Source organism: Muntiacus reevesi, chromosome 4 (assembly GCF_963930625.1).
Source record: "Muntiacus reevesi chromosome 4, mMunRee1.1, whole genome shotgun sequence".
NCBI lineage: Eukaryota > Metazoa > Chordata > Mammalia > Artiodactyla > Cervidae > Muntiacus > Muntiacus reevesi.
In genome coordinates, this window is record NC_089252.1 from 67,360,101 (window position 1) to 67,467,488 (window position 107,388).

The 107,388-nt window shown below is 45.1% G+C and overlaps 2 protein-coding genes across 2 annotated transcripts; one reads left to right on the plus strand and one right to left on the minus strand.

Moving 5' to 3' along the window:
* The first annotated feature begins 3,669 nt into the window (after positions 1-3,669).
* Positions 3,670-42,177, plus strand: CRTAP (cartilage associated protein). The gene is made up of 7 exons (XM_065932943.1): positions 3,670-4,350; positions 8,221-8,370; positions 15,589-15,760; positions 20,298-20,426; positions 33,521-33,666; positions 34,570-34,653; positions 41,568-42,177. Exons 1-7 carry the CDS (start codon positions 3,880-3,882, stop codon positions 41,619-41,621), a joined length of 1,206 nt encoding a protein of 401 aa, XP_065789015.1. The 5' UTR covers positions 3,670-3,879; the 3' UTR covers positions 41,622-42,177.
* Positions 42,178-49,433: 7,256 nt separating this feature from the next.
* Positions 49,434-90,347, minus strand: SUSD5 (sushi domain containing 5). The gene is made up of 5 exons (XM_065932931.1): positions 89,921-90,347; positions 79,888-80,065; positions 72,620-72,738; positions 63,469-63,657; positions 49,434-51,404 (listed from the first exon to the last, which is right to left on the minus strand). Exons 1-5 carry the CDS (start codon positions 90,009-90,011, stop codon positions 50,095-50,097), a joined length of 1,887 nt encoding a protein of 628 aa, XP_065789003.1. The 5' UTR covers positions 90,012-90,347; the 3' UTR covers positions 49,434-50,094.
* Between the last annotated feature and the right edge of the window lie 17,041 nt (positions 90,348-107,388).

Sequence of the window (107,388 nt, forward strand, 5' to 3'; positions counted from 1 at the left end):
ACATGACTGCTGGGAAAAACCATATTTGTTTGTATGAGGTAAGACTCTTACTTGCATTCCTAAATAATATTTTGTGTGCTTTAGCATTCTTTTAAACTTTAAACAAGTGGAATTGTTCTTTTTAAGGCTAAACTGTGTTGTTATGTATAGCTGTAATTCTTTTATTATTCCCTGCTGTAAAATTTTCTCCTACGTGTGCATCTTCTCTCTAAAAAAACAAACAAACAAAAATCCACTTTTGTTTTTACACAGGTCATTTCTGCTTTCTGCCATTAGGAACTGTGCTGCTGTATCATACCAAAAACACTTATTAAATACAAAAGAAAAAAATGACGTGGAGAAAATGGATACAACCTTAACAAGGTAATCACAATTAACATCAACGATAAGGGGCTGACAGTGGGTTCCTCCAGTGACATCTGAGAAGGACTGTATTCTAGTCCAGCGGTCCCCAACCTTTTTGGCACCAGGAACCAGTTTCATGGAAGACAATTTTTTCCATGGACTGGGGCGTGGGAGGGTGGGTGGGGGGAATGGTTTGGGGATGATTCAAGTGCGTTACATTTATTGTGCACTTTATTTCTATTATTATTACATGTGATAGACAATGAAATAATTCTACAACTCACCATAATGCAGAATCCGTGGGAGCACTGAGCTTGTTTTCCTGCAACTAGATGGTCCCATCTAGGGGTGATGGGAGAATGATGGGGAGTGGCTACAAATACAGATGAAGCTTTGCTCACCTCCTTTTGTGGCCGGGTTCCTAAGAGACCACAGACCAGTATCAGTCTGTTGCCTGGGTGCTGTTCTAGTCCAGAGATCTTAATCTGAGTCTAATCATGAAGAAACAGCAGAGAAACCTCAATGGAGGATTTTTTATAAAATAACTGTCCTGTATTCTTAAAAATAATCTTATTTATTTTGACTGTGCTACGTCTTCCATGCTGTGCAGGCTTTTCTTGTCGCAGAGGCTACTCTCTAGTTGCAGTGTTCAGACTTTTGTTGCAGAGCATGGGCTCTATCTAGGTGCATGGGGTGTAGGCGGCCCGTGGGCTCAATAGTTGCAGCTCTGATTCTAGAGCACAGGCTCAGTAGTTGTGGCGCATGGGCTTAGTTACTCTGAGGCATATGGGAACTTCTGGGATTAGGAATTGAACCCGTGTCTCCTGCATTGGCAGGTGGATTCTTTACCACTGAGCCACCAGGGAAGACCCCTGTATTCTTTTTAAAAATACACTAGAGCAGTTTTAGGTTTGCAGCAACGTTGAATGAAAGGCACAGAGGTTTACCATCTACCCTCCACCACTGCATACACACAGCCTCTCCCATTATCAGAATCTCACACCAGACAGGTACACCTAGTACAACCAATGAAGCTACTTTGATTCAATATAATCACCCAAAGTCCATGACTTACATTAGAGTTCACTCTTGATACTGCATGTTCTTTGGGTTTTGAGAAATGTATGATATCCATCCACTACTATAGTATCACACAGAATACTTTTGCTGCCCTAAAATCCTCTGTGCTGTGCTTGTTTATCCCTCTCTCCCCATAACACCTGGCAATCAGTGATCCTTTTACTGTTCTCAAAGTTTTGCCTTTTCCAGAATGTCATGTAGTTGGGGGAATTCCCTGCTGGTCCATTGGTTAGGACTCCACATATTCACTGCCGAGGGCCCAGGTTCAATCCCTGGTTGGGGAGCTACGATCTCACAAGCAGTGTGGTGCAGCCAACAACAACAACAACAAAAAAACAAAACCCCCAAGCATAACGTCATATATAGTTGGAATCATACAGTATATAGCCTTTTCATATGTAACCTTCTTTTATGTAGTAAAATGTATTTAAGTTTCCTCCATGTCTTTTTGTGGCGTGATAGCTCATTTCTTTAGTGCTAAGTAGTATTCCATTGTCTGGATGTGAAGGTACCACAGTTCATTCATTCACCCGTTGAAGGACATCTTGTTTGCTTCCAAGTTTTAGCCATTATGTAAAAAGCTGCTATAAACATTCATGTGTAGGTTTCTGTATGGATAGACGTTTTCACCTTATTTCAGTCAATACCAGTGAATCTAATTTTGCTGGGTGGTATGGCAGGGTATGTTTAGTTCGGTGGAAACTGCCAGATTGTCTTTCCAAAGTGACTGTACCATTTCACATTCCCACCAGCGATGAACAGAGTTCTTGGTGCTCTGCATCCTTGTCAGCATGTGGTGCTGTCAGTATTTTGAATTTTGGCCATTCTAATAGGCGTGTGGTGGATCTCACTGTTGTTTCCACCCATACTCTTAGTGTCAACAGCATAACAATAGAATCTGAAGGTTCAGATTCTGGAACATTAGATAGAAGAAACAACTAGATACATTACATTGGACTGTTTCCTGCCCAGGGGGAGAACGTGCTATACAAGACGTTGTTGTTGTTGTTTAGTCGAAACAACAACAGTTGGGATTGAATCCACCTCCCTTATGTCTCCTGCATTGGGAGGCAGATTTCTTTTTAACCACTGAGCCACCAGTGCATCTCCAACTCCTGCATTGCAGGCAGAGTCTTTACTGTGGAGCCACGAGGGAAGCCCATAAAAGACATTATTAGTTGACAAAACTGGAATACGGGATATAGATTAGTGAATTGATCGTTAATGAATTTGAGCATTGTAGTTTAGTTCCCAGGTGGGGCAGTGGTAAAGAATCCGCCTGCCGATGCAGGAGACATGGGTTCAATTCCAGGGTCAGGAAGATCCCCTGAAGGAAATGGCAACCCACTCCAGTAGTCTTGCCTGGAGAATCCTATGGACAGAGGAGCCTGGCAGGCGACAGTCCATGGGGTTGCAAAGAGTCAAGCACGACTGAGCACACACAGTTTCGGTTCCTAGGACATACATACTTAAAGATTAAAGGGTAAGTGGCCTGATGTATGCAATCTTCTCTCAAATGATTCAGAAAAAGAAATGTGGCCTAAGTTATTAATTTGTGAATGTGTATAAAGGATATATAGGAGTTGTATGTACTATCCTTGCAATTTTTTGTAAATTATTTCAAAATAAAAAATTTAAGTAAGTAAAATTACAATGCTGGGACTTAATCACTGGCGGTCCACTGGTTAGGACTTGGCGCTCCCACTGCTGGGACGGGTGTGCTCTGTGGTCGGGGAACTAAGATCCCTGAAAGTCGCGCGGTGCGGCCAAAAAAATTAATACTAATAAAATAACAGTACTGCCTTTAACATTCCATCCACATCTTTTGATGCACACATACACGTTTTTCGAGCGTATTTTGAAGCGTGGAATCGCAATCATAAGGTGTGTGCATCTTCAACTTGATTAGCTCAATAGTTCACAAAGTGCCACCGACATCCTTATTAATTTTATATATGCACTCTCTCTCTCTCTCTCACTGAAATGTAAGGTCGTTTGCGGTCATCAAAGTGTAGGCCGTGGACCCGCAGCATTAGCCTCACTAGGGTGCTGGTTAGAACTGCAAACCCTCAGATCCCCATCTCAGCCAGATTTGGTGAAAGAGAAACTCTGGAGTCACTTGTGAATCTGCGTTTTTCAAAAGTCCTCTAAATGATTCTAAAGTCTAAGCAGCGCTGATCCATCAGGGCCGCGTCTGGCTTCCAGGCCGCCTTCTCTAAAGGAGCAATCAGCGGAGCCGGGGATCACGGGTTAGACACGCAGAAACCAGAGGGCAGCGCGCCTCCCTAGGACACCCTCCCCGTACGTACGGGCAGCTTCGCCCGGACCCCCCGGCTGGGTGGGGAGGGGCGGCCGGACGGGGCGGGCCTGAGGCTGGCGTCTCCGCCTCTTCAGCGTTCGGCCCCCTTTTCCTTTCCTTCTTTCTTCTCTCTTTCCTTCCTTCCGCCTGGAGCGATGGAGCCGGGGCGCCGGGCGGCCGCGGCGCTGCTGGCGCTGCTGTGTGCGGTGTGCACGCTGCCCTCGGGGCGCGCCCAGTACGAGCGCTACAGCTTCCGCAGCTTCCCGCGGGACGAGCTGATGCCGCTCGAGTCGGCCTACCGGCACGCGCTGGACCAGTACAGCAGCGAGCACTGGGCGGAGAGCGTGGGCTACTTGGAGATCAGCCTGCGGCTGCACCGCCTGCTACGAGATAGTGAGGCCTTCTGCCACCGCAACTGCAGCGCGGCGCCGCAGCCCGAGCCCGCCGCCGGCCTCGCGCGCCACCCGGAGTTGCGCCTCTTCGGGGGCCTGCTGCGCCGCGCGCACTGCCTCAAACGCTGCAAGCAGGGCCTGCCGGCCTTCCGCCAGTCGCAGCCCAGCCGCGAAGTACTGGCGGACTTCCAACGCCGAGAGCCCTACAAGTTCCTGCAGTTCGCCTACTTCAAGGCAAGTCCTCTCGCCCCGCCCCACGCCTAGGCCCCGCCCCGCCCCACGCCTAGGCCCCGCCCCACCCCACGCTTAGGCCCCGCCCCTAGGCCCGCCCCTAGACCCCTGTCTGGTGCCTGCTTCCTGGGTCCGGTCCCACCGCCCTTTCTTGACCTAGTTCTCTCGCACTCAGCGTCGCTAAGGGAGCCCTTCAGATCCTCTTCCCCGTATTCTATTTCATAGATAAAGATGAAAAATACTTTCCTTGAAGGGTGGTTCTGAGGCAGAGGATGTATATCTAACGACTAGCACAGTGTTATTTGAAGACAGACTTCCGTTTTTGGTAGATACCATCAAAATCCCTTTTCTCAAGTGAGTAAGGCGGAAGAGGACCTGCGGGGCCGGCCAGTCTCTTTTAAAAGAGGAACTTAAGGCCAGAAAAGGGCAGGGCTCCTTGGAAGGACACTTCCCTGCCTGGAGGAGAACCTGAGCGCTGTGATTCGTCAGGGCCGGCGCTCTCCGCTGGCTTTCATCTACAGTGTAACGCGCTTGTCTTCCTCCTTTTTGTGACGGCTTGCATTCCGTCTGTGATTGCTGGCTAAAAATAGCCACAGATGGCAATTTACCCTCTAGGTCCTTACACGGGGGACCCCCGAAGTTTTAAGAATGGGCTGAATTCCCTGTTAACTGGATAAAGAGGCTTTAGCTTGGCACGTCTTCAATGGGTTTTACCAAGAGAGCCCTCTTAAAGCTGTTTCCACTTTATTGGAAAACAATTTGGTAAACTCTGTGTCTTTGGGCTGCAAGATCTGCTTTTCATATTTCTCTGAAACGGGTCCACGTGTATGTTGCATTCATATGGGTCATAAAATAGCACAAAACCCTAAATAGGAGAAAAACTGGGTTATTTCTATGCCTGCTACAGCTTTATATAAAGTATCACATTTGTGAATGTTTGTCCTAGCAATAAAAAAATAAACAAACAAACAAACAAACAAAAAAGCAGTTTTAAAATAGACCGGGGATGAGATTAATACATTTCCGGGACTCAGAAATGATGGCTGACTCATACAAGCACTATATTTTTACGCTGAAAAAGACTCATTAATCCTCTTTTTTGTAGAGCTTTTGGCACATACAGTCTGAGTCAAATTTGAGTCATATAATCAAGCGAGAAACGTTTTATTTTTAAACCCGGAGAATAATGGAAGCTCTGATTTCTTTAAAATATGGATGAATGTGAAACGAGGCAAAAGGGGAAGAACATTTAATTCAGGGTGACCGGAAGGTAGGGGTTTCGTCCATTGTGGCATCCGCAAAGGCTAGGAAATTCATAACTTCTCTTCAAAACCCTTTACAGGTCTTGTGACAATCACTTAAAGTCAGTAATGGGAATTCCACGGTGGTCAGGTGGTTAGGGCTACGCGCTTCCACATGGGTCTGGGGGGGTTGGGGGAGGGAGGGGCCGGAGAGGAGGCCAGGGGGCCCGGGGTGGGGGGGAGGGGGAGACAGTCCCACTCCAGGCCACTAGCTGGCATTCCTCAGACATCAGCACGGACTTCTGGAAGTCTGTCCTTATCACTAGCCGCCACTCCAGGGCAGCCTCTGCCATTATCTCCAAAAGACTAGGCTCGCGTTTCTGGGGCAGTTCCTGCCCAGGCTATTTGCTGCCCTTTGATTCTCAGAAATCCAGACCGTGCCAAATACTCCTTTCTCTCCCCAAACAGACTTCCGTAATTCCTGCCCCTGAGAGTCCCTCTGGATTGGCTGAAGGAGTCTCCCTGCACATGTATGGGTCCCCCCTCCCTCCCCCAGGTTGTGCGGTGATTTCAGGGCATGGAGGGGCCATGACATCCATGGTGGGGGAGGGGGCCCTCTGTTTGCTGTCTGCGTGTCTACACAGGGAGGGGTCCCTACCCCTTTCTGGGCCCCTTTTCACTCACCCCATGGCACCTCATTCTCCCCTGAAGACTTCTGGGCTCTGCCTGCAGGTACCAAACCTGAGGATCAAGGGCCGCAGACCTTGCTGCCCCTGCAGACCCCAAGGAGGGAGTTTTTCCTAGCCTAGAGGATTCCTCTTCCTCCTCCTTGGTTTTTTTTCTTTTGGCCATGTGGCATGGCATGCTGGATCTTAGTTCCCCAGCCAGGGATTGAACCCATATCCCCTTCAGTGGAACCTCGGGTCCTGAACCAACAGGAAATCCTTCCTCTGTCTTCTTCTTCCAGGCCAGTCAGCTTCTTCCTGCAGTTGCCTCTCTCAATTTCCTCTTCTTCACATGTTTGCCAAATTCTCTAAGGAGTACAAGGGCTTTGGTCATATTTCTGTGTCCTGACCTCCCCTAAGGCAGTGAGACTCAGAATCAGCTGATCACCACCAAATGGGAGGAAAGAGGGGAAAAGAGAGGGAAACATGAATTAATTTCATGAAAATATGTAGTGGTGATGTCCTGTCCAAGTCACTGGTACTCACCGAGTCTTTCCTTGTCCTAGGAACTCTGCCAGGTGCCAGGAACGCAGAAGACAGGCTGATGTAATAGAGGCTCGCGGTCCAGTGGTTAAGACTCCTCACTCCCAATATAGAGAGCCTGGGTTTGCTCCCTGGTTAGGAAACTAGACCCCACATGCTGCAACTAAGACCCAGCACAGCCAAATAAATTAATTAAATAAATATATATACTTATATGCCCTTATAAATATATACCTTGATAACTCAGCTGGTAAAGAATCTGCTTGCAATGCAGGAGACCCTGGTTTGATTCCTGGGTTGGGAAGTTCCCTTGGAGAAGGGATAGGCTACCCACTCCAGTATTCTTGGGCTTCCCTGGTGGTTCAACTGGTAAAGAATCCACCTGCAAGGTGGGAGACCTGGGTTCAATCCCTGGGTTGGGAAGATACCCTGGAGAAGGCTACCCATTCCAGTATTCTGGCCTGGAGAATTCCATGGACTGTATAGTCCATGAGGTCTCCAGGACTCACACATGACTGAGTGACTTTCACTTTCATATATATATTATATACATATATATATAATATATATAAATATATATGTATATATTTAAAAGAGTCTCTTGATTGAGGTTGTGGAGATAGGGAGGACTCACTTGCATGTAAAGGCAGGGATCTTCCTCCCAACCCCCCAAGACTCACTTCCTAGAACAGCACCTATCCTGCAGAGACGCTCAACAAATATTTGCTGAGTGAATGGAAGAGTGAATGAGGAGGTGGTGGGGGTCCTCAAGAAGATGAAACAGAGGTTCTGTGAGAGACCCAGGAAAATACTGATCAAGGCTGATACACCAAGGTTCTGGCAGAAAAGATGTGATATAGTCATATGTGGAAACTGGAGGAACACTTATGAATAAGGCGGTTACTTACAAAAGCTGGTGATAGTGGGATGTGACCCACCTCCCAGGCCAGAATGGGTAACATGGATGGAGAGAGTCTAGATGGAGAGACTCTCCACTGAGAAGGGCTGTGACCTTCAATTAAGGGAGTGACCTTGCAGGGAAGGAGCCAGGACACAAACAGCAGCCTTATTCTCTTCCCTTCCTTCAGTCTCCTGTTGGGCACCTGTTGGGGCTGAACCCGCGGGAAGCTGGAGGGCAAGGGAGTCCGCAGGGACAGCCCGTATGCCATCCTCCCGGGCAGGGGAGGGTGGAGACGGCAGAGTAGATCGGGGCAGGCACAGAGGGTACATCGGCTCACCCACAGGGAATGAGCGCTCATGCAGAGAGGCTGGCCCAGGTATACTGGGCCTTGGAAATCACTGAGCCCTGAGCTGGAAACGTGTAGAAACACAAAATTGCCTAAGGACTGAACAGACGTTCTTGTTCTATAGAAATGACGCTCACCACCCACTGGTAGCTCTTGTCTCTCCTCTCTGTACTTTAGGCAAATAATCTTCCGAAAGCCATTGCAGCTGCTCACACCTTTCTACTGAAGCATCCTGATGACGAGATGATGAAGAGAAACATGGCTTATTACAAGAGCCTGCCCGATGCTGAGGACTACATTAAAGACTTGGAAACCAAGTCGTACGAGGTACATTTGGGTTTTTACACAGTGGTTAGTTGCAGTGTGAATTTTTGAAGAAGTGTATCTTAGTGAACAGCTATTGACACTGAAGGACTGATAGTGACTTTTGATGACATTTAATGAGTATTATGACAATAGAAATGATTGGCTTGGGATTTCCATGGTGGTCTAGTGGTTAAGACCTTGTGCTGCTAATGAAGGGGGTGCAGGTTTGATCCCTGGTCAGGGAAGTGGATTCCAAAGGCTGTGGGGTATGGCCAAAAAACTAAAAAAAGAAGAAAAAATGATTGCCTTTTTAACACCAAGTTGATCCATTTAAGAATGCAATTTTACTATGCATGGTGATTTTATTTTTTATTTTATTTTTTTTTGCATGGTGATTTTAAAGTCACTTTTTTTCCTTTAAAAGCTGCATTTTAGAGATATGGTCATTTGATCATTCGGTTTTAAGATGGTATAAAAATGGGTCTTGGAAATCATCTGAAAATGACTAAGGACAGAAGAAATAGGAAATAGGTCTTCATGTCTAATGAAACTAGGAAATATGTATTTTTATACACACCAGCATATATCTCAAGATGGAAAGGGGATATAGATTCTAGGAAGACAAACTCAACAGATTACAGGATATTTAAGTCTGTGCATCTGCAGAGGGGAATTCTGATGAGAATGAGTGAAGACAGTAAGAAGAGGAAGAGTCCAGAGCACTTCCTGCTGTCTGGGCCTGTCGAGTTTGGGCTCCAGGTGTGTGGGTACCAGCGGAGCAGGAGCAGGGGTTGATGTGTTGAAAGTACCCATGGGAGCTGTTAGAGCCTCAGGTCTGACTCTAGGGTTTCCCATCGTGGGACCAGACTGCAAGCTCACTTTTTCGCCGGCGGTGACCCTCAAACATAGAGGGCACAGTCTCTTTTCTGGAGCCCGTCTGGTTTCCAGGGAAGAATTCCCCAGCCTTCTGCAGGGCTGGCGGAGTGTCTGAGAGCCAGTCTGGGGAGAGGGATGGCGGTCTCACGGTTGAGTTGGAGACCTCACCTGTTCCTGCGTTTCAGCCCACACCTCAGCTTGACTGCTGTGCCAGCTCCCTGGCCCCTCAGCCTTTATGGGTAGAATCTCTAGAACAGACTTGGAAGGTGTGATCCCTTAGAGGAGCAGATGGCCGCTGGCAGGGGAACCCAGGTTCCAACAGCTAGGTTCAGACTTTCAGCCCATCTTTCCATCCCCCACCTGGTGCCAGCCTCCATGGTCCCTGATGCCTGCACGTACCTATGGGTTGTGTAGCTCACCTCCCCTGAGGACCCTCCTCTCTGATCATTCGGCTTTCTTTCTTTCCAAAAGTTGTTGAAATCTCTTGTCTGCTGCTTGCTCCTTCGCTAATCTCCTGTAAGAAGAATTGATCCCTTTTTACTTTCTTCTCTGTTATTGTTCATCGGGCTTGGGGAAAAGAGTATGCATGTGGCCATTGCACTGTGTTAGAGGCATCCTCTCTCTGTAGAGTTTTCTTTGTTTTCCTTTCTATTTTATTTATTTGGCTGCGTCAGGATCTTTCGTTGTAGCTCGCAGGCTCTGGGGCATGCGAGCTCAGTAGTTGTGGCACGTGGGCTTAGTTGCTCTGAGGCATGTGGGATCTTAGTTCCCTGCCCCGGGGATCGAACCCATGTCACCTGCATTGGAAGGCAGATTCTTAACCACTGGACCACCAGGGAAGTCCCTCCGCAGGGCTTTCTTTCTGCTGCCACCCTGCCATTTCTGCAGAGTGAGTGGTCTGGTGTTTCTGCTTCCCCTGACCCAACACCTCCTTTCCCCCCACCCCCATCCATCTCCAGGCAAAGCTTCAGTTCTTTGCCTTTGTTGCTTCCCAGGGGTGACCCTCAAATACCCTCCTGTCCAGAGCAGCTGAAAACAAAACTCCCAATCGAGAACCACATGTATATTTCAAGACCTGTCCTGGCCCCTCTTAGTTAGCAGGTTTCTGCATGTGTCCAAGATCTCTACTTATTTCTGGTGAAGATGAAGCTGCTTCCTCAGCCCTAGTTATTCCTAGTACCTGGTAGAGGCAACAGGTAGCCGGAATTCCTTGATGTTTCCACTGGCTGGCATGTGGCTGCCCAACCCAGGAACTCATGCAGACACATGGATACTCCTAGTTTATACTTTGCTTTTAGGGCAAGGGGTGTCTGACACTTGCTTTCAGTTCAGTTCAGTTCAGTCGCTCAGTCGTGTCCGACTCTCTGCGACCACATGAATCTCAGCATGCCAGGCCTCCCTGTACATCACCAACTCCTGGAGTTTACTCAAACTCATGTCCATTGAGTCGGTGATGCCATCCAACCATCTCATCATCTGTCATCCCCTTCTCCTCCTGCCCCCAATCCCTCCAAGCATCAGGGTCTTTTCCAATGAGTCAACTCTTCCCATGAGGTGGCCAAAGTATTGGAGTTTCAGCTTCAGCATCAGTCCTTCCAATGAACACCCAGGACTGATCTCCTTGAGGATGGACTGGTTGGATCTCCTTGCAGTCCAAGGGACTCTCAAGAGTCTTCTCCAACACCACAGTTCAAAAGCATCAATTCTTCGGTGCTCAGCTTTCTTCACAGTCCAACTCTCACATCCATACATGACCACTGGAAAAACCATAGCCTTGACAAGATGGACTTTTGTTGGCAAAGTAATGTCTCTGCTTTTTAATATGCTGTATAGATTGGTCATAACTTTCCTTCCAAGGAGTAAGCGTCTTTTAATTTCATGGCTGCAGTCACCATCTGCAGTGATTTTGGAGCCCCCAAAAATAAAGTCTGACACTATTTCCACTGTCTCCCCATCTGTTTGCCATGAAGTGATGGGACCAGATGGCATGATCTTAGTTTTCTGAATGTTGAGTTTTAAGCCAACTTTTTCACTCTCCTCTTTCACTTTCATTAAGAGGCTTTTTAGTTCCTCTTCACTTTCTGCCATAAGGGTGGTGTCATCTGCATATCTGAGGTTATTGATATTTCTCCCAGCAATCTTTGTTCCAGCCTGTGCTTCTTCCAGCCCAGCGTTTCTCATGACGTACTCTGCATATAAGTTAAATAAGCACAATGACAATATACAGCCTTGACGTACACCTTTCCCAATTTGGAACCAGTCTGTTGATCCATGCCCAGTTCTAACTGTTGCTTCCTGACCTGCATATAGGTTTCTCAAGAGTCAGGTCAGGTGGTCTGGTGTTCCCAACTCTTGAAGAATTTCCCACAGTTTATTGTGATCCACACAGTTGAAGACTTTGGCATAGTCAATAAAGCAGAAATAGATGTTTTTCTGGAACTCTCTTGCTTTTTTGATGATCCAGAAGATGTTGACAATTTGATCTCTGGTTCCTCTGCCTTTTCTAAAAGCAACTTGAACATCTGGAAGTTCATGGTTCACGTATTGCTGAAGCCTGGCCTGGAGAATTTTGAGAATTACTTTACTAGCATGTGAGATGAGTGCAATTGTGCGGTAGTTTGAGCATTCTTTGGGATTGCCTTTCTTTGGGATTGGAATGAAAACTGACTTTTTCCAGTCCTGTGGGCACTGCTGAGTTTTCCAAATTTGCTGGCATATTGGGTGCAGCACTTTCACAGCATCATCTTTCAGGATTTGAAATAGCTCAACTGGAATTCATCACCTCCACTAGCTTTGTTCGTATTGATGCTTTCTAAGGCCCACTTGACTTTACATTTCAGGATGTCTGGCTCTAGGTGACTGATCACACCATCGTGATTATCTGGTCATGAAGATCTCTTTTGTACAGTTCTTCTGTATATTCTTGCCACCTCTTCTTAATATCTTCTGCTTCTGTTAAGTCCATATCATTTCTGTCCTTTATCGAACCCATCTATGCGTGAAATGTTCCCTTGGTATCTCTAATTTTCTTGAAGAGATCTCTAGTCTTTCCCATTCTGTTGTTTTCCTCTATTTCTTTGCATTGATCACTGAGGAAGGCTTTCTTATCTCTCCTTGCTATTCTTTGGAACTATGCATTCAAATGGGAATATCTTTCCTTTTCTCCTTTGCTTTTCGCTTCTCTTCTTTTCACAGCTATTTGTAAGGCCTCCTCAGACAACCATTTTGCCTTTTTGCATTTCTTTTCCATGGGGATGGTCTTGATCTCTGTCTCCTGTACAATGTCATGAACCTCTGTGCATAGTTCATCAGGCACTCTATCAGATCTAGTCCCTTAAATCTATTTCTCACTTCCACTGTATAGTCATAAGGGATTTGATTTAGGTCATACCTGAATGGTCTAATGGTTTTCCCTACTTTCTTCAATTTAAGTCTGAATTTGGCAATAAGGAGTTCATGATCTGAACCACAGTCAGCTCCCGGCCTTGTTTTTGCTGACTGTATAGAGCTTCTTCATCTTTGGCTGCAAAGAATGTAATCAATCTGATTTCCGTGGTGACCATCTGGTGATGTCCATGTGTAGAGTCTTCTCTTGTGTTGTTGGAAGAGGGTGTTTGCTATGACCAGTGCGTTCTCTTGGCAAAACTCTATTAGCCTTTGCCCTGCTTCATTCCGCACTCTGAGGCCAAATTTGCCTGTTACTCCAGCTGTTTCTTGATTTCCTTCTTTTGCATTCCAGTCCCCTATAATGAAAAGGACATCTTTTTTGGGTGTTAGTTCTAAAAGGTCTTGTAGATCTTCATAGAATCGTTCAACTTCAGCTTCTTCAGTGTTACTGGTTGGGGTATAGGCTTGGATTACCGTGATATTGAATGGTTTGCCTTGGAAACGAACAGAGATCATTCTGTCATTTTTGAGATTGCATCCAAGTACTGCATTTCAGACACTTTTGTTGACCATGATGGCTACTCCATATCTTCTATGGGATTCCTGCCCACAGTAGTAGATATAATGGTCATCTGAGTTAAATTCACCCATTCCAGTCCATTTTAGTTCGCTGATTCCTAGAATGTCGACATTCACTCTTGCCATCTCCTATTTGACCACTTCCAATTTGCCTTGATTCATGGACCTAACTTTCTAGGTTTCTATACAATATTACTCTTTACAGCATTCGACCTTGCTTCTATCACCAGTCACATCCACAAATGGATATTGTTTTTGCTTTGGCTCCATCCCTTCACTCTTTCCGGAGTTATTTCTCCACTGAGCTCCAGTAGCATATTGGGCACCTACCGACCTGGGGAGTTCATCTTTCAGTATCCTATCATTTTGCCTTCTCATACTGTTCATGGGGTTCTCAAGGCAAGAATTCTGAAGTGGTTTGCCATTCCCTTCTCCAGTGGACCACATTCTGTCAGACCTCGCCACCATGACCCGTCCGTCTTGGGTGGCCCCACACGGCATGGCTTAGTTTCATTGAGTTAGACAGGGCTGTGGTCCTGTGATCAGATTGGCTAGTTTTCTGTGATTATGGTCTCAGTGTGTCTGCCCTCTGATGCCCTCTCATAGCACCCACTGTCTTACTTTGGTTTCTCTTACCTTGGACGACGGGTATCTCTTCACAGTTGCTCCAGCAAAGCTCAGCCGCTGCTTCTTACCTTGGACGAGGGGTATCTCCTCACGGCCACCCCTCCTGACCTTGAACGTGGAGTAGCTCCTCTCAGCCCTCCTGCGCCCGCGCAGCTGCCGCTCCTTGGTCGTGGGGTTGCTCCTCTCGGCCGCCACCCCTGACCTCAGACACTTGCTTTAGCTTATATCTTTTCCTTGAATTGATTTTTAAAATCGGTTTTATGGAGGTATAATTTATTTAAAACTAATCTTCTAATTTTAAGTGTATAATTCGATGAGTTTTGACAAATGTGTGCAGTCATACAACTTCCACCACAATCATACAGACATTTTCTTCTCCCCTAAAAAGTTCCTGTGTAAAAAAAAAGATTGTTTTAAATTTCCCTCATACGCCTTTGCAGTACTGCCTTTGCCCCTGACCCCTGGTAGCCACTGCTCTGGTTTCTGTCCCTGGTATTTTCCTTTTTCCCTTGATTCAAACTTGATGTTACTATCAAGCATCTGCTAGTTTTTGAGTTAAATAAAATAACTGTACCTGTGAGCAGGGCAGAGAAATCTAGATCCAGGTAAGTCACTGATTGACTTCCTAGCTAGGGAGAAGTTGCCGAGTAGCACAGGGAACCCAGTCTGGTGCTCTGTGATGACCTGGATGGATGGAATGGGGGAGGGAGGGAGGCTAGAGAGGGAGAGGATGTACGTATAATTAGGGCTGGTTTCCCTTATTATATGGCAGAAACTGGCACAACATTGTAAAAACAAATTTTTTAATTAAAAAAAAAAAAGAGTGAGCATGGTTTGTCCAGAGTTAATGAGAGTCAAGGTTCATGACAATCTGATTCCTTCTGGGAGGACAAGTCCGTCTCTCTTCATTTCTGGACCTTCCTTGACTTCTCTCGGCTTTCCACAGCCTGTTTTCTTTGTTTTGTTTTTGATTGATTTACAATGTGTCCAGTATACAGAAGAGTGATTCAGTTATACATACGTGTACATATATATATATAAATATATACATGTATACATATATATATTCAGATTCTTTTGTTATAGGTTATTACAAAATATTGAGTATAGTTCCCTGTGCTATACAGTAGATCCTTGTTTATTCATTTTATATTTTATAAGATCTTATAGAAAAACCCAAATGAACTTTTTGTCCAGCCCAATGTATAGTAATAAGTAACTGTTAACCCCAGGTTCCCTATTTATCCCTCCCACTCCCTTTCCCCCTTGCTAACCATAAGATTGTTTCTCTGTCTGTGATTCTATTTCTGTTTTGTATATAAGATCATTTGTATCATTTTTTTAGATTGTACGTATAAGTGGTATCACATGATATTTGTCTTTCTCTGTCTGACTTCACTCAGCACGATAATCTCTAGGTCCATCGACGTTGCTGCAAGTGGCATTATTTCATTCTTTTTTATATATGTACCACATCTTTATCCATTCACCTGTTGATGGACATTTAGGTTGCTCCCACATCTTGATTATTGTAAACAGTGCTGCTATGTACATGGTGGTGTATGTATCTTTTGGAATTAGAGCCTTCATTTTTTCTGAACATATGTCCAGGAGTGAGATGGCAGGCTCATCTGGTAGCTCTATTTTTAGTTTTTTAAGGAACCTCCATACATCCTACTGTTCTCCACAGTGGCTGCCCAATCGACATCCCTCCCTTTTCTCCACACCCTCTCCAGCGTTTTTTATGTGTAGGCTTTTCGATGATTCCAGAGCCTGTTCATCCGCGCTGTGCGGGCATACAATGGCGAGAACTGGAGGACGTGCATCACCGACATGGAGCTGGCCCTTCCTGACTTCTTCAAGGCCTTCTATGAGTGTCTCGCTGCCTGCGAGGGCTCCCGGGAGATCAGGGACTTCAAGGATTTCTATCTTTCCATCGCAGGTTGGTAGTGGGTTGTATCCTCGACATAAAGGACATAGCTGCCCCTGCGAGTTCTACATGCCTTCTAGGGAACTTAGGTGGCCTCTGAGGAACTTTTGAGCTTAAGTGAGAGTGGGTTAATTGGGGTGGCTGACACAGACATGGATTAGCCTCTGACTTGGCTGGAGCTTCTAGAGGAACAGTAAGTATGGTGTCCAGACACGGGCCTGCAGAGAAGGTCTGCCTCATCAGTCCTGCTTGACTGCAGATTCCCACAGGCTTGTAGAAAAACAAAATTGAGCCCCAAAGCATCTCACACCTCAGCTTAGGGAGATAACTTTGCTTATGGCAGTTTTTCAGCATGCAGAGTCTGCATGCTCAATCACTAAGTCATGTCCGACTCTTTGCGACTCCATGCACTGTAGCCCACCAGGCTCCTCTGTCCGTGGAAATTCCCAGGCAAGAATACTGGAGTGGGTAGCCATTTCCTTCTCCAAGAATGAAGAGTTTGAAGAAGTGAAGTCCCTCAGTCATGTCCGAGTCTTTGCGACCCCGTGGACTGTAGCCCGCCAGGCTCCTCTGTCCATGGGATTCTCCAGGCAAGAATACTGTAGTGGGTTGCCATTTCCTTCTCCAAATGAGGAGTATAATGAACCCTAATTAGTCATCACTAAGGTAACTTTGATGGCTCAGACAGTAAAGAATCTGCTTGCAATGCAGGAGGCCCAGATTCAATCCCCAGGTCAGACAGATCCCCTGGAAGATGAAATGGCAACCCACTCCAGTACTCTTGCCTGGAGAATTCCATGGGCAAAGGAGCCTGGCAGGCTACAGTCCATGGGGTCACAAAGAGTCAGACACGACTGAGTGACTAACACACATACACAAGGTAATTTTGGGGAAAAAAGAAAACATGTTCTGATGATAAGATAATGCATGCTAAAAAATAAAAATAAAAAAAGATAATGCATACTTATTTTAAGAAGTTTGGAAAGCACAAGAAAGAGTGAAGAAAGAAAATTGAGGACTTCCCTGGTGATCCAGTGGTTAAGACGCTGAGCTTCCTCTGCAGGGGGCACTGGTTCAATTCTGATCCTGATCAAGGAGCTAAGATCCTGCATTCCTTCAGGCTTGGCCAAAAAGAGAAAAAGAAAATTGAAAACACATAAATAGCCCTAGTGATTTTCTTTAACCATTAGTGGGCAGCGTTGCTCCAGAGAATAGGAAATGGCCAAGAGATGTCTCTAAGTGGTTTGGGAACACAGACCCTCAAACTGCCCCTTGCAGGAAAGGGACCCAGGTCAGATAAGTCTGGAATTGGTCTGAGGGTTGTCTGCCTCTTGGAGTCTCTGTGTCCTGTGATGGTTAATGACTCTCAGAAACCCTGAGGTGGGCAGCTCTTTTAGAGTTATTGAATCCAGGATGGTTGTTTGTTGTTGTTGTTTTTTAGTAAATTTTTGCTTGTGAAACTCTTTTTCTACAGAATACCTTTATTTTTCTTAACAAAATGTTTTTATTGTGGAATATTTCAAACATATACAAAATACAGAAGAATGTGAAGAAAGCCCACTTACCCATGACTCAGCTTTGCTATTGTCAACTCACAGCCACCTGTCAACTCATGTCATCTCATGGCAGAGTGTCATCTAAAAACCCCCCTCTTCCCTCTCACGTTATTTTAAAGCAAATCCCAGGTGTTCCCTCATTTCGTTTCTCATGTTTCAGTAGATACCTCTAAAAGATAAGAACTCTTTTTTTTTTTTAACATAACCACCAAACTATTATACCTAAGAGAATTATAACAACGTTTCCTTGATCTCATCATCAAATATCCAGTGCCCCAATTATCTTAGAAATGGCATAAATATGTGTGTGTCCCTTAAATTTATAATTTGTTGGTTTTAATCAGGTTCAAAATAAAGTCCACACGTTGCACTGGGTTAGTTTCTTAATCTTTCACGTTGCTGTGTGGCCATCATCATCATCCATCTGCAGAACTTTTTCATCTTCTCAGACCGAAACTCTGAACCCATCAAACACTAATTCTCAGGACTTCCCCAGTGGTCCAATGGTTAGGACTCAGCATTTTTCACTGCTGAGGGCACAGGTTCAATCCCCGGTCAGGAGACAAGACTCCTGGCTTAGCAAAAAAAAAAAAAAGAAAAAATTGAGGTAGAGTTAATTTGCAATGTTGTGTTAGTTTCAAGTGTATAGCAAAGTGATTCGGTTATACAAATACATATATATATACACACACTTTTTTTCAGATATAATTTCCATTATGGGTTATTGCAAGATATTAGGCAGAGTTCCTTGTGCTATATATACAGTGTGTGGTGTGCCTGCTCAGTCATGTCTGACTGTTTGAGACTCCATGGACTGTAGCCCGCCAGACTCCTCTGTCCATGGGATTCTCCAGGCAAGAATACTGAAGTGGGTTGCCATTTCCTTCTCCTGGGGCTCTTCCCGACCCAGGGATCAAACCCTTGTTTCTTGCCCCTCCTGCACTGGCAGGCAAGTTCTTTACCAGCTGAGCCACTGGGGAAGCCCCTCTATATATACAGTAGGTCTTCGTTGTTTACCTGTTTTATACATGGCAGTGTGTATCTCTTAATCCCAAACTCCTAATTTTTTCCCCCACCTCCCAAGTCCAGTGCTTCTTGTCCTCAGGGGAAGGGCTAGGATTTAGACCCGGGTGTTCTGACTGTGGTTTCACCTCTTAACCAGGGAAATAGTGTCTCGCCTTAGGGGGTTACCCTGGATTAATACTTAGTCTCAAACTATTTTTGATAGTTAATATAAGCACATACTATAGCACGTGAGAGACAAAGGGATATACTGTGAAAAAGACCTCCTGCTTTCTCAGTTATGTCCTGACTAGAAAGAGAGGTGCCTTCCAGTTCCCCAATATAATTACTATTGAAATTAATACTTATGGACAGATGCTTCCAGACTAGGACAACTTGCTGTCCATCAGACTATCTCCACCCCCTCACCCCTGACCATGCGCTGATTTAGCACAGTATTGAGAATTTTTTTTTTCCTCTAAAGGTTATGTGAATATAAAACCACTTTCCCCTTTATTTTTATGCCTGCTTCTTTCATACAGAATACATACCCTACACTACATACCATTCTATTTTATGCTTTTCCCACTTAACAGTATATCCTAACGAGTACGTAGAGATTGTGCCAGTCTTCTCATTGCTGCTGAGTACTCCATCGAGGGTCGGGGGAGGAGTGTGCTACTGTCTATTCAACCATCTGATAGACATCTGCACTGCTCCAGTCTTGCTTGGGCTTCCGTGGTGGCTCAGCTGGTAAAGAATCCACCTACAATGCGGGAGACCTGGGTTCGATCCCTGGGTTGGGAAGATTCCCCTGGAGAAAGGAAAGGCTACCCACTCCTGTATTCTGGCCTGGAGAATTTCATGGACTGTAATAGCCCATGGAGTCGCAAAGAGTCAGACATGACTGAGCGACTTTCACTTTCTTTCAATCTTTTGCTATTACATCTACTACTGTACTGGGGAATTTTAGTGGGTTTCTTTTTTTTTGTTGTTGTTGTTTGCTAAGTATGGGAATGTGTTTGCAAAGTCAGCATCAGTGGTATTGATGGTTCAGGGTGAATGTTTCAGTCGATTATTTGGTATTTTAAGGTACTATTTTGTATTCCTACCAACCAGGGAGAATGCCTACTCCTCCACAGTCTTGCTGGCAAAATGTGTGCCATCATGCTGGACTCTGAAAGGAGGGAAGGGAAGGGCTGAGGACCACGCTGGATTTAGGGACCCGGTCCGGAAGTAGTATCCATCAGTTGCTAACTGTCCACATTTCATTGGCTCAGTTAGTCACATGGCCCCAGCTGAACTGCAAAGGTGGCTGGGAAATGTAGTCTTTCACATCTTTTATGTGACTGTATTTAGGTCTACCTGCTCTCTTGTAAACCTGTGTGGATTCTGTTGTTTGTATGTATCATAACTTCTTAATCACCATCCTACTGACTGGCGTTTGGGTTACTTTCAAGTTTGTTTGCTTATGTGTGCCCAAGTCTAAAGAAAATTTTTCCAGAAGGAGACCACTGGGTTAGAGAATATGTGTATTTTAACCTTTGATAAATTTTGTCAAATTGTTCTCCAGAAAAATTGTTCCTTTTTTGCTCCTACCAACAAAATATGAGACTATGAATCTCAATATTCTCTCCCTAACACTGGGTGTTGTCAACTTTTAAACATTTTGCCAATTTAATAGCTTACATTATTTTAGGATTTCTTAATTACAAATAAGGTTAAGATCTTTTCACCATGTTTATTAGCCCTTTTTATAATTTCTGTTAGCATCCTTTTGGCTATTTTTATACCGAGCTTTTGTCTTTTTCCTATTGATTTAGCAAGCTTCATGTATTAAAGATTTTGGCCCTTTATCATAAGTGGTGTGAATATTTTACTTTTATCATTTTATCATGATCACTTTTGCCTTAATTGTTTTGAGGAGTGGGGCAGAAGTGGCATAAAGAAAATAATGAATACACTGCCTGAAAATCTGTGTGTTCTTTCAGATCATTATGTGGAGGTCCTGGAATGCAAAATACAGTGTGAGGAGAACCTCACCCCCATCATAGGAGGATATCCAGTGGAGAAATTTGTGGCTACCATGTATCATTATTTGCAGTTCGCTTATTATAAATGTAAGTACTCATCTTCTAGGAAATCTGGGCAAGGTACTAAGACTCAGCTTCCACCTCAGTGGAGACTACTAACCTTGTAAGATTGTCTTGAGGATTAAATGAGTTGGTAGACGTGGAATGCGTACGGAATTCACACACTGGCACAGGGCAAACTCTATATAACTGGTGTTTTTGTTTATTAATTTTTTTTTTTTTTGATCGCTCCATGCAGCTTGCAGGATCCTAGTTCCCTGACCAGGAATGGAACACCTTGTAGTGGAAATGTGGAGTCCTAACCACTGAACTGCAAGGGAATGCCTTTTAGGAAGTCCCAATGACTTCCCTGATGGCTCAGTGGTAAAGAATTTGTCAGCAAAAAAATAAAAATTTGTCTGCAATGCAGGAGATGCAAGAGATGCAGTTTCTATCCCTGAGTGAGAAAGATTCCCTGGAGGAGGAAATGGCAACCCACTCCAATATTCTTGCCTGGAAAATCCCACGGACAGAGGAGCCTAGCAGGCTACAGGGTTGCAGAAGAGTCAGACACAACTGAGCAATTAAACCCCCACCACTATATATATCATTATTTCCCTTCCTTCACACCATTGACCTTTTCAGACTCTTAAGATCATTGCAGTTGATCCCGCCTTGAACTTGGAGTTTCTCAATCAGAAACTTGCAAGTGGACAAAGGGCTCACTTGGGAGAGAGAGAAAGGAATTCAGACTTCAAAGCCCCAATTTCCTGCCTTCCCTTCTTGCCCTGTAACCGAGATTACCGGAGGCCACTTGCTTGAGCAGCGTGAGCCCTGGAGGTTCAGTGATGAGCATGGGAGGTTACTAGGGTCACTTGCTATGGGGAAGACTCTGCTCTCCTGATGACACATCTGGTCCAAGGGCAGGTGTCTGGCTAGCTTCCCCGAGGCTGTCTTTCAGACTCAGGGGTGGCTGGTCATGGGGTCTCAGGGATGTCCTGGAGGACTGACAGGTGACTTTGGCTTCCACAGCCCTCCTCCCCTGCTGTGAACATCTTGTTCTTTTCTCTCTACCCACAACAGACACCTGCCCACCTACCTGTTAATCCCACCTCGTCTCCTCTCCAGGACACACCAGAGGCTTTGCCTGCTGAAGGTCAAAAAAGGGGAAAAAAGGAAAGAGAAAACTTTTGCTTCCGTCTCTATTTTAATTTTTTAACTAAAAAATTTAAACTTTTGCTGCTAATCAAGATGATTCCTTTGTTCCTGAAAAGTCTCTGATACTGACATTTACACTATGTTTTTCTGAGAAAGGTAACTGGCCTCTCTCAGCAGTGAACCTATCTTCAGCAGCCTGAACTTCATCTAAATGTGCAATGAAATGGCCCGAAATGTCCCTTGGTTGGGACATTTCTGAGATCAACAGGAGGCCGAGGTGTGTTTTAAAGAGGTGTCTTTTTCATGTCCCCTTTCATGGAGGGAAGGGTGAATTTATTTGCCACTGTCAGCCTGGCATGAACTGTTTGGTAAAGGATTCTTTAGCAGAGAGGACAAGAGACTACTTCTATATAGTGTGTGAACATGCTTCCCTACCGGGCAGCCCCGAGCTCACAGCTTGTTCCAGAGAATATTTGTTGACTGCATTCTAGTGTGGAGGGGCGGTCTTCTACCAGACAGTGTCTTTGCTTATGAAGAGCCATCTTTTTTAAAATAAGTACCTGGTTTAAGGTAAGTGTTTTTTGTTTTTTTTTTTTCCTAAAGAGGCTTGTAGTGTAGGCTTAGTGCAATAAACTAAACATCACAGAGCTATACAGAAAAACATCAAGCACATCACCCATTCTAATCTCCCTGCTTCTTCTCACCCGACCCCAGATTTAACTATTGGCTTATATTTATCCACACTTGGAAAGATCTTATTTTAGAATTACAGAAAATTATGTACTTTTTTTTCCCTTCTGAAAATTGAAAAACATTAGAAAGGATGATATAATAAACTAGGGGTGCATCCTAAGTTGCTTCAGTTATGTCTGACTCTTTGTGACCCTACAGACTGTAGCCTGCCAGGCTCCTCTCTCCATGGAATTCTCAAACAAAATTCTGGAGTGGGTTGCCATGCCCTCCTCCAGGGGATCTTCCTGACCCAGGGATCAAACCTGGTCTATTATCTCTCCTGCACTGGCAGGCAGGTTCTTTACCAGGGAAGCCCAATGAACTAGGGGTGACTGTCACCCAATTCAGACATTTATCAATGCATTGCTGACCTTGGGTTCAGTTTCTACATGTTCTGTTGGATAAAAATACAGCTGGTGTTTTTGTTTCATTTTCATGAGAGGCTGTGCCAGCACTTCACTGAGCTAGTTGTGATGGACATTGAAACTTGGATCTTCCAACCACTGGGCAGGCTGGGTTCAGTGGCAACATGCCAGAACACTGGAGTTGAGCACTGTACTGGACACGTCCAGGCTCTGGCAACTCACTGGTCACTCCTCTGAAACCTTTACTTGCTCTAAAAACCACCAGGCATATCAGAAACTGTGACGAGGACACAATGGCTAAAAAAAAACCACAAGATTTTCAACGTTTATTGCTGCTCTGCAAGAAATCTTTGTTTTCGGGAATATAGATAAGCACCGTGAGTGAAATGTAACTCTTGAAATTGGCTTCTTGAAAGTCAGCCCTGTTTTGAATTCTTTTTATGAGACCTACACCAGGACATTTCTTGAGGGCAGATGTCATTTCCAGCCCCACAGATTTGTGAATAGCAAGTGTCCACATGTGGATGTTAGTTGCTCAGTCGTGTCTGACTCTGCAACCACATGGACTGTAGCCCATCAGATTCCTCTGTCCATGGGATTCTCCAGGCAAGAATACTGGAGTGGGTTGCCATTCCCTTCCCCAGCGGATCTTCCCAACCCGGGAACTGAACCCCAGTCTCCTGCTTTGCAGGCAGATTTTTATCCTCCGAGCCACCAGGGAAGCCCAGAAAGTGTCAGGGTTTTAAAGTTGTAGTTATGGCAAGTGGCCACGAGGCGGCAGCACATCTTCACACCCAGGTCTGGTTACCTGGGCAGCCAGAGCCCTAAACCAGTTCTGCTGGGTTGTCAAGGAGAGCTGAATATAGGAGAAGAAATGGCCTGAGGCTTGTGTCTCCTTCCTTCTTCCCACTGACCTTTCACACCACGAAGAAATCCCAGCCCCTGCAAAAGGGCTAGGCTGAGGGTGCTCTTGTCTAGAGGTGGGACAACTAATTGAAGGAGACTGGAGGCGGGAACCAGCCACCAGGACATGTGGAGACTTTTTCAAGCTCTTCCAGCCCAGTGGGTCCACCAATCTTTGGGTGCACTGGACCTGGAACAGCTTTTCAAGGGGCTGGCTGAATCTGGACTGTGGTCCCATCTGGGGCAGACTTGGCACCACAGGTCCAAAGGGCTCTTTGGTTCATCCCCCCCAGCTCCTTCAGCCCCCTGAGAGTTCCACCTTGAGACCAAAGCCTGCTCAGGCCCCAGGCATGTGACACCAAGCCAGGGCCCCAAGGCCCGAGGGGAATGTGGTAAGCACTGCTTTTTTTGTTGTTTTTTTTAGACTTATAGTATTGTGTTTTAGCCGTATAACAACTTGATTCAGTTATGCACACATATGGATGTACTGTTTTTCAGATCCTTTTCCCGTATAAGTTGTTACAGAATGTTGGGCAGCTTCTGTGTACTGTACAGTAGGTCCTTTTCGTGTATCTGTTAATCCCAACATTCTAATTCGTCACTACCACCCTGATTTCTTCTTTGGTAATCATGTTTGTTTTTTGATTCTGTGAGTCTCTTTGTGTTGTACAAATTAATTCCTTTGTGTGAATTTTTAGATTCTGACTGTAAGCAATCTCATATGATGTTTGTCTTTCTCAGTTAGACTTCCTTCACTAATTTGATCATGTCTAGGTCCATCCATGTGGCACCATCTCACCCTTTTTTATGGCTGAGTAATATTCCATTGTATACATGTGCCACATCTTCTTTTTCTGTTCGTCTGTCGATGGACACTGATGGCTTCCATGTCTTGGCTGTTGTAAACGGGGCTGCACTAAACATTGGGGTGCATGTGTCTTTCAGAATTCTGGTTTTCTCTGGTTATTCACGCAGGAGTGGGATGGTGGGATCATGTGCCAGCTCTGTTTCTAGGTTTTTGAAGAAACTCCATACTGTTCTCCAGAGTGCCTGTTACCAGTTTACATTCCAGACCGCAGCGTAGGAGGGTTTTCTGTGTCCCACGCTATCTCCACATTTATTGTTTCTAGACATGTTGCTGATGGCCATTCTGACTGGTGTGAAGTGATATCTCCTTGCAGTTCACATTTGCATTTCTCCAACAATAGCCTTGTGGAGCATCTTTTCCACTGTTTTTTGTTTTTTTTTTTTCTTTTTTAATCTTTTCAAACCATCTGAGTGAAAGGTACCTCTTGAAATTGGCTTTTTGAAAGTTGGCCATGGTTTGATTTTTTTTGCCCTACCCCAGGGCATTTCTCAAGGACAAGTGTCATTTCCAGCCCCACAGGGTTAGTGAATAGAAAGTGTCCATAAACAAGGGTTTTTTTAATTAAATAAGTTTTAGTTGTGGGAAAAGGCAGCACTACTTCACGCCCACATCTGGTCAGCTGGGCAGACACAGCCTCAGGAAAGTCTGTTTCTGGGTTGTCAAGGAGAGCGCAGTGTGGAAGAAGAAATACCCAGGGGCTGTGTCTCATTCATTCTACCCCTTCTTTCCCTTCACCCCACGGAGAAAGCCCAGTCCCCTGCAAAACCACTCTGCTGAGGGTGCTGCCATCTGAGGCTGGTACTGAGTTCCCTCATCAGGACACATCCAGGAGACCTGCTGGCTTTTGCAAGCTCTTCCAGCCCAGAAGTTCCACCAGCCGCTGGGTGCCCTGGGCTTCACGTAGCTTCTGAAGAGCCTGCCTGCATCTGGAGGTTGTGGTCCCATCCGGAGGGGACCAGGCCCTACAGGTCTCAGGGGCGCTGCTTTGACGGCACGTAGATCTCAGCTCCCTCAGTCCCATGAGAATCCAGTCTTTGAGACCCAGGCCTCTCAGGCTGCAGGGATGTGACGCCAGCCCGGGTCCCCAGGGCCTGAGGGCAGTATGGTAGGCACTGCTTTTCCTTTTTTATGTAATGTTTAGTTTATGTGGACTTACCGTGTTGTGTTTGAGGTGTCAGCAACCTGACTCAGGGATACACATTCACATACATGTATTGTTTTTCCAGATCCTTTTCCCTTGAGGGTTGTTAGCGTGTTGCACAGTTTCCTTGGCTATACAGGAAGTCCTTTTTGACCCTCTGTATTATGTATCTGAGAGTGTGTCTACTAATCCCAACCTCCTAATTCATCCTTCCCACCCTAATTTGCCCTGTGGAAATCATGTTTGTTTTGAAACTCTGTGAGTCTCCTTGTGTTATATAAATGAATTCATTTCTGTCAGTTTTTGGATTCCAACTGTAAGTGATCTCAAAGGGTATTTATCTTTCTCAGTCCGAGTTACTTCACTCAGTATGATCATGTCTGGGTCCATCCAGATGCCTGCCAATGGTATCATTTCATCCTTTCTTTCGGTTGTTCAATCGCTCGGTCGTGTCCGACCTTTGTGACTCTATGGACTTCGGCACACCAGGCTTCGCCATCCTTCACCATCTCTCCTTTCTTATGGCTGATTAGTATTCCATTGTGTACATGTGCCACATCATTTCCTGTTCATCTAACAATGGACTTCCATCTAATGGTGGCTTCCATTCCTGGGGTGTTGTGAGCAGTGCTGCACTGAATGTTGGGGTGCATGTGTCTCTTGAAATTTAGTTTTCTCCACTTGTACACCCAGGAGTGGGGTGGCTGAATCATATGCCCGCTCTATTTTTATTCAATCGTTTTGAAAGAACCTCACGGTGTTTCCAGAGTTCCTGTTACCAAGTCACATTCACAAGACCTTGTAGGAAGGTTCTCTTTGCTCCACCCTGCCTCCAAATTTACTGTTTGTAGATGTTTTGCTGATAGCCATCCTGACTGGGGTGTGTTGGTACCTCCTCGAAGTTGTGGTTCACATTTGTCTAGTTTAGAGCATCACATCTTTTTCAGACGTTATTGTTTCAAACAGTATGAGTTAAATTTACATTTTGAAGCAGGCTTCTTGAAAGTCGACCTTGTTTTGACTTTTTTTCCCGTGATCCACCCCAGGGCATTTCCTGAGGGCAGGTGTCATTTGCAGCCCCGCAGGGTTACTGAAGTCAAAGTGTCCATAAGCCTATGTGTTTTAAAGCTGTAGTAAAGAGAACCGACCACAAGGAGGCAGCACTCCTTCACACCCGGGTCTGGTTACCTGGGCAGCCAGAGCCTCAGAAAAGTCGCGTTCCCGAGATGTCAAGGAGAGCGGACTGTGCCAGAAGAAACTCCCAGCACTGTGTCTCATTCCTTCTTCCCTAACCCTTTTACCCCACGGAGAAATGCCAGCCCCTGAAAAACCGCTGCGCTAAGGGTGCTGTCCTCGGAGGCTGGTGGTAGGAACCCTGCACCAGGACACGGAGAGGGGCCAGGTGACTTTTCCAGTCTCTTGCAGCTTGAAGGGTTCACCGATCTTTGGGTGCCCTGGGCTTCCTGTGGCTTTTAATGAGCCCGCCTGGAGCTGGAGATCATGGTCTAATTGGTGGACTTCCAGGAACTATAGATTCAAGGGGTGCTGCTTTGCTGGCACAGTTCCCAGCTCCCTCAGCCCCATGAGAGTCCAGTCTTCAAAGCCTGCTCAGGTCCCCCAGACCCTAGGGGAATATGGCAGGCACTGGGTTTTAAAATATTTTCTCTTAGATGGAGTAGACTTTTACTATTGAATATGTTTTAGATATACAGCATCTTGATTCAGTTGTGGATGTATTTTTTTTTTTTTTTTTGATCCTCTTCCCTTATATTACAGAATGTTGAGCACAGTTCCCTGTGCTATATAATAGGTCCTTCTAGATTATCTGTTTTATGTATATGAGAGTGTATATGTTAATCCCAACCTCCCAATTCATCCCTCCTGCCCTAATTTCCTCTTTGGGTTTCATATGTTTGTTCTGTAACTCTGTGAGTGTCTTTGTTTTACATATATGAATTTGTCTGTATCAGTTTTCAGATTCCACCTGTAGGTGATCTCATATGATATGTGTCTTCCTCAGTCTGATTGACTTCACTGTATTTGATCACATCTGGGTCCATCCCCATGGCTCCCAGTGGTATCGCTGTATCTCTCTTTTGGCTGAGTAATATTCCATTGTATACATATGCCACATCTTTTTCTGCTCACCTGTCGATGGATGCTGCACTGGCTTCCTTGCCTTGAGTGTTGTAAGACGTGCTGCAAGAACATTGGGGTGCATATGTCTTTTGAGATTTAGTTTTCTCAGATTATACTCCCAGGAGTGGCATGGATCCTTTCCCTGCTCTATTTTCAGTTTTGAAAGAACCGCCACACTATTCTCCAGAGTGCTGGTTACCAATTAACATTCCCAGCAACAGCATAGGAGGGTTCCCTTTGCTCCACCCTGCCTCCACATTTACTGTTTATAGATGTTTTGCTGATGGCCATTCTGACTGTGTGAGGTGTTACCTTCTTGCATTTTTCTAATAATAGCTTTGTGGAGCACTTTTATTTTATTTATTTATTTATTTATTTTTTTGTGGAGCACTTTTAGCACTGTTTTTTTTTTTTTTTTTTCTTTTAAAACAGTGTGATTGAAATCGACATCTTTAAATTGACTTCTTAAAAGTTGGCCCTATTTGAATTTTTTTTCCTGACCTTCCCTGGGGCATTTCTTAAAGGCAGGTGTTATTTCCAGCCCTGCAGGACTTTTGAAGGCAAGTTCAGTTCAGTTGCTCAGTCATGTCCGATTCTTTGTGACTCCATGGACTGCAGCATGCCAGGCTTCCCTGTCTATCACCCATTTCCGGAGCTTGCTCAAACTCATGTCCATCAAGTCGGTGATGACATCCAACCATCTCATCCTCTGTCATCCCCTTCTCCTCCTGCCCTCAGTCTTTCCCAGCATCAGGGTCTTTTCCAATGAGTCAGTTTTTTGCATCAGGTGGCCAAAGTATTGGAGCTTCAGCTTCAGCATCAGTCCTTCTGATGAATATTCAGGGTGGATTTTCTTTAGGATTGACTGGTTGGATCTCCTTGCAATCCAAGGGACTCTCAAGAGTCTTCTCCAATACCACAGTTCAAAAGCATCAATTCTTCGACACTTGGCTTTCTTTATGGTCCAACTCTCACATCTATACATGACTACTGGAAAAACCATAGCTTTGACTAGACGGACCTTTGTCAGCAAAGTAATGTCTTGGCTTTTTAATATGCTGTCTAGGTTGGTCATAGCTTTTCTTCCAAGGAGCAAACGTCTTTTAATTTCATGGCTGCAGTCACCATCTGCAGTGATTTTAGAGCCCCCCAAAATAAAGTCTCTCACTGTTTCCATTGTTTCCCTATTTGTTTGCCATGAAGTGATGGGACTGGATGCCATGAAGTGATGGGACAGGATGCCCTGATCTTAGTTTTCTGAATGTTGAGTTTTAAGCCAGCTTTTTCACTCTCCTCTTTCACTTTCATCAAAAGGCTCTTTAATTCCTCTTGACACCTTCCTTATGACACCACCATAAGGGTGGTGTCAGCTGCATATCTGAGGTTATTGATATTTCTCCCTGCAATCTTGATTCCAGCTTGTGCTTCATCCAGCCTGGCATTTCGCATGATGTACTCTGCATATAAGTTAAAAAAACAGAGTGACAATATACAGCTTTAATGTACTCTTTTCCCAATTTGGAACCAGTCTGTTGTTCCATGTATGGTTCTAACTGTTGCTTCTCAACCTGCATACTGATTTCTCAAGAGGCAGGTCAGGTGGCCTGGTATTCCCATCTCTTGAAGAATTTTCCACAGTTTGTTGTGATCCATACAGTCAAAGGCTTTGGTGTAGTCCATGAAGCAGATGTTTTTTTGGAACTCTCTTGTTTTTTCTATGATCCAACGGATGTTGGCAATTTGATCTCTGGTTCATCTGCCTCTTCTAAATCCAGCTTGAATATCTGGAAATTCTCGGTTCACATACTGTTGAAGCCTGGCTTGGAGAATTTTGAGCATTACTTTGCTAGCATGTGAGATGAGTGCACTTGTGTGGTAGTTGTAACATTCTTTGGCATTGCCTTTCTTTGGGATTGGAATGAAAACTGACCTTTTCCAGTCCTATGGCCACTGCTGAGATTTCCAGATTTGCTGGTGTATTGAGTGCAGCACTTTCATTTTCACTTTCTTTTAGGATTTGAAGTAGCTAACTGGAATTTCATCAGCTCCAGTAGCTTTGTTCGTAGTGATGCTTCCTGAAGCCCACTTGACTTAACGGTGTCCATAAAAGCCTGTTTTAAAGTTGTAGTAATGGAAAATGACCACAAGGAGGCAGCACCACTTCATGTGCAGGTCTGGTCACCTAGGCAGACAGAGGTCAGGAAAGTCAGTTCTTGGGTTGTCAAGGAGAATGTTGTTTGAGGTGTCCAGCAAATTGGTTCAATGATGCACACACATAGATGTATGTGTTTTGGATCCTTTTTCTTTATGGGTTGTTAGAGTGTTTCACACTCTGCTGTACAGTAGGTCCTTTTTTATTTTCTATAATATGTATATGAGAGTGTATCTGTTAATCCTAACCTCCTACTTCATCCCTCCCACTCCAATTTCCCCTTATAGAATCATACATTGGTTCTGAAACTGTGAGTCTCCTTGTGTTACATAAATTATTTGATCAGCTTTTGGGTTCCAACTGTAAGTGATCTCATGTAATATTTGTCTTTCTCAGTCCAAGTTACTTCACTTAGTATGATCGCATCTAGGTCCATCCAGGTGGCTGCCAGTGGCATCATTTCACCCTTTCTTATGGCTGAGTAGTATTCCATTGTATATATGGGCCACATTGTTTTCTGTTCATCTAACAACGGGCAGTCTTGTAGTTTCCATTCCTGGGGTGTTGTAAGCAGTGCTGCACTAAATGTTGGGGTGCACATGTCTTTTGAAATTCAGTTTTCTCCACTTGTACGGGAGTGAGGTGGCTAAATCATATGCCCACTCTATTTTTATTCAGTAGTTTTGAAAGACCTCATGATGTTCTCTGGAGTTCCTGGAGATTTAAATTCACAAGAACATTACAGAAGGGTTTCCTTTACTCCACCCTGTCTCCGCATTTACTGTTTGTGGACGTTTTCCTGATGAGCGTTCTGACTGGTGCAAGTTAATACCTCCTTGTAGTTCTGGTTGACATTTGTCTAGTAATAGCCATTTAGAGCATCTTTTTCATACTTTGTTTCAAATAGTATGAGTGAAATTTACATTTTGAAGCAGGCTTCTTGAAAGTTGACCTTGTTTTGACTTTTTTTCCTATGACCTACCCCAGGGCATTTCTTGAGGGCAGGTGTCATTTGCAGCCCTGCAGGGTTACTGAAGGCGAAGTGTCCATAAACCTTGGTTTTAAAGTTGTAATAACGAGAAACAGCCATAGGCAGCAGCACCTCCTCACACCTAGGTCTGATCAGCTGGGCAGCCAAAACCTCAGGAAAGTCAGTCAATTCCTGGGTTGTCAAGGGAGCAGAAGGTGCCAGGAGAAATGCCTAAGGGCCTGTGTCTCATTCCTTTACCCCTTCTCCCCATGGACAAATCCCAGCCCCTGCAAAATCACTGCAGAGGGTGATGTCGTCTGAGGTTGGTGCTGAGTTCCCTCACCAGGACACGTCCAGTAGACCTGCTGGCTTTTGGAAGCTCTTCCAGCCTGAGGGCCCACCAGTCGTTGGATGCCCTGGGCTTCATGTAGCTTCTAAAGAGCTTGCCTGCATCTGGAGATTGTGGTCCCATCCAGAGGGGACCAGTCCTTACAGGTCCAAGGGGTGCTGCTTTGATGGCATGTAATTCCCAGCTCCCTCAGCCCCATGAGACTCCAGTCTTGAGACCCAAGCCTCTCAGGGTGCAAGGATGTGACACCAGCCCAGGTCCCCATGGCCTGAGGGCAATATGGTGGGTCCTGCTTTTTATGTAATTTTTAAAAATTTAAAATAGAAGTGAAATAGAACTGATTTATACTATGGTGTTTGTTGTAGCTGTCTAGCAAATTGGTTCAGTTATCCACACACATGGATGTATTGTTTTTCAGATCCTTTCCATGTAGTTTTACAGGGTGTTTCACAGAGTTCCCTGTGATGTATAGTAGGTCCCTCTCGATTATCTGTTTTATATATAAAAGAGTGCATCTGTTAATCCTAACCTCCTAATTCATCCCTTCCACCCTAACTTCCCCTTTGTGGATCATAAGTTTGGTTTCCAACTCTGTGAGTCTCTTTTTGTTGCATAAATGAATTCTTATTATTTTCTAGATTCTAAATCTAAGTGATCTCACATACTATTTGTCTTTCCCAGTCTGACTTACTTCACTTGGTATGATCATGTCTAGGTCTGTCAGTGTGGCTGCCAGTGGCATCATTTCATCCTTTGTATGGCTGAGTAATATTCTATTGTAAACATGTGGCGTCTCTTCTTTTTCCGTTCATCTGTCGATGGACATTGTGGTGACTTCCATGTCTTGCCTGTTGCAATCAGGGCTGCACTAAGTGCTGGGGTGCACTTGTCTCTTGGAATTCTGGTTTTCTCCAGGTACATGCCCAGGACTGGGATGGCCCAATCATATGCTAGCTCTATTGTTAGTTCGTTTAATGAACTTCCACACTGTTCTCCAGAGTGCCGACACCCGATTTACACTCGCAACAACCTGGCTGGAGGATTCCCTTCGCTGCACTCTGTCTCTGCATTTGTTGTTTGTATAGAGACCATTTGCTGATGGGCATGCTGATGGGTGTGGGGTGATTCTTCCTTGCATTTTTGATTTACATTTCTCTAATAGTAGTCATATGGATTATGTCACATACATATAATAGTAGTCATGAGTCTGAGCAATAGTAGTCATGAGTCTGAGCAAGCTCTGGGAGTTGATGATGGATAGGGAAGCCTGACATGCTGCAGTCTATGGGGTTGCCAAGAGTCAGACACGACTGTGACTGAACTGAGTCATATGGAGCAGCTTTTCTATTACTTTTTAAAAAACAGTATGAATGGAAAAAAAAAACAGTATGAATGAAATTTACCTTTTGAAGTTGGCTTTTTGAAAGTTGGCCCTGTGTTGAATATTTTTTCGTAGCCTACTGCAGTACATTTCTTGAAGGTAGGTGTCCTTTCCAGTCCTTGCAGGGTTGGTGAACAGGACATGTCCTTAAGTGGGGGTTTTAAAGTTGTAGTTATGGGAAAAGGCCCCAAGGCGGCAGCACTACTCCACACCCAGGTCCGGTTACCTGGGCAGACAGAGCCTTACAGATGTCCTGTTCCTGGGTTGTCAAGGAGAGAGGAATGTGCCAGAAGAAACGCCCAGGGTCCAGTGTCTCATTCCTTCTTCCCTTTCCCTTTCCCCCCATGGAGAAATCTCTGCACCTGGAAAACTGCTCTGCTGAGGGAGCACCTCCTCCGTAGGTGGGAGCGACTCTCCGGAAGGAAGGTGGAGGTGGGAACTCAGCACCAGGACAGGAGGAGGGGAGACCAGGTGACTTTACGAAGCTCTTCCACAGATCTTTGGGTGTTCTGGGCTTCTTGTGGCTCTTTGTGGGCCTGCCTGGATCTGGAGATTGTGGTCCCATCAAGAGGGGAGGGGGCAATACAGGTCCAAGGGGGCCTCATTTGCTTGCACATCCTCCGTCAGTTCCATGAGAGTCCAGCCTCCAGACCCAGGCCTCCTCAGGCCCCAGGGATGTGACACCAGCCCAGGTCACGGTGGCCTGATGGGGATTGACTAGTTACTTCTGCCTTGGCCTCTGTGTACCGAGGAACTTCTGTCATTTTCACAAATGGATTCCACTTTTCCCTGGAGATCCTGTCTACGGCCTGTTCATCCCAGAGTTTTTTTTTTACCCCGTCATTGCAGGTGTTCCGTTGGAGAGGCTTGGAAAGGGGGCTTGCTAGTGATCTTCTTCTCCTGGAAGCTGTTCTTCACTGAGAAGAACGATCTCCTGAGAGGCTGGCTGACTTCCTGTTCCTGTTTTCTCTCTTCCGCCCACAGTGAACGACCTGAAGAATGCGGCACCCTGTGCGGTCAGCTACCTGCTCTTTGACCAGAGCGACAAGGTCATGCAGCAGAACCTGGTGTACTACCAGTACCACAGGGACAAATGGGCGTTGGCGGACGAGCATTTCCAGCCCAGACCGGTGAGCGCCGGCCCACCGGGCACCGCGTTTCCGCTCTCGCTTTCTCCCACTTCCGGGAGACAGCTTGGCGTCTGAAGAGAAGGGCTATTTCAGAAACAAGGGAATCTCAACTTGCTTCTGTCGCTTTTTTGTCTTCTAACACTTTACCCCTTTGTTCTCTTTTCTAAATCGGTAAACTCTCCTGAAATTTCAAGCATTACAGAAACATTTCAGTTAGGAATTGACCCTTCCTCTTGATTTTATGTTTTCTCTGTCTCATGCTGTGGTAAAGCTGTATGATGCCATATATGCAGCATGTAATTCTTTATTTTTACAAAAATGGGATCCTACATACTGTTTTACAACTTGCTTTGTTTTTTCTAAGAATTTCATCATGAATGCTTCCTTTGTTACTCATATTTTTTTTCCCGTAATTAACAACTCCATGGCAGGATTGTTTTATGGATGGATCATCATTTCATTCCTTTGATGCACACACACAGTTTTGCACGCATTCAGGGAAACTTGTGGATTATTTATCACTTTCAGAAGATCTTTTCTCGTGTGCCCTTAAGTTGTATTTTCATTGAGATTTGTGCCGGCTGTCCTGGTTTGCTGTACATACATGTTCCTTCAACCTCACTGTTCAGACACACACATATACATTTTTCTTTCATTCACTTGGGGTTGGCCACTGTTTTTCAAATTGAGATATAATTCATATAGTTGAAAGTTCATGCATTTGAAGTGCACAGTTCAGAGGTTTCCATATATTCACAGCACTGCATGGCTGTTACCAATATTTAATTTTGCACATTTTCATCGTCCCCTCACCAAAGAAACCCCAACCCCCTGTCCCCCCTGCACCCCAGTTCTGTTAAATGGTTGGTTGGTATATATTGTTCTCTGTTTGTGTCTAAACAGGAAGCAGTCCAGTTCTTTAACGTGACCATGCTCCAGAAAGAGCTGTATGACTTTGCCAAGGAAAATCTCATGGATGACGATGAGGTGAGCTTTCACGTTTAGCACATAACTGACTGAGAAAAAACATTCCTCACATCTTTGTTAAAAATCACTGGGAGGCCCCGTCATTCCTGAAATGAGACCCAGAAGAGGCCTTGGGAGACACAGTTTCTGTGAGTGTTTTAACGCGTCAGTGGACTGACCTGGACAAGAAGGGCTTCTAGGAAACCCAGGCTGAAGCACCGTGTTTCCTGGCAGAGTTGGGAGCCATCCTCTAGTCACCTGTCACAGGAGCCATCCAGGCATCGCTTTTGTTTTATTTATTTGTTCATTTATTTATTTGAGGCTGTGCTGGATCTTCGTTGCTCTGTAGGCTTTTCTTTAGTTGTGGTGAGCGGGCTTCTCTTGTATCAGAGCATGGGCTCTAGGACAAGTGGGCTCAGTAGTTGAAGCTCTGGGGGTCTAGAGCACAGGCTCAATAGTTGTGGCACATGGGCTTAGTTGTTCAATGACCTGTGGGATCTTCCTGGATCAGGGATCAAACCCATATCTCCTGCATTGGCAGGCGGATTCTTTACCACTGAGCCTCCAGGGAAGCTCCCAGGCATCGTTTTTTTAAAAATTTTATATTGGTTTATAGTTGCCTTACAGTGTTGTGTTAATTTCTGCTGTATAGCAAAGTGACTCAGCCACATAGATACATTGATCCCCTCTTTTCTGGATTTCCTGCCCATTTAGGTCACCACAGAGCATTGAGTAGAGTTCCCTGTGCTGTCCAGTAGGTTTTCATTAGTTACCTATTTTATGCATAGTATCAATAGTGCATATATGTCAATCGCAACCTCCCAATTCTTCCCACCTCACCCTTTCCCCCTTGGTGTCTGTACGTTTGTTCTCTATGTCTGTGTCTCTATTTCTGCTTCACAAAGAGGTTCATCTGTACCATTTTTTAGATTCCACATATATGAATTAATATATGATATTTGTCTTTTTCTTTCTGAGTTACTTCACTTAGTGTGAAAATCTCTACGTCCATGTCTCTGCAAATGGCATAATTTCATTCCTTTTTGTGTCTGAGCAACAAGCTTCATTTTTTAACTTTTTTTTTTTCATTTTTTAACTTTATAAAAACAGTGAATATTCAATTACTCAGCACTCTGAAGACTCTGGGAAACCTACATCCCAATTTTTCTGTCAGGTGTATGTGTGTGTGTGTGTGTGTGTGTGTGTGTGTGTCTTTTTATGAGTGAAGCATCTTATCCTTCTCTGGGATTTTCTTGAAATTCCTGATGAAGTCTCACTCAGCTGATGCCTTTACTGACGGAGGCTGCTGGTTAGGGGGCAGTCATCCTGTGTTGCGGCAGTCTAGTCACAGAAAAGCCATCATTGGGGTTAGCGTTTGGGCTTCCCAGGTGGCTCGGTGGGTAAAGAACCTGCTTGCCAGTGCAGGAGATGTAAGAGATGCAGGTTCAATCCCTGGGTTGGGAAGATCCCCTGGAGGAGGACATGGCAACCCATTACAGTCTTCTTGCCTGGAGAATCCCATGGACAAAGGAGCTAGAGAGCTCCAGTTCGCAAAAAGTCAAGCATGACTGACCGAGCACGCTTGCAGGGGTAACATTTAGAGAGATGTGTTTGGAACAGACCATGAAATGCTTTCTAAGACAGCTGAGGACTCACCAGCCTTCAGAGTTGGAAGACAGCTGAGGGCTTGTTCTCAGCTGACCCTTCACTTCATAGAAAAGGAACCTCGGGGACAGGAGAGTCTGGAAGCTGCTTGGCCAGACCCAGAGCCCCGAGCCTCCATGTCTGCTCTTTCCACTGCCCCAGTTTTCAGTGAAGCACCTGTAAGTAAAATGTCGTCATCAAATTTGTTTTTTGTGGACAAATTCACATGAGTTGGATGGACCACTGCCATGCATTTAGCTGCCCTGGGCCTCAATTCTTTTGTGTAAAATGCAGCTGATAACATTGACCTTGCAGGGTTGGGAGAAGAAAATACCACTTTGGACGTGGAAGTGCTTTACAGAGTAGGAAGTGACACACATGCCTTGTGTCTTGGGTTGGGTTCTCTGAAGGCAGATCCTGGGATAAGATCACAAGGATGCTGAAAAGGAAGGAACACAGGCCAGACACAAGCTGGCTTGGCCACTGTGGTTTAAGAAGTAGAGAAAAGTATATTCAGGAAAAGGGGGATGGATTGGGTTCCTGGTTATCTAAAGGCAAACTACTATTGAGATTTTGGTGTTTATGCTTCCAGTTTTTTCCATATATTTCCGATATGTTAATATATTCACCATAAACTTGATGGTAGTTATGTATCAGGGCTTTTCCATTTAACATTGCTATGAGCAGTTTCCCTTGTTACATTTTTCTAGAACAGAAAAATGGTATGTGAGAGGCTACTCACATACCATACAATTTTCCTTTCTAAACTGTACAATTCAGTGGCTTTTAGTGTACTCATAAAGTTGTACATTCATCCTACTATCAGATTTGAGAACATTTTCCTCACCCAAGTGAAAGCTGAAATCTATTAGTCGTCACCTTACATTCTTTCCCCTCTGTCCACACAGCCTGTGCCCCCAGCCTCTGGCAACCACTGACCTCCTTTCTGTCTCTGGATTTGCCTGTTCTGGACGTTTCCTATGAGTGGAATCAAATGGATTTTGGTTTCTGTGATTGGCTCCTTTCACTGAGGATAATGTTTTCCAAGTTTAGCTGTGTTGTAACATGCATCATGTTAGATGAAAAAGATCCTTTTTCATTGCTGAATAACATTCTATTGTATGGACGTGCCACGTGGTGTTTATTCCTTGACTGATGGATGTTTGGGTTGTTTCCAGTCTTTGGCTACTTTGAATAATGATACTGGGTACATTTGTGTACACATCTTTGGGTAAAAATTTTAGATTCTCTTATACTTAAGAGTGGAATGGCTGGGTCCCATGGTAACTCTGCGTGTATCTCATTAAGGAACTGCCAGGCTGTTTTCCAAAGTGGCTGAACCATTTTTCATTTCCCACCAGTAATGTAGGAAAGTTTTAATCTGCTTCATCTTAATCAACATTTGTAGCGTCTGTCTTTCTTTGTGTGTGTCTGTCTGTCTGTCTTTTTTTTTAGTTGTGAAGTAGGTGTGAAGTGGTATCTCATTGCGGTTGTCATTTGCCTTTCCCTATTGACTAATGATGTTGAGCATCTTTTCTCATGCTCGCTAGCCATTTGTGTATTTCTTTGGAGAAGTGTTGATTCTATTCAAACCCTTTGCCCACTTTGTTTTAAGAGAGGAGTGTTTTTGTTTTCCTTTGTCCATTTTCAAATTGGGCTATTTGTCTTTTCATTGTTGAGTTGTGAGAGGTCTTTATATATTCTGGTTCTAAAGCCCCCTGTCAGATACATTAATTGCAAACATTTTCTCTCAATCTGTTGGTTATCTTTTCACTTTACTCTTGAAGCTCAAATGTTTTAGATTTTTATGAAATCCAACTTATCAATTTTTTTCTTGTTACTTGTGTTTTGGCCTCATAGCTAAGAAGCTCATCCAAGATCACTAAAATATACTACATTTTTTTTCTAAAGTTTTTATAGTTTCAACTTTCATTTTAATCTATAATCTATTTTTTGTTAATTTTGCATATGATATGAGGCAGTGACCCAGTTTCCTTCTTTTGCGTGTGGAAATGCTGTTGTCCCAGAACTGTTTGTTGGAAAGACTCTCCCTATTCAGTTGTCTGGATACCTTCATAGGAAAATCAATTGACATTAAATGTGAAGATTCATTTCTGGACTCTCCATTCCATCCTGTTGATCTAGATTTCTCTCCTTATGCTGGTAATGCACTGTTCTGTTTTTAATGGTTTTTTAAAACGTAACACATTTATTTATGTATGTATTCTAAATTTTATTTATTTAATTTTGGCTGCACTGAGTCTTTGTTGCTGTGTGTGGGCTTTCTCTAGTTGCAGCAAGCAGGGGCTACTCTGGTTGCGGTGAACAGGCTTCCCTTGTTGCGGAGCGTGGGCTCTAGGCTTGGCTTCAGGAGTTGTGGGGCACAGGCTTAGTTGCCCTGCAGTGTGTGGGGTCTTCCTGGACCAGGAATCAAACCCTCCTCTGCTGCATTAGCAGGCAGATTCTTAACCACTGGCCCACCAGGGAAGTTCAGTACTGCACTGATTTAAATGCTGTAGCTTTGTATGACATTTGACATTGGATAATGCGAGTCTTCCAACTTCATTTTCTTTTTCCAGATTGTTTTGGCTGTTCTGGGTCCCTTACATTTTCATGTGTGATATGGGGTCACTTTGCCAATTTCTGCAAAAGCAGCTTGGATTTTGATAGGAATTGTGCTGAATCTGAAAATTGTTTTGGGTACTGTTGACATCTTAACAATATCAAATATTCTGATCCATGAACATGGGATAGCTTTCTCTTTATTTAGGTCTTCTTTAACTTCCTTTGAGGAGCTTCCCTGGTAGCTAAGGTGGTAAGGAATCTGCCTGCAGTGCAGGAGACCCGGGTTTGATCCCTGAGTTGGGAAGTTTCCCTGAAGAAGGAAATGGCAATCCACTCCAGGATTCTTGCCTGGAAAATAACTTCCTTCAATAATGTTTTCTCAAGTTTGTTATTCTGGGTGCTGTTGCGAATGGAAGTGAAGTGAAAGTTGCTCAGTCGTGGCCGACTCTTTGTGACCCCATGGACTATACAGTCTATGGAATTCTCCAGGCCAGAATACTGGAGTGGGTAGCCATTGCCTTCTCCAGGGGATCTTCCCAACCCAGGAATCAAATCCAGGTCTCCTGCATTGCAGGCGGATTCTTTACTGTCTGAGCCACCAGGGAAGCCCTGTTGCAGATGGAACTGTTTCCCTTTTTGTTTTTAATTTTCTAGTTGTGTCTTGCTGGTATATAGACATACTGTTGGTTTTTGTGTACTGATAGTGTAATCTTGCAAACTTATTGAACTTGTTTATCAGTTCTAATCTTTTTTGGGTGTGTGTGTATTCCTCAGGAGTTTCTGTGCGTAAGATCATGTTTATCTATGAGTAGACATAGAAAAATCACAAGTGTTAGAACAAGCAGAGCCCCTTTATGAGACAATAAAGCTCTTTCATGTCACAGATGAGGAAGCAAACTCAGAAAGGTAGCATGACTTACTGAAAGTCACACAGCTGCCTAGTAATCATCTGGTGAACTGACCAGGCTTCTTCCAGGCTTTACAGTTCCTTGGATTCTTGAACTTGATACTCTCAAGATAACAGGGCTCCACTGAAGATCCCAGAGTAATTAGATTATTAATCAAGGCTTTAGGATTGTGAAATAATTTCTAAAGAATGACCTATTTTTTAAATTATATATCAAATGATGACAAGTCATAATTTGAAGTAAACTGTAACTAACACAATAAAATTCTTAGTTAAGCCTTAAAAATTTCAAAGGATCAAATACTGCCAAGAAACAAAGCATCAATACAGTTCTGATATTTGTGGTGGTGTTCTTCACAGCTTTCTGGGCTTGAAATGTGTGTAAGAACACCTGGAAGTTTGCACACTGGTTAAAAATTTTGCAGTAGCCCTGTTAGCATTTCAGAAAGTTTATAAAGCAAGCTGCAACAGATGTTTCAGGTTTCAGGTTCAGATAGTTGTTTGCTCTGGAAAAGTCTAAAAGATGTTAACTTTTAAAAACTGCACAGCATTAGAGTTGAGAGTTAAGTGTTGTTGGGGGCAAAATGAGGACTATAACCTGGGTGACATCATTTCAGATAGCTCTGAGAAACTGCTCTAATGAAGCAAGGGGGACGGTCAGTATAAATGTGATTGTGGTGAAGTGGAAATACTTGCAATTAAGCACATATTTTTCACAGAAGCTTTCTGCTAGTCTTTAGTCACCATGGAGGATTTTAATGCTTTTCTAGAAATGAAGAGATATAAGAATTGGCCTCATAAAAATTGGCTCATAAAATCTTAAGTATCTGAAGCCCTGGTCTGCCAGTTTTTCCCAGAGCACAGAGTGCTTCATTTCTGCTCTCTGCCCTGAACTCCTTTCAGGGAGTGTTGAAGGTCAGTAGTTGTAGCAGCACCTGATTTAATCCTTGTGGTGGTAGATGGCAAGTGCCCACGGCGAGTGCCCATTTGTAGTTGACAAAGAAATAGATTAGAATTTGCTGGAGTGACTGAGGGAGCGCTCTTGGGGATAGATTAGAATTTGCTGGAGTGACTGAGGGAGCGCTCTTGGGGATAGATTAGAATTTGCTGGAGTGACTGAGGGAGCGCTCTTGGGGAAGGAGCTGAGAGGCAAAGGAGGAGCTAGGCAGGTCAGCCTGGACTGACCCCAGGGCAGGGGAGCTTGACCTTGTTGGTGAGTCACTCTTTCTCTGCAGTAAAGGGCTTGGGTGGGGGGTGGTCAAGTGCGTTGTGGGAGAGAAACCAATGCAAAGAAGATCAGAAAGTGCGTGGCGGCTTCAGCTGCAGTAGCAGTAACACGTGTCCACACAGTCAGCCATCCTTCCTCTAGCAGGTTTTCTGAGACCTGTGTGTGCCAGGCTCTGGGAAAGAACCTGCGCCCAGGTGCTTGTCCCTGGAAAAGCTCATGGTCTGGTAATCAAGGCAGAAGCGGCACAGACAGAAGGTCTCCCTGTGGGGTAACTGCTGATGGGAGGGGGGTAGGGGTGAGGGAGGGATGCACAGAAAAGGGGGCGCTAAGCAGGATCTTTCAGAAGGTGCTGGGCCCCCCACTTCACACGCCATCTGTGGGGGGTCTCAGAGCACCTGAAGCCAAGTTCACATGATGTGGAAGCCACGTCTCCCCCAGAAGAAGTCAGATCCTCTGGGCCCGAGGGCAGCAGGGAAAAGGCTGCTCCAGTCCCGGGGGCAGGTGGCAGCAACCTCTTGGAAACAGTCTCTGTTCACCAACACTTTGAAGGCCAGGTAGCCGCCTCACGGAGGTGTGTCGTTGCCCTTGCAGGGAGAAGTCCTGGAATACGTGGATGACCTGCTGGAGTTGGAGGAGACCAGCTAGCCCCAGAAGCCAGAGAGCCGTCCCTTGCACGTTCTGAAAACACAATTCTTTGTCTTCCTTTTCCTAATAGTTCAAGCTGTTGATACCTCAGCGCCTTCCCTTTACTCTGTGAAGGGAAGCCCCCGTCTCTCACTACAGCTAACAAGGGGTGAGCCTGCATTCCCTGTGCCCACAGCTGCCTCCCCCACCTTTCACACCTGCCCCTCTATCTTCATACCTGCCTCCCCGTCTTCACTCCCACCTCCCCATGATCATACCTGCCTCTCCATCTTCACTCCCACTTCCCCATAATCATACCTGCCTCTCCATCTTCATTCCCACTTCCCCGCGATCATACCTGCCTCTCCATCTTCACTCCCGCCTCCCCATGATCACACCTGCCTCCCCATCTGCACACCTGCCTTCTCCACTTTTATAACTGCCTTTCTCACCATTTCGGCTAGAAGGACAGTTTTCCATGGATTTCCCCCCTCCCCCCCAGAAAATCAGTATTATTTTTTAAATGAGAAAAGTACCCCTAAAAGATGGTAATTATAAAAACCTCCTCTGGCCTTTCTGCTTTCTCCCATTTTGGTGTCTTTTCCCCCCATCCCCTGATTCAGCAAAGATGATGAGGACAGAGGCTAAGCTTCTCTTCATAATGGTCTGCACACTATCTGACCTGCATCATTGCTGGCACCTGTTGAAAAAGGAGTTGGGGCAACAGCGTTGAGAACAGGCACGTGACTTTTGCCTGATACTTTCACATGTCTGAAGTCTTCCGGTGGCCAGTCGATCCCCTTTGAGGACAGTGCACAGCTGTTAGTCTCAGAGTTGGAAATGGAAGGAAGGAGAGGGAATCTAGTTTCATTCACTCTTCAACAGATATTTACTGAGCACCTACTACGTGCTAGGCCTTGATTTGGGCGCTGGAGACACTGCACAGCAAAACAGAAAGAAAAAATAAGACACCCTGTCCTCATAGAGCCTACATTCTACAGGGAAAGACAGGCAACAGGCCTCAGAGGGTGATCACTGCTATGGAGAAAAATAAAGCAGTGAGGGGTAAGGAAGCTTGGAGATGAGGCTGCAGGGTTGTTTGTTTGGTTTTTAATATTTTGGTGGTGCCGTATGTGGGATCTTAGCCCCCCCACCAGGGATCACACCCCTGGCATTGGAAATGTGGCGTCTTAACCAGTGACCCCCCAGGGAAGTCCCAAGACTGCAGTGTTTTGTTTTGAATTAATGTATTTATTTTAATTGGAGGATAATTTCTTTACAACATTGTGGTGGTGTGTGCCATCCGTATATGAATCACCGACGGGGGCACATGTGTCCTCGCATCCTGAACCTCCGTCCTGTCTCCCTTCCCACCCCATCCCTCTGGATCGTCCCAGAGAGCCGGCTTTTAGTGCCCTGCTGGAGTTTTTAAATAGGGTGGTCGGGGAAGCCATCACCGAGAACGTGACAGAGCAGAGACCTGGGGAGGTCGGTCTCGGGACAGAACCTTCCCAGCCCGGCAGGCAGTGTGTGCGGCCTGGGACAGCCCAGAGCCCAGGGGAGGTGTGGGCACGGGGCGGAGTGGAAGGTGGTGTAAGCGTGTGGCTGGGAGGGGATGGCTCAGCCTTGACAGACAGTGTAAGGCCCTGGGCGTCTGCCCTGAGTGGCGCGGGAGCCGTGGAGCGGAGCAGAGCCTGGGCCCCCTGGCATTTTACAGGGAGCTGGCCGGCTGCCACACCGTGAGAAACTTGGGAGCACTCAGGGGACAGTCGGGAATGTCAGTCGGGATGGCCACAGAGATCCAGGCAGGGGATGAAGGCACGACCCCGGGCATAGCGGGGGGGTGGTGAGAAGTAGTCCTGTCATGGGTTTGAAAGCAGGGCCAATCACAGTTGCTGACAGGTTGACTGTCGAGCATTAGAGAAAAGAGAGGGGCTGGTGGTGACCTGGAGGTTCGGAGCCTGACCCACGGGAAGTATTGGATTGCCATTGACTGAGATGGGAGGTGGGTGGTTGGTGAGCCAGGCATTCGGTGCCTGCAGCCTTCTGAGACTGGGATGCCGGGCTCAGGCTGCAAATATGATTTGAGAGTTTTCTCAGGTCGGGTGGTTGGCAGAGCCTGAGTCAGGGATCCGGTGGGTAGGGGTCCCAGGGTGGGACTCTAAAGCAGAGTGGGGGGCCTTGGGCATGGACACCCTTCCCCAGGATCCCATCAGGGGAGGCTCTGGGCCCATGGATGCTTGACCGTCCTCGAAGCTCCAGGCGTCAGCTCTCTGCAGCTGCGTGAGGACAAGCAAGGAAGCTTGACTCTTGACTCTCTCCACTTCTCTGTTCCTCCAGGGCCTCCCTCTGGTCCTCCTCGGATTCTGGGGGACTTTCTGGGGGTGAGGATGTCTCCACAGGGTTTCCTGATGTGGGCAGAGGTTCGGGTTCACTATCTGAAAGTCACTCAGTCATGTCCAACTCTTTTGTGACCCCATGGATTATAGCCCACCAGACTCCTCTGTCCATGGAATTCTGCAGGCAAGAATACTGGAATGGGTACCCATTCCCTTCTCCACGGGATCTTCCCGACCCAGGGATTGAACCCACGTCTCCTCATTGCAGGCTGTATCTGAGGTTGGCGTCTTTCCCCTGGGGGCTGAAAGCCCCTCCCACCCTCATCCTAGGGACTGTACCCTGGGGACAGTGGGATCAATACTGTCAGCCCTTTGCTTTGATCGAAGACTGTGGAACCAAGTTACTAAGTTTTTATTTCAAAAGAAACCAAACCAGTTTTTTGAAAAAAAAAGAAAAATGTGGGCCAATTCTTCCAAACGTAACATGAAAGCCCAGCTGCACTCAGCGACCTCAGCCCAGTACCTCCCTGAGTGGGTTTTCTTGGAAGAGCCTAGAAAAATCCTGGATTGAGACCTCGTGGGCTCAGCATTCGTCTGGCCAGCCATTTGGGGGAGGGGGGGAAGAAGCACATTTGTAAGCTGTGTGGGAGTTTCCAGACCAAGGCTAAGATGTCTGGCTTGCCCTCTGACCCACCTGCACTCAGCCCCATGGGGAGCAGTTAGGTCTCTGCCCACGGAGGCTGCCCACCATGGGGCATGGAGTCTGTCCAGCCCCAAGGCCTTTCAGGCAGCCCAGGCAAGGACCCCCACTGGGGAGGGTCTAAAGGCACCCCCTGCACCCATGTTAATGTTCAGATTTCTGGTTAGCAGGGAAGGACAGGGGGTGGGAGGGGAGGTTTGGATGTACACAAAGAATTAAAAGCAACTAATGGAAATGTTGCACATACCAGCGTATTCAACCCAGTAATGTCCTTCTGAGTTTGAGGCTTTCTAATTACTGCCACCGACCTGTCAGGCTCACCTCTGGGGTCCAGAACCACTGAGGCCGTCACCCGCAGAGGCCGCCTTAGGAAATGTTGCTTTTAGGAGTCCTTACTAAGGGAATTTTAAGAGTACAAAAATTTTATTGAACCAAACTCAGCAGCAAACAGAAAATGATTTGTTCGATTGTCAGTGGGAAAGGGTTTATTATGACTGCCGGTGGAATCAACAGTGGCCCGTTTCTGCCAACATGGATGGAAATACCGTTTTTAAGTTTTAATGTGAGCTGTAAACTTAAGCTACTTCGGTTAAAAAAAAAAAAAATTCAATACTTAAACTGTGGGGAGAAGGTGGACTGGAGCCAGAGAAAACATTCTCATTTAATAGTGTTTGCACATGGAACGGCAACACAGTTTGTAGCGAGGCTCCGAGAAAAACCCACAACTAATCCTTCATCGCAGCTGTCCCAACTCTTGACCATCTGCCATCCCCCAAACAGCGACTTCTTTTTTCTGGGGACTCCAGGCTTGAATGACCTAGTGTGGAGAGTTTAAACTATATACAAGGAGAGGGAGGGGGGTGGGAAGGGAAGGGACCTTAAGCAAGCCTCGGCCAAAGGTTTTGTGCAAGGACTTCCTGTGCCCGCTGCCTCGTCCCTGGGGCATCTCCTTGAGGGGGATGCCACCAGGAAAACCCAGCTTCGTCCTCACTGACCCTCTCCTACCCAGAAACTCGAGTCAGGAGCGGCCATGGCCTGCACTGTTGCAGCATCTTCCCCTCAGACTCAAGAACTCCCCGCCTCCACTCTACCTCCCAGATCTGGCTTGGGTGTCTTGTTGAGTGAGTGAGTTGGCTGGCTATCTCCTTGGAGCTGATAGAGTAAGATGATGGTGCCTCCTTTTGCAAGAAAGAGTGGGAGGAAATGAAGCAATTTCTTTTTTCGTGTCTGTTTATTTTTCATTGATGTTTTAAAAACCTTTTTTGTTTTGTACAGGGGTGCAGTCGGTTAACAATGTTGTGAGTTTCAGATGAACAGTGAAGGGACCCAGCCATACGTGCACATGTATCCATTCTCCCCAAAACTCCTCTCCCACCCAGGCCGCCACACTGACGCGATCTCTCAGTTGTACCCACAGATCCAAGGTGGCCCGCTGTAGAGTCGTGGTCCGCAGGCCATGCTGAAACGTCACCGTCTTTCCCACCTCCCTCCTGGGATCAGGGCAGTGGGTATGGTCTCACTCTTTGGAAAATTAGAACTTGCAAAATGGTTGGAAACAAAGCTTTTTTAAAAGAAATCACATTAAATGTTTTACTTTGCTTATTCTTGACCTGTTTTTCTTTCTCTGTCCAGTGGTGGGACTGTCCTGACCGCACCCAGTCCTTCTAGGACACGTGTTGTGTGGTGTTTGGTTTGTTTGTGTTTATTTTTGCCACACTGACCTGCTTGTGGGATCTTAGGGTCTTAGTTTCCCCCACCAGGGATCGAAACTTTGCCTTCGGCAAAAGTGCAGAGTCCTAACCTCTGGCCCACCTGGAAATTCCTAGGACGTGTCTCATGAGCTGTTTTCTCACGTCTGTGAGGTTTCTGACGTGCATCTCCTGAAGCAGAGTCCTCACCCCAAAGACTGTTGACTGACAGAGGGGGGTGGTCCTTACCTGCCCGGATCCTGCAGGAGATGCAGGCTCATTCCTTCCGCCAAGTAAAGCTCTCTTTAGGCTACCTGGGATCCCACGAAGGGATAACACTGGGAATCTAGGGCTTGCTTTGGATCCGATGAGCTGGTCCCTTGCTACCAAGGTCTAAGAAGTAACCAAGTATTTACTGTTTCAAACAAGGACCAATCCAGGCATGACAACCGACAGCTGCCGTGCTCCATGCCTGTCACCCAAGGACAAGCGGGGAGAAAGAGAAGTGTAGAAGGAGGCAGGGGGAAGAGTAAGAAGCCAGTTAGGGCAAAAGCAGACTCTGCACAGAGAACTCACACATCAGCTACTGGAAGAGGAGGGGGAGGACAGGGGGATTCTGTTGATGTCAGCCCAAGAATTCCGGAGGATATATTGGAAAAGTTTGGGTCGAACAGGAATGGGGGGAGTAGAAATTAAGAGTTTATCCATCGGTGGACGTCTTAGGTCCAGATCACTTTTTTTAAAGTTATTATTAGTAAATATTTTTAGATTTCTGGTTTCGCTGTGTCTTCGCTGCTGCACACGGGCTTTGTCTAGTTGCAGCAAGCAGAGGCTCGTCCTCATTACAGTGTGTGGGCTTCTCTTGTTCCTGAGTGTGGACTCTAGAGTGTGCGGGCTTCAGTAGTTGTGGTGCAGGGGCTTAAGTTGTTCCGGGGCATGTGGGATCTTCCTGGACCAGGAATTGAACCCATGTATCTCCCGCCATTGGCAGGCGGATTCTTACCCACTGGACCCCTGGATAAGTCCAGATCCAGATCTCTTGAAGTAAAGCCTTGTGCGAGTGATGGAGTGCTCTCAGGAGAAGGGGCGCAGGAAGGAGCTGGTCACTGGAGGCCAGCCTCTGCCTGATCTCACGGGAGCTCTCCCACCTGATGGCAAGGAGGCCGACCTTCCGTGTGACCATGTCCCTTAGTCACTGGCTGCTCGCAGGCTGCCCAGCCAGTGGGAGTGGGGGGTGGGGGGCAGCTGACTCCTGGGTGAGGGAACTCCCATTAGGCCGAGGACAATTCTCTGGATGAGAAGGGTATCAGTATGCTCCAGAGCACGGGTTTAATTGCCTTGTGGCATGTGGGATCTTCCCAAACCAGGGGTCAAACCCATGTCCCCTGCACTGGCAGGCAGATTCTTAACCACTGGGCCACCAGGGAAATCCCGGATTCTGCATTTCTAACAAGCTCCTAAGTGGTGTCTGTACTGCTGGCCTGGGAACCACACTTTGAGTAGCAAGATCCTGGGCTTTTTGTTGTACTGAGAAGCATGGTCTCTGGTTGGTATTAGGAAGATGGAAGAGGGGGGAGGAGCTCAACAGACGCCCTAAAATCCTGCTGCAGGAAGTCATGTGGCTGAGAATTAGGCTTAGAAAGGCTGGTCTTAGATCCAGCAAGTATTAAGACATTACTTTCAAGATTACTAGAGAATCCTTTTTTTTTTTTTATTAAAAATACTTACTGTGAGAACTGAAGAATTGATGCTTTTGAACTGTGGTGTTGGAGAAGACTTTTGAGAGTCCCTTGAACTGCAAGGAGATCAAACCAGTCAGTAAAGGAAATCAGTCCTGAATATTTATCGGAAGGACTGATGCTGAAGCTGAAGCTCCAATCCTTTGGTCACTTGATACAAAGAGCTGACTCACTGGAAAAGACTCTGATGCTGGGAAAGATTGAGGGCAGGAGGAGAGGGAGACAGAGGATGAGATGGTTGCATGGCATCAATGACTCAATGGACATGAATTTGAGCAAACTCTGGGAGATAGTGAAGGACAGGGAAGTCTAGCATACTGCAGTTCATGGGGTCGCAAAGAGTCAGACTCGACTTAGCAACTGAACAGCAACAACAATGATATAACCCAGATATAAAATACACTAAGTAACTATTTGGGGAAATAATTATTTATTTTAAATATCTCAGAAGCTTTGTGTTAATGGATCCTCGCCCATCCCCCACCCCCCAATTTTCGTGAACATTGAACATTTAGCAACCTCAAAACATGCATAATGATATACAATTGAAGTTTACACTGTTTTAATCATTCCCTTTCTACGTGCGTTTCTACATTAATTTAGATGACACCAAATCAATAAATGGGCTTCCCAGGTGGCTCAGCAGTCAAGAATCCAGCTACCAACGCAGGAGCCCCAGGAGATGCAGGTTTAGATCCCTGGGTTGGGAAGATCCCCAGGAGGAGCAAATGGCAACCCACTCCAAGATTCTCACCAGGAGAATCCCGTGGACAGAGGAGCCTAGTGGGCTGTGGCCCACGTGGTCGCAAAGAGTCGGACATGACTGAGCATGCACACACACAGCTGGGCCCCACCCCTAGGGCCTCCCCTTCATCCAGGGTGGAATCAGAGGCCTTGCATCTCCAGCAAGTTCCCAGGTGATATCTATGCCGCTGGTCTGAGGACTGCCGTCTCGAGTCACCATAAGATGCCTGGGATGCCATGAACTGGATGCCCACCAGCCAGGGGAGCCCGTGATGCATTCAGGCTGTTTCCAGACAGCTCACAGTCATCACAACAGGGTAAAGGCTAGGCTGGCACGGATCACTTCATATTCCTTTGTAATTCCTCTGCTTCTCCATCAAGTAGGTACCCGTGCTTGATATCCTAGTCCTTGGCCCTCTTTAAACATTTTTTCCCTCCTAGGTTAGTCGTTCTTCCTGGCATTCAGAGAAATGGTTAATCCTGAGAGAGGAAGCCGAGGACTGAGTTTTGTTAGTCCTGGCAAAAACTCTAAGACATTCCTAGGCACAGACTGGTCAAGGACAACCAGGCCACTGCTTCTGAGAGGAAACGGTGCTTACCGGTACAAAGCTAACCTTGTTTAAAAAAAAAGACGGATTCACAGGACAGAGGGAACAGGGTGGATGTGTGTCCCGCCCTCCTCCCCTCCTCGCAACAAATGTCAGTTGTAAATTCTTTCCAATTGCAACAAACAATTTTGAAAAAAATCTCAGAACTTCTAGACTATGTCCTGGATCTTGGCTCATTTGCCCTCAGCAACATCGCAACATTAAAAGGAAATAACTCATTGTTTTTCTTCCCTCCTCCACTCCCAACAATTAAATACCTGATCCAAAATAACGCTATTCTCAAATACTCTGTCACGCCTATTTCGAAAATTTCAGGTTGCAGACTCATTTCTTTCTTTAAAAAAAAAAAGAAGAAGAAGAAGACAATAGTAGGATGAAGAGGTGAATTTTGACCTCCGGCTGGAATTAGGGCCACAGCACAGGTCTGGGGTTAGGGCGACAGGGCCCAGGACAGGTGGTTCAGGGACTGCTGACGTGTGATGACCCCGCCCAAGCCTCCCTGCCCGGCCAGGTGCTTCCAGACCCACTTTTCAGCCTAGAAAGCAAAGACCTGAGAGAAGGAAGAGCAGCCCCTGTTTGATGCGCTAGTGAAATGTCAGCGGTTCTCACTGTGATGTTCACCATTTATTTTCCTCCCAAGGGGGCTTCGGGGGAGCCCCCCCCAACTCCAAGGCGGCTAGACTTTCTCCATCTCAATCTGTTGATGGTAGTGCCGAGCCTGCCGCTGGCCAACATTCAGCTTGTACACGGAGCTCTTGTGCTGGCATCTTCGGTAACCCCACACGGCCCCCACACCAGCCAGGAACAGCAGCAGGCACAGAACTGTGACGATCGTGGCAATGATGGGACCTCTGCCGAGGCTGGGACACTTGCCCCCAGCGCAAGGCTCCAAGGTCGGGAGAAGCTCCTCGCTTGCACCCGGGTTGGGGACTTCCTGCCCCAGGAAGTCCTCCGACAGCAGGTATGGGAAGGTATCCTGGACGGCAGGGGCAGTGGTCTCCGGTGGGGTCTGGGTGGCCGCCACGACAGTTGAGGGAGTAAGGTTGGGTGTCTTCTGGACGGCGGTTGTCTCGGTCTCCAGGGTAGAGCTGGTGAGTTCATAGGGCCGGGTGGATGTGGGAGGCTTCTCTGTGGCATATCTCCAGGGGATGGTTGACTGGTTTCCTGTCAAGTCACCAGCCCCTTTGCCGGGACCCTCAGTGTCAGACACATTCATGGGTCTGAGGGCCAAAGCTTCTCCATCTAGCGTTTGAGAGGGAAGAAGTGAAGTCACGTCCTCACTGGGAGTGAGGGTGGTGCTCCTGGACTGCTTCCTTTCTGCAAGGGCAGGCTGGCTGGACGTCACCAGGATGCTTTCCTCCGGCCCTACTGATCCATCCCCTCTGTCCTCCTCTTCCTCGTCTCCCTCCTCTCCCGCCTCCGTCTGCCTCCAGGCCCCATCAGTCACAGGGTAGCCGTCTAACCAGGACCCATCGCTGCTGCTCACCATTGCGTCCCTGGCCCTGCTGTCATTCCTGTCCCCAGAGGGCCCCGAGGGGCCGTCGGTGCTGTGATAGATGACCCTGCTTTCCGGCTCCCCTGGGGCCAACGTGCTGCCTCTGTGGTGGTCTCCAGCAGGAAGGTGCTTTTTGCCGTCATCATCCATCTCCTTTTCCCACTCTGGCTTGTGGAAGGTCCCAGCAGGAGACCAGAGCATGTCCTTCCCGCTGCCTTGGGATCGCGGGAGCTCCGTGGGGACAGGGCTTCCAGCGCCCAGCAGGCCTGTGGTTGGCACAAAGGCTGTATCCTGGGCTCTGTCTTCCCTTGCCATAGAGGTCTTCCTAGGCATAGAGACCAGACGGTCCTGTTTTGGAGCCTCCTCAGAGGGTTCCTCCTGACTCCTGTCCTCCTCTGCCTCTGTGCGGGAGTCCTCCATGAGCTCTCTGAATGACACGGATCTATCATCAGGAAAATTATCTTCATAGTCAATATGTACCTCTGCCTCATCTGGAAGGAAAGAGGGAAAAGCTTCATGAGATCCAAGGCACAGAGCCAGCATGGAACACCAAAAGGGAATAAAAAGCACAGGGCTGGAACAAATGGAATGAAACTGTTATTCTTAGATGCTATGACTGTATCACAGATAAACCCAAAGAACCTACATACAAACTGTTACAATTAACAGATGAGTTTATCAAGGACACTGGTTCTACAGGCAACATAAAACACCAACTGTGTCTCGATATACCAGCAATAAACAGAAAAAAAATTTAAAAGATACTGTTTGCCATAGCAAGTGTGTGCTCAGTCTTTTAGTCATGTCTGACTCTTTGCGACCCCATGGACTGTAGCCCACCAGGCTCCTCTGCCCATGGAATTTTCCAGGCAAGAATATTGGAGTGGGTTGCCATTGTCTACTCCAGGGATCATCTCCAGCATTAGCAGGCAGATTCTTTCCCATTGTGCCACCTGGGAAGCCCAACTGTCATTACATAACCCCCCTCCCAAATTCCTAGGAATAAATCTAACAAAGATGTATAAGATTTGTACATGGAATGGTACAAAGTATTTCTGAGCAAAATTAAAAGATGACTTAAGTAGTAAAGGGCTATCCCACGTTAGTATAATGGAAGTTTAATTGTTAAGCTGTCAATCTGCCCAAATTAATAATTTGAAAAGACCCTGATGCTGGGAAAGATTGAGGGCGGGAGGAGAAGGGGACGACAGAGGATGAGATGGTTGGATGGCATCACTGACTTAATGGACATGGGTTTGGGCAGACTCCAGGAGTTGATGATGGACAGGGAGGTCTGGTGTGTTGCGGTTCATGGGGTCACAAAGAGTTGGACATGACTGAGCGACTGAACTGAACTGAATAAAAATCTCAGACATTGACAAGCTGATGCTAAAATTTATGGAAATGCAAAGGGCCAAGAAGAGACAAGGAAAAAAGAAGAGAAATGCTATAGCAGGTATGCTACAAGATTTTAAGATTTACTGTAAAGCTGGAGTACTTTCAAAGACTGTTTGGCATTGGCACAAAGATAGACAATCAAGTTACATTAACTTTAAGAACTTCTGTTTGTCCAAAGCCACCATGAAGAGCATTCAAATGCATGCCACAGATTTGAAGATAACTGCAGCACATATAACCTCTGGAGGGTTCCAGAATTTATAAAGACCTCCTACAAATCAATAATAAATAGGTAGACAAATGGTAGATACGTTGGCAAGATACTTGAATCAGCATATCACAGAAAAGGTATTGGGACTTCCCTGGTGGCCCAGTGGTTAAGACCAAATTTCCACTACAGGGGGCACAGGTTTGTTCCCTGGTTGAAGAACTAAGATCCTACATGCCATGCAGCACAGCTTAAAAAAAAGTCTAAATAGTCATTATACACGTGTGAAGATGCTTAACCTCATTAGTAACAGAGAAGTGCTAATCACAGCCAGAGTGGATTCTATTATCTAGCACCAGAATGGCTAAAATTAAACAGACCGACAGTCTCCAGTGTTAACAAGGATATGAAAGTGGAAAGTGAAAGTCACTGAGTCGTGTCCGACTCCTTGGGACCCTATGGACTAAACAGTTCATGAAATTCTACAGGCCAGAATCCTGGAGTGGGTAGCCTTTCCCTTACTCCAGGGGATCTTCCCAACCCAGGGATCGAACCCAGGTCTCCTGCATTGCAGGCAGATTCTTTACCAGCTGAGCCACAAGGGAAACCCAAGAATACTGGAGTGGGTAGCCTATCCCTTTTCCAGCGGATGTGACATACAGTGGTTCTCCTCCTATGTCTGTGTGCACATGGGTGCCAAAAGACATGTGCAAGCATGTTCATAATAACCAGAAGCTGGATATGCTGCAAATGGCCACTAACTGCAGAAATGACCCACACATTGAGGCACACATGATGCGGACTCTCACCGCCATGAAATCCTGCACAAGAGCACATTCTTCTGGGGGCCCTGGCAGCATTCCACTTCTTGACCTGTGTGGTGGCTAACTAGCTGTATTTTTTGATCATTTATTAACCTGTTATCTTATGATTTGGATGTATGGTTTTTCAAACTTTTTAATTGAATGAAAGACTCCTTAAATTCTATAGGGCTCTACAATGTTCAACAGTTTCACACACGAGTCCATAAAATTCCATAATAAAGCTTTCCTTTTTTATCCCCTCTCCCCACTGGTAACCATTCATTTCCCATATATGTGAGTTGTCTTTTTTTTTTTTTTTTTTTGCCATGCTGCACAGCATGTGAGATCTTAGTTCTCTAATCAGGGATTGAACCTGTGTCCCTTGCAGTGGAAGTGCACGGTCTTAACCACTGGACCGCCAAGGAAGTTCCAGACAGCTTCTATTTTGTTTTATTCACTAGTTCGTTTTATTTTTTAGATTTCACATAAGTGATATAATTGTATGTTTAACTAAATATGTATCTTTTAAAACACTCATTTGTCCATTCATTTCACTTTTCCTTATTATATTTGTTATGTTGATCCACGATTTTTTCTAAGGTTTCTTTATTTTTTGGTTATGGAGGGTCTTTGTCGCTGCATGAGGGCGTTCTCTGGCTGCAGAGAGCAGGGCCTACTCTGTAGTTGCGGTGCACAGGCTTTTCACTGTGGTGGCTTCTCTTGTTGCAGAACACGGGCTCTAGGCATGCAGGCTTCAGTAGTTGCAGTTAGCGGCTCTAGAGCAGAGGCACAGTAGTTGTGGTACACCGGCTTAGTTGCTCCACAGCACGTGGGATCCTCCCAGGTCAGGGATTGAACCAGTGTTCCAGGCATTGCAAGGGGGACTCTTAACCACCGAACCACCAGGGAAGCACGATCCGTGATCTTTGATGTTAACTACTACAACTCGATGAAGGCTATTTTGTAGACACCGAAACCCCCACCAGGTGGAAGAAGTTAACTACATGAAGACCAGACTGTAGCCTGACATGAGCTGCCACAATTCTGAGAAATGGCCTCAAAGAGATGGGAGCCAAGCAACCCTGGAAATGAAGATTAAGTAAGTAAAGTCGCTCAGTTGTATCCGACTCTTTGCGACCCCATGGACTGTAGCCTACCAGGCTCCTCTGTCCATGGGATTTTCCAGGCAAGAATACTGGAGTGGGTTGCCATTTCCTTCTCCAGGGGATCCTCCCGACCCAGGGATCAAACCTGGGTCTCCAGCATTGCAGACAGACGCTTTACCGCCTGAGCCACCAGGGAAGCCCCTAGGAAATGAAGATTAACAGTACTTAAAACAATCAAGAAGACTCAGAGCTGACTGTGCTGTTTCTGCAGATCGCTCCCTCCTTCTGCCTATGTGCCTCCCAAACTCCCCTTTAAAAGCTCTTGCCACCCCCCCCCCCCAAAAAAAAAGCTCTTGCCCACTGGTTGTCGGTGGTGGGAGGAGGGGGAAGGAGTCAGCCTTTGGACAACACCCTACCCCTAGTTGCCGGCCTCCAAAATAAAGCAAACTTACCTTCCCACCAACCTTTTCTTTACTGGCTTTGGAGCTGCCAGCACCTAGACCCACTTTAGAGAACAGATTTTGGTGCCCACCTGTGGCTGCGCTCTCGCGATATCTGGCTCCCCGGGTTTAACGCGAGCAGAGCTGCCGCCATGATGACGCTACGAGGTGGGTTCAAGGAGCTGCTGCTCATGGTTCACTGGCCCCGGGAGCGGGTTTGGGGGACGTTTCTAGCAGCTGCCGAAAACCATTTGTTTCGGGGGTCCTCCCTGTTTCTCCCCTGCTCGGCACTGGGTGTCATCACCCAGGGCATTAGTTGGTTCATGACAGTAGCAAAGAATGGTAAACAACCTCTGAGTCCTAGTACTGGACATAATCAAGCTCCGCTAAATCCCTTTCCCCACTAACCCACCCTATGAGCTTAAGTCAGAAGGCTCCTCGAAAATGGGCAGGAAAGGAGCCTAGTATATGATGTTAGAGCTGGGGATTTGAGGTGAGATGGTTGGATGACATCTTCGACTCAATGGACATGAATTGGAGCAAACTCCGGGAGATTGTGAAGGACAGGGAAGCCTGACATGCGCAGTCCATGGGGTCACAAGGAGTGGGACACGACTTAGCAACTGAACTGCAACTATAAGCCCCCTCCCGCCTGGTGGGCCTGCCTTGACCTGGACCCTTGTGGTCACTCTGAGCTGTATATGTAACTATCTGGCCATCTGGAGATTCTGCCCTCAGAGCTCTCTGGGTCTAGAGCATCCCTGGACAGCAGCCCGGGGCTCAGAGCCAAGCCCTTCCTGTCTGCCCAGGTTCTCAGGTCAAGGTCTGGCTCAGAAACAGCCTCTCATTATGTCACATTCTCAGCCACACCAAAACCTCAAATGAAGACACAGACACCAACTGTTTACAAAGAGTCTACTCATGACCAAGTATCCCAAGGCTGTTTTTCCCCTCCTGAGTAACGGTAAAGTTTGTTACTCACTGAATGTCAACCCCAAATTACATTCTGCCATCATGATGGAGAACACCAGCTCTTTGCCTGTCAAGGTGCTATTTCTCTCGCCTCTCTCTGCTTTCCAGTCTGAGCTCTCCGGAGCCATCGGTAACTGTGCCCCCCTCCCCTTGCCCCACCCTCCCCTCCCCCACGCTCCCCTGAAACCCGGCCTGCACAATGCCCAGCCTTCTGGTTTAGACCAACGGGTCCAGGAAATGTAAACTTCATGGGCTCTCTTGGGAAAAATCAAATCCCTTGCTATGTGTTTATAATTAACTGTTACTTTAGGAAAACACAAGACAACAGATCAACAGGAATCAGGGGTAAAATGGGGCACCCAGGCCGTGCCTTTATCCAGGGCAGGAGTGTACAAGCCGGAGCCCAGAATGCTGGGCTCTCCAAGTGCTGCCACATTTCATGCTTTTTCATGTTGTTGCGTTTCTGGAAGCCCACACATGCCTTCTTTTTTCCCCTCTGGTCTTGGCTACACAGCCTTTAAAAATAGTAATTTTGAAAAAAGGCAACCAGACAAGCCAGAAATAACCACTGGTTCAATGAACTTCTGAACAAATATGGCAATATTGACAAGGAAATTCTAAATTCAGTTCAGTCTCTGGCTTTTATTCTATGAAGGAAGTCTAGAAGATGGAGAAAAACAGAAATTGAAGTTAATTTAAGAAAACAAAAGAAGGGCTTCAGAAATGAGAGAAAATAGCAAAGAAACTTGGTGAGAGAACAGCTCATTTGCAAAGCAAGCCCTGCTCTGCCCTCATGCTTTGAGAGGCCCCAGAGAAGCACATGGACGTGACACAGATGCCGGAATGAGACATGCCTGGTTTTACATCTTGACTCTGCTTCTTTCTGGATGGCTGACATAGGAAGTTACCGAGCCTCTCTGTCCCTCAGTTGTCCCATCTGTCAGTTGGAGGTGGCTGTTTCTGCTCAGACTTGTGAAGAGGAGCTAGGATAAAGCATATAAAACTCCTCTATCAGAAAGGAGCATGAGGAGGCTTGGGGAAGATGGAAATATTCTGTAATTTGGTTCTGCTGGTGGTTTCCCTTATTTAGCTAAGCTGGGTCTGAGTGGAAGCATGTGGGGTATTTTTTGTTTTGCTTTTTTTTGTTTTGGACTGCATCAGTCTTAGTTGCAGCATGTGGGATCTAGTTCCCTGACCACGGCTCAAACCCAGGCCCCCTACCTTGGGAGCATGGTACCTTAGCCACTGAACCACCAGGACTTTTATATTTTAAATGGGTACCATTTCTTGTATGCAAATTAAGCCTCAAGAGAGTTGTCAAAAAACAGAACAAAAACAAAAGACAACTCCCAAGACAAAACATGGAACAGGTTTGGCATTGTTTACGACAGCTCTTTTCTCTGTGCCCTGAGGGGGAATAAGTCTTATAGCCACAGGTGCAGCAGACCAGGGCAGGAAGCGAGAACCACTGTCTCTCTGTTGTGGGACTCAGGTGGTGGGGCTGGCAGACTGAGGTCAAGCGTGGGGTCGCTCACTTTCCTGATAGCACAGACCAGAATGCACAAACAGAACCATGGAACTTGGGGTGGAAGATCGCAAAGGCTTTTCAGAGCCTGTCTTAGATACCCTTTGTCAGGGCAAGTTTTAGAGGAGAAGTGAAGTGTTAGTCGTGTAGCACTCTTTGTGACCCCATGGACTGTATGTAGCCCACTAGGCTCCTCCGTGCATAGGATTCTCCAGGCAAGAATACTGGAGTGATTTTAAAAAAAAAAAAAGAATACTGGAGTGGGTTGCCATTCCCTTCTCCAGGGGATCTGCCCCATCCAGAGATTGAACCTGGGTCTTCTGCATTGCAGGCAGATTCTTTACTGAGTCACCAGTAAGCCACCTTTAAAGGAGAAACATGGGGTAAATCAGAGAGCAAGGGTCTATGAGTCTCTCCCATCCTGAGGTGTCTATCCTGTGCTACTCTGCAGAGGCCACGGGACCACAGGGTGCTGAGTCAGGAGACGGCAGGGGCCACCAGCGGAACATAGGGCAGAGGTGTCAGAGGCAACGAGTGGCCAGGACAGCAGGTAGGGATCAGTCAGTGTGCCCTGGGAACTGCACGTGGCCCTGTGATCATGTGGCCAGGGGCAGCCACTGGGAGTGGTGGGAGGTCAGAGACTGTCCCTAGAGTTCAAGTGGCCAGAGATGGATATGGCCTTGAAGACTGTATGGGACTTGGTATAATAAAAAGCCCAAAGGAAACCCAACATAACATGGAAATCTGCACACACAGGTAAAGAGAAAAGCACCAGGACTTTTCTATGAGGAGGGCAATAACCAATTATGGTCAGAGACCGAGCATGTAGCGTCAAGAACACTCGGCTTCCCTGGCGGCACTACTGGTAAAGAATCTGCCTGCAGTGCAGGAGACCCGGATTTGATCCCTGGGTCGGGAAGATCCCCTGGAGAAGAGAATGGCAACCCGCCCCAGTATTCTTGCCTGCAGAATTCCATGGACAGAGGAGCCTGGTGGGCCACCGTCCCTGGGGTCACAAAGAGTCAGACACAACTGGGCGACTAACACTGAGAACATTAGAGAGGTATGGCAGATGTTTAGTCTGCCCAACTGGGAATGTAAACCAAGAAGGAGATGTGTGGATTCAGAACGAAGGGAGAACAAAATGGCCAGACCCAACCCTGGACTCTAGGACCCGAAACTAGAGAAATACCAACACACAGAAGGGAAAAATGGCAGTTAAGCCCCCACCCTTCAGGTTGACGGTCAAGGCTGAAGTCCCTGTGCTTCTGAACGGACAACCATTCAGAAGTGTGGTGTGTGGCTGAGGCGCCCTCCTGCACCAGCCGCTATCTGACCCCTCTGGATGGATGTGCCCCTGTGCATTCACGCCTGCTCACCATTTAGTTCAGTCACTCAGTTGTGTCTGACTCTTTGTGACTACATGGACCTCAGCACGCCAGGCTTCCCTGGCCATCACCAACTCCCAGAGCTTGCTCAGATGCATGTCCATAGAGCCGGTGACCACCATTACAAAGTTTAAATTTCATCACGCTCATTCAGGCAGTCCCCACGTTACTAATGGATTTAAAAAACATTTTTTTACACATCTGCTCTACTGAACTGATGCTTTAATAAGCAACAGCTGCCCTTCCTCTAGAGCACTGCCGTTGGAGGAATGGGAGCCTTAATTACAAGCCATCTGATGCCTGCAGTTCAGGAGACCCGGGTTCAATTCCCTGGGTCAGGAAGATCTCGGGGAGAAAGGAATGGCAGCCCACTCCAGTATTCTTGCCTGGAGAATTCCATGAGCAGAGGAGCCTGACAGGCTCCATGGGGTAGCACAGAGTTGGACACGACTGAGTGAGTAGCACTTTCATTTTGCCCTCCATGGACAGCAGCCTGCAGCCAATGACAGACTAGAACAGAGGAACCCAGGCCGGTCCCCTTGCTTCCAAGTGGGACCAACCCTGTGGTGCAATTCATGCTCCCTAGCTCCCCAAGGGATCAAGCAAAGCAAGAATCCCCTGAGACTGCATCCTTAACTCCTCCCCACTCACCTTCCCTGCCTCCCTTACTTCCCCTCAACAAGCCATCTACATGTGAATAGGCTCTGCTTTTGGAGAATCTAACTCACTTCTTCAACAGGCCCAAACAATGACAAATTTGAGTGAAACAGTCTTCATAGTAGCCCGGAGTCTCCAAGCCCCTAGAATCTCTTGAGACCAAAGTCATCTGAGCTCCAAGTTCTTTTAACACTTGACCTCCAAGGTTCTCCAGCCGTGAGGCTGTCTGGATCTGGAGAGGCTGTGAGGGAATAAAGGGCAGGAGCCTCTGGAGCAGGTTCTGCCAGATGGCGTGGAGCGGGCTCCAGTAGCTCACAGGAAACAGAAGGAAATGCTCTGAGGTAGGGGCTCTGATGTGTAGGGAGGGGTGGTGGCCGAGCCCAGAGCAGAGGTGACACATGCTCCCTGGGGATGTAAGACAGCAGGGCCACAGGTCTGGAGGGCCTGGGAGCCACACGTTAGCAAGTCACCAGCTGATTGCCCACCGGGTCTCCCTTGAGTCATAAAGCCACACGGGCCATGCTTTTCTGGAAGGATCAGCTGCTGTCTCCAGAATCTGAGATGCCTGCTGGCGGCGACTACTTTCTCACCCAAGTATTAGACAGCTAGAGTCACTGCCTGCCTTTGACTGTCTGTCGTACAGTGGGCTAGAGTCAATAACGCACAGGGAAAAAAGGCCAGCATCACACCAATCTTTACAGCCTCCAGTGAGGGGGCCTGATACCCTCCTCCATCAGCGCAACAGTGAAAGGGAAAGAAGGACCCTTCATGTTGCTGTTCAGTTGCTCAGTCCTGCCCAGCTCTTTGCAACCCCACGGACTGCAACACACCAGGCTCCCCTGTCCTTCACCATCTCCCAGAGCTTGCTCAAACTCACGTCCATTGAGTCGGGGGTGCCATCCAACCATCCCATTCTCTGTTTCCCCCTTCTCTTCCTGCCCTCAATCTTTCCCAGCATCAGGGTCTTTTCCAATGAGTCAACTCTTCGCAACAAGTGGCCCCAAGATTGGCACTTCACTGAGCTCCACTGGGCTCAGACCATATCACAGGTCCTGTTCTGAGTGACGTACTTCCCATCTCAGAATAACAGCAGCAGGCAGGCAGACAAGACAGAACAACCTCGCCTCCTCTCTGGGCGCCTGATCCTCCTCCAGCTCCACCCTTTGCGCCCCACCCCCACCCACGTCGTCCAGGGGAATAGCAGTAGTTGTCTGCCTTGGCTCTCTTCCTCCAGCTTGCTCCTGTGTTCATTGCAGTGCTGCCTCATGCCTCAGATCAGTATCATGCCTCAGATACACACTGAAAACACGAGGCTTCCAGAATCTTCTTCTACTTTGAAGCCAATGTACACTTTTTAGCTTCCATGGACTGGATCTGTGCATCCTTTGAGCACTTCTTCCACCTGGGAACATATACTTCCTTTAAAATTTCACCTCCTGTGAAACCTCGTTTTCCAGCTTTCCCTTTTACCTCATCATCTATGGCTTTTCTGTCTCTTCCAAGGCACTCAGTTTACTAGTTACATTAGGGTTGGGACAGTTTTGCTCAATCTTGATTACACAGTAGCTCGGACCCTGCCAGATGAAGGGAGGGGGAGAGAGTGAATGAATGAATGGCCGGTCAGTCGTACAAGGCAGGTTGTTGTTCAAACTCAGACACGTCCAACTCCAAATTCCGGTTTGGTCCACCCTCCCCAAGATGACTCCTCTCCGATTTGAAAAAGTTCCTTAATCAAAAAAAGTTCATTGGAAAAATGAACATGTAGAGGTGGAGTCGAATATCTGGTGACAATGTCCTTGTAACAGACTTACAGTGACACAGATACTGAAAACTGTAACCGTCTGTGTGTTCAGCCAAGTGTAGAAATCAAAATTCCTGACCAGCAACTGAAAGCTCCAACAACTCTGCGGTGAGAAAATAAACACCATTTCAGACACACAAGACCTGCATTTAGTTCTTCTGCTGAGGCCAGTAAACAGCCCATTTGAGTGGTGGGTGTGGCTTGTGGGATGATGCAGCGTCAGAAATGCAGCCAGCTCACTCACACCTCGGGGTGAGTTCGGGTCTGCTTTGAGGGGACACACCCCACAAACAGGAAGTCAGGTCTTCAGCCTGACTTTTCTCAGACAGGTGAATCCATTAGGACTGGTGGAGTTCCTGCCTGCCGCAAGAAGCCAGCAACAGAGGAAAGTGCTGGGAAATGGCTCAAACTGTGTTTCAAGGACTTGTCCCAGTCTGTCACTTTGTTACAAGTATGTGACAAGCAAGTAGGAAGTTTTTAGAAATTTTTGTAACAATTTGATGGGGGAATTTTATGTCTATTTTTATTTATATTTAGAGTATCTTTGCTTTAACTTTATGCTAATTCATTTTTATTGCACTTTACCAAAAACTGTCAGTCTATAATAAAGAAAAAACAAAAATTTGCTTAAAAATTGCACACAGAAACAAAAATTTTAAGTTACGCACAGAGAGTCTGAGACAACAACAACAAAATCTCAGTATTCATCAAAAAACACTCCAAGGGGAGAAACATAAGCCACAGAGTGAGAGAAAATTTTAACACATAAAGTTTTATGTAAAGAAGAAATCCTACATTATATGTGTGTGTGCTAGTCCCTCAGCCATGTCTAACTCTTAGGAGCCCGCCAGGCTCCTCTCTGTCCGTGGGATTCTCCAGACAAGAATCCTGGAGTGGGTTGCCATGCCCTATTCCAGGGGATCTTCCCTACCCAGGGATTGAACCCAGGGGCTCCTGCATTGTAGGCAGATTCTTTACCATCTGAGACACCAGGAAGACACCTAATCAAGTCAATCAGAGAAATGGGCAAACATGTTGGACAGAAGTTCTACCGAGGAAACACTGATCATGTTCCATTAGCATATGATAAGTGCTTGGGTAGAGAAATGGATCTGACAGAGGCAGTCAGCAGCTTAGCAGAAAGGTAAAAAGTCTCACGGTCCTGAAGCTTGGTGAGGTTGCTGAAGCAGAACTCTTCCACATAGCTGGTGGGAGAGGAAAATGGTCAAAACCCTTTAGAAAACTCTCTGGCAGCGTCCACAGAAGCTGGACACTCACCTATCCCATGGGCAGTGATGCCTCTCCCAAAAACCAACAGAAAGGTGTTCAGGTGTGAAATGAATGATGCATATGGGAAGGATCATGGCTGCGTAAGGCCTGTGACGATCAGAACGTGAGAACAAGGCAGATGACCACTCTCAGAAGCCATGGGCAGTGTGTTCACACTATGGAGAGTGAACTGCAATGAACACAACAAACCACAGCTCAGGCCACAGCACAGGTGAAGCCCACAGAGAGGACAGCACCCTAGCCTCACCACGGTTCTACCGCATGATCTGCTGGACATCCTGAGGACACACTGCCCTATAAATTCAGTAGCATCATGGTGCTGGAGTCCTCCCTCTCTATAGCACCAACTTCCGCTTGGTACTCAGATGTCATGGGGCATCAGGAAGGTGGCCCTGAAGGAGTCCTGGGGAGAGAGGAGACCTGTGAGGTCAGGGAGCAATGCAGGGTCGGCATGAGGTCCATGGTGTAGGAGTCATAGGAGAAAGAGAGAAATTTAATTCGCTGGGAGAATTCCCAAGGGGCTGGGCAGGGGTGGGATGCAGAAGACTCACACCCCCAGGTAAATGCTGATGAGGGAATGGGGAACGTCTCGGGGAGTCAGACCAGGTTTCGGGACCTCTGCCCACCAGGAGTCTTTTTAGCCTCAGCTCTTATTTCATTCAGGCTTCCCTGCTGGCTCAGTGGTAAAGAATCCTCCTGCCAATGCAGGAGACTTAAGTTCGATCCCTGGGTTGAGAAGATCCCCTGGGGGAGGAAATGGCAACCCCCTCCAGTGTTCTTGCCTGGAGAATGGACACAGGAGCCTGGAGGGATACAGTCCATGGGGTCGCAAGAGTTGGACACGACTTTGCTACTAAACCACCACCACCGTATAATTTCAATCAGACGCGAGGGGCAGCGCAGTGGGTAGAGCAAGGCAGCGGGGGAGCCATCCACACAGCGGTCATGGAGTTGCCTTCCCGCTTACCTTTCCCGCAGGCCTGGACCAGCCCGTACCACTCCCCGCAGCTGTTGCACAACAGGGTGAAGGCCGTCTCGCGGCGGCCAGTCACGTGGCCCGGGGCGCACACATACAGCAGCTCGTCGCCCATCTCCAAGCCGGTGCGGCCCCGCAGGATGGTGTGTGGGAACGAAGGCGGGTCTCCACACGGCTTCTCTGCGGACAAGGAAGCACAGTGAGTTTCCCCAAACGCTGCGGAACTTTTTCAGCCTGAGAGAAATAAAAGACTGAAAAAGCGACCCCCTCTTCCCTCACGGGTGCTGCCTGCACCCTAAACTGAGATTGCCTTCATCCTGGCGTCCCCCACACCTGGTAGAGTGCCTGGCACAGATGAAGCACTCAATACCTGTTGACTGAATTGTGTGTGCTCCAACATAGCTCTGTGTTTTTAAACTGCCAGGCAACATGACCAGAGGCAGTGTCCAGCAGCAAGTTCCTTTTTGCCTTATTTACATAAATGGTAGATGCTCTTTGACAAACACTGAACTGTTACAGACCATAGAAGCTGCCTCTCCCTTCCCCCAACCTTGACCCTGATGATAACACTGCTACTGGTTTGGTTTTTACAAATGAATGCAGATAACAGATATAAAGGGTTTCCCAGGGAGCACTAGTGGTAAAGAACACTTCTGCCAATGCGGAAGACTAAGAGGAGCAGATTCAACCCCTGGGTCGGGAAGATCTCCTGGAGAAGGAAATGGCAACCCACTCCGGTATTGTTGTCTGGGAAATCCCATGGACAGAGGAGACTGGCAGGCTGCAGTCCATGGGGCCGCAAAGACTCAGACATGACTTAGCGACTCAACCACATTTATACTACAGCACACACGAAGACAATCATATATGTTTATGTGTCTGTGCATCTGTGTCTATGTGTGTGCATGTGTGTGCTCAGTCCTGTCTGACCCTTTGCGACCCCACGGACTGCAGCCCGCCAGGATCCTCTGTCCATGGGATTTCCCAGGCAACAATACTGGAGTGGGTTGCCATGCCCTCCTCCAGGGGATCTGCCCGACCCAGAAATCAAACCCACATCTCCTGCATTGGCAGGTGGATTCTCTACTGCTGAGCCACTGGGGAAGCCCATAAATGGGCTAGATTGATCACTGCAGATGGTGACTGCAGCCATGAAATTAAAAGATGCTTGCTCCTTGGAAGAAAAGCTATGACTAAACTAGACAGCATATTAAAAAGCAGAGACATTACTTTACCAACAAAGGTCCGTCTAGTCAAAGCTATGGTTTTTCCAATAATCATGTATTGGTGTGAGAGTTAGACTATAAAGAAAGCTGAGTGCCAAAGTATTGATGCCTTTGAGCTGTGGTGTTACAGAAGATTCTTGAGAGTCACTTGGACTGCAAGGAGAGCCAAGCAGTCAATCTTATAGTCAATCTTATAGCAGTCAATCAATAGTCCTGAATATTCATTGGAAGAACTGATGCTGAACCTGAAACTCCAGTACTTTGGCCACCTGATGTGAAAAGCTGACTCACTGGAGAAGACCCTGATGCTGGGAAAGATTGAAGGTGGGAGGAGAAGGGGACGACAGAGGAGGAGATGGTTGGATGGCATCACTGATGCAATGGATATGAGTTTGAGTAAACTCTGGGAGTTGGTGATGGATAGGGAAGCCTGGTGTGCTGCAGTCCATGGGGTCGCAAAGAATTGGACACAACTGAGCAACTAAACAACAAAGTTTTCAGCTAATTTGTGTAAGTATCAAGGACTATGACGGCTGGATCGCATGGTAAAAGATGTTTAGCTTGGTGAGAACCTGCCGAACTGTCTTCCAAAGTGGCTGTGTCAGTTTGCACTCCCATCAGCAAGGAATGAGAGTTCTTGTTGCTCCACATCCTTGCCAGTGTCTGGTGTCATCAGTGTTCTGAATTTTGGCCATTCTACTAGACGTGTAGTTGTATCTCATTGTTTTAATTTGCCTTTTCCTGATGACATGACATGGAGTAATTTTTTAATATGCTTGCTTGCCATCTGTATATCTTCTTTAGTGAGGTATCTGTCTGGGCCTTTTGTGTATTTTTTAATATTTATTTTTATTTATCTGGCTGCACTGGGTTTGAGTTGTGGCATGTGGGATCCAGTTCCCTGACCAGGGATTAAACTCATGCCTCCTGCATTCGGAGCACTGAGTCTTAATCACTGGACCATCAGGGAAATGTCTTTTGTGTATTTTGTAATTAGGTTGTTCATTTCTTAAATATTGCATTTCAAGAGTTCTTTGTATATTTTAGGGCTTCCTGGGTAGCTCATCTGGTAAAGAATCCGCCTGCAATGCAGGAAACCTGGGTTCGATCCCTGGGTTGGGAAGATCCCCTGGAGAAGGCAAACACCTACCCACTCCAGCATTCTGGCCTGGAGAATTCCAAGGACTGTATAGTCTATGGGGTCGCAAAGGGTCGGATATGACTGAACGACTTTCACTTCACTTTGTATATTTTGCATGATAGTCTTTAGTAGATATGTCTTTTGCAAATAACTTCCGCAGTCTGTGGCTTGTCTTTTCATTCTCTTGATAGTCTTTTGCAAAGTATAAGTTTTTAATTTTAAGGGAGTCCAGCTTATCAATTATTTCTTTCATGAATTGTACCGTTGGTGTTGTATTGAAAAAGCCATCACCATACACATGGTCTCTAGGTTTTCACATGTATTATCTTCTAAGAGTTTTGTAGTTTTGCATTTTACATTTAGGTCTATGATCCACTTTGAGTTAAATTTTGTGAAGGGTGTAAGGTCTGGGTCTAGATTCTTTTCTTTTGCATGTGGATGTTCAGTTGTCCCAGCATCTATATTTAAAAGACTATTTTTGCTCCATTGTATAGTTTTTGCTCCTTTGTCAAAGATCAGTCAACTACGTTTATGTGAGTCTATTTCTGGGCTATTGATTTCCACCGATATTTGTCTTTTCTTTCACCAGTACCACATGGTATTGGCTTCTGCATCTTTATGCAAGTCTTGAAGTTGTCATGCAGTTCTTCAACCTTGTTCTTCTTCAAAAATGAGCGAGCTATTCTGGGTCTCTGTCTCTCCTTACAGATTACAGAATTAGTTTGTTCATATCCACAAAGTAACTTGCTTAGAATTATGACTGAGGTTGCATTGAATCTATAGATCAAGCTGGGAATCCTAACTATGGTAGGATTATCTGGGCTGCCCTCTGCAGCCTCCTCAGACTTGCCCAGCAGTCACTCGAGGCCTCAGGGATGTTCCAAACCCAATTCATTCTCTGAAGCACCAGGACAAGGAGAGCGTGTCTCCCCAGAGCCACTGTTCTCTCCGCAAGGTCGTCTTCTAGCCCGTGCTCCAGCCATTCTCTGTGTGTGGTGTCCTCTTTGCCTTTCCCTAACCATAATCCCCATGAAATCCCACCTCAGGAAGTCTCCCTAATTGTCCTCCCCCTTTGTGTCAGTCAGCTCTTACTTGTCGTTATACACTGTCAACTCCTTGAACGTGAAGAAGTCCACTATCTCTCTCTGTCTGTCCATTCATCTTTCTAATTATCCATTCATCTATCCATCCATCCATCCACCCACCCATCCAGCTATCTACCTGTCATCTATCTATTCATCCATTCATCTATCTCTCTGTTCATCTATCCATCCATCCAACAATCCATCTGTCTATTTTCAGTTTATCCATTCATCTATCTACCTATCATCTATCTATTCATTTATCCATCCATTCACCTATCTCTCTGTCCACTCAACCATCCATCCATCTATCCATCCATCCAACAGTCTGTGTGTCTGTATATCTGTCTATCTATTGAAAGCACCTGTAAGTCTGAGCCCTGCTTTGCATTACCCTAGACAAATAAATTAACAATTGGCCAGTGCCAATTGGTAACGAGTACAGGATTTTCTACACTCCCTTGGGAGACCCTAAGCTGGATAAGTTCTATCAGCTGCTCAAAGTATTGAGATTTTTTGGTCTCAGTCTCCCATCACCACTGGAGAATTTCCCCAAAGCCCACCTAGAGGCACAGCCCCTCCTGCAGGCAGACCTGGGAATTAGCTCTTCTCAAAACTTCTTGCTTGCCCTGAGAGGTGAGCATTCAGTTCTCTGTCTGAAGACATAAAAGAGATTGTTCCATTTCTGTTTTTATGGGAAATACAGGCAGGAGTAGCGTGTGCAGGGGAGGGCGGAACGCAGTACTAAGAGAATGAGGTGGGCTGGTTGAGAGAACAGTCAGGCCAGCCCTAGCTTGTAGGGGGAGAAAGAGAAGCACACTCCACGTAAGCCTTGGGGTGCAACAGGAAGAAGGCGAGAGAGGACTTGAATCCTCCAGACCCCACGCCGTTGACCCCACAAACAAGCTGCCAAGAGAAGCAAAGCCAGAGAACCCAAGTGGAGGCCGCTCATTTAATCAGCATCCAGTTGGTTAAAAATAACTTCCCTTATTAGTTTAAGTGAGATCACCACAGGGCTGGAAATTCACTGTCAGTGAAACACAAATACTAGAAGGAAACAGAAACGTCTCCATTCATGGTGAGCTTTATTTCAAAAAAAGTCACACAGGAGGAACCGCCTGCACATGCCACAGGCTCTATTTGCCTTCTGGGCTTGTGAGGCACGTGTCTGCCGTGTTTGGAGCGAGCACCCTTCATTCTCCCTGTCTTGCTGAGAAGAAGTGGCAGCCCAGGGCTAAGTGTTATGAAGCATCTTTAGGAAAAAGGCAACCTTTAGAGGTGATGCTGTGCCCAGGGTCTGCTGAACCAGACCTCATGTGCACTCCCCAGGAGCCTCTTCTTGCTTCCCACCACCTTCCTTCAGCACACAGATTTCCCCTGTTTTGTTTTTTTGTTTGTTTTGAACTGCAGTATAGTTGACTTAAGCTGTGTTAGTTCCTGGTGTCCAGCCAAGTGATTCCATGATGTATACACACATATATATACAAACACACACATAGTAGTCTGTATGTGCTAATAACCCCTAATTTACCCCTCTCCCACCTCTCTTCCCCTTTGGTAAGCATAGGTTTGTTTGCTGTGTCTGAGAATCTGTTTCTCTTTTGTAAATGAGTTTATTTGTATCAAAGTTCAGATTCCACATGTAAGTGATATCATATGGTATTCGTCTTTCTCTGTCTGACTTACCTCTCTTATTGACTGTCTACAAAGTTCCAACCGGGGAAAAGTGGGGGGCCATGTGGGAGTGGTTTACATGCTCTTTCTAAAGGGCCAAAGGCAGAGGATCAGGGACAGAGCTCTCTGAGGAAAACTTGGGGGACCCACCCTGCTTTCCTGGAAAGCCCAAGAGACAACAGGCCTCTGACCCCAATCCCGCCTCAGCATGCATCCCTGAGCCCCCTTCATCGCCCATCTGCAGCCTCCTCAGAGGTCAGGCCCTGTTGGAACAAGATCCCAGATTTTCCCACCTAAGCCTCTCCCTGTTGGTCTGGAGGTGATGGGGGTGGGCAGGCTAGGCTCCAGAAAAATTGCTCTGGGGTGTGGGGCTCAACTGCTGTGTTTCAAAGGTCCCCACACAGGGTTCACTCTGCTAAAGTGGCGTCAGTCCTCACATAAGCTGCCAGGCGTCCTGAATTTGCTTCAGTTTTGGTTTTTTTGGTTTTGCTTTGTTTTGTGCTTCCCTATCGTTTTTGTGGTTTTGGGAGAAGTACGTAGACCTTTTGAGGGGAAATTTTCATTTACATGTAATCGCAAAGTTACAGAAAAATTCTAAGAATAAGGAACTCCCATAAATGCTTTATCCAGATTTACTAATGTGTTCTCATTTTGTGCCATTTGCTTGATCATTCTCTGGATAGATATAGATATATATATATAGATATCTATGTATAGAGAAATATATATCATACATACATACACACATGCATGTATGTGTAGGCTTTGTTGTTGTTCAATTGCTAAGTCATGTCCAACTCTTTGTGACCCCATGGATTGCAGCATATCAGGCTCCTCTGTCCTCCACTGTCTCCTGGAGTTTGCTCAAATTCATGTACATTGAGTTGGTGACACTATCTGTCTCACCCTCTGCTGCCCCCATCTCCTTCTGACTTCAATCTTTCCAGCATCAGAGTCTTTTCCATTGGATCGCCTCTTTGCACCAGATGGCCAAAGTTGTGGAGCTTCAGCTATAGCATTAGTTCTTCCAATGAATATTCAGGGTTGATTTCCTTTAGAGTTGACTGGTTTTATCTTCCTGCTGTCCAAGGGACTCTCAAGAGTCTTCTCCAGCACCGCAATTCAAAAGCATCCATTCTTCACTGTTGAGCCTTCTTTATGGCCCAACTGTCACATCCATACATGACTACTGGAAAAACCATAGCTTTGACTATATGGACCTTGATTAGCAAAGTGATGTCTCTGCTTTTTAAGACGCTGTCTAGCTTTCTCATAGCTTTCCTTCCAAGGAGCAAGCATCTTTTTAATTTCATGGCTATATGGTTGGGTATGTATACATGTACAAATATGTATATATGTGTATCTGTAATTCCTTTCTCAATGACTTGAGAATGATTTGTAGATGTGATGTCCCTTTGTCCCCAAAAACCTTAGTACACATTTCCAAGAACAAGGATATTCTCTTGCATAACTGCAGTATAGTTACCAAAATTAGAGAACTTAAGCCCTGACACAATACTACTATCTAATTCATAATCCATATTCAGACTTCATCAATTATAGCTATTTCTGCTGATCTAGGATCAGCATCAGACTGCATTTTGCTGTCAAGTCTTTTTAGTCTATTTTAATTCAAAACAGTTGCCTAGCCCTTCTTTATCTTTCTTGTCCTTGACATTTTGGAAAGAGTGTAGGCCAGTCATTCTGTATGACGGTTCTCAACTTGAGTCTGGTTACTGTCTCTCCATGATCAGATTCAAGGTATGCGTTTTTGGCAGGGGCACTATTGCAATCACGTTGCATTCCTCTGAGTGCAAGATATCAGGAGACACATCTCATCGGTTTGACAAGAACCCAGTTTTAGGGTCACGCTCACGGGTTTTAACTTGGTGCCCTGTAAGATGTGAATAGATATCTCCAACCCCTGGCTTCTTCCTGCACTACAGCTGTGGACACACACTCACAGACACACCACCTGTGAAGGCCTGTGAGGTGGAAGGCCCAGGATTTCCTTTGGGGATGGTGCAGAATATGTGGTTGGGTGGCCCCCATCACCCGAGTCAACAGCCAGCCAACGTCCAGGAGCAAGGCCCCCACCCAGCAGCCGATGGTGGACTCGTGAATGAGCCTTATTGAGACCAGCAGAGAAACACAGACTGCTGTCTCTCCACCCCCCAAACAGTGAACTAAAAAAAGGGTTGCTGCTTTAAGCCACTACATTTATGGATGGTATGTTCCACAGCAAAGGATAGCAGATACCCCTTGTTCATCAGGGGAAAGAGCTTAGACTCAGAAGCCCTGCATGTCCATTGAGATCACGAAAGAAAGAAGGTCATGCTGGCTTTCTTTTAGCTCTGTCCTGTCTCCCTCAGAGAGCTGAACCTCTGCCTAGGTTTGAGATTCAAAGGATCATTTTCATTTACTTATGCAGTTTATAAACAAACCGTGGGTGTTGTTCTCCCCAGGCCTTTCTAGGGCATAGGCACTTCGTTCAGTCACTTGAGTGCGATCAACAGATGCCATAGTGGCAGAGAAATCTATCACCAAGACACATCTAACAGGCACCAGCCGGGGCTGTAGGGTTCACTGTGGCTCTTTTTTTAAAAATACATATATGTATTTATTTATTTGGCTGCTCCAGGCCATGTGGCATGTGGGATCTAGTTCCCTGACCAGGGATCCAACCGGGGCCCCCCGCATTGAAAGTACTGAGTCTCAGCCACTGGACCGCTAGGGAAATCCCCACTGTGGCTCTTTGCTTTGTCAACTCCTCTGACCCCCTTCCCTGAAGATTGGGATTTAGTGCCTCTGGGAGGCAGCCTGAGGGTTTGTATTTCTAATACGTTCATCTGGTATTGCTCACCATCAAAAGCTGCATTCGTGAAGTACTTCTCCAACTGGGTTACGTCTTATAACCATTGAGTGTGTGCGTGCATGCTAAGTCGCTTCAGCTGTGTCTGCCTCTATGTGACCTGTCAAACTCCTCTATCCATGGGATTCTCCAGGCAAGAACACTGGAGTGAGTTGCCGTGTCCTCCTCCAGGGAATCTTCCTGACCCAGGGACTGAACCTGCATCTTTTAACATCTCCTGCACTGCCAGGCAGGTTCTTTACCACTAGAGCCAGCTGGGAAGCCCTGGGGAAGCTTTAAAAAGCCCCAGCGTCCACAGCATTTGTATCTGCATCTCCGGGCTGGCACCCAGGCCTCAGTATTTCTTCAGACTTCCCAGACGCGAACAGTGTGCAACCAGGCAGGAGCTGCGGTGATGCCTGTGACTGATGAGTAAGCAGCTTGCTTTCTCCCGCTGTGCACGGACATTCCCTTTCAGTGGCATGAATTTCTGACAGCGAAAGTGTACTTTTCCCAGGCCTCATGATACGCTGCCCTGGAGACTCCTTTATGGTTTTCTCCTCATCATTCAGCTGGTTTCCCATAAGAAAGTCGAATTTTCCTTTCTCAGAGCAGTTTCCTAAATCCTATAAATTTCCTTTCGGGAAAAAGTTTTTGTTTTTTTTTTCTTTGTGGAAAAATTTCCACCATGAAGGCAGATTGAAGGGCAAGCAGTATCAGGAGCTGTAGCAGATGCTGTCAGGGGTCCATGGACAGGGGCTCTAGGTAGACATCTGTGCATCTCTGTTGGAGGTTGGCTTGCCTGTTGGAATGCTTTGCCTGAGCACACAGAAATCCAGAAGAGTCCAGGAATTTACACCTCCCGGAAGTAGCCCTTACCCAGTGACTGACAAAAGCAGTGGTATAAATAGCCCTGCTCTCTCACTCCTGATCAGGAACCCCATGATGACCTGTGGTCACTGTCTCCAGAGAGGCCCTGCGGGGCCACGCCAGAGTTACTCCCCACCCACACCCACCTCCCAACCCGCTGGCTTTTCTTCAGGAGACTTCCTGATTCATGATGTTCAGTGAATCCTCATCGTAAAGCTGGCTTCTAATAGAACGCAACCTAAAGGCCAGCCCCCACGAGCACACCCTCCAAGACCTTTAGAGAGGCTCTGGCACTGACCTTCATCCTTCATACACAGCGCGTTGTGTGTACCCCCAGGACCCGGGCTGGCTTCAACCCTCACATCGACAGCTCGCATGTTTTGCTGTTCACCCGTCCCCTTGCTGCACACGGTTGTCCTGAAACAGACAAGACAGTGGGTTAGGAGAGCTAACCAAACCGGGACAGAATTCTCTGCCATCAGCCCTGAATCAGCAGATATTTTTCTGATTCAGTTTTGGCTGAAAGTATTAATATTCTTCCCAGAGATTGGTCTGAAAGCAGGAAGTTGTATGTGATGCTTGAGTTCAGGTCACATCTTTTGATTCAAGTTTCAGATAAAATACATTGCTGATCTCTTCCAGTATATGCTTGGCTTTTATTTCATAAAATTCTGCTCTTTATTTGTTCCCTTCTTTTGGGGGGATGGGTTTGTTTTGCTGTCCTTTTCAGATTTCTTAAGATAGATAGTTATTAGTTCCTGAACCTTCAGACTCTTTCCTTTTCTAACATAAGCATTTAATGTTTTTGTTAAAGCGTTTAAGGCATTTTCCTCCAGGTATAGCTCTAGTAGCATCCCATGAGTTTGGGTATGCTTTGTATGTGTGTGCACATATGTGTATGTATATACATATATATATACACACACATGTATATTTATATTTTTTGGCCACACTGTGTGGCATGTAGAACCTTAACTCCAAGAGGGATGGAACCCATGCCCCCTGGATTAGGAGCACAGAGTCTGGACTGCCAGAGAAGTCCCTGTTATATTTTCATATATTTCTACATGTATGTAAATTTCCATTATAATTTATTTTTGTCCCATGATTTGTTTAGGGGCATCACTTAAATCAACAAATAGAATTTTTTAAAATCCACCTGATAGTTCTTGTTTTCTTTTTCTTTTTTCATTTGTGCCATATGATGTAGACACAGCCCATCTATGTAGACACAGCCCACATAAATGAAAACACATGTTCATAGAAAAACTTGTACATAAATGTTCACAACAGGCTTATTTGTTACAGAGCCAAAATGGAAACAACACATGCCTATCAGGAAGTGAATGGATAAATAAACTGCAGCATACTTGATGCAATCAAATATTATTTAGCCGTAAAAAACAATGAACCATTAATAACATAAAATATAGATGAATATCAAAATAATTTTTGAGTGAAAGGAGTCAGAAAAAGAGCATATGCTGTATGACTCTCTTTGTATGAAATACAAATTAACCTCAGGTGTCAGAAAGCTGATCAGTAGCTATGTGGGCACAGAGGTGGATGAATGGGTGATGGAGGCAGAGAGGGAGGAAAGAGCTGCAGCTGAGTCTGTTTATGTTTTGTAAATAAGTTCATTCGTATCTTTTAAAAAATTTTTATTTGTTTTTGGCTGCACTGGGTCTTTGTTACTGCATGCAGGCTTTCTCGTTGTGGAGAGTGGGGGCTACTCTCTGTTTGCAATGCACAGGCTTCATATTGCAGTGGCTTCTCTTGTTGTGGAGCACAGGCTCTTGAGAGCATGGACTTCAGTGGTTGCGGCACGTGGGCTCAGTAGTCGAGGCACACAGGCTTTGTTGCCCTGCAGCATATGGAATCTTCCTGGACCAGGAATTTAACCCATGTCTCCTGCATTGGCAGGCAAATTCTTAACCACTGGACCACCAGGGAAGTCCTGTATCTTTTTAAAAATTAGACTTCACATATGAGTGCTATCATATGATGTTTGTCTTCCTCTGTTGGACTTATTTTACTTAGTATGATCATTTCTAGGTCCACCCATATTGCTGCCAAAAGTACTGTTTCTTTTTTGAGACTGAGTGGTATTCCATTGCCTTTATGTACCAATTCTTTACCCATTCCTCTTTTGACAGACATTTAGATTGCATTCATGCCCTGACTATTGTGAACAGTGTTGCACTGAACATTGGGGTGTATGTGACTTTCAAATTATGGTTTTCTCTGGATATATGCCCAGGAGTGGGATTGCTAGATCATATGGCAGCTCTGTTTTTACTTTTTTTAAGGAACCTCCACACTGTTCTTCAGACTGGCTGTACTAATTTACATTCTCACCAACAGGTTAGGAGGTGATGGTCCTTGTTTTCTAATCAGAGCATCACATTTGCTTAATTTAATCACATATCTCTTTGAATTTAAATCTGCCATATTTCTATTAGTCCTGTCCATTCTTTCTTCCTCTCTTTTCTTTTCCAGATTTTGATTGTTTGAATTCCTTTTCAGCAATCTCTTCTTCTTCTGTATTGTTTTGGAAGCTACATGTCCTTTTACAATTCTTTTAGTGGTTGCTCCAGAGGTTACAACATGCTTCTTTGATTTATTAAAATTTAATGTTTCTTTTACCCTCTTTCCCAATGACACAACTTAAAATACTATGTATTAACATATTTCAAACACTTCCTGACTTATGTGCCATTTTTTAGTGTTTAGTATTACTGTTACTGCTTTATATAATTATAGATCTTCCTCAACTTACAATAGGGTTATATCCCCCAAAACTTTTAAAAAGTTGAAAATATGGTTAACTCAAAAATGCATGTAATACACATAGCCTACTGAACATCAGAGCTTAGCCTAGGCTACCTTAAACATGCTCTAAACACTTACATTAGCCTACAGTTGGGTAAGATCATCTAACAGTTTATTTTACAATAAAGCATTGAATGTCTCATGCAATTTATTGAATGCCATACTGAAAGTGAAAAAGCTGAATGGTCGTCTCACCATGGAATGGCTATGAGTGTATCAGTTTTTATTCTCATGATCGCATGGCTGACTGGGAGCTGCAGCTTACTGCCACTGCCCCGCATCACAAAAAAGTATCAGATAGTATCTCACTAGCCTAGAAAGAGATCAAAATTCACAACTTGAAGAACCATATCTTTTGAAAGCATAATGCTTTCATGCCATCATAAAGTTAAAAAGTTGCAAGCTGAACCTCCGTAAGTCAGGGACCGTCTGCTTGTGATTTCAGTTCACCCCTATGTCTACTTTACCACTCAGTTGTTTCTTGCGTCTCCAATTGTCCACCTGCAATTATTTCCCTCCTGCCAGAAGCACATGCTTCAGGGCTTCATTTAGTGCAGATCATATGTAATGAATTCTCTCACCTTTTGTCTGTCTGAAAATTCTTCATTTTACCTTTATTCTCTGAAGATACTTTCACTGGGTATAGAATTCCAGTTTGGTAGTATTTTCTTTCTGCACTTTGAAGGCATCATTCAGTGGTCTTTGGGCTTGCACTGTCACTTTACTGTTGCTCCTTTGAAGGTACTCTTTCTTTTCCTTATTGCTTTTAACAGTTTTTCTTCATATTTGATTCTTACCAGTTTTACTATTTTGTTCCAAGTTGTGAAACTCTTTATTTATCCTGATTGGGCTTCCCAGGGCTTCTTAAATCTGTGTGTGAGTATTTTTCCACAGTTGTGGCTAAATCTCATATTACTTTTGTTTCATCTTATTTCTCTTCTCCTTTTGGAATTCCAATTACATGCATCTTCTTTGCTTTGTATTCTTTCTTCTATACTTTCATCCCTTTTCTTCTGTTCTTTATTCTGGACATTTTCTTCTAAAATATCTTCCAGTTCATTAATTTTCTCTTTAAAATCAACTGTTAGATTTAGCTATTAATTTCCTAATTACAGCTATTGTATTTTTCATTTCTGGAGGTTTTATTTTGTTATTTTCATAGTCTTCAGCCTTCTGCAAGATTCTCCTTTTTGTCCTTTGTAGTTTGAACATTTTAAAGAGTTATTTTAAAGTCTGCATCTACCAGTGTTAACATCTAGAATTTCTATTGGCTATTTTTATTATTGTTGCCTTGTCTCCCCAGTTCAGTTCAGTCACTCAGTCGTGTCCAGCTCTTTGTGACCCCATGGACTGCAGCATGCCAGGCTTCCTTGTCCATCACCAACTCCTGAAGTTTACTCAAATTCAAGTCCATTGAGTCGGTGATGCCATCCAAACACCTCATCTTCTGTTGTCCCCTTCTCCTCCCGCCTTCAATCTTTCCCAGCATCAGGGTCTTTTCAAATGAGTCAGTTCTTCACATCAGGTGGCCAAAGTGTTGGAGTTTCAGCTTCAGCATCAGTCCTTCCAATGAATATTCAGGGCTGATTTCCGTGAGGATGGACTGGTTGGATCTCCTTGCAGTCCCATGGACTCTCAAGAGTCTTCTCCAACACCACAGTTCAAAAGCATCAATTCTTCAGTGCTCAGTTTTCTTTATAGTCCAACTCTCACATCCATACATGACTACTGGGAAAACCATAGCTCTGACTAGATGGACCTTTGTTGGCAAAGTAATGTCTCTGCTTTTTAATATGCTGTCTAGGTTGGTTGTAGCATTTCTTCCAAGGAGCAAGTGTCTTTTAATTTCATGGCTGCAGTCACCATCTTCAGTGATTTTGGAGCCCCCCAAAATGAAGTTTGTCACTGCTTCCACTGTATGCTCATCTATTTGCCATGAAGTGATGGGACCAGATGCCATGATCTTAGTTTTCTGAATGTCGAGTTTTAAGCCATCTTTTTCACTCTCCTCTTTTACTTTCATCAAGAGACTCTTTAGTTCTTCACTTTCTGCCATAAGGGTGGTGTCACCTGCATATCTGAGGTTATTGATATTTCTCCCGGCAATCTTGATTCCTGCTTGTGCTTCTTCCACCCCAGCGTTTCTCATGATGTACTCTGCATATAAGTTAAATAAACAGGGTGACAATATACAGCCTTGATGTATTCCTTTTCCTATTTGGAACCAGTCTGTTGTTCCATGTCCAGTTCTAACTGTAGCTTCCTGACCTGCACACAGATTTCTCAGGATGTAAGTAAGGTGGTCTGGTATTCCTATCTCTTAAAGAATTTTCCACAGTATGTTGTGATCCACACAGCCAAAGGCTTTGGCATAGTCAATAACGCAGAAGTAGATGTTTTTCTGGAATTCTCTTGCTTTTTCTGTGATCCAGCGGATGTTGGCAATTTGTTCTCTGGTTCCTCTGCCTTTTCTAAATCCAGCTTGAATATCTGAAAGTTCACAGTTCATGTACTGTTGAAGTCTGGCTTGGAGAATTTTGAGCATACTTTGCTAGCGTGTGAGATGAATGTAATTGTGCAGTAGCTTGAGCATTCTTTGGCATTGCCTTTCTTTGGGATTGGAATGAAAACTGACCCCATGTGACTGGTGCCTTCCCATGTGACTGATTATTTTATACTATGTGACAAGTCTTTTATTTGCTAACATAGTTTGTAGAAATAATCTAGGATAATATTATTTTCCTCTAAAGAGATTTTTAAAAATTATTTATTAATTTATTTTATTTGACTGCACCAAGTTTTAATTGTGACATGTGAGATCTTTGATTTTCATTGTGCTATGCAGGATTTTTTATTTTATTAGTTGCGGCATCTGGGGTCTAGTTCTTTGATCAGGAATCAAACCTGAGGGTCCCACATTAGGTGCGTGGGCTCCTAGCCACTGGACCACCAGGGAAGTCCTTGCACTGTGCATTTAATAGTTTTTGGTGGGGAGGGGAGATGGACCCACAGTGAAATGTACTACTAATGGTCAGATACTTCTTGGTTCCAGAAATATTAACATGGAAAACTATTTTAATATGTCATTTAGTAAATATATCAAATAAGCGTGTTTACTGTATAAAGAAATATCATCTAAGCAAGGTAGAGATCCACTATGTAATATGTTTTAATACGTTACAGCAGACCCCGAGAAGATAAATCTTTCCAATGACTTAGTTTAGATTTGTAATGCATAGGAGACCTAAGCCTGGCTCCAAGCTGGCTCTTTAGAATCTCTGAATACCTTGATTATCTGATTCATTGATAGTAACAGAGTTATTAAAAGTATCCATGCTTAACTACACTAGGGAAACACGTATTATCACTGGTCATATTTTGTTGATTTAGGACCTTGGAAGTCAAATACGAGGCAGAAAGAGTCACAATTCCAGAGTCACTGAAAAGTTTTGGAGGTAGTTTCATTTGTTCTCTTTGTTCAATTGCTGCTTCACCTTTGGGGATGTGAATCAGCTTGGTTGTGTATGTTTTCTGTGGCTATTTCCCAGCCAGACATCTTCAGGGTCAAGTAGTTCTTGGAGCCCATTTGTTCTCTCACATTCCTGTGGCATGAAGGAAAAAGTGGAATGGCTCCTGCCCTCTCTGTCTATGACTAATAAACAGAGCAGTTAGCAGCACTAATGGGATGTTTTCTCCTAGTCAGCCACAGAATTATTTCTCCACAAGGATTCCAAGGGTCAGGAATTCAGATAGGGCACGATGGGAAAGGCTTGTCTCTGCTATATAATGTCTAAGGCTGATCTGGGGAGACTCATCTAAGGCTGGGCTGGCTCACTCAATAGCTGGGGGTTGGATCACCCGGAGGCAGTTAATGCTCGCTAGTGGTTGGGAAATCAGTTGGGGCTATTGGTGAAAGTGCACACACAGGGCATTTCCATGTGGCCCGGGCTTCCTAGGACTTCTCAGTGGTAGCATCTCAAAATTAAGTGTCCTCAGAAATCGGAGAGTGGCTTTTTCCGACCTAGCCTCAGAGTATCACTCCCTCTGTGTTCTACTGGTCGAGGCAATTCTATGCTGTCCCTCATTCAAAGGTAGAGGACACTGGGACTTCCCTGGCAATCCAGTGGTTAAGACCCTGTGCTTCTCCTGCCGGAGGCAAGGGCTTGATCCCTGGGTGGGGAATAAAGATCCCACAGGTCACACGGTGAAGCCAAAAAAATAAGGAGTGATATAAAAACAAACAAAATATAAAGGGAAAGGACATTGACTGCACTTCTCAATGGGAGTAATGTGAAAGAATTTCTAATTATATTCTAAAACCTCCATGCCATGCTCCTCTTTTGTCATGGATGCAGATGAACCTCCACAGAGAAAAGGAGATAAAGAGCATATGTCAAAATAGTTAAGGGTCATTAACTCTGAGGTAGGGAAGAAGAGAGAAACTCACTTTGTGCTTTGTATATATGAATTATCTGAAATCTTTATGAGCATGTATTATTTTTGTAACCTAAAAGGCAATTCAAAATAACAAAGCAAGGGGGAAAAGACTGCAACAGAACTCCAGAAATATGTTTTTATATGAGAACTCAAACCAGAAAATATCCTGCAAGCCACAGCCCACTGCACTCTGTCTATCCTGGTGCCTCAATAGAACAATGACTGAGCCACCAAATCAGCCCTGATGGGGGAGTGGGGTAGGCTGGAAGGAGAGTGCCCCCGGCTGGCCTGACTTACCCCAGGGTGCCGTCCGCCAGCCAGCCCGTGGTGCACACCGCTAGGGCGCAGTCCTGGACCACCTTCCGCAGCTCATCTGCAGACACCAGGTGAGCACCCCTGTTTCTGCAGGAAAGCCGCGCGGCCTCCAGCGCCAGGCCCCGAGAGCCGTTCTGAGACTCCAGCACGAAGAGCTTCCCTGTGTGAGGACAAGCAGGGACACAGGCTGATTCCAGGGTCCCAGGGAATTTAACCTCAGCAGACACCCCCCAGGGCAAACACCTGTCAGGACTGTGGTCTCTCCCACTTGCTTAAAGACTGAAGCGCAGCAACTACCACAGTGCACTCATCCCTGGGACCAAGTGATGACAATTACAATTTTTTACTCTTAAAAAAAAAATCAATTATCTGCTCTGGCATGTTTATCTGGATAAGTCCTTCAAATCTTCCATTTAAAAAGATGCTTAGCGGCATTATTTACAATGCTTGGCAATTTCCTTGCCAAGACAAGGAAACATCCAAACTGTATATTAGTAGATGAATGGATAGAGAGAGATACACAACGGAAAACTATTCATCCATAAAAAAGAACGAAATTTTGCCATTTGCAGCAACATGGATGGACTTGAGGAGCATTATGAGAAGGGAAATATGTCAGACAAAGACAAATACTGTACAATATCACTTAAATGTGGAGTCTAAGAAATACAACAATAGTGAATATAGCAACAAAGAAGCGGACTCACAGATACAGAGAACAAAGTATTAGGGGGAATGAAAGGGGAGGGGAAATACGGGGGTGGGGGAGGTGCAAACTGCTGAGTGTAAGACAGGCTCAAGGATGTGCTGCACAACACAGGGAATATAGCCAGTATTTTGTAATATGTGTAAATGGAAGACCAGGGACTGCAGCACTCCAGGCTTCCTTGTCCATCACCAACTCCCGGAGCTTGCTCAAACTCACGTCCATCCAGTCAGTGATGCCATTCAACCATCTCATCCTCTGTCATCCCCTTCATCCACCTTGAATTTTTCCCAACATCAGGGTCTTTTCTGATGAGTCAGTTATTCACATCAGGTGGTCAAAGTGTTGGAGTTTCAGCTTCAGCATCAGTCCTTCTGATGAATATTCAGGACTGATTTCCTTTAGGATGGACTGGTTGGATCTCCTTGCAGTCCAAAGGACTCTCAAGAATCTTCTCCAACACCACAGTTCAAAAGCATCAATTCTTGGGTGCTCAGTTTTCTTTATAGTCCAACTCTCACATCCATACATGACTACTGGGAAAACTACAGCTTTGACTAGACGGACCTTTGTCAGCATAGTAACGTCCCTACTTTTTAATATGCTGTCTAGGTTGGTCATAGTGTTTCTTCCAAGGAGAAAGTGTCTTTTAATTTCATGGCTGCAGTCACCATCTGCAGTGATTTTGGAGTCCAAGAAAATAAAATCTTTCACTGTTTCCACTGTTTCCCCATCTATTTGCCATGAAGTGATGGGACCAGATGCCATGATCTTAATTTTTTTAATATTGAGTTTTAAGCCAACTTTTTCACTTTCTTCTTTCACTTTCATCAAGAGGTTCTTTAGTTCTTCTTCACTTTCTGCCATAAGGGTGGTGTCACCTGCATATCTGAGGTTATTGATATTTCTCCCGGCAATCTTGATTCCTGCTTGTGCTTCTTCCACCCCAGCATTTCACATGATGTACTCTGTATATAAGTTAAATAAGCAGGGTGACAATATACAGCCTTGATGTACTTCTTTCCCAATTTGGAACCAGTCTGTTGTTCCATATCTGGTTCTAACTGTTGCTTCTTCTTCTTTTTTTTTTTTTTTCATTTATTTTTATTAGTTGGAGGCTAATTACTTTACAATATTAACTGTTGCTTCTTGACCTGCATACAGATTTCTCAGGAGGCAGGTCAGGTGGTCTGGTATTCATCTCTTGAAGAATTTTCCATTTTGTTGTGATCCACACAGTCAAAGGCTTTGGTGTAGTCAATAAAGCAGTAGATTTTTTTCTTGAACTCTCTTGTTTTTTCTATGATCCAATGGATGTTGGCAATTTGATCTCTGCTTCCTCTGCATTTTCTAAATCCAGCTTGAAGATCTGGAAGTTCTCAGTTCACATACTGTTGAAGCCTTGCTTGAAGGATTTTGAGGATTACTTTACTAGCGTGTGATATGAGTGCAATTGTGCGGTAGTTTGAACATTGTTTGGCATCGTCGTTCTTTGGGACTGGAATGAAAACTGACCTTTTCCACTCCTGTGGCTACTGCAGAGTTAACTTTGCTGTATATTGAGTGCAACACTTTAACAGCATCATATTTTAGGATTTGAAATAGCTCAGCTGAAATTCCATCACTTTCAATAGCTATGTTTGTAGTAGTGCTTCCTAAGGCCCACTTGACTTCACATTCCAGGATGTCTGGACAAAACGTTTCTGACAAAACGTGGTCCACTGGAGAAGGGAATGTAAACCACTTCAGTATTCTTGCCTTGAGAACCCCATGAAGAGTATGAACAGGCAAAAAGATGACACTGAAATATGAACTCCCCAGGTCAGTAGGTGCCCAATATGCTACTGGAGAAGAGTGTAGACCTAACTCCAGAAAGAATGAAGAGACAGAGCCAAAGAGAAAACAACACCCAGTTGTGGATGTGACTGGTGATGGAAGTAAAGTCAGATGCTGTAAAGAATAATACTACATAGTAACCTGGAAAGTTAAGTCCATGAATCAAGGTAAATTGGAAGTGGTCAAGCAGGAGATGGCAAGAGTGAACATTGACATTTTAGGAATCAGTGAACTAAAATGGACTGGAATGGGCAAATTTTATTCAGATGACCCTTATATCTACTACTACAGGTAAGAATCCCTTAGAAGAAATGGAGTAGCCCTCATAGTCAACAAAAGAGTCTGAAATTAAGTACTTGGGTGCAATCTCAAAAAAAACAGAATGATCTCTGTTCGTTTCCAAGGCAAACCATTCAATATCACAGTATCCCAAGTCTATGCCTCAACCAGTAATGCTGAAAAAACTGAACAGTTCTATGAAGACCTACAAGACCTTTTAGAACTAACACCCCCAAAAAAGATGTCCTTTTCATTAATAGTGGACTGGAATGCAAAAGTAGGAAGTTTAGAGATACCTGGAGTAACAGGCATGTTTGGCCGTGGAGTACAAAATGAAGCAGGGCAAAGGCTAACAGAGTTTTGTCAGCATTGGTCATAGCAAACACCCTCTTACAACAACACAAGAGAAGACTCTACACATGGACATCATCAGATGGTCAACACCAAAATCAGATTGATTATATTCTTTGCAGCCGAAGATGGAGAAGCTTTATACAGTCAGCAAAAACAAGGCCGGGAGCTGACTGTGGCTCAGATCATGAACTCCTTATTGCCAAATTCAGACTTAAATTGAAGAAAGTAGGGAAAACCACTAGACCATTCAGGTACGACCTTAATTAAATCCCTTACAATTATACAGTGGAAGTGACAGATTCAAGGGATTAGATCTGAGAGAGTGCTTGAAGAACTATGGACAGAGGTTCGTGACATTGTACAAGAGGCAGTGATCAAGACCATCCCCCCAAAAAAGAAAAAGAAATGCAAAAAGGCAAAACGGTTGCCTGAGGAGGTCTTACACATAGCTGAGAAAAGAAGAGAAGCTAAAGGCAAAGAAGAAAAGGAAAGATATACCCATCTGAATGCAGAGTTCGAAAGAATAGCAAGGGGAGGTAACAAAGCCTTCCTCAGTGATCAGTGCAGAGAAACAGAGGAAAACAATAGAATGGGAAAGACTAGAGATCTCTCAAGAAAATCAGAGATACCAAGGGAACATTTCATGCAAAGATGGGCACAATAAAGGACAGAAATTGTATGGACCTAACAGAAGCAGAAGATATTAAGAAGAGGTGCCAAGAATACACAGAAGAACTGTACAAAAAAGATCTTCACGACCCAGATAACTGTGATGGTGTGATCACTAACCTGTAAATGGGAAGTAACCTTCAAAATTGTATAAAAATTAAAACACTGAATAAGAATAGATAAAAAGGCATTTTACAAACCCCATATGCTAAGGCTCAGCGTCTTAGGTTCCCCTGGGTGGGGTCACTTGGTGTCCGAGGCCCTGATTCAGCCTCAGCTCTGCCTCCCTCTGCTGCCCTGCCCTGGAGTGTGACTTCACACCCAGCAGGTCGCTTCCCTCCTCTCTCAGGACATCGTCACTTCCCACGATGAGCGCACTTGTGTAGCTGCATTTCTCCCCGCTGGACAAGACAGCAGTGGCCTCGTCTCTTGCACCCTGGCTGCCGGCACTACATCAATCTATGGGCAAGAAGCCTCAAGAAACATAGGAGAGATGGGTGGAATAGGACATGAACTTAGGGAGAGCAAAAGAGTCTAAAAGCAAAAGACAGCTTTAGGCAAGAAAACCATGTTGCAGGAGGGAGTGCTGGGGTCCCCAGCAACCTCTTGAAGGGACCAACTAGGGACCCTGTTTTAAGGTAAAAGCAGGGGAGAAAAAGCCCACCTAAAATGTCACATTTCACTTCTGTCAGCAAAATTAACATAAAATATTGATCTTAATCAAATAAGAACCTTAACTGTCATCTACTGCAAAATTGTTACCACAAACACAGTAATCTTCCCAGCTTTGGAGCCAAAAGCTATAATAAAAAAATGCAAAAACTTTTTGCAATAAACATACCTGAAGGTGACTGGAGTTCCTTCAGACATGGTGCCAGTGTGCAGAAAATGACCTGAATAACTGTATTAATACTTGGTAGTCCTACCTGAAGAAGCAAGCATGCACCCTCAAGACACTTTTGTATTAATAGCATTTGTGTATCTGGGGAAAAAACAGCTATGAAATTAGACACAGGTTTTTTGATGGTCAAACCCCAGAGATAAAAGTGAAAGCCAAGGGTTCACATGATGTAAGAAATTTGCTAGACATCTCTTCCCTGCTCCAGCACTTCCCTGCTACATGCACAGGTGAATCTGAGAGTCTGAAACGTTGAACTCTCAAGATAAAAGAGTGGACAAGGGTAACCTATATCCCCTCCCCTCATTCTGAAGACTGTCGGATGAGTCATCTTGGTGCTAGGAACCCAAACGCTAATCTTCACTGAGATCTGTAGTCCTAACAAAAAATGGATGTCTAAAATACGTCAGGCCATGGATGTAGCCTAAAGTGGCCTGAGACTAACATTTACCCAGACACCTCATAGGAACAAATGGGGGGGGCGGTAGCGGGGAAACACCTTTATCTTATGCTTCAGTAAATCCCATGCAAACACTTTTTTCAAAGGCAATAACCACCAAAGCAAAATACAGTGAAGAGTACAAGGAAACGAGGCACTATGAGTAAGAAGCAACAGATACAACAGGTAACAGACACTGACCTAAAAATAAGTCCAATGCTGGTACTAACAATCGTCAATGATGATTACTATATTTAGAGAAATAACAAATTTGAAAATATCTGCAAAGAAAAGGAAGCTATAAAAAGTTACTAAGCTGACTTGAAAAAGAACAAAATAGGAAATCTAGAAATTTTTTTTAAATGATAAAATTAAAATGTAATAAATGTTTTTGACTGCATATCAGACACATTTGAACAAAGAACTTATCCTTGAAAAAGAAATCAGAAGACATCATCCAAAATGTAGTAAAATGACCAAAAAGATGGAAAATATTAATATTACTCAGCTGTAAAAAAGAATGAAATAATGCCATTTGCAGCAATATGGATGAACCTAGAGATGGTCATACTGAGTGAAGTGAGTCAGGGAAAGACAAATGTCTTATGATGTCACTTACATGTGGAATCTAAAACATGATATAAATGAACTTATTTACAAAGCAAAAATAGACTCATAGACACAGAAAACAAACTTATATGGTTACCAAAGAGGATGGGGGGGAGACGAATCAGGAGTTTGGGATTAATGTATATGCACTACTATATATAAAACAGATTAACAACAAGGACCTACTATGTAACACAGGGAGCTATATTCAACATATTGTAATAACCTATAATGGGAAAGATTATTAAAAAGTGAATCACTTTGCTCTATACCTGAAACTAACACAACATTGTAAATTAACTATACTTCAGTTTAAAAAATGGTTAGAATATAAAAACTAAAAAATAGAACAGCAGAGAGCAACACCTCCCAACTTTATCCTTGAGGCCACCATTGCCCTAATGCCAAAACCAGACAAAAGACACAAGAAAATTATAGGCCATTATCTCTCATAAATATAGACACAAAAATCCTCAACAAAAATACTAGCAAAGCAAGTCCAGCAGAATTGAAAAAAAAAAGAATTATACACTATGACTAAGTGGGATCTATCCCAGGAACACAAGGTTGACTTATACCCCCAAATCAATTAATATAATACAATTTATCAATAGAATAAAGGACAAAAACTACACGATCATCTCAATAGATGCAGAAAGGCACTTGGCAAAATTCAATACCTTTTCATGATAAAAAGGATTCAACAAACTAGGAATGAAGAGGAATTTCTTCAATCTGATAAAAGCATCTACAAAAATCCCATAGCTAACATTACACTTGATGGCGAAATGCTGAATGTCTTCTACTATGATCCTTGTCAACAAGGATTATCCACTCTTGCCACGTCTATTCAACATTGTACTGGCAGTTCTCTCCAAGGCAGTTAGGCAAGAAAATGAAATAAAAAGCATCCAGATTGGAAAAAAGAAAAATATATCTGCAAACGACATAATCTTGGAATGTAGAAAATCCTAAAGAATCCACTAAAAAACTACTAGAACTAGTTCAGTATTTATACTTCAATGAATCTGTGGAGAAACTAAAGTAGGTCATCTTGCTATAAAATCTTTCCCTAGGATTCCATTTATACACATCCTTTCACAAACCATCTTGACATGGATGACTCACATTTTTCTCTTCAGTCCAGACCCTTTCTGTTCACCCCAGCCTTCTCTTCACCTCCAGCCTCTCTCTGGACAAGTGAAATACCATCCTGTATGGTCTCTCCACATCCGTCTTGCCCTGGTCCTATCCATTCTTCCTACTCTCAGGATGAGTTTCTCAAAATGCAAACCTGACCAGTCACTCTACTACTGGAAGCCATTCAATGGTTTCCTTTCCATTTTGGGATTAAAACAAAACTTGGCCACATGTCAGTTCTCCTAGCATCATCTTAAACTACTTCCACCTTGGACTCTGGACTCCAGAACTGTTTCTTATCACATGTCCCATTTTCTCAGTGACTCACAGTTTCTTTATACATCATTTTCTATTCAGATCCCTTTCCTTCCCCCCTTTGCCTGGTCAGTTCTTGCTCATCTTTCAGATCCTCCTACACCAAATGAAAAATCTCCTAATACATGCTGTCATAGTACTTCCGTCCTTTAATCTTGTCAGAACTGCAATTTCACATTTTGTTCACATAATTATTTGCTTAATGCATCTCTTCCCCTACTGGATTTTTTTTTTCTTTTCTTTTCTTTTGCTGGGCCACGGCTTAGTTGCAGCATGTGGAATCTTTCAGCTGCAGCATGAGGGATCTTCAGTTGCACCACGTGGGATCTAGTTCCCTGACAAGGGATTGAACCTGGGACCCTGCAATGGGAGCATGGAGTCTTGGCCACCAGGGAAGTCCCTCCCCTATTGGATTTTAAGCTCCCTGGTAACAAGGACCATTTTCTCCTTGCCATTCTATCCTCAACCGCAAGGGCAGTAACCTAGCATATGGTAGACACTCAAATTATCTGTTGAATTAATGATCTTTTCCTGCAATCATTACCCAAACACAGTTAATTTGCATCCAGTTAATGAGAAGATTTTTTCAGTTTCAAAAGTGTTTTAAAGTTACAGTAGCGGGTCTCTTTTATGTATAAGATACATATCTAATTAGTCCAATGGCAAACTAAATGTTTGTCATTTGAGTTTGACTTATTTTTTAATAGGTCTATGGAATTTTTAATAACTTCAAATTCTCTCTTCAAATGTCCTAACACATCAGTTTAGCTGCACATTTCATCTTCCTCCTTCCATCACTGTAGAACACAAATCCCCTAAGTGTGAAAAGTGGTGGTAGTTAAGCATATATTTAGTAAAGAAAAGATTCCTTTCATAAATAGATTCTAATTCTTCAATGGCTCTATTATAAAAGTTGGAGCTCAGCAAATGGAGTTTCTTGAAAGCAAAGGTACCTGTAGTTCGCCATCGGGGAAGAAAGGAGAAGGAAAGGAGAAAGGGGAGAAACTCAGGCATTTCTGCAAGTGTTACCAAGAAAAGCGGGATAGGGAAGGACAGAGGGGCCGGGGGTGCTTCAGTCCCTGGGGTGGCAACGAGTCGGCCACAACGTAGCAACTGAACAACAGCAATGCTTGTTGCTTTCTCCTTGTCTGATGATATTTCTGTCTTAAATGTTCTATGATCCAAATCAAGCCATGTTGCTCCATATCCATCTGGCATTCCACTTAGGCAGTTATAATGGGGTGAAACTAAAGTCTCATGGATTGCAGGATATTTAAAAGGAAATAAAATGGGTACAATAGTATACGTTGTTCAAAAGTTAGTACTAGCTCCAATTTATTCTAGTTGCATTCTTTAAAATCAGCTTAATTTTTCATGACTCAATGTCAGGCCAAAAACTACTAGAGCAAAGAACTAAGAGTGGATTGGCTGCTAATAGGGATGGGATTTCTTTTGGGGTGATGAAAATACTCAGAAATTAGAGAGTGGTAATGGTTGTAAAACATCATGACTATATTAAAAAACATTTGAATTGTGTGTTTTAAAATGGTAAATTGTACATGAATTTTATCTTAATTAAAAATACACAGTGTTCACTAGAAGCCTTCAAAGTTAACAGTATTTTTTTTTTTTTCCTCTCACACTCTCTCTGAGGATATGGAGAAATCAGACACTCACCTTAATTATGAGCAAAGAGTCCTACAATCTGGCACTTAGGACAAAACTTCTAAGATAATACCTAGAGGTTTTCCTCTGGCTTTCTCTTTTCCCTAACCACTGGACTTCTTTTTTGTCAAATCTTGTCCTTTCACCCAATATTGTTTGCTAAATAGTGATGACATTTTAAGATTTACAAAGCATCCTGAATCAGCCTAGGGTTTTTTTCCTTCATCAACCTAACTTGTCCCAAGCTTGATTTACTAGAAACCCTCATGGATGTGAGAACTGATGGCTTCTTTTTCATCATATCCTTCTGCACAAGTCAACGGGGATTTTGTTCCAAAATCAAAAGACAGCTAAATTAGCTTTTTGAAACTGAACTGATCTAAGGTTGTGATTCTGCGAATTCAAGAGAAGTATTGAAAGCTGAATTCAGGTTCAACAAGCGAACAAAAAGATAGGTCAATTCTCAAAAACCTGCAATAATCTGGTTCTTACCTATTTCTCCAGTTTCTTGTGGAAGGACAGCCTCACCTTGAACTTTGCACTCTAGCCACTCTATCATTATCCCATTTCCCCTGCCACTCACAGGGCCTTTGCACGTGCCAGCATCTCTCCCCAGTATATTCTCCTCTCTGTTTCACCTAGCTGATTTCCTCTCTCTTTCAGCTCTTCCTGGACCAAGCCAAAACTCCAAGGGAGTCTTGTAATCACCGGCGTTGCCATTAGGAGCACATTTAATAGACGTGGGAAATCGTATCTCAGCAGCGGAGATTCCAGGCACCCTAGACGTGATTTCATTTTGCAGACTTTTCAAGGAGATCTTGGAAAGCTAGCGGCAGGGCTGTGAGATCAAAGCACAGGCTTTCTCTGGTGCGCGCCCCGCAGGAAGGGGTGGTTGAGGGACTCCAGGGCGCGTTTCGGCTCGCGGCGACTCGAGGAGCCGGGAGAGGGGACGCGGGGTCGCAGGACGGCCGCTCGCCTCCTCGCCCCAGCTGGCCTTGCTCTGGGCTCGTCCCCGGGGGCAGCCCATGCGAGCTTAGCTTTCCCCACCAAGACCCTGCGAGCCACCCGGGGCCCGCCGCCTCGTGGACACTCCACGGACACTCACCATTCGCCGGCATGGAGAGGCGCGGCAGGCCAAGGAGGAGCAGCGCCGCCGCCCAGAGCCGGGCGCCGGGGCCGGGTCCCTCGGCAGCCATGGTGCGGGGCGTCCGTGGGCCCGCAGCTGGAGCGCGGGCTCTGACCGCGCCGAGATCCCGCTGCCCGCGCCGCTGCCCGGCGCGCACCCCTCGGCTCCGCGCGCTGCGCTCGGTTCGCGCGTCGCAGGGTTAGCCCCCCGCGCGCAGAGAGGCGGGAGCGCGGCGGGCCTGGGAGGCTGGGGACGCCGGAGCCGCAGCGCGGGGGCCCAAACTCCCGGGGGTCCCGTCCGCGGCGCCGGGGAGGCGGCGGCAGCCCGGCTCCGCCTTCGCGCTGGGCACCTGGGGTCTCGGTGCCAAAGGAGACTGCGCCGGACGGACGGCAGGCTCCCAGGGCGCCTCCCGGACGAAGGGGAAGGGCTTGAGGAGGCGGGAGACCGGAGCACCGGCTTCAGGGAATCCCCGCCTGCCTGGGCACCCTCTGAGACAGGGGGACGCAGTCTTGAGAGGCCTAGCCCCTCCAGGAGGACCGGGAAAAATCGGATGCCTAGCTCTGCCCCCTGCTTCTTGACTTTGCAGCTGGAGTCCTCCTGCAGTGGGATAATTTTTTTTTTTTTTTTTTGAAAGAAAACTAACTGGCCAACCTCATTCCGGGGAGTGACACACACGGGCTAGTGAGACTCTTTCCCTAAAAGGCCTGACAGTCATTCACGTGTAAGTGTAAATGAATTGACTTAACTGTTCATCTTCTAACAGCTAGCTGGTAAGCTGAGGAGTGAGAATTCACACGTCTGGGCTGGAGGGGACCTTCTGACGCCTGGTGATCGCTGAGAGCGGTGGGGAGGGGACAAGAGGCACCTGTAGGAGGAGCTGCGCTTTAATTGCTTCAGGAACTGTGCCTACCACCGTTTTTGTTTTTTTTTTTTTTTTTTTTTTTTCAAGAATAGTCCATTGGATATTACTAGCGAATCCGAATGACATTTTCAAGTTTGTCTTTATTCAGGCCTGTCTTGGCCGGGCCTGATTTGAAGAGATAGCATGCTCTAAAGGTTTAATTGGTGCAACTGTTTTAGAGAACTGTTTGGCTATTTCATATAAAGTTAAAATACACCTCTCCAAAGACAGAGAATTCCATTCCTGGGTGTATATCCAAAAAAAAAAAAGTGAATGTCCACAAAAAGATTTATACCCAAATTTCATAGCAGCTTTAGTCACAATAACTAAAAACTGGAAGCAACCCACATGTCATCCATTGACTGAACAGAAAACCAAACTGCATCATGTTTATGCAATAGAATACCCTTCATCAATAAGAGGAAGTAAATATTGATGCACTCAATCACATGAATGAATCTCAAAAATATGATGAGTGAAAGAAGATTTAGCAAAAGAGTTCATACTGTAAGGGGACCACCAGGCAAGTCCCTGCATGATTCCACTTTTACATGAAATTCACAAAGGGGCAGTTCTCATCTGTGGTGACAACAATGGTCTGGTGGCTTTGAGGAGGTGGGAACATACAGAGCTTCTGATGAAATGAGAGCATTCTGTCTCTGATGGGGATGATGGTCACCCGAGTGTATGTACTTTGTCACTAAACTGTGCACTTAAACTCTGTGCATTGTGTTGAATGTTATTTATATCTTAATAACAACTGCTTCAAAAATAATTAGTTCATTTCTTGCCCTGAAAAATAAATAGGTTTAACAGAAGAGAGTTTAATGAAAGGACCACAGACAGAGATGTGGGCAGGGCTGAGAGAACCAGTAAGGGATGTTAACGCTCTAGGGGTTATCAGCAGCAGGAAGGTACCACCTTGAGGTCTGAAGGTATGAGGGGAGGTGGAGGTGTTATCAAAACCCAGCAGGAATGTGGTCCTGAAAGGAGAGGTTCACCACGGGGAGAGGAACATAATCGCTGCCTGTGGTCTGGTAGGGAGCGAGTGGGGGAGAAATACCCCTCTCGCTCCTTCTGCCCTTCAGACTCCGTCTGCTGTCCCCTGGTGGCTGAACCATCAGATAGCTGAGAGGACACAGGGGCCCTGGTCCTCAGCAGGCATCCTCCCAGGACATCCTGTCCGCAGAGTCAGGCAGAGTGGGTGCAGAGTGGATCCCGAGAGGCAGTTGGAAATCAACCAGCACAGTCCATCTGTTTTTTCCTTTCATTTGCATGAACATAATTGGGAACAAAATGGGAAACACAAAGTTCTGTCAGTTTCTATACGATCTGGGACTCTGTCCGTTCAATCAGTCTCTCTCCCGGAGCTAAACAATAATGTTAACCACCATCACTGCTTATTTACACATTAGTGCTGTCTCACATACAGAGATAAAAGTAAACACTTATCATTAAATGTAGATAGTACAGTCCTCGATCCCACAACTGGCCAAGAGGTGTCATTTGATAATTGCAATATTGCCCTTCTGCCCTCTGAGCCTCTTGGCCAACGTGATTTTTTTTAACTGGCAGGAGAGATCCAAACCTTCATTCCTGCTGAGGACCCACCTTTATTATTTGCCATGGTTTCTCATTGACCGTTGCTATTGGACAGTTTCCTGGGATCTAGACATAGTCATCCATTCCCCCATCAGGTAGCAGCAACCCCCTGGTAATCGGGATCAACCACTAGCTAGTAGAGGGACCTCTTCTGTCTGTTGGAGAGCAATCTGAGTTTCCAATATACTGGCACATGCCTGTGTGTTCCTCATGGAAATATATCTCCCTTGCCTACCCACACCTTCCAATTCACCAGTCTAAAGGTTGTGGGGATGGTTTGCAGAATTTTGATAGGTGATTTATCATATGCAATAGAAGGGAGGTCATTCCTACTTCCTCTCCTTGGTTCTGAGTGTACTCTGTCTATAAGAGAGATGACACCATGCGTTGGCGACTGGTTTAAGGCATATACTGTATCCTGGGCGAGTGCCCTAACCACTCTAGGGTACTAGCTCAGCTGGTACCCTCAGCTAGTACCTTTTAATCAAGCCATCCCTTCTGGGTGAGGCACATAGAGTAAGACTCAAGGACATGACTCCATTCCCTACTGCCTTTGTGGCGGAATCAGTTTCTTGGTTATGGATGCTGTACTGTGTGATTCCATGGCCATCAGTGAGGCATTCTGAGTTGACGATATCATGCTAGAAGAAGCAAGGCAGGCAAACAAGACAAAATCATATCTAGATTAAGGATCTGTTCCAATGAGGACAAATATTAATAACTATGACCCCTGTGAGAAAAGGGATCCAATATAAGCTTATCTCCCACATAACCAACAAGAGGGGCCAGCCAGGGAGTCGATGCTCTGTGGGGACTCATTGTAGCCTCTGCCTGTTGGCATGTTGGACACCGAGCAGTGGAGGTAACCGATCAAATCTAAGGAAGAAGAGAAGTTTGTGTTACTGCACTCTTGCGTGGGTTCTGTCTCTGCCACCATGGCCCCGACATGCATGGTTCCGATGCACAAGCACAGATATGGCTGGAGACAGAGCTAACTGACAACCAGAGAACAAGTTCAGTCCTCCAAGGTGCCCACTGAACTACTAGGGCACCCTCTCCACTGATGTCTCTGGGGGCCTTAGGCTATGTACACATTTCCAGAGGTCCATACTGACATCTTATTATCAGTTTTTCAGTGTTGAACTTTTCAATTTTCTGACTAGCTGTTTTAGGCATTATGCATAAACCAGTGCAGATCCATGGATAAAGCCATCTCTCCTTTCATGTAAACCAAAGTCCCACACGTTGGGAGAATTTTCTTTTGCTACCGTGATGGACAGGGAGGCCTGACATGCTGCGATTCATGGGGTCGCAAAGAGTCAGACATGACTGAGCGACTGAACTGAACTGAACTGAAAATATACGTAACATGAAGCTTACCACTTTAATCATTTTTAAGTGTACGGTTCTGTGGCATTAAATACCTTCACATTGTTGTGTAGCCATCACTCCTGTTCATCTCCAGAACTCTTTCACTGTCCCCAGCTGAAGCTTTGTACCCATTAAACAATAAATCCTGTTCCTCCGCTCCCTATGCCCAGTTCCTGGCCACTGCTGTCCTACCTTCTGTCTCTATGAATTTGATTATTCTAGGAGCCTCATGTAACTGGAAGCATACAATATTTGTCCTTTTATGTTACTACTGTTTTTATTTCTGGCCCAGAGTGGAGAGGACTAGTGCCACACCATGGACACTCAAGGGCAGAGCAAGCCCGAATTTTCCCCTCTGTTGTGTGAAACTCCCTGGCAGCCCATAGATGTGGGCTGAGGGAGAGATTGCAAAGCAGCAGAAGCAAGTGCCCTGGGAACCTGGGCCACCTGCTCATGTAAGTTATTTCTTCCTTCCAGTCCTACTCTTGTACACAGCATTTCCACTGAACAGTGGAACTCTGCATCTAATTCAAAATGCCTCATTCATGAGACCAGCTGAAGTCTCATACTCAAGTGGTCAACCAGTCCAGGCCAAAAAGAAAAATCAATGATGTCTGGTTAACTTACAATGTTGTGTTGCTTTTAAGTGTACAGTAAAGTGATTCAATTATGTTCTTGTTCAGTGTTAAGTTGTGTTTGGCTTTTTGCGACCCTGTGGACTGCAGCATGGCAGGCTCCCCTGTCCTTCGCTATCTTTTTGGAGTTTGCTCAAATCCATGTCCACTGAGTCAGTGATGCTGTCTAACCATCTCATCCTCTGCAGCCCTCTTCTTTTGCCTTCAATCTTTCCTAGCATCAGGGTCTTTTCTAATGAGTTGGCTCTTTGCATCAGGTGACCAAAGTATTGGAGCTTCAGCTTTAGCATCAACCCTTCCAATGAATGTTTAGGGTTAACTTCCTTTAGGATTGACTGGTTTGATCTCCTTGGTGTCTAAGGAACTCTCAGGAGTCTTCTGTGGCATCACAGTTTGAAAACCATAAATTCTTTGGCACTCAGCCTTCTTTATGGCCCAACTCTCACATCCATACATGACTACTGGAAAAATCATAGCTTTGACTATATGGACCTTTGTCAGCAAAGTGATGTCTCTGCTTTTCAAGACACTGTCTAGGTTTGTCATAGCTTTCCTTCCAAGAAAATTCATGACTGCAGTCACCTAAATGATTTTGGAGCCCAAGAAAATAAAATGTCACTGCTTCCACTTTTCCCCCATCTATTTGCCATAAAGTGATGAGACCAGATGCCACAATCTTAGTTTTTTTGAACGTTGAGTTTTAAGCCAGTTTTTCACTCTCCTCTTTCACTTTCATCAAGAGGCTCTTTAGTTCCTCTTCATTTTCTGGCATTAGGGTGTTATCATTTGCATATCTGAGGTTGTTATTTCTCCCAGCAGTCTTGATTCCAGCTTGTGATTCATCCAGCCTGACATTGCATGATGTACTCTGCATGGAAGTTAAATAAGCAGTGTGACAATATACAGCCTTGTACTCCTTTCCCAATTTGGAACCAGTCTGTTGTTCCATGTTCAGTTCTAGCTGTTGCTTCTTGATCTACATACAGGTTTCTCAGGAGACAGGTAAGGTGGTCCGGTATTCTCATCTCTTTAAGAATTTTCCACAATTTGTTGTCATCCACACATCAAAGGCTTTCGCATAGTCAGTGAAGCAGAAATAGATGTTTTCTTGGAACTCCTTTGCTTTCTTTATGATGCAACAAATGTTGGCAGTTTGATCTCTGGTTCCTCTGCTTTTTCTAAACCTAACTTGAACATCTGGAAGTTCTCAGTTCACGTACTGCTAAAGCCTAACTTGAAGAATTTTGAGCACAGCCTTGCTAGCGAGTGAAATGAGTACAATTGTACAGTAGTTTGAACATTCTTTGGCACTGCCCTTCTTTGGGATTAGAATGAAAAGTGACCTTTTCCAGTCCTGTGGCCACTGCTGAGTCTTCCAAATATGCTGACATGTTGAGTGCAGCACTTTCACAGCATCATCTTTTAGGATCTGAAATGGCTCAGCTGGAATCCCATCACCTCCACTAGCTGTGCTCATAAAGTGCTTTCTAAGGCCCACATGACTTCACATTCCAGGGCATCTGGATTTAGGTGAGTGACTACACCATTGCAGTTATATGGGTTGTTAAGATCTGTTTTGTATAGTTCATCTGTGTATTTTTGCCACCTCGTCTTAATTTCTTCTGCTTCTGTTAGATCCTTACTGTTTCTGTCCTTTATTGTACACATCTTTGCATGAAATGTTCCCTTGATAGCTCCAATTTTATTGAAGAGATCTGTAGTCTTTCCCATTCTGCTGGTTTTCTCTATTTTTTTGTGCTGTTTGTTTAAGAAGGCTTTCTTATCTCTCCTTGCTATTCTCTGGAACTCTGCATTTGGTTGGGTAGATCTTTCCTTTGTCCCTTGCCTTTTGCTTCTCTTCTTTCCTCAGATATTTGTAAAGCCTCCTCAGACAACTACTTTGCCTTCTTGCATTTCTTTTTCTTTGTTATGCTTTTGGTCACTGCCTCCGATACAGTGTTATGAACCTCCATCCATAGTTTTTCAGGCACTCTGTCCACCAGATCTAATCCCTTGAATCTATCTGTCACCTCCACGGTACAGTCATAAGGGATTTGATTTAGGTCATACCTGGATGGTCTAGTGGTTTTCCCTACTCTCTTCACTTTAAGCCTGAGTTTGGCAATAAGGAGCTGATGATCTGAGCCATGGTCAGTTCCACGTCTTGTTTTTTGCTGACAGCATGGAGCTTCTCCATCTTGTGCTACAAAGAATATAATCAATCTGATTTCAGTATTGACCATTTGGTGGTATTCATGTGTAGAGTCATCTCTTGTGTTGTTGGAAGAGGGTGTTTCCTGTGACCAGTGAGTTCTCTTGGCAACACTGTTAGCCTTTGCCCTGCTTCATTTTGTACTCCAAGGCCAAACTTGCCTGTTACTCCAGGTATCTCTTGACTTCCTACTTTTTGCATTCCAATCCTCTATGATGAAAGGGACATCTTTTTCTTGGCGTTAGTTCTAGAAGGTCTTGTAGGTTTTTATGGAACCAGTCAACTTCAGTTACTTCTGCATTAGTGGTTGGGGCATAGACTTGGATTACTGTGATGGTTTTCCTTGGAAATGAACTGAAATCATCCACTGTTTTTAAGGTTGTACCTAAGTACTGCATTTCAGATTCTTCTGTTGACTATGAGGGATACTCTATTTCTTCTATGAGATTCTTGCCCACAGTAGTAGTATAATGGTCATCTGAATTAAATTTGCCCATTCCAGTCCATTTTAGTTTACCGATTCCTAAGATGATGATGTTCGTTCTTGCCATCTACTGCTTGACCTTGTCTAGTTTATCTTGATTCATGGACCAAACATTCCAGGTTGCAATGCTGTTCTTTACAGCACTGGACATTACTTTCACCACCAGTCACATCCACAAATGAGCATCGTTTCCACTTTGGTGCATCTGTGTCATTCTTTCTGGAGCTATTAGTAATTATTAGTAATTCTGCTCTTCCCCAGTAGCATATTAGACACCTTCTGACCTGGGGGGTTCATCTTCTGCTGTAATATCTCTTGGCCTTTTCTTACTGTTCATGGGGTTCTCGAGGCAAGAATACTGGTTTGCCATTCTCTTCTCCAGTTATACATGTATATATATACATGTGATTACATCTTCAGTTGTATGTGTGTGTGTATATATTTTTTCAGACTCTTTTCTGTTACAGGTTATTACAAGATATTGAGTATAGTCCCCTGTGCTCTAGTAGGGCTTTGTTGCTTATCCATTCTGTATATAACAGTTTGTATCTGCTCATCCCAAACCCCCAATCCATCACTCATCCCACCCCACAGCCTTTCTCTATGTTTGTGTGTCTGTTTCTGTTTTGTAGATAAGTTCATTTGTGTCATATTTTAGATTCCACCTATAATTGATATTATGTGATATCTGTCTTTCTCTTTCTGACTTACTTACCTTAGTATGATCATCTCTAGGTCCATCCACGTTGCTGCAAATGGCATTATTTCATTCTTTTTATGGCTGAGTACTATTCCATTGTGTATGTACACCACATCTTTAAAAAATTGTTTTGGCCGCATTTTACAGCATGGGAGACTTCCCCCACCAGGAATCAAATCCATGCCCTTAGCAGTGGAAGCGAAGTCTTAACCACTGGACCACCAGGGAAGTCCATACCGAATCTTTATCTGTTCATCTCTTGATGGAGTTTTAGGTGGTTTCCATGTCTTGGCTATTGTGAAAAGTGCTGCTCTTAACACAGGGGTGCATGTACCTTTTAAAAAATAATTTATTTTATTTTTGGCTTCTCTGGGTTTTTGTTGCTGCATGCAGACTTTCTCTAGTTGCAGCAAGCAGGGGCTACTCTTTGTTGCAGTGTGTGGGCTTCTCATCGCTGTGCGTGGCTTCTCTTGCCAAGCACAGGTTCTAGGGCCAATAGGCTTCATTATTTGTGCTGCATGGGCTTAATTGCTCTGCAGCATGTGGGATCTTCCCAGACAAGAAATTGAACCCATGTCCTCTACACTGTCAGTTGCATTTTTAATCAGTAGACACCAGGAAAATCCCGTGTATATATATTTTTTAATGTTTATTTTTATTTGGTTATTTGGCTGCACAGGGTCTTAGTTGTGGCATGTGAGATCTAGTTCCCCAGCCAGGGATCAAACCCCAGGCCCCAGCACTGAGAGATCAGAGTCCTAGTCACTGGACCACCAGTGGAGTCCCCCATGTATCTTTTTAAATTAGAGTTTTGTGCAGGTATATGCCCAGGAGTGGGATTGCTGCATCATATGGCAACTCTAATTTTAGTGTTATGAGGAACCTCCAAGCTCTTTTCCATAGTGGCTGCACAAACTTATTTTCCCACCACCAGTGCAGAAGGGTTCCCTTTTCTTTACACCCTCTCCAGCATTTGTTGGTAGATTTTTTTTTATGATGGGCATTCTGACTGGTGTGAGGTGGTACCTCATTGTGGTTTTGATCTGCATTTCTCTGATAACTAGCAATGGGGAGCATCTTTTCACATGCCTGTATGTCTCCTTCAGCGAAATGTCTCTTCAGGTCTTCTGCCCATTTTTCGATTGGGTTGTTGATTGTTTTGTTGTTGAGTTATGTGAGCTGTTGTTTATTTTGGAAATCAAGCTGTGTTGCATCATTTGCAAATATCTTCTCCCAGGCGGTAGGTTGTCTTTTTGTATTGTTTATGGTTTCCTTTGCTGTATAACCATTGTATCTTCTTAGTCTTGATGTAGTACACGGCTATCAATTTTTCTCAAGATACAGCCCTGAGATAAACAGTGAAAATGTGCTGCTATTCTTGCTCCTGAAGGAAGAATGAACCATTTAGTGGGTTAATAACATAACGGGTGCCAAAGCCCATATTTATTCTAGTAATGACAATATACCTGCAAGAGCAGATGCAATTGGCATCAGCCCCTGATTAGACTGAAGATAAGCTGGCAATATTTTCCAATAATTCCATAATATTTTCCGGCTTTTGCTCTGGCAAATAGGAAAGAAGGATTGAATGACAAAAAGTCCTGGTTTATATCTCCTTTTTATACCTGTTGTCACAGAGTGCCATCCAGTTTCATATCTGACCCAGAGTTTTCATTTTCTAGAGAAATATTATTAACACTAGAATTAACATAAGCCACAATGGCAGTCCTCAATTTTGCAGTCCTCGCTTCTGTATGTTTTCATCTAGTAGTGGTTGAGATGCATGTGTATCTCTCACTTGAAAACATGGTTAAACATGAATGATAAGCAGTGACCCACCTCATTTTCCCTGATCGTTCTCTGAGGCCTTGTAACCAACCTCTCCCTTTCAAGCACAGTATGCAGAATGATCAGTGATATAAATCAAGTGTGCTCAGACCCGTGGAGTGAGGGGCAGCTCACTCTTTATGGTCTCTAGTCATGATGGGAAAAGTATTCAAAGCCCAGCCAACCACTCAGTTTCCTAGGCATGAGTCCACCATGCCACCAGCAGGTCAGCAGTGTGGGACCTTATAAGTTAGGTTAATATGAAAACTGTGCAGAAAATAGAGACTGAGGACTCCTGTTCTGAAGCACTGAGTATGTAGTTTAAAGGCTTTTGGTGCATTTTATGTGCAGGTGTGAACAAGAAACCATAAGTAACCTCCAGCTCCTTGTGACCGTACAGTCTAGGTCACTGTGTCATGACGCTATTTATGGGTTATTTCCTTTCTCTGGAGAAAAAGTTTCCAGAGAGTAGGGGCCATGGCTATCTATCCCTGTATCTCACTGTCTCCACAGCCCTTATCCCAGTGCCTGGCACATAATAAATACTCAACAAATGTCTGATAAATGAATGAGTCTGGACTTCCCATGGTATTGCAGGCACTCTGCTTCCCTCAGCCCACTTGCTTGAATGCATATTCATCTTTCTTGACTCAATGCTAGCATCATCTCCTCTGAGAAGTCTTCTTTTGGACTAGTCCAGTCTCCCCACTCACAGGTCTGTCTTTTATGCTCCCAGTGTACCCTGAACAGTTGTCTCAGTAATCATGGACTTTTTCATTTTTTGGCTGTGCTGGGTCTTCACTGCTGCATGCAGGCTTTTGCTAGTTGCAGCGAGTGGGAGCTGCCCTTGGTTGCAGTGCCCGGGCTTCTCATTGAAGTGGCTTCTCTTGTTGTGGAGCACAGGCTCCAGGTATGCAGGCTCAGTAGTTGGGGCGCATGAGCTTTGGAGCACAGACTCATTAGTTTGTGGTGCACAGGCTTAGATGCTCCACGGCCTGTGGGATCATCCTGGACCAGGGATCGAACCTGTGTCCCCTGCAATAGTGGGCAAATTCCTTACCACTGAACCACCAGGGAAGCCCATGGCTTTTATTTTTTAATTGGAGTATAGCTGCTTGACAGTGTTGTGTTTGTTTCTGCTGTACGGCAAAGTCACCAAGTCACATATATACATATATCCCCTGTTTCTTGGATTTCCTTCCCATTTAGGTTACCACAGAGCATTGAGTAGAGTTACCTGTGCTGTACAGTTGGCTAAAATTTTTGATTTAATTAATTTATGTATTTGGCCACGCCTTGCGGCGTGTGGGCTGTTAGTTAGCTAATCAGGGATTGAACCTTTGCCCCCTGCAGTGGAAGCACAGTGTCTTGACCACTGGACCACCAGGGAAGTCGATGGATCTTTAATGGAGTGATTGTCCTATAGATCTGTCTCTCCTACTCGTCTGAATGTCCCTGATGACAGACCACCGTGGCTTTTCTGTGGTTTTATCTCTGATGCCTTGGAGAGTACCTGGGTCATGGTAGGTTCTCAACCTCTGCCTGATGAATTCATCATACACCCAGCTCCATGGGGTTAACTCATCCAAGGAGAGAGCAGATCAAGGGTCATGGTAATGCTCTCAGTAAAACAGTGCATTTGCCAAGGGACTGCACGAATCTCTTCTTAGCGTCTTCTTTTTAGGGTTGTGACCAAGTCCACTTACGTTCTTCTGTCTCTGATAGCTAGTAGGCATTTAATTAGGCTTCAGTGAGCAGAACGATAAATAAATGAGGCTCAAAAGCAATATACATCAGCCAATGTAGATTTCAGACTTGATGGATCCAAAGCCATCTTGCAAATCATCTGCCTCCAGTCTGAAGCCACATAACCGAAAAATCACTGCACAATGTAGCATTTACAAGCAGGCTGCCTTCAGGGCTACGGAGGTTGTGGGCTGGGTCCTGAGTAAACATAGGCTACACTGAGGAGCCATTGTGGGCGCTGGGAGTTCTTTCAAGTTCCTCTGGGGTCTGAACTTGATTTGCAGCTGGAGCCAAGTCCCAACCAAGCCCCTCCACCCCCGTTTTCAGCAATTGAATTATTAACTAAAAGAAAATCGTCCAGGGTATAATAGTTAGCAGCAAGCTGCCAATGGTCGGGAAATTTTATTTTGTTTACTCAGAGTGTTTGCACCTAATCTAATGAAGAGTAGGAATGAGAACTCAGAAGGCAATTCTGAAGACTGGTTCTGTAGGAAGACAGGCTTTGGATGGGGCAGGAAGGCATTTCAGGGCAGCCAAGGGGTGGCGATGCAGTGCTGTCCCTCAGGACAAGGCTGATTTGCTGGTGGTATTACCTACATCTTCCTTCTGCGCTGGCTTTTTTGGGAGGGCTCCAGGCTCCCGGATATCTGCTGCAATCCCCAATTTGAATTCTGCGTCATTTGCTGAAGCCTTAGATCCTTATTGAGATGCATTGAGAGGGACACCTATGAAAAGACATCTGAGTTTCAGTCTGACTTTTGCAACTAAATGAATATATCCCTTTGCATCTCTGGGCCTCAGATTCTTTACCTATAAAATAGAGATGAAAGTGCCACCTAACATACAGGGTTTTTGAAACTGGAATTCGTAAATAAAAAGCCTTTCTACAGAAAGAGTGATTATCCATAATCATGTTTCCACGTGCATGGTGCCTTAGCCACTCGCATCGCTCTGTGTCCTATTAGGTATCTGCAGATGTTAGGTATCTGCTCCTAACTCAGTGGGTTTCCCAGGTGGCTCAGATGGTGAAGTGTCTGTCTGCATTGCGAGAGACCTGAGTTCAACCTCCGGCTCGGGAAAATCCCCTGGAGAAGGAAATGACAAACCACTCCAGTACTCTTGCCTGGAAAATTCCATGGATGGAGGAGCCTGGTAGGCTACAGTCCATGGGGTCACAAAGAGTCGGACGTGACTGAGCGACTTCACTTGCACTTTCTAACTCAGTACATGGAACAGAGTAGGCGCTCAGTAAAGGGTAGGCGAATTCAGTTCAGTTCCTCAGTCGTGTCAGACTCTTTTGCAACCCCAGGGACTGTAGCACACCAGGTTTCCCTGTCCATCACCAACTCCCAGAACTTACTCAAACTCATGTCCATCAGGTCGGTGATGCCATCCAACCATCTCATCCTCTGCCATCCCCTTCTCCTCCTGCCTGCAATCTTTCCCAGCATCAGGGTCTTTTCAAATGAGTCAGTTCTTTGCATCAGGTGACTAAAGTATTGGAGTTTCAGCTTCAGCATCAGTCCTTCCAATGAATATTCAGGACTGATTTCCTTCAGGATGGACTGGTTGGATCTCCTTGTAGTCCAAGGGACTCTCAAGAGTCTTCTCCAACACCACAGTTTAAAAACATCAATTATTTGGCGCTCAGCTTTCTTTATGGTCCAACTCTCACATCCATACATGACTACTGGAAAAACCATTGACTAGATGGACCTTTGTTGGCAAAGTAATGTCTAGGTTGGTTATAACTTTTGTTCCAAGGAGCAACATCTTTTAATTTCATGACTGCAGTCACCATCTACAGTGATTTTGGAGCCCCCCAAAATAGTCAGCCACTGTTTCCCCATCTATTTGTCATGAAGTGATGGGACCAGATGCCATGATCTTAGTTTTTTTAATGTTGAGTTTTAAGCCAACTTTTTCACTCTCCTCTTTCGCTTGCATCAGGAGGAGGCTCTTTAGTTCCTCTTCACTTTCTGCCATAAGGGTGGTGTCGTCTACATATCTGAGGTTATTGATAGTTCTCCCTGCAGTCTTAATTCCAGCTTGAGCTTCATCCAGCTTGGCATTGAATTGAGTAGGTGAACTGAGCAAGACTAATTTATAGCAGCAGGAAGTTAAGTATTCTCATGCTTCTACCATGTCTAACAGTAAGATTCTCACTTCTTTAAAGGTCACAGAGTAACCACTGAGCCCTGTCCTTTTGCTCTGGGAAAGCAGGGCAAACTGACCATCTCTTCTGAATTCCCTGCAGAACTCTCAGTCTGCTATTCTAGGGACTGTTCATCCTAGATCTCCCTCAATAGTTCATGTATTAACAGTAGCCTATCCTATTGTACCCACTGGTGTACCTGTACTTGTCAGGCAATGCGCCCAAGCCTTCATTTCCAGAATGGTCATCATGTCCATGGGACATGGTGAGAAGACAGGAAAACCCAACCCAACAATGTGACATGTTAAATATCTCTTATCTTAGCCCATATGTTGCTTTTTGCTTTTTGTTGAAGTATAGCAAAGACAGAGACATTGAAAATTTTTCTTTGAGAGGTAGTGTGATAGAAGAGCCTAAGATGCTTGACTTCTTCTCTTAGTCTGTCATCAACCTGTTGGGTTAATCATTCCTTCGCACTCCATTTCCTGTTCAGTAAAGCCAAGCAATGAAGAGGTGGCTTCTAAGGAGACTTCCATTATTCTCTTTGAATCCAATGGCCCCTCTCCTCATACATGGTTGTTTTCGTGTTTAGAATGCCACCTGCTGGCCGGACCAGAATCCCTACCCCTCAGTTCAGTTCAGTTCAGTTGCTCAGTCGTTTCTGACTCTTTGCGACCCCATGAATTGCAGCATGCTAGGCCTCCCTGTCCATCACCAACTCCTGGAGTTTACTCAGACTCATGCCCATCGAGTTGGTGATGCCATCCAGCCATCTCAGGCTCTGTCGTCCCCTTCTCCTCCTGCCCCCAATCCCTCCCAGCATCAGGGTCTTTTCCAATGAGTCAACTCTTTGCATCAGGTGGCCAAAGTACTGGAGTTTCAGCTTCAGCATCAGTCCTTCCAATGAACACCCAGGACTGATCTCCTTTAGGATGGACTGGTTGGATCTCCTTGCAGTCCAAGGGACTCTCAAGAGTCTTCTCCAACACCATAGTTCAAAAGCATCAATTTTTTGGCGTTCAGCTTTCTTCACAGTCCAACTCTTACATCCATACATGACCACTGGAAAAACCATAGCCTTGACCAGATGGACCTTTGTTGGCAAAGTAATGTCTCTGCTTTTTAATATGCTGTCTAGGTTGGTCATAACTTTCCTTCCAAGGAGTAAGCATCTTTTAATTTCATGGCTGCAGTCACCATCTGCAGTGATTTTGGAGCCCCCAAAATAAAGTCTGACACTGTTTCCACTGTCTCCCCATCTATTTCCCATGAGGTGATGGGACCAGCTGCCCCTACCCCTACCGTCCCCAAATTTGTCAGAGCATGGGACTGAACTGTGTATTCTGCTGGAAAGAGAGTTGGGGGGCGGTGTCTTGGTCCTGGCACACAAGACTATGTGGAAACAGAAAGAGACCCCCGCAGGAAGAGGACAGAGGTTTATGTAAGCTTCCCAAGGGCTGTAGGGGTCCTCAAAAAGAGTTGTAAGGAGTCCCCAAATAGTGTTGTGCCACAAAAGACCCGGGAGCCCACACAGGTGGAGGAAGAAGACCTAATGCTAAACAAAGTCATGCATTTCTATTGCTAACTGTCTAGTACCAATTTCTGAAACAAAACTATATCTTCAATTTTAACTGGTAGTGGGACTGTTAACCTTGAAGTGAGAAAAGAAATCCATGGACTCACTGGGAATTTGGGGGCAGGGACGATTATCCCCATGAAATAATGTTCAAAGGAACAGTGGAAGGTAAAAACAAACTTGTGTTTTGATCACAGTCCATGTATCACCTTTGTTCAGTATGCCAATTCATATACTTTAAATATATATTTTTATTCATTTTGAGCCTCCGTTTACTGTCTGAAGATATGTATCAAGCTGTGGGCAAATATTTTTTCTTTTTAGTATTATGTACTAGAAGCTAAAACCACTCACTGAGGAATTAGCAAATCATCAATAATTAGGTTAAGTCATGTACAAATAACAGTAGGAAGGTACACATGACAATTTTCCAGGCATTTAACTAGAATTGACTTGGGCACAGGTAGGTAGTGGGGGGGAGGTTATGTTTTGTGTTTCTCCTCTATTCCCTACTAAGCGGGTAGCAGAGTGCTGAAGAGAGAAACAAGTGCATTCTGCTATGTGGTAATACTGTGAACAGGGCAAATTGCTTTGCTCTCATTCATTCAACAAACAATGGGGAAGCAAGAAGTTGAGAGGAACATTGCAAGTTGGAGGAGGCTGACAGCTGAAATCTAGGGATGCCGCTGGGTGTGATCAAGAGAGGGAAGCTGGAGCACATGGGAGATGCTGCAGAGGCCATGAGCCCTGGGGGACCCACCAGACACTGAAGGAAAAGCAGAAGAGCATCCCTGTTCAGGGAAGACGTGCATTACGTGCCTCTTGGATTGCTAGGCATGCCATCGGCTGTCTTAGTGCCTATTAACTTTGCGTTCCATCCTTTAAAAGGTGGTCAAGCTTGCTATAATTTATTTTTAAAAGGTAGGAATAGCCTTGGGAGAATAATTAAAAGCCCACTGTTTTTTGTTACATTATATTTTAAGACAGCATATTTTCCTGTCTACTGACTTTTAAGAGGGCCCTGCCAAATAGTCTGTGTAAGACTAAATGAGCATATAAAAGGTTTGCTCTGTAGCTATTTGAACTTGGTTTTTACGGAATTTTATCTTCATTCACATGAAAAAATAAACAAATTCTTCAGCTTCTCCAGGCTCACCAAAAATGCACAGTGTGTACCTACAGAAGCAAAAGGGGAAAAGATGAAAAAAATAACTCAGTGTGCAGGGGAAAAGATTCTGTTACATGAACAGAGGGCAACATATGGATTGGTTAGATGGTGATGTTGACCAAAGTATTGGGGGGAAAAATGGAGGAATAGGATCTTTTGAAATACTGCAGAGGAAAAGCTGCTACAAACACACTGTGTAAAAAATAATCTGTAAATACCAGAGAAGTTGTCTGGCAGAATGACACTCTCTTACCCAAAGGTCTTCTGTTTTTATTCCAAAATGTGGTTTTCACCAGTATAACTCTAATACTTTATCAAATTTTAAATTTCACAAGTCAAAAGGAATTCATTGACTTATCTAAAAAATGTTATATAAAAGCCAGAGTACCCTTTGACTGCTGACTCTATCAAAGACAAACCCTCCACCTTCTGGCGATATCCACTGTTAAGAGTTCAGTGAGTACTATTGAAAGAGAATGAGGACGATCTCTATGTTCTAAAAGGTCCAAGACGTGCTATGGAGAAAACAAAGACATATTCTGAATGTACATTATGATGCTACTCTTGTGAAAGATGAAAACACACTCAACAATTCTATCAATATATTCTATCTGTATATCGATATTATAGCTATCTAGTTCTCTCTCTGTCTATACTGTCTACGTGCTGTGCTGTGTTCAGTCTCTCAGTTGTGTCTGACTCTTTGAGACCCCATGGACTGTAGCCCGCCAGGGTTCTCTGTCCATGGGGGTTCTCCAGGCAAGAATTCTGGAATGGGTTGCCATGCCCTTCTCCAGGGGATCCCTTGGAGAAGAAGGATCCATGCCCTTCTTCCCAACCCAGAGATTGAACCCAGGTCTCTTGCATTGCAGGCAGATTCTTTACCTTCTGAACTACCAGGGAATATCTAAATGTATATCTACTGAGTAGAAAAGGTTTAAAGACATTTTCCCTTCTGGTAATGGTGAAATAGATAAATTTCTTTCTGAGCATAAGGGACGTTTAAAAACTTGTGCAAATTTTGATAAAAGCATTGCTCATTTAATAAGATAGTGAATAATTGTTCAACC

Coding starts and splice junctions, on each gene's coding strand:
- CRTAP (XM_065932943.1), top strand. CDS start 3,880: ATGGAGCCGGGGCGCCGGGCGGCCGCGGCGCTGCTGGCGCTGCTGTGT. Junction 15,761..20,297: donor TTTCTATCTTTCCATCGCAG/GTTGGTAGTGGG, acceptor GTGTTCTTTCAG/ATCATTATGTGGAGGTCCTG. Junction 34,654..41,567: donor ATCTCATGGATGACGATGAG/GTGAGCTTTCAC, acceptor TTGCCCTTGCAG/GGAGAAGTCCTGGAATACGT.
- SUSD5 (XM_065932931.1), bottom strand. CDS start 90,011: ATGGCTGCCGAGGGACCCGGCCCCGGCGCCCGGCTCTGGGCGGCGGCG. Junction 63,658..72,619: donor GCTGTGTATGAAGGATGAAG/GTCAGTGCCAGA, acceptor CCTTGTCCGCAG/AGAAGCCGTGTGGAGACCCG. Junction 51,405..63,468: donor GGTCCAGGCCTGCGGGAAAG/GTAAGCGGGAAG, acceptor CTTTCCTTCCAG/ATGAGGCAGAGGTACATATT.